The sequence below is a fragment of the Centruroides vittatus genome, unplaced genomic scaffold, assembly GCF_030686945.1.
Source record: "Centruroides vittatus isolate TY-2023 unplaced genomic scaffold, ASM3068694v2 contig_1215, whole genome shotgun sequence".
Lineage (NCBI taxonomy): Eukaryota > Metazoa > Arthropoda > Arachnida > Scorpiones > Buthidae > Centruroides > Centruroides vittatus.
In genome coordinates, this window is record NW_027120777.1 from 1,617,004 (window position 1) to 1,738,899 (window position 121,896).

General features: G+C 29.6%; 3 protein-coding genes across 4 annotated transcripts; 2 read left to right on the forward strand and 1 right to left on the reverse strand.

Moving 5' to 3' along the window:
- The first annotated feature begins 17,274 nt into the window (after nucleotides 1-17,274).
- Nucleotides 17,275-83,293, forward strand: Smox (Smad on X). The gene is made up of 8 exons (XM_067284692.1): nucleotides 17,275-17,571; nucleotides 60,993-61,186; nucleotides 67,228-67,365; nucleotides 68,950-69,018; nucleotides 69,589-69,624; nucleotides 74,954-75,166; nucleotides 79,126-79,263; nucleotides 81,055-83,293. The coding sequence occupies exons 1-8, from the start codon at nucleotides 17,375-17,377 to the stop codon at nucleotides 81,321-81,323; spliced, it is 1,254 nt and encodes a 417-aa protein (XP_067140793.1). The 5' UTR covers nucleotides 17,275-17,374; the 3' UTR covers nucleotides 81,324-83,293.
- Nucleotides 83,294-88,655: 5,362 nt separating this feature from the next.
- Nucleotides 88,656-94,290, forward strand: spab (space blanket). Of its 2 annotated transcripts, none has more exons than XM_067284571.1 (4): nucleotides 88,656-88,851; nucleotides 92,303-92,435; nucleotides 93,149-93,295; nucleotides 93,992-94,290. In XM_067284571.1, the coding sequence occupies exons 1-4, from the start codon at nucleotides 88,738-88,740 to the stop codon at nucleotides 94,189-94,191; spliced, it is 594 nt and encodes a 197-aa protein (XP_067140672.1). In that variant the 5' UTR covers nucleotides 88,656-88,737; the 3' UTR covers nucleotides 94,192-94,290. The 2 variants fall into 2 exon arrangements, with proteins under 2 accessions (XP_067140672.1, XP_067140677.1); XM_067284576.1 differs by having other exon boundaries at nucleotides 93,152-93,295.
- A 963-nt stretch (nucleotides 94,291-95,253) lies between these two features.
- hh (hedgehog signaling protein) lies at nucleotides 95,254-121,514 on the reverse strand. Its single transcript, XM_067284558.1, has 3 exons — nucleotides 120,785-121,514; nucleotides 99,149-99,410; nucleotides 95,254-96,326 (listed from the first exon to the last, which is right to left on the reverse strand). Exons 1-3 carry the CDS (start codon nucleotides 121,115-121,117, stop codon nucleotides 95,650-95,652), a joined length of 1,272 nt encoding a protein of 423 aa, XP_067140659.1. The 5' UTR covers nucleotides 121,118-121,514; the 3' UTR covers nucleotides 95,254-95,649.
- Nucleotides 121,515-121,896: the final 382 nt, after the last annotated feature.

Below are 121,896 nucleotides of genomic sequence, written 5' to 3' on the forward strand. Positions count from 1 at the left end.
ATTTATAATGAATGTTTTTAATTGAGAGATTTAAGTATTTTTTATTTAAAAAAAAAGTATTGCACTCAAAACTGCGGTATTAAATTTGCTTTTGCTTAGCACTCTCACCATTTTTTTAAAACTCTTTCCGCCCTGTGGACACTAAGAGAGCCTCTTTTTAGCAAGCCCATTATGGGTTCGACCAGGTCCAAAATTGGGCCGGTGCCGCCACTACTCAAAAAATTCCTGGGGATTTTTCGACCCCGGGTTCCCCAGAGCGGTAGGCTGCCACCTTGACCGCTCGGCCATCCGAACATGCACTGTTATCATTGGCTATCTGATAACATATAGGTTAACCGAATATGTAAATAGGTGTCGTTCATGGGCGTCTTTTTCTTAATTTTCAAGGGCGCATTATAAAATATAATGCAGCCTTGGAAGATTTCATTTTATTTTTAAATCAGTTACTCGTTTTTATCACAGAAAACTTTTTTACTGACGAGAAAATAAAAATAAAAATATTTGTTATTAACCGAAAATTTGTTTTAGTGTGTGGTGATTGTTCGGTCGAGTACCGAGATACCATTGTATTTGATTAACGCAATTTTGATATACGCAGTAGCATCGAAGAATTAATTAACTGCTTTAATTAAGCGATACTTGTACAGTACATATATATGTATATATATATTAGATAATGTACGTACGATGCCCCTTTTTTATAGTTTGTGCTCCCTCGTTTTCTATAATCTGCGGGTGCCGCTGGCATTGTTATATATTGTACAACATCGGATGGGTTGCCGTAAGTCAAGATAATTCAACATGTTCGACGAGAATTTAGCTTTCTCGATCGACGAATTACTCAGTTCATCAAAAATTATCGAAGAGATTTTGTTAACGGAATTAATCCGATACTATCGAATGTCGAGGGAAACGATTTTTAGTTTAAATTGATAAACTGAAACATCGTTTGGAAACTCGTACACGTCAAGTATAGCATACTATTCTCTTAATCATGTTAAAATTATAAACAGAATTGTCAGTGCCGTAACTAGCCATTCTTGTGCCCTATGCCAGAATTTGAATAATAAAACAAATACATACATTATGACTCCCCTTCCAAGTGGACCCTGTGCGGGTGCACCTGTTGCACCTGTCTAGTTACCCTTCTAGTTGCACTGAGAATTGTTATAATCCAGGGGTGGGCAAGCAAGAGTTCAGTGGGAGCCGAAATGTAAGTTTTGCAAAATGCATGGGAACCGTAGTTCTGTACTGTCGTGGCGGATAGTGTGGTAAGGCGCGCGATTTTATTATATAATATAAATATAATATAAAACAAATATTGAAGTTTATTAATAAACATATTTTCACAAAATTATAAAAATAAAACTGTAAAAATAATAATAAAAAACAGAAATTAACACTTTCAGCAAGAGCCGCATTTGCCCATGCCTGTTATAATCAATTATATAAAAATTTTACTAGCCTTTTTTCTTTGAAACGCTTTTGTAATCTCTCTTTATTTACGTCAAATTTCATCTACGCTTCTGTGTACAGTACGTATTGTACTGTACTACATAGAATAACACTTTTCACTTCTCAAATTAATCTCCAACAATTGTCTTATCTGCGAAAAGTAATTGTTGGATCTAACCTTCCTTCTATTATTATTTTCTATTTTCGACTCCATCTATCAACGCCTAAATTTAGTCTTACGAAGAGACTCTTCCATATCGGAATTGTTATGATTAGATATTAGAAAAACCCGGATAAGAAATTATGATAATTTTTAAATAAGACTGTAACATATATGCATATTCTATGTATAAAAAACATGTTTATTTGGCTTTGATGATTGTTGTTTACAATTTCATTTGCAATTAATTTTTAAAGTATATTTTTGGTTGCTTTTGATTAGTCCGGATAAGGAGAATTCCAGATATAAGAGGGGCTGATGTGGGAGAGTCTACGGTATATGATTTAATCCTTTCTTATATTAATAATTCAAATTTTGATATGACAGTGTAAGATGAACAAATCAAAATAAAATGTCAAAATACATATTACAGAAACATTTAATTTATACTGACCAGATTTTTGTACAGCAAATACGAGACACCTCCAGGGCCTCTCTCAACTGTTTCCGGGTCTGTGTACATCATTCTTACTGGACCGGTTGCGTATGTCACAGATAAAAGTAGGAAGGTCAGCAGGACCTTCTTAACGTATGGAAACTCTAAGCAGTTGCTCTGAGGCCCCACGAGTGTAGGGGCCATATGCCAATCTAGTTGATGAAAATTGTGAGACTATCCCTATATTGAACAGAAAAATAATTTCGGACAGCTTGAAATCTCTGTTTTTCAGTTTTGAAATTGCGCTCAAGAATGTTCATGTGAATGATGGTGACTGTGCAGGATAACGTTCTGATTTAAGACTGAGGCAGCAGTGTTTCCATGCAGGAGTGAGGAGCTCTCACACCTATGGAAAATGACATCCTGAAGACAATTGACTTGAAGCTAATTATAAAGCGATTCTCTTTAAGGAAATTTCTCAAATGTTTATGTTAAACACTTCATTAATAATACTACGTAAATAATTCATAATAATTTCACGCTGTGTCATCTCCGTCTGTATGGCTTTCCAAAAGAATATAATTTATATGTTGAAACTGTTATTTTTCAAGGCTTGTATTTTTCAAACGATTTTGTTGATTAATCTTTGTTGTACAGCATTTTTTTTAATGTTGGAAGTACTAATAAATACTGTATATGTTTAATTTTATCAATGTTTACATTTTTATTCCTGTGAGTGGTTGTGTAGGTAGAGGATCCAGTGCACTATTTCTAGGTGCCTGTAATGCTTCATTGATGGCTCTCCAGATTACATTGTAATAGTAAACATAGCATTTCAACACCATGCAATTTTATTTTTATTTTTCTTGTCAACAAGTGTGATTACGTGGCAAGACTACGTGTCGCAAACCAGAAGGATCACAATGCCAAAAATTTTACACCTCTAAATCTACAATAATAACAATTAACAAACGGTAGCAACTGTGAATGCTTATAAATATGCGCGCTTTAAAAGAAAAAAAAAAAAAGATTCTAAAGAGAGACTTTTTCTGGATTTTTCGAAATACAAGACATCTTTCCGGAAAATTCTGGAATACGGCCCATTCCGACATTTCAACAACATTCGGGGGAAACGGGACAAGGATCAAAATACGCAATGGTCTCGTAAAATACGAGAGTCTGTTCGCTTTACACTAAAGAATAATAAAAATTTGGCACATGTAAATAATTTTTGTTCTTGTTTTAGACTCATTGTATTGTATTTTTCACTATGTTAGATAATACTTCCCTTTAAAATATTTATCAGATTTGATACGGTTTAAAAAATTACTTTAAGAATACTGTAAAACTCGGTTAAAAAGTTTTTCGAGAGACCAATTTAAAAAACTTCTCGGCTTACCAGTGTCCAAACGGTTCCGTTCCCTGAATACTGAGAGTTCGGTTGTAGGTTCGTGGCTCGCCAGGACGGGCTAGCCACATGGAATTTTCCGGATCTTCTCCACGTCTTTAACGCCTGAATAGGGGCCAGTTACCCTTAAAAAGACCTCCCGGAAAGCATCCCCCTAGGGAGATCGCCTAAGTGTTGCGTTGCTGTAGCTAAACAAACAAACAAACAAAAACTTCTTAATCAGAAATGAAAATTATATAACTTTTTCCCAATAATGTAATAATGTTCCACTGTATTACAGTTACTTAGGCTTATACAGTATCTATTTTGTTATGTAAAAGAAAAATATATTTTATAATTCTTACGAATAAAATCTCAGATCTACAAATAGCCTATTGTACTAAAATTAGTTGGACTTTCAGTATAATCCACGTATTGATGGAGCTTTTCGAAACTTCATGTTTGTTGCAGATAACTGTGTAAAAAATTGTAAAATTCGTCACGCGCGAAATGACACACGAAATTTTGAGTACTTCGTATTGCAATTATTTTGGTTCGCCCATACGCAATTAAATGTGTAAGATTTTCGATGGGATACATTTGAAAAACTTTAACATGTCCATTTTCTGGTTGTGGACAAGTATTTCAGTTTACTTAGATAGGAAATTTTCTTAAAAAAAGAACATTTCCTACTTCACAAAGAGCATTATGGAAAAAATTGGAACTTTTGAAATTAAACTTCTTACACGGGAAGACTTCTAATACGGGAAATTCTACTGTATTTAAAATTTATTTTCCGTTTAATAGGCATTTTAGTATAGTACAGAACTTGTGGCCGCCACCTTTCTGGTGAAAGAATATACTTTATGGTGGAGAACATCTTTTTTTGATAGAGCTGATGTCTCTGGTAACCACACATAACTCGACTAACATCAATTTTCACGCCTCTATTAAATATATTACTGAGGACAATGTTGCTAGACTGAAAAAAATTATAGACCTCTTGAAATTTTCTAAACCCGTGCTAAAGGTAACATTTTCAAACCATAGAGCACAATATTTTGCAAATTTTGGGTTGGTTTAAGGTTGAAAAATTTGCAAATTCCCTTTTGGTGACTCTGTAGTCAGACAAGTCATCTCTACCCCTAAAACTACGCAGTGTAAAGAAGCCGGACCCCAAATATTTTTATTTATTTTTAAATTCAAACACTAGGTGCGAGAGTAGAGAAAGATTTCTTGCAACTCCTTCTGAACAAACAAAAACACAGATACACACAGAGTAATTACAAAAAACAATTGTAATAGTTAAAATTTCGCCACCTACAATGAATTTCTAATATCACATGCTGTCGAGATTACCGGAAGCGCGGCCATTGGGGTTCCCTAGGTAAACTTTAACCAATATTAAAATTATCGTTGAAATTTCAAATAATTTATCTTTTATTGTTTCTTCCTCATATAAGAAATCCAAGTCTATTTTAATTTCTGGACACAACTCGGACGTTTTCACGATTCCAGGATTATCCAGACTAAACCTGAAGGTGATATAACCCTACCACTGGGTAATCTTGTTACTTCGGATATAGGAGCATTAAAGACATTCAAGATTTTAATAACATGATTTTTATAAGGGCAAACTTTAGATTTTTCAAAAACACTAAAGCATCTTAATATATATTGGGTATCTTCCTCATTATTTCTTATGAAGAAGAGGTCTATTCCCTCATAGGTATATCTGAATCTATTTAGAAGCATTAGAAAAAAAACCTTCTCGGTGTCTGTAAATTGGAGTTAGAATTTTAAATATATTAGTGAGGAGATTTAAGCTCTACTATCATACCATCAACATCAGCTTCTCACATCATGGGACGTCATAAAAAAAAATAGGAGGCATTACTTTCCGTGCTATCGGATTATTACAGCTCGCTTTACGCGTGGACACGCCAAAGCGACAGTGGTGCAAGTTTATGCGCCAACCAACGATGCGGAGGACACAATAAAAGATGAATTTTTATGAGCAGCTCTAAGACGTCTTTCTAGTATCCCGAATCATGACCTGAGGGTCCTGATCGGAGACTTCGATGTCTAATTCGGCGATGATCGTCAAGGACTCGAGACTGTGATTGATGCTCATGTGTTCTCTGCTTATATGAGTGATAATGAAGAAAGGCTAACATCGTTTTGTGAACACAACGGGTTATGTGTTGAGAACACCTACTTCCAGCATCGGCTTGTCCATAAGAAGACTTGGCGGTCACCAGATGGTGCACTTTTAACCTAGTTAGGGAAGATATTAAATTCAAACTTCGTAATCAAAGGCGGTTCATGCTAGAAAGACCGTTCGCGAGAGAAAAATTAAATACTCCATTCATCGTCGAAGCATTTACTCTAGAGTTGCACAATCGCTTCGCCCTTCTTGGAGACATGACAGATATAGAAGATCTCTGGGAACCTCAGATTCATTACCGCGGAGTGCACCCAAAACATCATTGGAAGACATCGAGGAAGACGAAAGGATCAGTGGATCTAAGATCGCTCGGAAGTTGATTGATGAGAGTAAAGATGTAAAACTTAAAAACGACCAGACTAAAACGATGGCTGAGATGGAGGAACTAAGCCAAAGATAGAGTTGGATAGACATGTAAATAAAAGCTGTCAGAAAGACAAGAAGGAATGGTTAGAACGAAAGGGCACTAAAGCGCAGGAGGCTTCCGACCGGAATGACTCTAAGAAGACCCTGTACCGCATAGTCAATGAACTGACTGGGATGAGTAGTAACTCCAGCGTTCCAATAAAAGACAAAAACGGGAAGCTTCTGATCGCTCAAGATGAGCAGAACAAGAGATGGATAAAACATTTTCAAGAAACATTTAATCAATCAGAACCGACTATCATATACGATTTCGATATTGAGGATACACAGGATGAGCTTGAGGTGGACACTGGCGATATTACCAAGGCCGGATTAACCCACTTTGCGGCTCTAGACATTTTCTTCTTACCGGGCCCCCTCCCTTGCCTACAAGAAATAGACCAAACAATATATAAAACAAAACTAAATAATGTGAAAAACTAAAACAAATCTTAAATTTTTATTAATAAAAAGTATTTAATATACTACAATAAATTTTAGTTTATCTAGAAAAGTTTAAACAGTTTGTTTATAAATGTAAAAAAAATAAAATTTATTTTATTAAATGTCTAACAAAAGTTATTATACAATAACAATATTACCTTAAAATATTAATTGTTTAATTTAACCTTTTTGGTTAATATTTAAATAATATAATATTTTACCCATAAGAGGTAAATTGAATAATGAAAAAGATAATTTAAATAAAATCCAAGATAGTTTAAAAAAGTAAGTATTTAAATATGAATAAACTTTATTTAAAAATTCAGTTAAGTAAACTATCTTATTTACAAATCTTTTCAAAATAGTCAGTTGATCAGGCCCTTCAAAAAACCGGGCCCTAGACATTTGTCTCATTTGTCTATGCGATGATCCGGCCCTGGATATTACCCTTGAGGAAGTGGAGCTTGCAATTAAGAGCTTAAAGAATAGTAGAGTAACCGGTTTGGACAAAATTGCGGCTGATATTTTGAAGCATGGAAGGCAGCCCATGTTGGAAAAGCTAACGTTATTGTTTAACAGGTGCTGGCAATGTGGGGAGGACCCAGAGGATTGGAGAAGGGGCGCAATAGTCAGAATTTTTAAGAGAAGAGATATCTCCGAGTGTACCAACTGGCGAGGTATTACCCTCCTTTCTCTGCTTGGAAAGGCATTTTGTGTGGTCCTCCTTCGACACCTGCGGATTGCCCTCGATCAGCGCTTGCGGGAGGAGCAAGCTGGGTTTCTTTGCGGAAGATTGTGTAGCAAGCAGATCTCTTCGAAATATCATTGAACAATGCGTTGAGTATTGACACCCATTGGCCATCAATTTCATTGATTTCAAGAAGGCTTTTGACAGTGTTCACAGCGAGTCTCTCTGGTGGATCCTGCGATTATATGGTGTACCGACAAACTTTGTCGCCATTTTCAAAGCCTTAAACCTTCATTCCAGTTGTTGCGTCAAGACTGAAGGTGGTCATACGAACTTCTTTGAAAATACGACAGGAGTCAGACAGGGTTGTGTCCTGTCCCCTTTCCTCTTCCTCGTCGCCTTTGTTTATGTCATACGGCGGTGCAGAACAGTCCGGTGTGCGCATTAGGGCCGGTATCCACTGGTTTGACCAGGACCGTCTTGGAGATTTGATTTTTTCTGACGATATCCCCCTATTAGAGGAAGGCGAAACAATGCTATAGCACTCCACGGCCGCAATGGGTCGGGAGGCACACAAAATTGGCGTCGGAATAAACGCCGTAAAGTTGAAAATTACATTGCCCAAACGCAGGAAGTAATTGTAGGAGCACAACGATTGGAAGAGGTGGAGAGATATACCTACTTGGGTGGTGCTATTCCCCAAAATGATGACCCGGAAATGGACGTGAAGTGCCGTATCGGAAAAGTGGAGACAGTCTTCTGGCGGATAAACAAAATCTAGTCTTCACCATTCATCTCATCGAGAATTAAATTCCGCCTGTTTACCTCCATCATGATTCTGATAGCTGTTTATGCTAAGGAGTCCTGGAAAACATCAATAGAAGGCTCGACCTCTTCCAACAGAGATACCTACGACGAATCCTAAAGATCCGATATTTCACCCGATCATTCCACCAATGAAGAGGTTCTCCGAAGGAATGGGATATGCAAACTTCATAACATTGTCGCCCGTAGAAGGGTCCGACTGACCGGTCACATTTTTCGTATGGAGAACAATAGGATCCCTAAGACAGGAATACTTGGCGAAATGGGATTCCCTAGTGCCAAATGACCACGAGTGCCCCAGGAATACTTGGCGTAGAACTTTTCTTCAAGATTTGAAGATGACTTGGAAGGAAGCTGAAGCCCTCGCCCATGATCAAAATAGATGGAATATAATTGTTGCCCGGTATGCTACTACTATTATTTACTTTCCGTGCAATACTCGTAGGCTATATAACAGTAGTTAAATCAATAAATAGATTCTTTGAATTCACACTATAAATGAAATCTATGAAAAGTAATATGTAATAGTATAAAAGAAAAAGAATATCTATTTTGTTTTATTTAAAACGTTTTTTTATAATTTCTCTATTCACTTTTTGAATAAACCCATTTACAGTGGCGTGCCGTCATTGGAAGCGATGGAAGCGCCGCTTCCACCTTCCAAAGACCCTTGTATTTTATAAAATATAAATTTTCATATTTTAACGTACTTTTAATTAATTAAAATTAATATTTTATTATAACTGCATTATTTATCTTTTACAAATTTCTATACTACATGTGAAAAAAACGATAAGTTTGCTATTGTATATTCGAATAATTCGGTGGCGGAAGGAATGTCGAAACCGGGTCAGTTTCCAATCAGCCATATTATATAGGCATTGGCACATGCGGTTTACAGAGCACCAACCTCACCCGGTTTAGCTGGTAGAAGCAACACACCCATAAGCATCCAATTTTATATCCCGGAGCGGTTCTGGGCTGTTAGCCACCTGCTAGATATTCGGCCACCCTCGCCCGTTTATGTGAATCATGAGCCTACTAGATCAACGGCGAGCAACCCCCGGCCCGCGGGCCAGCTACGGCTCGCGAAAAGTTTCTATCCGGCCCGCGAGATCTTTAATAGATTATTAAATTGGAAAAATAACTAATTAATAGTTATTTTTCCAATTCTTTGCAATTTTCGAAAACGATAAGAGAAATAAATGTAATAATTAATTATTTATTTATTTATTTCATATTTGCAGACTAAAAAAATTACGAGTCACAAGAAGGCGTCAATTAACTACTATGGCCCGTGGAAAAAACGTAAAATTTATTCTGGCCCATGTTATAAAAAGGTTGCCCACTCTAGACTAGATTTATAACTTAACCCAACCGATAGGAGTTTACTGGCATGTTTTTATGATAGTTCTGCATAGTTGACAGAAGTTAAAAAAAAAACTCCATTAAAATATTTGATATATTTGTTCTGCGTTTATTCTGCTCTTCCATCTTATATTACTTACGGATTTCAATGTTAAACGGTGTTCAATGTGATATTACGATTTAGTATGTCCCATTGTAAGGGGATGGAGAAAATACGTGTACAATTCTAGTACAATGTTAAAAAAATTAACTGTTACTTTGACAGCATCATTTACAACCAAATTTAATGAATGAGACATATAATGGTACAAAAAAAGCTCTAGAATTTATTTTCCTTACATTTACGATTTATATATCCATTGTCATAAAAATTTGTCTTTCCAATGTTTTCCCAAGACTACAGATATTCAAATACAAAGTAACTGGTTTCGACTTATTTCTACTAAGAAGTAGTTAAATAATTAAGAGATTAGGGAATGGGGACATTTTATTTATGTAAATAAATGTAAATAAAACCCTGCCGAAAGAACCAGAATTTTACTTAAACAAAAGCTTAACCGAACCAATTACTAGCTCAGTACAGTGGGGAACTGATTTCCGTGTACACCTGGTACTAAAACGAATTACAGTAGTTAGAAAACAAATGACTATTAAGTTTAACATATTTACATCTATGGTGAGAAACGTTTAAAAGTTACAACAGCCCTGTGGCGTCTTTCGAGATATGCTAGTGATGCGACAAAAGAGGCATTTGACATTGACCGGTATCGGCACCCTCGGGATTTGGCAGCCTGCGTGCATTCACGCGCCGCACACCTACCAGGACCGTCTCTGATTCCATTCATTAGCGACTCGTAGGGAGCTATTCCTCTAGGTGGATTGTTTTAAGATAATTACGATTAATAGATATGTCTAAATTAATAGATGTTATATGTTTTTTCTCAAAGCAAGAATTGGCATTTAGAGGGCGTAGGGAATTTATTGAATCTAATAAGAAAGTTCGATATAATTACCTCTGTTATTTATTAAGTACGTCAGATAATCTATTAAAAATACATTTAAAGAAGTATACGGTTTTTACTGGCTTATCGAACAAACGAATACGAACGGGCCCTGACGCGCAGTTAATTGATTGTCCCTGTAAGTCGGCTTCTTACAGAAACACAGCTTCCCTATCATCAAATGTCACGGCACGCCACTGCCTATTTATGGAACTGGAATTTTTAAAACATTATTGATTAGTATCTCCATATAAAACCGAAAGAAGAAAACATTATTGACATTTTGCTTGGAATCAATACCTTCAATGTGTCTATCAAATATAAGGTAATTTATATTACCCTATATAACAGATTAGTATCAGTTTTAATATTTATAACATTTGCTGCAGAACGAATAGTTAAAATATAGTTTCATAATGCTCTATTCTTTTATATACTACATCTCTTCCAATGGTGCATTATGGTTTCATGGGGCATAGGAAAATTTGAAGTAGAAAATCCGATGTACACTGTTGACTTCAGATATTTCTTCCAATGAACTTTTAGGAGTAATATTTTTTATAAAAGATTGGTTTGAGATCCCTGTTGCTGCGTCAGTGAATTCACGCTCGACATTCCAAACACCATTGTCATACTTCTAGGCTTACAGGAAAGCGGCGCTGAACGTCTGACGTACACGTTTTCGCGTTGTAAACGTCAGCCGCAACCTCGCTTTTAATTCATTTGTTTTGCCTCTCCATTACTAAGATAAATATAAAACCTCACTTTTTTATTTTTCTTCATATTATGATTACGGTAATCCATTTCTTTTCTGCAATTTTTCAAAAGAATGCGCTCACCGCTACTTTTATTCAAGAGTTGGCTGCGTTTACACCCTTATTCCGGTTATCTTAAGTTTTGGCGTCGTCGTTAAACCTATCCATAAGCCTTGTTTCTGTAATTTGAAATTAAAATTTTCCAATTACAATATCATAAAAAATTCATTTACAATTGTTATAGGATCACGAGAAACAAGGAATATTGTATTACATTGGGAAAGCACATTGCAGTCTTTACAAATTTTAAGAGGTGCGTGAAACTTTTATGTTGCTGCCTTATCTGAAAATTCAGTAATAATTTATAAGAATATATTTTTTGAATTAATTTTTATTAAGTTAATTTTTAATTCAAATTTAGTACAAAACACCAGGAAATAATTATATTGAAAATGTAACTTTTCGAGCTTTCACTATTGGAAATTTCAATCTCAAATCTTCAATGTTTAAATTATTATCAACGGCACTTTCAATCGAAATCATTGCCAAGTTGTTAAGTAATTCTTGACTCACCGTCGATCTTAGTTTTTAATTATTTTAAGCTTCGAAAAGCTTTGCTCCGCAGCAACTGTAATGGGCAATGTTAGCATGATTCAATACCAGATTGAAGTTGTTTACTGCATATATTGACTTCAAACAAGACGTCATACCAAATTACAACTGAACATAAAAAATCAAAATTTGTGATTTTTGATGCAATGGATTCATCTGTAACTTATGTGATTGCATCATTAGATTCTTTTGCAATGTCTTGTAATGCTTCATAAATTTTAGGTAATTCAAATCATAGATTCTTAAAGCATTAATATGACTTTCCCAGCATTTATCACTTAATGATTTGACTGTAAATGATGGACACTTAGATTGTAAGATGCCCATCTTTTCGTAGAAGCTGAGAAAAATTTGAAAACCTGTTCAATAATGTTGAAAAATAGTGCGATTTGGGGTAAACTGTGCACTGAATCAGCCACCACTAAATTCAAAGTGTGATTGAGGCATGGAATGTGCATTGCTCGTGGAATTTTTTCAAATATGGGTCTGAACGCCATTTCGAATACCTTTCATGTTGGCACCATTGGTCATAACTTTGACCCCTGATGTTGCTAATAAATTATATTTTTCCAGTTAATCAATGATGGCGTGTGTCAATTCAATTCCTTTTGAACCTTCGATTAAATGAAATCCAAGGAAACTTTCATTGATTTGAATATTATTATTGAGATTCACTTCAATATATCGAACCATAACTGACGTTTGTTCGTGATGGCTTGTGTCTGTTGTACACTCAACGATCAATGCATAGTAATTAGAATCCTGCACTTTTTTAAAATCTTACTTTTGATGCTTTGTCAGATCAGTTTCAAAATTTCATTTTGAATAATTTTTTTTAAATAGTGAACAGAATTCGGGTTTTCCTTAATCTCGTTAAATGTTTTTTTCATAATTGGATCAAATTCAGCTAAGAATTTCAAAATTTTCAAAAAAATTCCCGTTATTTTCTTGATAAATTTTATCTGATGAACCTCTAAATGAGATATTTAGATTTCCTTTTATATTTATTTGAAGTTGAATTTTTTTTATTTTTAATTTAAAAAAAAAACAATATGAAAATATGTATTTATCAAACTATAATGGAGGAAAAATCGGGTAAATTTTGCAGCCTTTTAAAATTTTTGCGCCTTAGCACTTGCGTGACGGTCACGCATTCCACCCGCCTAGACCCGGCACTGGGAAAGCACTACCTATACCTAGGTCCTAGGCAGATATGAGATTATATTTGATATTGAATATAGCGTTATAAAAGTTATCTGTTTTATTTTTATAAAAATGCATTTCATTTTATACATTTTTAAATACATAAACAAGAAAATATCTATCAATCACGATCAATTCCATGGCTGCGATTGATAAAACAGTGACAAGAACTTACCTTGAAATTGCAATTTATAGGAACAAATTTCGAAATTAAAAGATTAACAACATTCTTTAAATATGTTAATCACAATTTATTTATACAGATTTCAATGATTGATCTGTGTTATCAAGCAGCAATTACATTAAAAAGTGTAGAAACCTACATTAATGTTAAAAATATATTTTAGCTTTTATATGCCCTGTAGTTCTCATTGTTCTGGTTTCTTTTAATTAGTATTTATTTTTGTAATTATTATTATTAATGGACCCGTACTCAGGATTTTTAAAAGGATAGGGATTAAAAAATCACATTATTTTTTCATGATGTAGTTGATTAATTTTTATAATATAGGTATGTAGAGTAATGCAATATGCGTCGCTCTAATACCCATATTGTGATACTCTTTTAAGCCTGATGTGTTAGTAAAGAAGAAAAAATAGATATAAAGCTTACTGTTTAATTTAATTTTTAATTTTTCCCAATTGGAATGGGTTAAGACGATGTACTACAAGAGTTTTTTTTATATAATTATATTTTTAGTAAATGAAAATATGTTTTTTATTAATATCAATGCGAATAATTGCAAATCAGGTTTAACAATTCATCAATTTAGTTATTTATAGTTACTATTTATTTACTAATTTAGCATTTTTATTACGGAATTGCTAAACTAGTTTTACCAGTCAGGAATTTATGAGATTAATATTGGAATTCAAGGATTAAATTGACTCAAAAGCTGTAAATTTCTGAGGAAAGAATCAAAAATTTCAGTTTTCTCAATATTTAAATCTTGGTTTTTAAACTAAAATTAGGTTACTCCATTTATGAAATTATATATGTAATCTATAAACCGTTCAGTAGCGTAATAATTTAAAATGTATAAAAATGGAACAACAATGGGGAAATGCTATACAGGACCGAATTAACCCACTTTGGAGCTCTAGACATTTTCTTCTTACCGGGCCCCCTCTCTCTCTCTCCCACAAGAAGAAACGTAAGAACACATTTTCTTTAGATTTTATAATTCACAATAACCATATAAAAAGCAATATACTGTTGTTTATTTGTTTATTATATACAGTTGTTCAACAGAAAAGTAAACTATCTTATTTACAAATCTTTTCAAAATAGACAGTTTCAAGGGACCCTTCAAAAAACCGGGCCCTAGACATTTGTCTCATTTGTGTATGCGATGATCCGGCCCTGATGCTATAACACATATTCATGTTTTATTCGTAGTCATTCTTTAAGTATAACATTTTCATGGTTTTATATAAAGAAATTTCTGCCATAGTTTTTTTTTCTCTAGTAAAAATTACTTCATAATTTTCTGATTATTCAACATTCTAGTAAAGATTTCTTTCAGAAAATTTTTTCTTATAAATTCTTTCTACTTAACTGTAATGGTAAATACAATGTATTTTCATTACAAGTTATCTAAAATATTATACAAAATTATATTAGCATGCATGGTCATCTAGAGATGCATGTATTGATGCAATACTGTACTGCAGTACTGTACTTGCCTGTCTTTTTGTATTGATACAATATTGTACAATACAGTATTGCATCAATACAAAAAGACAGGCAAAGCGCCCCATTGTCGATGGTGTAAAGGTTATATATCTCAATCAGTTTTACGATTATAATTTGTGGATCTTTTACTCGATTGCAGGGGGCAAATACACCGATTGCCCCACCCCCTCTTCGCACGTTCAGATTACCATATACAAGAGATGAATCAAAGAATCAGAAAATGATTAAAGTTTATCACTGAAAGAATACAAAATATTTATGATTTTTAAATATTAAATAAAAATTTCTATAAAGTTTCTTTTCAGATTAAATTCTGAATAATTTAAAATAAATAAATAAATTTTTCTTAATTTGATTTAATTCTTAAATTCTGAGTAATTCTCTCTTACATAACTCTATGCATATGTATTATAACTACACATGTATTCAAATCTAAAGAATTACTTGACATAAAAATGAATAACTGTAATAAATAAATAAATAAAGTATGGCATTACAAATAAAATGTAATGAATTGGCACAGAAAATATAAATTAATTAGCATATTTTAAATAAATCATTATTAAAATCAATTTTAAAAAAATAAATGTGTGTGTGTGTTTGTGTGTATAGGATACAGTTAAAAGAAATAAAAAATTAGGTTAAATTTCTGATTAAAATAGGTAAAGAATCTACAAAAGTAAAAAAAAAAATTCTTCAAGATTATGATAGATGATATATAAAATTATAATTCTTCATCTATAAAAAAAAATTCCACTTTGAATAAATTATACAGCAATAGGCTATTGTAATGCATTATATACTATGCCTTTAAGCTATAATTTATATCCATAGAGAAATCAAGCATCATTTTGATATTATTGATATAAATTCAACTTTAAAATATAGTAAGCTATTCTCTGGCAGCTTTTATGGATATATTTTTATTTTTAATCAAAAAAAGCAAAAAAATGGGATCAAATTCCACAACACACGTTTCTTCTGATAAGATAAATTTAATATAAGTCGTCCTCCAAAAGGCTTTTTTAATCTGATATACAGTAGCCTGAATAAACTACCTGTCTAAACAATTAAATGTCAATGTTGTTTACATAAAAATTTAATTTGGAACAACTTTTTCTAAATGTTATCATCAACATTTAGTAGAATCCAACTGTCTTAACAGACCGTGAAAGTCATTTTTATTCAAAAGTTGAGCTTGAGAGAATCTCTTCCAAGAAATTTGAGACAAATTAAATCATTATTGAAGTGCTTCGAAACAAGAACTTCTTTTTCAAGTAAGAGAATTATTTTTCTTCGTCATTTTTAACCTTGATTTTCTTCTTCTTCTTCTTCTTTTTTAATAGTTGATTTCCTTATAATGTGAAATTAAATCTGAGATGCAGCCTTGAAATTGTACATTTAACCGTGACATGTGTATCAACCTTGAAATTTCGTTTATTAAATAATATAATTTATATACATAAATGGAAAAAATTAATAATAATTTTTATTTAATAAAATATTTGATAGTAAAACGCATAGATTAAAATTTAATCTAACAAATGTACTGTACGTACTGTAATTATGTTTTTTTTTTTTTTATTTATTAACAATCTGCTGATACATCATTGAGCATATGTTGCAATCAATTTAACTATAGTACTCAATATAAAGAAACTTTTTCATATTTATAAAACTACTATTTACTTAAATTTAAATAACAGAAACATTTTTAAAACAATTTAATTTACCTGTTAATTTTAAACAAGATTATAAATAATTGTAATTTATTTTCCACAAATGGAATATAATATATAAAATATTTGATTAAACAAATGTTAAATGCATATAATTACTTTTTTCAAAAATAAATTTTTATTCTCCATAAGTTATTCACCTATCTAAAATTATTTTCACTGACCTTTAAGTTAACAATTTTTTTTTTCTAATTTAATAATGATGGAGGTTGCTTTTAAATCTAATACTAAGGACTGGAGTAAAGACATTTAAACCCATTTATCAAGTATAAAAACCATTTAAACTGAGAAAAATATTTTTTGTTTCTAAAACACAAAAACATTAGAGTATATAATATATATATATAGATATATAATAGATTAAATTAAAAAAACATACACAAAATAACTATATTTTTGTATATATGTAGGTGTATATACACTGTGTATATAAGATCATACGGACCTAGAGATAAAGATGCGATAATTTATATATGTGTGTACGATGTAAAAACAAGATAAAAATAAGGAAAAAAAATATTATGTATACATTAAATAATGGAGATGAAAATACAGTAAGAAATTGTACGCGTGTAAGTGTAAGTATTAACAGAAGAAGGAGGTAGAAAAGTCGTAAATCAGGAGAAATTGTCTATAACATAGCGTGCACATATAAAACAACCCGTCCGCCAAGTTTATTGAACTCGTCACGTCTGCTTCTCTTCCTCGGTATATTGTATACGGTGTAGACGGATATATCAGAAAGCAGAAGAAACTAGACCAATCTTGAATGACAAAGAATCCCCCGTAGAGACCCCTCTTCCCCATCTCTATTATATTCTCCTCTCATCCGGACTACTTGACGGCGCGGATGTTGCAAACGTCATCCGTCGGTTAGTGAGAAACGATCCTTGCGCACTATTCCCGAATGGCGACGAGTGTTGTTGTTTGAAGGGGAAAAAGGTCCGAGAATCGAACCCGCAAACGTCCTAAGATGACGTCGATTCTTCCGTTTACTCCACCGGTCGTCAAACGGCTCTTGGGTTGGAAGAAAGGTGAAGGAGAAGATAAGTGGAGTGAGAAAGCGGTTAAAAGTTTAGTCAAGAAGTTGAAGAAAACTGGAGGATTGGAGGAACTGGAGAAATCCATCACCACACAGGACGTCAAAACCAAATGCATTACCATCCCCAGGTAGTTAGGCCTATGCTTTACTTATCCTTCCCTCTTTCATTCAATTCTCTATAATATCTTATATATCATTCGTTATATAACTTGCTTATGAAGTGTCTTTATAATAATAAACCAGTTTTAATATTTATAAGGAAAAAAAAAAGTAATAAAAATTAACTTTTTAATTAGTTTAATGTGTATATAAAATGACCCTTATCTATTTTGTACATCCAAATATTTATGCAGTTTTGATTATATCAAATACCAATTGTTACCGTTATATATTGATTTGTCACTTTAACCAAAGGTGATTCAATCATGCTTACTTTCCTTCTAAACAAATTTTTAAATATGTTAATGCTTTCTTTTCCATCTTTGTTACACAATTGATTCTTTGATTTATATTAATATATTTGAATTTAGTACACAAATAAAAAGACACGAAATATCTGTGAGGAAACGATTCAATAGGCGTATTCGTAAAATATCTACTGAAATGTTAAATTAGAGAGAACCGTATTTAAAAAACTTATTATTTAACCGATCAAATCGCTTCTTTCGATTATAACTGTACTAATTTATGTAAAAAATCTTTTATTTTTGCTATAAATAATATATCTTGTTAACTATCTTATATAAGAAAGTTTAAAAGAATTTCTTATTACTTATAAATAATAACTAGAACACAACAATTTACACTTTACAATAATAGTAATTAATTTCATTTCTATTAATTATATAAAACTGAATTTTTTTCCCCCTAAAACTATACTTTTAAAGAATATAAAAATGGGAAATTGCTGATATTGCAAGTACAGTAGATATTTTTAAAATTAAAGCCATTTGACTATTATCTAAATTGAATCTGGTTGATATGAGAAAATTTAATTTATTAACTTTAATATTATCATAAAACAACAATATATAATTATTTTTTTTTAAAATAACAGACTACTTATAATTCTTTCCAATTAAACTTTTAAAAATATATATATAAATATGGTCTTCTTATTAATGTAAACATCTTTGATTCAGGAAATTACATCTTACATCAAAGAATTGATTATATCACAAAGAAAAAAATAAATAAACCAGTTAACATATTTGAAAATGTATTTAAGAAGAAAATAAGCATCATTTAATCACTTTTGATTAAAATGACAAATCAATGTAACAATAACAATTGATATTTGATATATTATAAAAGCCTGTATAAATTTCTTTACTTTCGCATTTTAAATTAAGTATTAAATTTGTATTTAATACTAAAAAATAGACATTTTTCGAAGGAAAAATATCTGATAAGTGTGTTTATCAAATATACGTCATTTATACAATATACATAAAAAGACAGTTTTCAAAATTTGATACTTCACTTATCGAGAAACATATCGCTATTTTGTTTTTCAATTTCTATTATGGCCCGATGTTTACATTTGCGAAAAAAATTCGTGTTTTTTTCATTCATTTGATGTTTACATTGTTTTGTATGTTGATGGATGGATGCCCCATGCCCTAGACACAAAGTTGGCTGCTTCAAAAACAAAAATAATTTTGTCTTATTTTGGAATAATTATAGAAGATATTTTTTTAAAAAAATGAGAAAAAATTTAGATAATTTTGTATAATAATGAGGCTATTTATGCACTGTACGTACAACAACTTAAATAACCTATATTTTTAGAGTAATATGTATTATAAATACCATTATATCATATTCTGTATATATATAATCATTTTTTAAGATGTTTAAACATAATTATTAAGTTACAGCCTAAGACTTAGATTGAATGTTTGGTGGCAAGAAAAAAAAAGGCAGAGAGGAGTGTTTCGTATTTTGTATGTTTACATCTAATTGGATGTTTATCGTGGTTTGAAAGCCATATTACTGGGTGCATAATGGTATTATTTATATGATGTAATTAAAGCACTTCAGAAATTTATAATTGAATAAAAGAAAAACTGGTTGTTTTAAAAAGACATCTTGTAAATAAATTGTTGATAAAAGAAAATTAAGTGTTAGGAATAACATATTTTCGGTAAGATTTGTATTGTCGTAATTCTCTAAATTTATTGTTGTAAGTTAAATTTAAATATTTAAGTATGATGCAGTTCTGTTTATAAAATTCTTAAGATATAATATTTAATATAAACTGTAGCTAAATTTCTAAATTTTACTTGTAATATAATATAATTATAATCAAGATAGCATCATCATTTGTCAGATAAAATGAATTTTGATAGTTTATTTTCTATAAGAACTAAAGAGATTTGTATACCTTTTTTGTACTTTTCCAGTAAGTTTAATTAATCATTGATTTACTTTTCTGTTCACCAAAAATCTTCCATTAGAAGTATGTAATGATGACGACAATTTTTTACATGCAATGATGATAAATCTAAATATCTTAATGTGCTTTTTTAACTTGAAATCTATCAGTGAATAAGTTATATTGAATGCTTGGTCCAGAATAAGCATAAAAATATTTATTTGTTTTTATTATCTAATAGGGTAAGAGTTATTTTCAAAATTAAAATTATATCTTAGATCTTACATGCTAATTGAAGAAACTTTCTATTCCTTCCTTAACTCCTTAGCTGGATTATTAATATTGTAAATATGTACAATTATTTCTTTCAAAAATGCATTATATTATTATAAAAAATGAAGCATGTTTTATTTATTTTTCAGTTTCTAATATTTTAAATATATAATATTCATTTGAAGTATTGTGATAAATTATATGAAGTGTAAAATATGTAACTTGATATTTTTGCATTGCTGACTATATTATAGGATAATGAAAATATTCTGATTTTTTTTTTTTTTTATGTATATCTGGAATATCTTCTCACCAGTGCTTATTAAGATAAAATATATATACTTTGTTTCCTTAATTAATAAGCAGCGGTGAAAAGATTTATTATAAATATGGTACTAGGGTATAATATAATTTTAAAATGGTACCAAGTTTTATTAATTGAGACAAAGAGTTAGCAAAGTCTCTTCTATGAGGCTTACAGAATTGTGTTAATTCTCAAAATTTGTTTGATCGATTTTGATAAAACTTTGCCATTTTCCATTAATTGTTATGAGGAATCCAAAAATGTAACAAGGGTCCATTTAAATGTAAAAAATAGGAATCCATGACTTCGTTTTCGATATACAGAGGTATTAAAGTGACAATGTCCTTTCTCTCTAATGCGACTAAGCGTGTCTAATGGAATTTAGGCCTGGGGGTCAAAGATAAAAACAGCATTGCATGTGCCTAATGGAAAATAGGCACAAAAAACGAAAAAACACAAGAACAAAGCAATTGATAGCAATTGCTTTGTTCTTGAATCACTTCTCCCTGTCAGCCAATGCAAGAATTGTCTCTCTCTCGTGGCTGGCAGGTACGAGGATAGCGTTTTTCGTGCCTAATAAGTAACTTCTTTCCCTCTCCACCTCAGTTCTATCATGATATGACAAAGTCACGTGATGTCTTAGTTATAAAGACATTTAGGCTATAATGCTGGGTAAGAAGCAAAGAAAATTTGCAAGCAAGCTTCTAAGATTGAAATAACAATATGTATCTGGAAGAATATCATATAGCCTACTATGCAGCACAGGGGCTGTGCTGCATAGTGCCAAAATTACAACTTGATGATATTTTTATTTAAATGGCAATAAAAACCCTGTCTGCTTATTTTGACATTCAGCATAAAATTGAATCACAAAGCATGCTTTAGGAAAAATATCCAAATATCAAGCTCCTGTGTGATGGGAGTTCCATGTACCATACACCTAATGATTTTGTGACATCACGTGGAAAGTTCAGGTGGGAAAGTGGGAAATGACATTAAGAACTGTTATTGTGCAATGTCGACCAGAATTTCCAGATTGGGGATTTTTATCGACTGACAGAAAATTTGGGAAATTTTTTGGAGTAACATTTTTTCTACTTTGATCTTTTTTCAGTTAAAACAAAAATTTAGACATGACAGGACATGTGAAATACTGTTTAAATGTTGTGATTGAATGTATTATTTGGAATTATTCATCAAAAAATTATTCAAAAATAATTCCTATTTCTAAGTGACAGCCTAACATGTTATTTTTGCTTTCCAGACTCCAAACTGATAAGGCTACCAGAACTTGCATTAATAAGTAAATAAAACTGGTGGCAATAAATAGTTTGAAGTGGCATAAAAAATTTAAAACTGGCAAAATGGTTGGCATTTTATTTAAATTTTACAAAACATAAATTCAACATTTTTATAATAATTCACTTAATTCATAACTGTTGAAGTATATCATTCAATCACCTATATACAATCTTGTACAGCATCAAAAACAAACATTTTATTAAACTGGAAAAACTAAGGTTTTTAGCCATAGTTAATGAATTTCATCAAGTTGATGTTAAAAAATTCAAACATTACAAATACAACGAAAATAGAACAGGATTATATATGAATACTGAACATGTTTAAATATAAAAAATAAAACATTCTACAATCTGCTACATCAGTGTGACATGCATAAAAAACTAAACAATGAAAAATAGTAATGAAAGTTACATTGCATTATGTTGTGTAGACCTCAAACTAGGATTTCCAAGCACTTGTTATATATTTAGGTCTTTGTAGTTGACAGCATTTCTCTTATGCATTGATTTATAGATTTCAAAGTCCTTGACATGTGCTTGACTGTGCATGTTTCTTATGTGCTGGCAATCATCAAGCATATCAGAAACAAGTACCACCTTATAGGCACATATGCTTGGTAATGTAATAATTGTGTTTGTTTACCATTTACCATCTTCATCGGGGACTGTTTAAATATTGCTGATGAAGATATAGTTCTGACACAGGACAGGTACAGACTGAAAATGTTTGTAGAACTTGAACAGAACACAAACAGCAACTTCAAAATCAGTTAGGTAACTACTATTTAATAGTTACCTAATTGATTTTGAAGTTGCTATTTGTGTTCTCTTCTTATATACTGTCCATTAAATAATGGAAAAATTTTTATTTTTTGTCTTTTATTTTTTTGTGCATTGATGTTAGAGCAGCAGTTGTAGAATGTTTTAATTTTTATATTTAAACATGTTTGGCATTCGTATGTATTTCTGTTAGTACTTGTAAATGTTTGATTTTTGGATCATCAACCTGATGATCATTAAATATGACTAAAAACATTTGTTTATTTCCAGTTTAATAAATTTTTTGCTGCTGTACAAGATTGTATATAGATGATTGAGGAATAATCATTTCATATGGTCTATTGTTAATATTTTATGTTTAATAATAATAAATGTTTTTCAATTAAAAGTTATCTGTGAATCAAAGCAAAACAAATATTTAGTATGAAATTAAGAATATTAATGCCTTTTACAAAATAAACAAGTAAAATGGCAAAGCCATTTTTGGGACGAGACTATGTCTCAGGGAGCGCGAGCAACACATGTGCAAATTCAAACTTGCGCCTGTTTGTAGAAATAGTCTCAGCATTTTGTATTTTCTTTTAACCCAGTTCTTGGTTCCCTGACTACCTACAAGTCTGGTTTATTTTATGTGTGCGTGATTTGGGCACCAAATACTCTGTGCCAAATTGCAACTCCTGACATGTACTCCTTTGGATGCAGCCGTTGACAGCAGCACGATTTTAGAGACGAGACATAGTCTTGTCAAAAAATACTTGAAGAACCATTAACAAGAATTCCCATACAAGTGTACCTTGCAAGAAATTTAAGGTGCATTACTCTTATGGGTGTTTTCAGGAAATTTTATTTATTATTTTTACTTTTTTTAGACCTAGCATTATTACATGCTTAATAAATGATATTGTAAATATGTTTTACGACTTTCATATGCCATGGGGAAAAAGTAGTAATTTGCTTAAGATGATATTCACTCTACGGAAATGTTCAGGAAGCTAACCTGCCATATTGGTGAGGTATACCTGTAACTAGCTTATTAATATTCTTATTAATGTTAATTGTTTTTTCTTTTTTGTGCTTTATTTGAGTATATCATAAACTAAAATAGATTCTTCTATTTTATCAGTTTCAAGAATTTTCTTCATCCTTGGGAATTTTTATAGAACAGTGTTGATGAAATTTAGTTTATTCCTTTTTTCGGATGTTAAAGCTTATACAGGTTGTATTCAAGTTATAAAAAATAGACTGTTCCCTAACACACTTTATGTATGTCATGTTTCCCATTTGAAGCCTAGCCTACCTTAGAGTACCTTTACATAACCTAAGTCTTTGTTGCAAACACAAATATAACAAAATTACACAAATAATGTTGAATTGGGAAGATGTAGCAGCCTTTTTGGTCTGCAATTTGAAAAAATTGTAGATGTATAAATTCCCACTGTCATCTGTCTTCCTTGATCTTGAGAATGGAGTTAGATAGATGAAAAATGAGATCAGATATGGAAACCTTAAGAGCTTAAACATTAAAATGTTTATTGCAGTTATTTTTTTTTCAAAGCAGTCACTTATTTTACTTTTTTCTACATAGTTCTATCTTTTAACTTTGGTAAATTCCTGGCTTGCTTGATTGTCACAATAGTTGAAAATTTGCTTCAAGTTGCACTTCTAACCATGTCTGTACTGTTTCTAATCCATCAGACACTTTTCTGTGCCAGTTTTGTGCCATATTTCTGTGTACATAACTTGTGTACAGAAATATGACACAGGTAGTTTTTTAAACTAGTGGATGGTAACTCTTAAGTCATTTTTCAATAGACTGTGGCAGACAATATTGCTCCACTAGTTTTGTACAAGATTATATTGCATGATTCCATCACATAAATCTGAAAATGTCCATATGTTAAATATCATTGTATTATTAAATTTTTGACAAAGAAGAAAGTAAAAACAACTGAAATTTTTGCCAGTCCACTTATACACAATTCAGAGAAGTCATTTTGTCTTGAGAAAATGCTTAAAAATAGCATAAAGATGTTTTTCAAGAGACATGAAAAAGTTTTGAAATTTTCCCCTGCTTTCTCCAATAACAGTTGTCATTTTAAGTAAAAATCCAATATAGGTACGTGGCCGACGCTATTTACATTTAATAAAAATATAAATATGACTTTTACAAAGAAATAACTTTGCATGTTGTCCTCCTTTTTCACCGTTTGCACCATCAGTAGTCCTTGAACAATTCACACAAATTTCGGAGACGACCTTCCTTTGTAGGCTGCTGCCTCCGCAAAAGAATGTAAAACAGGTAAAGCGTCCTCTGGTGCTAATGCCACAATTGTAAAAATTACATTTTAAGTAAAAATCCAGTGGCTATACAGTTAGCACAAAAACATTTTCTTTAACCATCAACTGTTCTGATCATTCAACAGTTTTGAAACACCAATGTACATTTTTGTGTCCACAGTTCACTTTTAGATTCATTTGTTCTCATTGTTAGTTTCAAATAATAGTTTCTTTCATTTGAAAGAGATAGTCTAACAATGACAAACGAAATAAATCTATATTCATTTACTTATATTTGCTATTGATCGATATTTATTTTGACATGCTTGTTCCTCATTTATATTTATTGTAATAAACTGACATGTTTATTACATTACAATAATTGAGAGAGTTAGGAATATTATTATAATAATGTTCTGATTTCCTCAAAGGCATTTATGTAGAAGTTACCTTACTAAATGTGCAATTTCTATAACCATTTTAATGTAGAATACAACTAGAATTTCCAGATTTGTCTGGATTTCTAAGGACACGTAAGTGATCAAAGTTATCATACTAACTTTTACCCCATCCTATCCCATTCGAAAAAAGTAAAATTAATAATTTTTTGGTTAATAACTAAACATTACTATTCAACGAAACTCACTCAGCAAATAATAAACTACACCACAACACCTTAAGTTACTGAGAAAAATTTATTAAAATGTAACTAACATTTTCGATTTGGCCAATTTGGTGTTGTGGTATAGTCTAAACATCACTGTTAATATTTTTTTATATTGGTTTTATATATTTGCAAATTTTAATCTAATTTAAAATTTAAAATATTTAATGGTAAAGTATAGATTTTTTGGTGGGAAGGATATGGATTGATATTTAAGGATAGGCATATGCTTGTGTGAAAATCCATTACTGCCATTATGAAATACAGGCATTAAAAATAAAAAACAAATTACATTCTTTCTCATTTTAATGAAGAACAAGGACATTTTATCTAAAGTAAAGGATATCTAACAACTCTATATTCTAAATAAGGAGCAACTTTATTTATTGATGTTTTACTAAACATATGTTGAACAATTTAAAACTTTACAAGTGCTTTCAACAGCTTTTATGTCTGTTGTAATAGGGAAATTTTTGACAACAGCAGACAGTCCTAAATAGAAATCTGGATTAAGTCTGATTAAGAATAATAATTTTTTTTTTTTTTGTAAAATGATTTAATGAATAAAAAAATATTCTATTATTAGTCTGGAATGAAATTTTTATTTGCTTGAGAATTATAAAAGTATCTCATAATACCAATAAATAAATTATTTGAATTATTAGTTACACATTTTAATAATAATCATATCTTTGCATTAATTCAGCAAGTAATTTCTTATCTAAACTAATATTTTCAACCCAGTTTATAGGTCATCACTAAGTTCAATCATAATAAGAAGAAATAATTTGTTAGCTGATAAGCGTGATTTATACAAGTTACCTGCTGGATTAATGTAAAGTTGTGATTATTATTATTTTATTCCTAATTTCCAGCATAAATTTGTTTCATTTCTTATTGGGCTGCAATTTGAAAAAATTGTAGATCTATAAATTCCCACTGTCACCCATCCTTCCTTAATCTTGAGAATGGAGTTAGATAGATGAAAGTCATGACCAGATATGGAAAGATTATGGACAGGCAACCCCAATTAACTATATACAAACTTTCCCTTGAAATGCGTTAGATAGATGACCAGCAAGACTGTATTGTTAAAGGAAAAGGCATTTGTATGTTGTACAGGGGTGAGACACTACTAATTTGAGTGGAGAGCATATATTTTAAATTGAATAAATTAAAAATATGGTTAAAAATTGCAGGCTAGCATTGTGACGATGTCTTAATAAAATAATTGCTCATTCTTATATATCTGATTAAAAATTTAATATATGAATTATTTTAACACCCATTTAAAGTAAAAATTCAAAAACTTACATATCTAATTATATCTATATTCCAGATAATTCAAATTCAGTCAAAAATTCTTGTGTTTATTTTTACTTAAGTTTTATTTTAGTGTCAGGATATATTAGAGTATTGTTGTCAGAATTTTGGCATATCAAGATTTTGAACTATGGTTCCTATCTTGTTATATCTGATTACATTGCTTTGACTTTCTTAAAGATTAAGGATAATGTAGTTACGTTATTATTCTGAAATTAAATGTTGATTGTGATAGACTTCAGATTGCTGTCTGACATATACCTATTGTTTTGGTATTGTTTCCTCCAGTGATTTTATTCAATAATTGATGATAATTTTGATATATATTGACATATATCAAAATTATCATCAATTCAAATATATATTAACAATATTTTATATATATTTATTAACAATTTATTTCTATATTTATATAACAATTTATTTATTTATTTTTTAATTTATAAATTTTATGCAAATATTTATTAACAATTTATTTCTATGACATTCTCATTGTAATTGAAAAGATTTTGTAGACTAGTTGTTAACATTTTAAATTATATTAATATTTTGTTGTTGACATTTATCATATGATAAACATGAAGATAGATTTTCACATATCTTAAATTATGTAATCCTTTAATTTTATTTTTGCTTTTAAAAACAAATGGCATGAATTGATTGAATTGCACAAATTTGATTTTTGCTCCAATAATAATAGTAGATTGATAAATAAGTATTGTATTCATCCTTGTGTGAGAAATCATTGTCATCATGTATCAACACTTCTTTCAAGATTCTATTTATTTTCCTAATTAATCAAGTTGCAGTAAGACCCTGCTTAATGCTGATTCAATATAATATGGTCTGCTTGAAGCCTTAAAGAAAAAGCTCAAAATTTATGCTGATTCAAATTATCACCATATTTCATCGTTTTCTATATAATACGATTATTCCCAAACACAAACCAGTCAGCAAAAGGTGTCAATTCATTGTAGCACTGTACTTTTCTTAAATCTATGCTTGTTTTGTGCACTTTTGGAAAAAATATAACATCATGGATGCCATAGGCAATATTGGCTTTGCTTGGCAGGAATTAACTGATAAATGCATGAACAAAGTGTGGAAGAAGTTAAGGCTGAAAGTATCCAATAATTCTCAGCGAGAAGAGTCTACTGCTGTATCGTTAGGTTGACCAAGTTGTCAGCCTGATTGATACAGCAGGACTAGGAGATGTAGACGAGCAGGATATTGAGGAGTTATTACGGGTTTCTGGTGAGAGCCGTATCAACCATGACCTTCAAGAACTGGCAGAACAAGGAATTCGTGTAGAACTGGAAAATAGTGATTATGAAAACGAAGAACTCAAAGCATTTCTCTACAGATTTCCTTAGTAAAAGTTTGGTAACGATAACTGAAATTGTTGATCAAATTGTAGCGAATGATCCAGATTTTGAAAGGAGTGCAAAAGCGAGACGAAGCATTTTGGATGCAATCTTCCGCTACTGATATTTTCTTAAGGAAAGAAAAAGAAAGCAACAAATGAAACTACACAACTTTATCACAAAAAACAAGAATTTCAGAAGAGCTAGGGACCTTCATTGCAAAAATGAACTTTATATTTCTGTGTGTATGTTTGTGTTATTTAACATATATTAGCGAAGTTGAGGCCAAAGTTTTAAATGCAAAAATGTGTACGTTGGATGTTCAGCGCCACTTTCCTGTAGCCTAGAAATTTGACAATGGCATTTGGAATGTCGAGCACTGATTCCACTGACTTTCCAAATGCCATTGTCAAACTTCTAGGCTTATAGGAAAGCGGCGCTGAACATCTGACGTACACGTTTTCGCGTTTAAAACTTTGGCCTCAACCTCGCTATTATTATGCAAATTACTATAAAAATAACTTTAAATTAAAGTAAAATCTGTTTGTTTGGTCACGTGTTTCCCTTTCCCTATTTACTCTGTTAAAATGACCTCATTTAATGCTGTTTTGTTTAGCATTTTGTCGTCTAGCAGCGTTAAGCGGGGTCCTACTGTATTTTTAATCTGATCCCTAATCTTCTGTCTCTTCTTACACAATTATTCATTCTGTTTTCAAATCAAACTTTTGCTAGTTATTTGAGATGATTTGCTATTGGTGCAACTGTGGCATGTTTAATATCACAACAATGGCATGCCTGTCATTCCTAGGCAGATATGTCAGTGGGTCACAGAACTGTCCTTCCTTAATCTTGAGAACAGAGTTAGATAGATGAAAGTCAAGACCAGATATAGAAAGATTATGGGCAGGAGGCCCAAAATGATAGGCCTCTTTCAACAACCAATGGGTAGAACAACAAGCCCTATTCTGTGACTGCCACTTTCCTTCAGACTTGTCTCCATTGAATTTTTTCCTCTCGTTATCTGAAAGCATCGGTGTGTGATGCATAGGTACCCAGCAGTCCTGCATGATGTTGACAAGCTGGAAAGACAGATACAAGAAGCATGTATGATAGTGATGCCAGGTAAGATAAATGCCACATTCTCAATCATTTACATCTTTGTATTTCTGCTGAAGGCCATCATTTTCAACATATACTATAGCAAAATAAAGTTGTTTTTGTATTAATTTATGAAATATTAGTTTTATATATTATAGTCAGAGATTCTTTGCATGTTATGCTAAATATTCATAAAATGATTCATTCCATTACCTTTGATTTCAGGAGAGATGAAAAAATATATGTATTGCCTTGAAACTACTAAATGATTTACATGTCTCTTTTTTTGAATAAATTAATTTATTTTATTATAAATATTGCATAGAGAACTAATGCACCATATGCATTTCTGGAAAGATCTCTTTTATGCCCAAATAAATATTAAAATGAACCCTGTATAACCCTATATAATCATATAATACATAATTCATAAGTAAACTTTTAAGATAATTCAAGAAAACTTCAAAATAAAACTTTATTCCAACTTTATAGTATAGATGATTTATTTTTATGTAAGTTTAAAAATCAGTAGCAGTTATACAGTTTATTCTTAAAGTTTGCCCATTAGCAATATATTTTTTTGATTTGTGATTGCTTTTTCTACTTAATAAATTTTTAACCATAAAACTACTGATTAAGACACTAACTGCAGAGGGTATCTCTTATTGACTTTTCTCATTGAAATGTGAAATGTAGCACCAGCTTTGAATTATTCAGATTTATACTAAAATATTTGAATTAATCATATTTTTTAACACTAATTGAAATGAAAATTTCAATAACCAAGTTGTGAATTAGCCAATAATTTGATGATAAAATTCAAATTAATCAGATTTGACTGTGTAAATATATATTTTCTATATATCCATTATATTGAGATTTTTAATTTTTGATTATTCTTTACAAAATAAACTTCCCTAATAATTTGAGAGATTTGAACATAATTACTTGCTACTAATTAAATTTTAATTTGGCTCTCCAATAAAGCAGGAATTCACTAATTATAGAAATTGATGATTACATCTTATCTTGGTTATAATCTATAACATACCTCTCTAGTTAAAAATAACATTCATCATTTTCAAATGGTATGAGAAACTTTTAGGAGACAAAATGATAAAAAAACAGTTTTGAGTGAAAAAATTGACACATTTTAAATGATATGTATTCTTTTTAAAATCATTTGATAAATTAATTAACAAACTACAGTAGTTCTTAAACTTTAGTTTTTATTATTGACAAACAGAATATTTATTCAAATATTACAAACATATTAAACAGCTTTTTCTTTTTAAATATTATAGTAGAATTTTATAATACAGTAAAGTCTACAAAAAAATTCTGTAATAATTTTTTTATTTAGATATATAGTTATACTTTGTGGATCCTTTTCCTGTTTGAGTTCTCTTTTTGTGTGATTTTGAAGTTTCATGACCCTACATTTCGACATCTACATTTTATTTAAAAAAAATTAATTGAATTCTCAATTTAAATCTTGCTCTTCCTTTACTCACAATGATGGCGTGTCAATTTTAGCATGCAGTACAGAATGCAATGAATAAGGCTGAGCAATAGACTTGCCAACTCAAGTTGTTGGATAGTGTAGAGTTTTACAGTAAGTGTATTGTTAATGGCAATTACTTTATCTACTGCTAATTTACATCTGGTACTATAATCATTCCTGCAGAAAGCCATGTGGACCATGATGCCACTCCAAACTCATCTCCAATTCACATAGCTCTTTAAACATGAGATATATGGAACTACAAATATTTATCCACGTTAAAATTTTTTATTTATTTAACTGTTTTTATAGTTTTTTAATAAAATTATTGTTGTAATTATTCATATATTTACACTCTGTCAACAAAGATGAACTTTTCAAAATCATTTTGATTAGTAATTAGTCAGTGTTGTTGACATTTAAGACATATGACTTGATAATTATAATGCTAGTAGCTATAATGTAAACATGCTTCATCACTTTAAAGTAGATTTTCATGAATAAAATAATTATATATGATTTAAGATGATCTTCCTAGCTTCAAAATGTAATGTTTTTTTATTTACTCGCAACATTATTGCTTTCTGCCATTATTATTAAATGCTTTTATTTAACTTACTTTGTATTTTTCCTTAAATCTTTTAATTTAAATTTCATCCACTTGTAATTAAGATGGCTGAAATTTTGAACACACACACAAGTCTGATGACAATGCACTTTAATGATGTTTTAGGGGTGACCCACCCCACCTCCTTTCCCATCCAGAATCTGGAATTTAAATAAGGGCTATGATTAGGATTGCTGAAATTCTATGATTGAATGTTAAAGGATACTTAAAAATGATTAATGCTACCATTTTCCAACTTTCATTTCAAGGTATCCATTCCAAAAAAGTAAAATTGAATGACTTGTTTTAGTAAACATTGTTTATTTTTTTAAGTTCATATTTAAAAATTATTCTTCTAATATTGACTATAAATATAGTTTATTTAGCAAAATTTAGTTTAATTTAGAATATATAGCCTCAGTGACAGATTAAGACCTTCAGGAGTCAAAGGCAAACAAAATTTGGACTACTCTACATAATTTGGATTATTCTTGCATATTTATTACTATTATTTGTTTTTTATAAACAGATAACATTTAATTGTAGCTATAAAATTATTTATAAATTGTGATGTACAATTTCAATAGTAAAATTCTTTTAATTTTTCCAATTTTTGTTCCTGAAACCCGGGACCTCTAAACTTGCCATTTTGAAACTAATCCTCCAATTTTTATCCTCCTTTTATTTTTATCTCTTCTTTCTGTTTAGAAATTTATAACAATCATCAAATATAAACATCTCAAAGCTTGATGATTATATTAAAGCCAAACGATTACCAGATTAAATTGGGCTATATTACCAGTACAGTGGGTGATTGGTTAACGAACAGTTTGGATAATGAACACTTTTGCAAAAGATTTTCATGTACGGACAATGAGCTCATGTTTGGATAATGAACACTTCACAGAACATACAGAAAAAGAAGCAACATAAAATAGTGAATACTGATTGGTCTTTCCTTATCTCCAAGTGACAATTCGAAACTTTTTAGAGCTCTGGAGATGTCGACATCGACGCTCAAACCAATACCGATCACATAGTATTCCTCTGAATTTTGAAACTCTCCCTTGTAATTCCAGCTTTTTGTTTACCTTTCTGACAAATAATTTTTTATAGTCTTTGTGAGACTGTTGGGCGGGTACTCATTAAGTTTTGCATCGGTTCTTATTTACGAATGGCAAAAGTTTAACTGTCCATTTAGATATTCATTAATGTTTTAATACCAAATTTCAAATTTCATCCAGGCCTTGCATTTAAATAATTTTTTTGTGCATTAGTTGATTTCTGTTCTCTGAATTGTTGTAAGTGCTTTTCTGAACTTATTATTTAAAAAAAAAAACTTATAATATTCTGGAGCATAAAAAGAGTGGAGTGTCAAGAACTGTGCTCACTGTAGAAACCAAGCAAGATATACTAGCCAAGGTAAAGAGTGGGCAGATGATGTCTGATGTCGCTAGGCAGTATGTATGGCTTGAACAGATCTACAGTAAACACAATCTTAGCTATGAAAGATATATCAAGAAGTCTCGAGCAATTAAAGATCTTTTGAGAAAGTGGGAGGATGTCAGAACAACAGGCATCCAAATGGCATCCAAACCAGAATGAGGTTAATAGGCTTGGAGATCACTACAATTACAATGCTATTAATTACTTCCAAAAAATCCTGAAGAATAGAGAAAAGCAATCGACATTGGACAGATTCTTTAACCCCCACAAACAGAAAAAACATCTAATAAAGATGCAAGACTGTGTGTATATATGTATTTTTATTATTACATATGTACTTACTTACCACATTTATTTATTTTATTTTATTTTTTTTGGATTCTCCAGAACGAATTAATCAAATTCCCATAAAAACCTATGGTAAATCGATAATCGTTTTGATCGAACAATTTGGATAGCAAACAAAGTCTTGGAACAGCTTATGTTCGTTAACTGATCACCCACTGTACTAATAATTATTAAGTTCCAAGTAATTTGACACTAGAGGTAAGCATTAGGTGCTATCTCTTATCAAATTTAATAATTATAATTAAATTAATATTTGTTAAATAATTCAGAAAATTCTGGAAAAGAAAATTGGCCCAAAGTAGGACTCAAACCCGAAACTGCTACTTACCTACTTAGCATAATTGGCAACACATCTACAATGTAAGCAGCAGTTGTGGATTCAAGTCCTGCTCCAGGCCGATTTTTTTCTTCCAAAATATTTATTAAATACTAATTATAGTTATTAAATTTAATAAGAGATGGCACCTAACATCTACTTCTGTGCCATATTACTTGGGATTTAATAATTATTAGTAGTAATATTGTAGCCTGATTTAATCCAGTAAATTTTTAGCTTTTATATAACAATCATCATTGAAAAGAGTAAAAAAAATACATGATATCAAGTGCATAGCTAATTTTTTAAAAAGATCAATGTAGCTATTTTTGAAACTATGCACCTCAATTAAATCTACAGTGTACTTTGTCTAATATAACCTTAATCTTTCCAGTTAATCACTTTCACATTTATTCTAACGTTTTCGACCTACCCTGGGTCATCTTCAGGAAATCGTTGTAATAAAATAAATAAACGTGCAGAATTGGAACGTTCAAATTGAATGCAGTCCGATTCAAATTACTGTGAAACGGTTAAGTTTGCTGATGGAACAATTCTCTCGTGCTATGATGACGATATGGCGCGTGAGAAGATCTCGGTGTAAATTTACTGCATAATCGTTAAAATTAATGCTTTACGACTCAAATACCGTGTGTTTTCCCTTCATAACAGTATTTCCACGCTTGTGAAATGCTAGCTGCATCTTTATAGTTAATGCACGTGTTTTTCAATCCAGCCTTGTAAATTTCTAGTGTTTCCATTATTCTAAGCTGGTCTGTGCGGTGGGTGAGTCTTATGATAAGAGCATTTTTTAGATCTGCAGTGATACCCAGTTCAGCAGCTGCCTGCGCAAGTGCGGTGGTATGTTTCCATTTCTCTATGTCGTACCGGTGTTCCTTCAACCGTTGTTGCAGGGACCGTTTGGTAGAGTCCACATAGACCATGTTATTATTAAATCTGCTATCCCACATAGGGATCTCATACACTCCTGGAGCGTGATTTAAGTCTATTGGGTCCTTTCCATTGCGGAGTAGGTCGTATACCGATGGTGGCCTACAATATGCCATCCTGTTTTTTGTGATGTTTGAAATTTGTCTATAGATTCCATCAAGGTGGCTGTTCTTTTATGGATTCCAGTTCTTTTATTTGATGTGAGTTGGAATTATAAATCTACAATGAATTAATAACAGAAATAAAATGATAGAAATGAAAAAAAATGGAATGTCTGAGACAATGTCATCTAAACTGGATACTGGTTCAAAGACATAACTCATGTGCATTTAATATATTTTCAATGATCACATCATAGATGTAAGGTATACAATGGTGTGGGTTGTGTCGGTTTCTATTCTCATTTTAGCTATTTCATGTGTATTATATGCAAAAAAATCGTGATGATACTTTATTAAAATACTAACTTTAATTTTTGCAAACATAGAGAGATCCTTTATGCAAAATAGGAGTGATTATTATAGTTGACGTCAATGCTATGAATTTGTTTGAACTGGATATGAACTCTATTTTTAAATTATATTTTCAATTCTTCTGAATTTCTTCCAAAGAAAAATGATTAATAATTTAATTTAATGAAAATATTTAATAATAAACAGTAATATTTAACTAGTTGAAGCAGGCTGTTCTTAAAGAAATAGAAAAATAAGACTTCTATCTATGTTTAGTGAGTAGTATATAATGTGAAAAAATAAGATCAAAATTTAAATAAATTTAAAAAATTAATCCAATTTGAGTATAAATTTCTTCCAATAGAAAATATTTTTTAATTATGTTCTTCTATATAAATAAATACATAATAATTGCAAATGCCTTATATATAGTATTGTATTTTTGTATATGTAACCTGAAATAGCACATATCTTGCAGAACTGTTGTGTAACCTATCCCACCGTATATACCATACATATGAAGTAGCTGTTGCTCTATAGGCACAAGTTTATAATTGCAATTTGAAATCAGCATGTAACCCATTTTGTCACATATCCTGTATCTTATGTCAAATTGTTATTTAAACACAGGTAACATACAGGTTTTATGTATGAAAATATGGTAATTATATAAGATAGCAGTTTTGTAGATATTCTAGTACAGAATATTTAAAATTTTGTTATGGCATATATGATATAAAGCAATGTGATGTATCAAATTTATATGATGTCAGTGCATTTTCTTCTTTAAAAAAATGCTTTTTTTTCTTCAATAGTATGTAAATTATTTCATTTAATTTTATACATTTTTTTTATCTCTATTCTTAAGCTATTAAATATGTATTAGTCATGAATGTTATGTTATGTTTCTATCATTATTGCCATTGTGATATTTATTTCATCTAGTTTTTGTGTGTAGTATGATTATGCTGTAATTATGAGTTGCTGATTATAATTTATACCATTCACAACTTTATATACTGATCACAATATTTATATTTTCCTTTTAATAAACTAAAAATTTAAAGATAGTTTGACATTTGCTGTTCTTTCTCTCTAAAGCAAGTCCCAGTTCTACAGAGTATAAAGACAGTACTCAATACAAATAATCATTAAAGTAAAAAATTAATGTCAGTAATATTTTAACATTTACCTTATTTCATATGAGAGAACAATTAAAGAAATTAAATACTTTATTTTATTTTTCTGTTTAAAAATTTAACTTGCGATATTTTATTTTTAATCCCTTTCCTGTATTTTTCATTACAAATTTCCTTTATATTCGATAAACCAACATAGAGAAAAATAGTTTCTTTGTTTTTAAGAATAAATTTTTAATTTGTTTACAAAAATTAGCTAAATTATTTAATCTGTTTTGGAAAATTTGCTGTAATTAATAAAGTGGTCATTATAACAATAAATATATTTTTTTGGCAGCTTATATTAATTTATGGAAATCCATACATGATATATGTTTTTCTTAAAAATGGTTAGTAGATTTTCATTAGATGCAAATTGATTGAAAGTATAATTAAAATGAAATTAACCATTAAACTATTACTCAACATAGAACAACTGATCTCTACATATTTAAAGTTTTGTATATTTTGTTCTAAGTGTTTTGTATTCAGGTCAGACAAATGAGTAGAGCAACTCCAAAAAAATGTAATAATAGTTTTTCACTTTTATAATATATACGATTATATGAATTTAATTAAGATGGAGCAAATATTTATGAAAAAATAATTAAAATGATTTATAGATAGAAATGTTGTTGTTTAGATTAGAATATAAAAAATAAATAAATTGGAGGAAGATTTATAAGATAAAAATTAAAATAGATGTTTATAGATATTCTTTACCCATATTATTTCAATTCTTTTCAGCTAGTATGGAACAGAAAATTTTTGAATAATCAAATAATTGAAAAACGTTTTTCTTTTCATATTGATTCTTTGCACTGTGTGAATTATCAATAAGTTTGATGCCAAGATCCAAAAAAGAAGAAAAAAATGTGAAATGTTCATTTCACTGAAAATGAAGACAAAAGTCTTTAAAAAAATAGTGAATTTTATAAAATAAAAATTAAACTTATTAATATAAAATTGATAAAAGTAGATTATCATCATTAATTAGACCAGTGATTCTCAAAGTGGGGGTCGCGAAAAATATTTGAGGGGTCGCTGAAAAGTTGATGCCAGATCAATTTTTTCAAATATTTTATAAATTTACTATGGATTCATGTTTAGAAATAATAGAAATAAAAAATATATAAAATAATTTTTACTTAAATAAATTGCACATATAAATAATAAAAATAATATAAATATTTAAATATGAGCCTAACTCCCTCCCTCCGGGATGTTTTTCGACACATACTTATTCTTCGGGGGTCCTTTGAAATTTTTAAGTGCAGAAGAGGGGTCGCGGTCCAAAAAGTTTGAGAAACACTGAATTAGACCACCTGTGACCCATTAGATCACTTACTACTACAAATTTATAAAGAGTAGAAGATACTGTAATAGGTAATAGTAATGTTTTATAGATGTGTTACATCTCTGCATGTTTTGTTTTATAGATTTCCCTTTGAAATAAACCTCAGACCATCTTGAACTCAAACCTTGGTCTCTTGGGACAAGATGAGAGCCAATGCTGTAATCCATGGCATGGAGATCTTTTTTAAATATACACCAAATGGCACTTTATGAACTTGTAACACACACATTAGAAGTAACTCTTGTACTGTATTTAGCTATGATTATTTGTTCTTATATTTTTGTTATTGGGATGCAATTTGAAAAAATTGTAGACTTATAAATTTCCACTGTCATCCATCTATCTATCTTTCCTTAATCTTGAGAATGGAGTTAGCTAAATGAAATCTGAGACCAGATATAAAAACCTTTGCAGCACGAGGCCCTGATATATGAACTTCCAATGCAAACCGGAAGTCACATTATTTCAGTTCAAAACTATTTCCCTGAAAGCAGTTAATAGATGAATGACATGACTATTGTTAAAGGAAAAGTATGATGTACAGGGGCAAGACACTACTAATTTGAGGTGGAGAGCATATATTTTAAATTAAATAAATTAAAAGTATTATTAAAACTTGCATGCCGGCATTGTGATGATGTCACGATAAATAATTTTTATTTAATACATGTTTTATACATATATCTTTATATTTTCATTTATTCATAACTTTAAAGGTCTGGTTATCAATGTTTGAAATATTTATTTTAGAATGTTTTAACAATGTTTATTATATTTGAATGCAACCAACATTCAATTTGTATTTTTTCCTGAAGAAGAACAGTAAATTATGGGTGCCTATTGGTCAAAGGGTTTAGAAGTGTATAGAGGACAGACAACAGCCATTTTATTTTATATATATATAATAGATAATTTGAGTTCTAATTAATAAAATTTATCTAAGTTATAACCAAATTTATAGTTGTGTACTACTGTGACCTGTTGGGTCACCTAATACTCAGAAGTTATAGAGAATGCTATATAATCTCAATATTGCAGTGAAATTAACCTGTCAAATAATTTAAGTATTATTATTATAAGACAGTAATTGGCAACTTTAAAAAATGACATTGTACTGAATGACATCATCAGTAGAAAACACTGCAATAACTTGGAAATTCATCACCTGATTTAATAAAACATTTTATTTTGTTACTGTTCTCATTTGGATATGATTCTTAAAAATGTGATGGTATGCATTTATAAAATTTCACCTATTCTAATAAGACCATCAATTTATAGTTGTCCTTTTATTCAGATAAATAAGCATTTTTACCTGTCTTTTAACACTGTCAGCCTTAACATATGGCTGATAATGTGCAACCATAATCAGTCTTAAACAGTGCTTTAAATATTAATAATAATAATTGTTATTTGCTTGCATATAGTAAGTAAAATTGTTGGTTCTTCTTGATCTGATTAGTCAAATACATGCTGTTAAAGATGTTAAAAAGAAAAAAGCAGACAGACAATGCTAGATGAATTATTATTAACCTAATAATAATTACGATATAGCATTTAAAGATTTATTTTACTTTTTAATTGTTTTAAATAGGATTAACTTATATTATATGTCTTCATTTATGTGAATATGTTCTCATTTTTTTGGGTAAAAATTAGTCTGCACACATTTTTGTAAATTTCCTGTTTTGTATGTGTATATGTGTATTTCCAATAATTTTTTTCTTTGCTCTGAAGCATAGCATAGCATTAAATTTAGAACTAGGAAATTGGTTACACTACCAATTAAATTAACAATTGAGTATTTCTATTTCTAATAATATATTTTGAGCATCGTTTTTATTTTTCATTTTTTCTTTTGATTTCAATTCAAATTACATTTTTAGTTGTGATCTTCATTATTTTTTATTTTATTTTCAAAAGACACTGGCCAGATTGGCCTTTTACAAACATCTCAAAACAAAACAACAATTAAAACAAAAGAGTTAGTTGAAACAAAAAGATGCGAGCTGAGAAGAAAAGAAATCTGCATATTTTCTTTCAAGTCCATTTAGAATGATTGAAAACAATTATCACCGTGACTTAAAGTTTATTCCTATTTTACAATGCTTTTGAAGATATCACAACTTAATATGTTTCGTAAATTGTTACACAGACTATTCCAATAGAAGATTAATTGAAAGATCGATGCAGTTCTCCCCACCTCCAGTTTAACGATTGGAAGATTATATCCACAAATCTTGCGAGTATTTTGTTTTGATTTCCGAGAAAACTGTTTTCCTCATTGCCTTTTATGTATTTATAACTCTCCAACAGAACTTGTTTCATGTAAATTTCACTTATCCTATATCAATATTGTCGGTACAGTAAAGTTCAGATACTGATTCCATAAAATTTAAATTATAAATTTAACGCATGTATCGATTTTGTGCCATCTGGAGTAGCTGGCCATTAGTGGCCAGCTTTGCTTTTTTGACCACATGTGAACAGTGGCATTGCTAACTTTTATCGTGCATTTACTGTTTATGATAATCTACAGTTTATTCATCTACATTTATCACATCAATTGCTAGTTTAAATCAGCTTACCATGTGAGTAGAAATAAAATATTATTCATTACAGTATACTATATAGAAAAATAATAATTACGGAATCAGTAAAAGCATTAATTGCCATCCAGCAAAGTTTCGAGAACATGGTTTGAGGCTGATTGGAAAATGTCTTCATTTTGGAGTTTACAATATGGTAACCACAGCTTTATATGTACTTTCTACCTTTAGAGTCAATAAGATCAGAATTTCCACTAATTGCAATCTTATTTACTTATCCTGCTTAATGTTGTTGTTCAGTTACCATTGCATAGATGAGTTCAAAATTACAATAAGCAGATTTTGTTTTATTAATAAATAGAAAATATAATAAATATCCAAAAAGGCAAGTAACACTCAATACCAATTAATTTAAAAATTGAAAAATTTAGATTTAGAAAAAATCATATAAACATAATAACTGTCATAATTAAATATATATATACTTCATAAAGTTAACCAAACTATTATGCTGTAAGTGGCATGTATTGTTATATCAAATTATAGTAAATTTACTAATCAGACTAAATTTTTAATGTGATTTAAGATGATAAAATGCAATGATACAAACTGGTATTCTAATTGTATAATTGCTTTTTTTTCACTTTGGGGGAGATAATATTGTACTTATGGAACAGTTAGGTTAGACCTGCCATAGACGTTATAAAATATCATAAATTTATGTTTATTCTCTTCTCTTTGTGATAACCCAAGGTCATACTGCTATACCTGTACATACTGAAGTTTGGCAATTAGCCAAAGCTATTTCTAAAAAATAAATTAATACTATTCAAAGTAATGAATTTTTGGAATGTTATTTTATGGCATCATATTTAATTAATAAAATATCCCATTTGCTTTTATATCTGAATATGATTTAGATATAAAAGTAGATTGGATAACAATGATAATTTAATTATTAATTACTGTTGTTATTTATTTTCCTATTATGTAAGTAGGATAGTTAAGCAAGAAAGGAAGAAATTATCACAAAGGTGTTAATTACATGTATATATCACTATATTTGAAAAGGAGCTTGCCAAGCTCTTAAGTGGGCTCCTTCCTCCTTCCCTCCTTGTTACATCTTCCTCCATTGAGGCAAAAGCATCTTTATCTGCTGCACTAGATAAATTGTCTCCTAATAGGTACCTGTACAATTTCTACAAAATGGGTGTTGTTGCTCTCTACCCCTCCGTACCTCAGTTTGAAGCCATTATGCTTGTCAATACTCTACTCATCAAGGAGTGCTTTTTAGCACAGCAAGTTTTAGAGATACACGAGGCTTTACTTTTTGTTATCGAACATAATTATTTTCGGTTCAAAGGGAAAATATACCTGCAAAAACAGGGGGTCTCAATGGGCTTACCACTGTCTGCCATACTAGTGGAATTGCTCATGAGGCATGTTGAGCAAAAGGTTTCTAGCTTCCCCCTTACGATAGCATACCCACTGGTGTATCCCAGATATGTAGACGACATTTTCTTAACATGGCAAGACATGGAGGAAGATTTTCTTATCCTCAAATGCTTCCTAGCAAATGTTTACTCCTCTATCGACTTTACCTGGGAAAAAGAAAATGGGGGAAAGATTGCCTTTTTAAATTTAAATAACTCCAAGTCCCAGGGAGAAATAACGTACTCTGTGTTCCATAAATTTAACAACGTACCCCCTTTAATCCCTGTCATTGCATACCATCTGCAGCACTACATTAATGCACTTATAATCCCTTTAATTAGAAGGGATTTTCTGTTGCCTTCCATGCAAACTGCTACCAATATTGAACTTACTGCCATTTCCTTAGCAGTAAATGTGGTGGGTTATACCATTTCAAAATATAAGCATATCTTGAACTAGGTTAAAAGGTCTCTTTTTCCCGCCACCACTTTACATATCCCAAAGGAATGCACAATAGTCCGTCCATCAGTACCGATCTGTGGCTGCATCACTGCATGCATTTCCACATTTTTAGACAGCACGAGTTGTTTCTACCGGTCATCCTGCAACCAAGTCTCAGGAGACTTCTATGCAACGACAGGGATGCTACTTCCATATTAGAGAAGTCCAGGATATACTCTATCCCTTTAGAAAACATATCTGGCAATCACACCCACTACATAGGAGTGACAACTAGAATGTTATCTTGCTGCATCTTTGAACACCAACATTCCATCAGGACAGGCAGGTGTGACACTGAGCTGGCTAGGATGGCATTACAACATCAATAAACACTGCTGTGGGACCAGGTATTGTGATCAGAGGAGCCTGGTGTATATTTGGGAGGCCCTCCTTATCATATTATTAAATCCGTGCAACTCCCCCACGCTTGAGTTGAATGCAATGTAAGTCAGCCTGTATAAAAGATTAAAACATCATCTCTAGCTCTGCTCTCAGTGCCTATTCAACACAGCATGACATCATGTGCACCTTTATTCAAATTCTTTACGTTTTATTTTAAATTTGGTTTGTTCTAAAGGACTAATACCATTAGTTTTAATTTGAAATGTTTGTTCGAAAGATTTTGTAGGATGATCATTTGATTTTTGATGTTAGATTTTAGGGATAGTTGCTTTGTTAAGAACCAAGTTTTTTCAAGATACTATAATTTCAAATACACATATATAGTATTTTGTGGCATTCTTCCTTTTATCTCATTTTTTCTTTCATTGGACTTATTTATTTTTCATCTGCTGTTTTGGCTAAAAAATAAAGGGGTGAGCTGAACTTCCATTTTGTCTGTCTGATCACTTAATTTGAGGCACACCAGATAATCACATGATATTCCCTGTTTACCTTTACATTTTATACATTATATTATTGTAAAGCTATTTTCTTCTCTATAAATTCTTTTTTAAATAAAATAATTGTTTATTACCATAGTTTCATGCATATAACTCAAAATTGCATGTAACCAACACAAAATTGCTAAAACAAAACTTATCTTTCACCTGTGAAAGCAGTCATTGTTCCTTAAGCATGAGTTCTTAATTGCACTTTAAAATTGGAATATAACTGAGATTTCTTTTCAAATTGTCTTTTAAACACAGATAATGTGCAGATTATGCACACAAAAATATGGTAATAACCACAAACTGCTAATTTTTTCTGGAATGATTTTTTATCATTAGTTTAATTATATATAAATTTAATATGTAATGAGACAGAGTTATCATGTTCTAGAAAATTCAAATATTAATAAAATTCAATAATTAATGATTAACTTTTAATTAATTTGTTTCTATTTTTATATATGCTAAATTTAATATTCATTATCCATATACAGGCTGTTATGCATGAATAAGAGGGATAATAACAGAAATAGACTACAGTCAAACCTTGGGTTACAAATGTCCCTGTTTACAAACAAAATTTTGAATATCATATGTGCTCCATACAGCTAAAAGGGTAAAAAAAAAAATAGTTTTGTTTTGGGGATTGGGAATGGATTAATCCATTTTACATTGTTTCTTATGGGAAAATTTGTTTCAGTTTGAGAACAAATTGGTTTCCAAACAACTTTTAGGATCGAATTAAGTTCATAAACTGAGGTTTTGACTGTATATGACTTTCCGCAAGCCATTTTTGCTTGAGAATGGTGAATAACAATAATTATACAAAATGATTTAAAATGTTATGCATAATAGCAAAATCAAAATGAATAATGCAAAAGAGTTATCAACTTTAATTCTGAACAAAATCTCATAACATTGTTGAGAGAGAACATTCAAGATTTGGTTAATGTTACCTATGGTTCCAAGATGGCAGCTTGTCTGATTCCAGCAAGGAAACAGTGGGGACGCACGTTCTAACCTAACCTAACCTATTCTAATAAATTACCATAATTATTACTAACAAAATTAGAATAGGTTAGGTTAGGTTAGGTTAGAACGTGCATCCCCACTGTTTCCTTGCTGGAATCAGATGAGCTGCCATTTTGGAACCATAGGTGACATTAACCCAAGATTTTTTCAAAAATTTTAACAAGAGTTTCTTTTGTGCCAGTAGAGAATATCATGATTGTCACCCAGATAGAGAAATTACTTTCTGTACTGCAGTTTATTTAATGAAATTAATGATAATAGTTGAAAGGATAATTCATGAAAAGATTTCTCTAACATTTTATTTGTTTAGAAAATGATATTTCAAGTTCAGAAATGGATGCAAGTATCAGGAGAGAATTTCTATGTGATTGAGTACAAGTTTGGAAACAATCAAATGTGTTTAAAAGGCTTTCCATTGAACTCTGCAAAATAAATGTTGCAAATATGTTATGTCAGTTATAAGTCAAATGTATCAGTCAATTGTGTTGTGAATGGTAAATGTCTTCATGTTCAATTATGCCAGTTATTAGCATTTATTTGGGACAATGATTGCTAGGTGGAATGCTCTTGTGGTGTATGACATGGAAGGTCAAAACTAGTAAGTCCTTGCTGATTCATTCAGAGAGTTATGAACACATGCATATTCAGGCATGTGATGATATATCAATAAATGATGAGATTGTGTTTTTACACTAAGGACATTAGGTAACATCCCAAAAACAGAAGCATGAAGGCAAGAATATAAACAATTAGTAATTTCTCAATTGTTTTCTATTATAACTGGACGAGGTGTGCATATCAGTGGTTCAATGCTAAAAAAAGTAAGTCAGAAGAGTTAGTTAAAAAGTTGGGTCACAAAGATTTCAAAGCAAATGACAGGATGGAAAATGCTGATAGTTTAAGTACTGAATAATATAAACTTATAAAACTATCCAACTTGCATTAAAATTTTGTGGAAGTAACAGCTACAATGCTAAGGAAATAGACTCTTTCTCATTATGCCAAACTAGTCAGTGAGCTACAAACATACAACACTGTTGGATATACTGTCTCTCTTTAAACATGAAATCAGTCAAAATTGCCTTAATCCATTCTAAACAAAATTGGCCAAAGGAAAAGTTGTTTGGCTGGTTTTGCTACATAAATTCCTTGTATTTTAGCTCTTAAGATTTCATTTGATTTTTCCTGTAAAATATTGTATAAAGTTATGTTTAGGCTTTATTGATGCCTATGTTAGATGATGCTCTAGTTAATACAGTATTAGCTGAACTAAAGAACAGAAAAGTAGTAATGTTTATTTAAATAAACAATATTTAAAATTGCAAATATTTGATATATGCTGATCTGTTAATGAATACATATTGAAGGCATATAACATTTGAAAAAAGTTTTAACAGTAACAAATACATCTTTTAAATCAAAGAAATTTAAATTTATTTGGAACAAACATTTTTCAGCCATGTTTAAAGGCCTTCCTTGGGTTGTTCTTAGCATAATATGAAAATATATACAAGAGCAAAAATGTAGGCAATCAAATATATTTAAGTTTAAACATAAGTTGAAAACACATTAATTTAATAAAATTTATTAAAAGTTGTAAATATTCATTTTATATTGATATGAATTTTATATTAAAATGCAGAGTACTGTAGTTTGTTTTTCTATTTAATTCTTTAGTTATGTAAACTATTTTTTCAAAAATATTTTATTAAAATCAGACAAATGTGGTTTATACAGTATAACAAAGATATTCATTTTATTCATATTTCTTTTAAAAAGAATTTTCTTTTATGTTGATATGTTTATCAAAAAGATTTGCCAAACACTCAAAAAAAACATTTCAATAATCATTGAACCACCTTCCATTTTCTGATATTCCAAATTTTCTTGTTTGCTTCCTTGTAAATGATGAGATATTTTTGCTGATCATAATAATGTCTGAACTGTTTCTCTCAAAGAAATCAAGAAGAAAGAAGAAAATTCTCTTAATTTGTACAAGAATCTTTCACTATATTTAGAATTAACTATATATGAACCTCTGATACAAACTGGAAGTCATGTTATTTCAATTCAAAAATTTTCTTCTGAAAGGTGTTAGATAGGTGACTGGCATGACTATTGTTGAAGGAAAAGTATGATGTACAGGGGCAAGTTACTACTAATTTGAGGTGGAGAGCATATATTTTAAATGAAATAAATTAAAAATTGCATCTTGGCATTGTGATGATGTTACAATAAATAATTGCTCATAAAATTGTAGGATCCCTTCCAAACTTTCTGAAATTTTAATGATTATTTTCAACTGCAAGTTATATGACTATGCTGATCTTGTTCATAGTAATAAGACTCTTAAGGACTACGCTATATTTTTGTGTGACTCACTGTCTATAATATTTGATTTGAATCAAACTGACAGTTCTCTCAAGCTCCTTGACATATGAAAACAGGATTGTATAATGGAAGAAATTTGTTTTCTAAATTTCTATTTAGTTTTTTTAATGATTGTGATAAAAGATGAGTGTGTAACTATTTCATATATTGCTAACTTACAAAGGAAAAAGAGGAGAGATTTTTTTCCTATAAACAGAAAAATTTAATGTTATTCTTGTTTGTTTTTCTAATTTATGATGGAACTGCAGCTTTCTGATGATATCAGATTTGATATTTTATTCCTGATCTAAAATTTACTTTACTTAGCATTTTAATGATAGCTTATATGGTATAATCTGTTTATTGTAATCACATATATTGTCATCAGTCATCTAATATTAAAATTAGCATATCCCAAAACATATAAGTTAAAATGTGTTTATAAAACTCTGTTGCTTGTAATCGGAGTTTTTTTTATCATGATCATCAGGTAAATAGATATTTTCATTGTGAGTTTTCCTGCTATGGCTGATAACAATTATCATCTGTCTTAACTAGTGCATTAAACATTAAACGGTTTTTAATCATTGCTTGGAGGTAGTAGTTTCAATCACTGAAATTTATTGCTTTAATTATACACTAAACTAGTCATGACCAGTTTTAAGGGTTCTAATTGGTGATTGCTGAGACTTTGGCAATGTAATTTTATTTAACTGTTTTGTGCCTTTTGCCATTATGCAACCATAATTAAGCTTATATTGTTTTACTAGTTTGCATAACATTAGCATATATTAATATATATACTAAATGATTGCTGAATGATATTGGGCTATATATTACTACTAGTAGTGTTAATTATTTTAATTTGTTCATTTTGTTCTGCTTCTTCTTCTTGTGTCGATTCTGGCCATATTTGGACCATGTACAAACAACTAATTATGTTCTGCATTATATATGCTTGAAGATTTCTGTTATATACAGATGAAAACATTAGTAAAAATTAGTAATTTGAGGTATGCTGATGTAGGTGTCTTGTATGTGTTTAAATTAACTGGTATATATTATTGTGTTAATGCTAGTTTACGCTAGTTTTGGAAAGTTACATTTAGCATATATTATTACTTTAAGCAGTACATATTATTTTAGTAGCTAGTGTACTGGAGGTTGTACAATATGTTGGTACTTAGCAGACTTAAAGTCTGCAACTCTGTAAAAAAAAAAAAAAAAAATGCATGCAACCTGCTGGAAGCTTATGAAGTTTACAGATGATTCACATATGGAAAAAGTTGCTCATCATTGCACTAAATAACACTGGATGAATTACTATTAATTAATAATAATAATAATATTTAAATAAATCTTTAAGTTATACATTATACATTATTTAATTGTTTTAACATGTTCTTTTAATGTCAGAGTCTATAAAATTAAATTTTCACTAATTATAGTCTGATTTACCATTCTGTTTAATGTTATCAATTTATTGTCAGTGATAGCAAGTCTACAAATGTCTAATGTATTTGCTTGTTAATAAGAGTATTGCATAAAATAAAAATTTTATTTCTACAGGAAAACTTTTTAAATTATTTATTGATATTACTCATGACAACAAACATAAATATTGTTCTAGTCAATCTTTAAAATATAAATATAGTAAAATACTTAGAAAATATTAATGATTTAATCTGAACTTTAATTGAAATCTATAAGATTTCAAACAGAAGTTTTATAACAGACGTAATAAGCATAAATCTAATAATTTAAAATTTTGTTTAGATAATCTTTATATATTTACTGAAAATTAAAATTTATGTAAAATTCTTTCATTCTTATAATTAATTCTTTGGGGAAATTTATGTTAAATAAATCTTTCTGTTTACATAATACTTGTTTCTTCCATGCAATTTTTCTTCATTTATTCATTAGAGTTAATAATAAATAATCATTTTTTTATGTTAATTAGATATTTTGCTTTGTTGTTTTCTGTTGTTATAACTTTTATATTTTTTTGAGTTCCTTTTTAGAACTTGAAATGTTTGTTTATTTGCCCAGTTTAATTTATTTCTATTTGTATGAAACTTGCTAATTTTGATTATGAATGAATCTGAATGCTTTAAACTTTTCTTGTTTATAGTCTTTCATTTATTAAGTTCTGTAAGCTAACACTTTGTATGCAAGTTTCTCAATATTACAAAGAATTTATCAATGGTACTTTTAAACCAACATAATTTAATTATATCTTTTAGTTAATTAATACTAATTAAACTTTTTATGTTACACATACGATAGGACTGTAAATGTTAATTTAACACTACCAGTTTGTTCTGTGAAGGCATGCAAAAATTGCATAAAAGTGTATCTTGGTAGTAGAATTTACCATCTGGTTATAACATTTTATGAAAATTAATGCTTTTATTTGTTTCATTGTTTCTATTTCTATGTGCTGTTGATTTTATAGATAATCAATCATTGAATTTAAATTTAAATAACTCTCCATATAAATAGAGGAGGAGAAGAAGAATTTAAACAACTGTTTAATCATTTTCATAATTATAGACAGTGCGGTCATGGCTTACCAGTGTTGCATTGCTGGGCTGTGCTCATAATGGAGATTTGCACAAATTAAGATTAATTATTCTCAGTGTTCTCTCTAAGCTAGTTTCAGCTGGTTGATTGACCAGTTAATTCTTTAACCAGTTAAAAATGTTAATTAAATTTAAGTTTTATTTGATAATCAGGCTAGGGAGTAGAATATGATTGAGTGTTATAGTAAGAGTACTGTTTTAACATCTTTAACTGAGGTTTGTAAGGAAATCTGCAGTAGCAACTAGTTAACAGTGGAGGTCCATTATCTAAAATTTTACCTTGATGAGAAAACTGTTATCCCATACAAATACATTAAGATTCAGTTGTACAATTATTGCGTGAGTTGTTATCAACTTAAACAATTTTTCATTTGCATAAAACAAGAAAGATTGTTTTAAAGTAATTTACAAAATTAAGTTTGTAAGGAAAATTTAATAAAAGAAGTAAAAATTTTCTTTAAATTTTAATTGAAAATTACTTGTATAATGTCTTTAAAAACCCCTACATGTAAATATTACTATCATTTGTTACAATCTTTAAATTTCTTGAATCAATAACATTGTTCAGGCAGGATTTTAAAAAATTGACTACATGTAAAAATATATATGCAAAGTACTTGTCTGTTAAGATTTTGATACTTTCTGATATCAGAATCTTAATAGTGTTGTTAAGATTTAAGCACTCTTTCATCTATATCAATAGAATCAAATTAATTTTAAAGAAAAGACAACAGACTGTAAAATTAGATTTTAAAAGTGCAAATTCACACAAAAAGGAAAAAGAACCGAAAATGCATCTTGCGGCATTATAATTTTAAGATCAAATTGTAAATTTATAAAATTACAATTATGAAAAAATATTAGCAAATTTTTTCTAAACTTGTTTTACTAGTTATCACCCCCATAATTGAGTACAGGTGGTAATGAACTAGTCTAAAAATGAAAACAAAGAATAAGAAAGATATTAAAAATAATTGTTATGTAACAGTATGATTTTTCAATTTTTACTGTGATGATAAGGATTTTTAATTAAAATTATTTTGTTCCAATATTATCTTCAGAAATTAGCATTTTAATATATTCAGAGTGGGTGTTTTAATGACAGATTATTTTTTAACAAACAATAAACCAATGCCGCTTTTACCATAAGTTATACAATTTTAAAGATGCTATTTACAGTCAGGAGAATTGTTTATAAAATATCATAAAACCTCTTATTTTAAACTTTTAATAATCCAATGATTTTAAAATATTTTCCTCTCTTTATTAAGAATTATAATCAATAAAACTAACAATTTAAAAATTAAAAATAATAATTTTTTAGAAAAATGCATCTATTTAAAAACAAAATAAACAGATTAAATTAGCTCGAGTTTATATCAAGTAACTCATATTATCAATGATATTTTTAACAGTTTTTGTTTAACTATTTTCTCAGCTTATATTATATGTAATCTTATAAATAAGTATCTAAATGTTAAACACTACAGCAAGATTTTAAAATCTTGTTGCATGGCTGCTGAATGTCAATGAAATGGTCTTAAATTGAAAATAGGTATTTGATACTGGATAATATCAAGTAGAATGAAAGAATGGACAATCTCCAGTAGATTGCAATCATTCACTAATCAATATAATATATGAAAATTATTCTTCTCATATTGGAGATTAAAAAGAAAGTGGTACGAAATATTGCAAAAATTATGATCTACAGAATTAGCCACAAAGTTCTTGAATATCAAAAGTTTGGTTTTCCTGAACTTCTAGCTAACTGATTGAAGTGGAGGATCACTTTTAAAAGCTTTATCTATTTTTGTAGTGAGGAGAACATTATTTATAGATGACAACTTATATTTTCTGTTAAATTCCTAAAATGGGGTTTAATCCTAGAAATTAAAAAATTCAAATAACTTTCTCTTATCAACGAGAGAAATCATGATTAATATTTTTGGATTATAAAAATTTTTGAAATACTTTAAAGTGGAATGAGTACTTGGAAAAATAGTTTATTGCTTGTAAAAATCAAATTAAAATCTGGAAAGATACTTGGAAACTGGTTAATTATTATTGATGATAATCCATTCTAATCCAGCTCTTATTTTAACTAAATATAAAATCACCTTACCACTGAGATATTGAAATTTTCATAATTAACATTTTTCGGCTCTATTTATGAGTCCTCGTCAGAAATGTTCGATGTTCCAAATTCAAACACAATTTACCTGACAAGGGCTCATAAATAGAGCTGAAAAACATTCTAAAAAGTTTGAAATTTAATTTACTAAAAATAATTCAAATTTAAAATTTATTCAGTTCTGATTATTGAATGTTATCACATAAATATCCTGTAAAACTGCTACTCATCAGAAAGATATGCAATTATTATTGTCTAAAATAAAAAGTTTACATCATATAGTTTATTTTTGAATTCACATATATATATATATTAAAAGAATTGGATTTCATGTTAATTAGTTTACAAATCTATTAGAATTCAAATATTTGTTTTAATATTGAATATCCCAAATTATGAGGTTAGTTTGGCTCTTACAGAAACCGAATAGTTTTTCTACTCATATCAGGTATATGTAAGTTTTCATGGTGCTGTAGTGGTCTAACCAGCCTGCAATCCATGTTGCAAGTGCATGATGTCATGCATAATGGCCAATAAATTCATTTATGCCACTGTTATTACCATTTAATTTAGGGAAAAGGGGAAGTGAAGCATACGATTCAATATGTCAGGCATATGGAAATTTGTTATTGGTGAGTGGACATGTCGAGACTAGTTTGTCAGATTTAAGAAAAGTGATATACACTAGGATGACACCCATATATAGATAGACCAAAGGAATTCACAGACAAGGAGCTTGAAGTGCTTTTGGAAAACAACGTCACACAATCAACCACACAACGGCAAAATGACTGAGAGTGAATCAATTGAAAGTCACATAGCATCTACAAGCCTTGGGAAGATCCAGAAGATTAGTAAGTGGCTCCTTCACACTTTAATGAAACATCATATAGGGCAATGATTGGGCATATGCATATTGTTGCTGCAACAACTTCAACAAAAGAATTTTTTGTGGTAGGTAGTAACCAGGGATGAAATGGATCTATTACAACAACCCAGTATGCAAGCAGTCCTGGATTGACCCAGGCCAGCCATTAACATCTTTTACAAAACAGCATATGCATGGGATATGGTTGAAGTGCTGTATTTTGAATTGTTAAAACCTGGCAAAACAATCACTGCACAATTGTACGATGATCAGTTGAAGAAACTGAACGCCAAAATCGAGCAAAAACATCCATGGACAGGTAAAGGACACTACTTAGGCGTCCTGTTACACATCAGACCACAAGTCGGTGCAATCACAAAAGTAACGCTTGATTAGTTAAAGTGGAAGGTTTTACCACATCCAGTTTACTCCCTAGAGATTGCTCTCTCAGACTTTCATCTGTTTTGCTCTGTTCCACATTTCCTAGCCCAACAGAGGTTCACCACACTTTCAGATGTCGAAAATTTTGTCTCCTCATTCGTCAGCTTGAAACCCAAGTTCTTCTATCACAGGAGCATTCATTTATTGCCTGAAAAGTGGCAAAAGGTCATTGATGCTAATGGTCAATAATACAATGAATAAAAGTGTTCTGGTTTGCTGATAGTTCATTGCATTTCTCCTTTCAACAACAGAAATTTTTGCATACTCCTGACTTCTTCCAGTGTCAAATTGCTATGTCTATATAGATGATTTTAAATATCTAAACTTTTATAGTAAATTAATTAAAATTGAAGATAAAGTCCATCAAAAAAGTCATCTTTTTATTCACTTTCATGTCCAGAATACATTAATTAATTTAATATGAAAATTACCATTCATGTGAATTTTCTAAATCTAAAGATATCACTTAATAAAATCAACACCAGCACATAACAAGAAAAAAGGAAAAATTTACAAACATTTTCATCTATGTGAAATAGACATCAAAATCTAAATTTTTATCATCAATTTGTTTTCTATCAAAAGAAATCTAATAACTAAATTATGGTATTTATGTATATTATTTAGGTTTGAACATTCATTATAATTTACAAAGGAAATACTTCTCCAAAAACCTTAAGATAAAAAGTCTTTTGTATGATCAGTTCATGTTTTGAATATGTTACTTTTAATATATAAATTAAAATTATTAAATTTAAATGACGATTTTAAGTGCAAGTATAGTTTGAATCGTTTGTTTGAACTAGTATTGTAATTGTATTTAATAAGATGCTGTAGAAAATCATTTATAAAACAGTTTTTATGAAATAGATCTCTCTGTATGAAGTATTTAAAACACATTACATTTTTTTTATAAGGTTATTTACTGGTTATTTAGTTTCCAAATTTTAATAATACTGTTTACATAGAGATGAATAAGATAAAATACGGATAATATAATAATAATAATGAAACAGTTGCTGAAAAATTGTAAACATTGATTCATTTTATCATTATACAATAAGTTTTACATTCTTATTTGATTATGTAAGAAGATTAATGAAAGTATTAATTTGATGACGACGATGCATTGTTATTTTCATAGTAAAAAATTGTTTCCAATTTATTTATAATGATATCATCAAAAATTTGCGACAGTGTATTATATTGATATATTGATTTTGCGTATTGACATAAATATATAAATATCAATTTTCCAGAATATTTTCTTTTGTAATTTTATTATATAATCTCTGTCATGTTCTAAATTATTAATATTGTTTAAAACTTTCTAGATTTGGTTTTTTTTTTCTTCCATTTAAACAAGAACATTTAACTATTATAATTAATTATGTAGATGATGATGTTTTTCTCGTTTTTGCTTATAATCGTGCTGTTATTACATACTAAGTACACGCACAAAAATAACGTTGATGTACTCGCATATAAATATTAGCTTTTCCTATTCTTTTAATCTAATTTATATAAGATTTTTTAAATATATATTATAACATTTTATATACATATTATTAACAAATTGTAGTTGATTTTTTAAGTAGGAATTTACATTTTTAATTGTTTTATAAGAAATTTGGCCTCTGTTTTGTGTCTATATATACAAAACACTATAGTATTATACAGTGTTTAAATTATATATATATTATTATTTGTTTTCACTGTATGCCTTTTCCTACCAAAAGAACTTTAAAAAAAAAAAAAGGTAAATTATCATAGGTCAATGTGAATTTTTACAATTAAAATATACAGATATATTTTAAATTGTATAATAAATATATTATAGGTTTCAATGTGTGTATGTATATACGTATATACACACACCGCGTATATAAATGTAATTTTTTTAGGGAGCATGTAAAAAGTAATCAATTTCATTGTGACTGTTCTCCGAAAATGGATACTGCGCTTGCGTATTAAATTCTTGTAGCTGTAGTAAATTTTCACGGTCAAGAAAGGAACGAAACATCATGATGAATGTGTCTGGTCTAGGTCTCGAGTTAGACGGGATTTTCGACGATACTATCGAACCAGGTGACAGGATGGACGTTTCGCTCCCGAGTGATTTATAATTTATTCGGCGAATCAGACTAGTCCATGATTCACCCCTTTTCATCCCCTTCCGTCTCGGTCACCGACGCTTTCTAAGTTAAGTCTGTAATTGCGCCAGACTGTCTGCTCTATCATTTTCTTTTCTGGTGGCACCGAAGAAACGTCAGATCCGTTAGCGGCCGAGCATCTTATTGCGTCATTTCCTGTCGATTAGCGACGCCTTTTGGGGACGGGGGGAGCATTGACCGTGAAGTGAGAATCGAACAGATGTAAGTTGCCTCTATTGTTTAGTGACGTAAGACCGCCTCCTTCGATATAGTTGATGGATTTACAGGTACGATTTTCCCAGGGGTACGGATAGGGTAGGTAGCCGAGATAGGGAATAAAAAAAAATGTCCCGCCAGGTCTACACATTTGACAGAAGATTGAGTTATTTATGAAAGCGAAGTGGCAACATTCGATAAAATAGAATTTTTGTGGGTGATTATCAGATGGCGCTACGTACTTAATTCTGAAACGTACAGGGCGTAAACCAATTGTTTTCATGCTGTTGGAATCATGACACCCAGTTTAAAAAAAAGAAAAAAATTATATATATATATTAGCGAAAATGGACACACTTTATAAATAATTTACAGGCGCGCATTATAGTTAATTTAAAGACTAATGTATTTTATGTAAGACGGCCGCGAAACTGCGCGTTTCGCTGGCGTTGATTTTAATTTCATAACGCTTCGTACGGAATTATTGGTTGACCTTGAGGCACTTCGACCCTCCGATTTACCCTTCTGTTGTTACCCTTCAGTCTTTCCCTTTGATCGAAATGGTAGATCCCACCCAAACAATTCGTGTCACATCCGCTTTCTCTTCACCCTCCCTCTGGTATACCGGAGTGCTCGGTTCCCGTTGGATTGCCGATCTTCTCCCGTAGCCATCCCCTCCCGACAACAAAATCTCGGAACGCAGTGTATGTAGTTGGCTTCCTTTGTGGTGCACCGAAAGTTAAAATGGAGGACGCCTTCCCGACACCGAGGCGATGTGAGTCCAGAGGCCAGACAGGTTAACTGCAATGGCATGTTGATGCCGTCATTGACTGACTGGAGAGGCGTTGGCGTAAGGGACGGAAGGTGACGCATTCTGGACGTATCTTCGTAAAAAAACTCGCGCATCCCGTAAGTAGACTTTAGTATGATCACAGACTAGCTCTTCGGGTTCCTGACATCCATTACAACACTGATCACAAACTTGTCTGCAAACAATAATAGCCTTACGATAACTCATCCGAATGACCATACCTTATACTAAGTTTTATTTTATTATAAATTTTATAATTTTTATTCAATAAAAACAATGAATCTCGTTTAATTTCTGTTTACGAACTGATGAGTCGTTGTGTAACATTGAGTCTAAATATAGACATAAATTCTATTCCTAAAGAAATTAAAAATAGCAAATTTATTATTAAAAATATACAACAATGATTATTATTTTTATTTATAATTCTATAAACTTAATTGGATTGTGATTACTTATTTTCTGGAATGTTTCATATTTTAAGCTGAGATAACCGACTTTAAACTCTAATTTGATTTAACACGAATGTTTATTGTTGTCAATTTTTATTTACTAATCATTTTCTAGTGTAATTAATAAAATAAAGCAACCCAAAGAATTGCTCATTATCCTAATATAGAGGAAATAACATACAATAAAATTAATTTTTAAATGCAAAAGGATTAAAAAGAAATGACAGTTAAATAATACATTAATAATGGTAATATATTAAAAAATTCAAGTAGTTTAGAAATGTATATGATTAGAATAGGGCCGAAAAAAGTAGGTACGTATTATATAAAGACGTGATAAATATTGAGAAAATGCTACTGTAAAATGCATTGCATAACACTAAGCATTATTATTATTATTATTATTATTTTTTTTTAAGAACAAATTTAATATATTTCAATAATAATAATGTGATAAATGAACCAGTTTTACTCTTATCACATACTTTTTCCAAATGGTTTTATTAATGGCATGAAGACTTATCATGAAATCTTTTGAAGTTAGTATATTTATATGATAGAAATTTTACTTTAATGCCTTAATAGAAGTGTCATTTTATATCATTAATATATCTTTTCTATTAAACCTTTTTAAAACAAACTTAAATTTATCCTAAATGATTTCGGACATATTTTAGGCTTATAAGGTGTATCTGATGAGGTATTAAAGTATTTATAACTCTAGAATTTGATAGTAATGAGTTAGACGTTTCTTAAAGCAAATGAAAATGGTCGCTCGAAAGTAGAAAGTAATAGATCGAGAGAAAATTTGCAATCTGATTGATTTTTATATTGAAAATTACAAAAGAAAAAATAATTATTTAATTGTCGACATTTATATCTTATTTTATTTTATATGTATAAACGTTTTAAAATATTTTATTATTAATTTTAAGGATGATTAAAAATAAAATTATTTATACCTTACAACTTATTGGAGATTCAAAATATTATTTTTGCATACTAGATGTAGTGTGATTTTTAAAAAATTTATGTAATACAACATTGTTTATAGCATACAATAAACAAAAATAATAACAAACTGTTACATATAATAATTTGTAATTAAATAATTAAGAGAAAATAGTAATTTTAATATTTCGGAAAGAATTTGATATAAGTGAATCTCTTCGTTTAATTTTCAAATTATACGAATATCTTCATCAATATGTATTACTAAAATTGCTAAGTACATTAAGCATGTTTTTCTTTTTTTTTTAATAGAGACAACCCACTATATATCTACATGAATATTTAAGTGCTATTACACAATGAAGGAATTATGCATAATCATAGCTTGCTTTGTTTAGTGAAAATGGATGCTTAATGAAGAACATAAAAATTGCATTACTAATAAGTGCTCACAGAATTTTAGTGTAGCGTTCTCTTTGTTTAAGTGGTACAACTTGAACTACATTAAAACTGGTTTATGAATTATGATGAATGTTGAAATGAAAATATGCATTGATAATAATAACAGTGATGATAATGATGATAATTAATCATCTCTAGCAAGATGTCAGTTTAGCATTTCAGATATACTTTTTAAGGTTGGCAATTGTCAGGTAAAAAAAAAATTTATAATGTTATTAAAATAAAACTTGCTTTTTCAGTAGCAAAGCATATCTTCAATTTTGTCGTTAAATTCAAATCATTCAGCTAAAACATTGTATTTGTATGATAAAATTAATTAAAAATTTATAAGTTATATTAAAGACATAGTTCAAAACTGTATAGTTTATGTAGTATTATATAAACATATCATACAGTTCAGTCTTGAAGATGACTGCTTAGTCAGCCCAAAGCATTTGACTAATAAAATATTTCTGCTAGAAAAGACTAGAACTGTTTTCGTATATTAAAAACAATTGTTTAATATTCCAAAAGTGTAAAATTTCTAAATATACAAAAGACATTAAAAAGTATAAAAACACACTAGGAACTTTATTCAACAATATTTCTCTTTCCTTTGGACTGTCCTTTAATTGTCATCTTAATTTTTTTAAGTTATAGGTATCAGAGAGCTGTGTATTATGAGTTTTTTTTTATTATAATTGATAAAGTTTAAATAAACGTAAATTTTATTTGAAGAATAATATGAAGTTTCTTGAATAATTATACAGTTAATTAAAAAATTAAATGTGTATTACAAAATTAAACAGTTGAAATAAAAATAAGAAAAGCATAAAAATTGTCGAAATATAAAATTTCTTTGAATTTTAAAAATTTTTACCCTTTACAGCTTGATAATTTAACAAGCAGAAAAGTAGTTGCATGCAATGTTGAAATGCAGACTGAAGGGACAAAAGTCCAAAATACATATTTGCGTGTTTATGTATATGGGAATAAAGTAAATTATAATGTTCGTCCTACTGGTGATATAATGTACTGTTTTCATCAAAATACAGATTATCAATGTAGGAAAGAAGAAAAATGACTGACTCATTAAATAGAATTAGGTATAATAAACACTGTAATAATTTAAACAAACACTTTTGCTTTTGTATGATACGTTATAGTAGAAATATTGCATAGCCATATTATTATATACTATTGATTGACGACGACGTTTATAAATACATCAAAAGTGCTCGCAGGATATTAAAACGTTTTTTAAAATGTTCTTTAATGCCTTTTTTTGTGAATTTTTCTCTTGAATCAGTAAAATTGTTGGCATGACATCCACTCTATGTTTTTAAGTTATACACTACAGCTAAGCAACAGATTTACTTCAAATTTTAATTCTTTTCAGAAATTTCTGAAAATTAAACAATCCTTAATGAACTCTATAATTAAATTTACAGTTTACAGATAAATATTCGATAGTTTACTTTATAAAGTTCTTCAGAATCTTCTATTCATTTCAGTAGTGTAAATATTGAAAGTGTTTGAGATGATTTTCCTTATGTACTTAATCATGCTGTCATAATGTTCTTCACACACTCTTTCAGTTCAATTATGCTAATTTAAAGATTATTGTGTTGCTAATTTTAAAACATGTTTGAAAGTGAAAAGAAATATATATGCATACATAATTTAACAAACAGAAAAGCTTGCGTACATGCTTCGTAATACTCTAATCTTCTGGTTTAATTAATTATAATAAATATGAAAGAACAAAAAAAAATTAAGAATCTGCTTATAAATTTAATATATAACCAGATGTAATTTAAAATTAAAATAAATTTTTCTGACACTTTCTTACTGATATTCAACTTTCTTTAAATAAGTATTTGAGAATTACATAAATATATAATTTGCATAAATGAATAAAGTAATTAATAAGCTTAATTTAATTTATAATATTTACAAACTAATTGATTCATCTTAACAGATTAAATAGATTCAAGAAGAATTTGTCAATCAGTGATATTCAAATTGTATGATTTTTAATTATAAGTAAGTTTTAATTAAACTCTCCACTTAAATAGATTGTGAAAGTAAAGAGAATATTTACACAATCTCTGAATTAATCTATTTAAACATAAAATTTTATTTAATTAACTTAGGAAAATCAAACAAAATGATTTTATTTACTATCTGCATTTTAACATGCTTATTTATATAATAAGATATGCTCATTTTTTAGCTTCTTAACCTTATCTTCTGAACAAGATTTTTGAAATAATTGAGTTACTCCAGGCCCTAAATTTAAATTATAAATTATCTAATAATAACAGTTGACGTTAAGAGTGTTAAGCTGGTAAATTGTCTTATTATAAAATCATGTTAATTCCTAAAAGCTGTAAATTTGAAATTATATAAATGATATAATTTTCCCACTTGGAAGGGAGATGAAAGTATTAAATGCTTGAGATTAGATATCTGACGGCTTATGCCTTGTCTTGAACGAGTAGTAATGTATTTATTTTGGTGATTATTTTGTTAATTTTTCTAGGTTCTGAACATTTTATTTATTTATTCTTTTAGAGCATTACCTTAAAAAACATTTCCTGAATGAAGTATTTATTTCAAGATGTTTTAATTTCTTTTTAAAGAATAAATAATAATTTACGTAACTCAGTGCAGATATAAATATATACTGGTCTTTTTTAAATGCAAAATAAATAAATTTTAATTTTTTCACATTTAATAATCACTTCTGATTTAATTGCATTATTAATAAGATTTGCGTAGAATCAATGGAGGTTTTGATTTAATTTTTATCGTATTCTTTCTATCAGCTTTTGATAATTGTCTATATCTGTTTGTTTTAGCATTCACACCATAAAACATTTTCATCTAGAAGTTGATAGTTATTTGCTTTTATAATATTTTCAAGGAATTTGTCATAGTCATTGTCAAATGAAAACTACTTTTGATGACCTTCTCATTCAACAGTATGTTAGATAAATAACATGTTCACTGTGATAGTATAAGGATTTCTTATTGGAAATGTGAACTGATTACTATTTTTTTGATTTGTAACACAATGAATGTAAGTATTAGTCAATGTGAGAATTTTCTCGGCAGATAATAAAATGATTTTTGGAAGGAATACAAAGTGTGTTAGTCTGATTTTTTAACTCTATTACAAAGTAGTTTTAATAAAACTTTTTATACTTTTCATTAAGTAGATATCAATAAATAATTTTCTAAGTAATGAATTAGTTTTAGCTTGGCTAAGCAAGGTTTGAAATCAAAAGTCATAATAGTTAAAATATTTCTATTGGCCTCCCTTCGTTTTTCATTTTATTATAAATTTACATCTTTCATATAATGAATCATATTAAAAGTTTTCTAAGACAACCGATGATGCAAAAACTCAACTGTGATCTCAGAACATTTTATGTAATAGTCAGGCGTATTATGATTAGCATTTACTTTATAGCTTTTTCTCACATATTGTTTGAAGTAATTAGTAATTTTATGTTGTCTTTGAAAATTATTCTATGTAATTATATACTTGCTTTTATGTATAAACTTCTTTTTACAACTCTATAAAAATTATTTATTTAACGACAAAGTAATTTTCTCTGGAATTCTGTTTTTTTTTGTATATTAACAATAATGGTCAAATATTACATGATTTTATTGTTTTTATATATATATACAATGTATTAGTCTATATGTAATAATTAAAATTAAATGTAAATGTTGTAAAAGATTTATTTATAGTTACTATAAAAATAATTTACTTGTATATTTTAGATCATTGGATGGCAGGCTTCAAGTGTCCCATCGTAAGGGACTACCTCATGTTATCTACTGCCGATTGTGGCGTTGGCCTGATTTACAAAGTCATCATGAATTGAGAGCAGTAGAAAATTGTGAATTTGCTTTTAATTTGAAGCGTGACGAAGTATGTATCAACCCATATCATTATCTGCGGATTGAGACACCAGGTAATTTATATTTGCATATTTTACAAATTAAGATAAATTAATTTAATAATTAAAACAGTTTAAAGGCAATTCACTAAAATTATTGAGAAATAGAAACACTACAAAAGTTAAAAGGTGTCAATCCTTTTTCAAAGTCAAATACATTAGTGTTTTAATGGATTTTGTATTTTATTTTTACACAGTGAACACACTAACAGAATATGCTAAATGGATTTTAAACATTGAACAGTTCATTGTATATTGTATGTTCAATATGCAAATAGATTTTCATAACATTTCCTAGTAATTTAGAATTGTGTAAATTTTTAATTCAAAAGCACTAAGAAACTTTGCATACATATATATTGAAGGTGGTAGAGAATTTATGATAAAATTTTTAGCACTTTATGGACGAGAGAGAGATATTTTGAATTGGACTTTAAACATTTGAATATTTTGAAAAAGCTGAGAGATACTTAAAAAATAAAGCTGATACTATTAAATGCATTTTCATTCTTTAATAAATTTTATGGATTAATTTTCTAGTTGTTTTAATTTTTGTAGATTTTATATTTGTTAGAATTTTTAGTTCAAGTTAAAACTTCTTTGCATTCAGAATTTAATTTATTGACATAAGTTATCTGCAGAATGGAAATTGATTGCTGAAAAATTTTCAAAAGAAGAAAAACCTTGCCTTATTTGATTAAAATGTAAAAAGTCCTCAAAATCCAAATGTTTTGAAATTGCTTTTTGTCTTTAGAACAATTGAAATTAAGTGAAATATATATAACTTTGTCCTGTAGTCACTAAGAGGAAAATGAAATCTTTTTGAGAACTGTTAGGAGTAAGCATGAGATTGCTTGAGAACTTACAGGTACACTCAACGATGTTAGATATATAGGCTTTATTAATTCTGGAGGATATACATTTTGGATGTATCCCTCATTGGTTCTCTTTAGTTTACATCAACTTGACTACATATATATACAGTCTAACTCGTTTATAACGCCATCGGATGTAACGACAACCCTAATATAACATCAAATTTTTATCGGTCCTACGATTTTACTATACTAGATAATGTTAAAAAACACGCTTGTAACGACATAAAACCCTGTTTTAACGTCATATTTGAAGCACTCCCAAATTTACAAAATTAGATTACAAATTTTATTTAAGAAAGAAAAACTACTTGTTCAGTCCTAGGGTCAGAGTCCTAGAACGACTGTGGGTGGTGCTCTCTTTACCTGACTTCGGTGGGTTGAAATTTGCCACTTTTAAACAACGTAACGATCAGTTATTACGTACTCATTTTTAAATTACTTTACGCTAAATTGTTAAATATTCTATCATTTTTAATATAACATATTATATCAAATAGTTTATAAAGAAATAATTGAATTACTTTTAATTGGCCTACATTAATTTAATCTTTTGTTGCCTTTTGATTCAACATTATTCTCAAAACTGGAAGTTCTGCCATTATTGAAACTTAAGACAAATAGAAATTTCTTATAAAAGGTAATTTTTGACATTTTTAATTACATCGATGTAAACTTAGACATAATAACATAAATAAAGTTTATTTAAACACGTAGTTTGCATTTTTATACATGCGATAATATGAGGGTTAATAAATCATTACTATCATAATAGATACAGTATACTGTATTACCATTAAGAAATAATAAACTCCTAAAAACACCGGGTTGTAAACAAATCTTCAACACAAACCTAATAACCAGTGCAAGTCTAATTAATTTTCTACGGCGAACGTTTTCGGACTCCACTCTGGGTCCATTCTCAAGCCTAAATTCTCTTCCAATCAGTGTTCGACAAATCAAATATTCCCAATTTCGTGCCATTCGAAAATCCAAAATTGTTCCATTTTTTGGGTAAAGGTTCTACAGAAGCTAATGGAACAATTTTGGATTTTCGAATGGCACGCAATTGGGAGTATTTGATTTGTTGAACACCGATTGGAAGAGAATTTAGGCTTGAGAATGGACCCAGAGTGGAGACCGAAAACATTCGCCATAGAAAATTAATTAGACTTGCACCGGTTATTAGGTTTGTGTTGAAGATTTCATTAAGAAATAATTTTACGGTAATACATATGATGTTAAATTAGAATGGAGTTTATAATAGATTCTTAATTAAACACACTTGGTACTTATTATGAGACTGAAATTATGACCTCGCAGATGACACTCGGTTATAATGTCAAAAAGTTTCCAGTCCCATGGATGACATTATAAACGAGTTAGACTGTATATATACTATGGCCAGATTCTCTCTTCCATAATCCTATGCTTACTCCTAACAATTAAAATGATAACAAGAGGCAATCAAATACAAATTTTTGAGAACATTCTTAATTTCAAAAGTCTACAAATATTAGATTCTAAGACTTGTCATTATAGGCAACAATGAGTAGTCTTATAACTGTAATTTAAACATAATTTTAACAACTGAAGAATAAAAAATATGGGTTAAAACAAACTAATTCTTTGTTTCTTATCACCTAAATTAATAGAAGGAAAGGCAGTAAGTTTTTTGTATTAATTTTTAATTCATTTCCATAGAATAGATACAATATTCCTTCCTTCTCACAGATACTTTGATAAATAGTTAAAAAGACTAATCACCATTACTTTGTAACAGTTTTTGATGATTTAGATCTGGCAAAATGTTAAATTTTTTTTAATTTAAGAATGATCTAAGAATTTTTTGCAGTAATTTCAGGTTTTCTACAATAAAACAATTCATATTCTTTGTGTTGTTGTTGTTTAGACATATTGTTTAACTTATAATAGTATATTCTTGGAACATTCTGTTTAGAAAGTAAATCAAATACTTGTTTTTATAGCTTTCAATATGTTTAAATGACCTTTATATCTATGAGAAAATTAGAAAAAATAACAATAAGGAAACTCTCTATAATATTAAATTAATCAATTGATTAACTATAATGATTGTTAGTGTTTTAAAAGCAAGAAAGTTTCAACAAAATTTGTACAATTAGTTGGATATATTATTTTGTAAATAACAAAGAAATAAAATTAAGTTGTATCAAAGATTTTTTACATTTTTTGCTGACTTAGCATTTCTAGCATTGAACAATGAACATAAATACTACTACTAAATTTGCCATTAGTATATTATACTTTATGACAGAATTTATGTAAAAAGTTATTAAACATTATCTAAAATTATAAATTTTATAAACTTCAAAACTGCTTGATTTCTTTTTATATTAATACACTTGAGTTAAGAAAAGTTTTAATAAAATTTCAATAGACAGAGAAAGTGTTGGTAGATAAATACACCAAGAAATTTTTTGACCTAATTTAGAAATTAATGATTACAATAAGATCATAATACAAATTAAATATATCAATTAATCTGCTATATTATTATTGGGCTATAGACTAATTTAATAATTATAAAAAATTGTCCCATTTGGGGCCAATTCTTTTCTTCCAGAAATTGTATATTAAAACTATTTATCATAAGTATTAAAATTATCATGAGATGGTGAGCTAACTGCCTACCTTTAGTCAAATTACTTTATTTCTAATTATTGAATTAGCCTTATTATAGCATGATAACACAGCAGATTGTTTGACATACTCGAAAATCGGGATTATGGATTGTTTATATAGAAATTAAATATTTTAAACATGATAATCACTTAAATTTTCATAAATTAAAAACAGAGAGAGAGAGAGAAAGCAAAAGAAATTGGCTTAATTGATATCTGTGAAAAAAAATTATTTTATAAATTATACAGTTGTATTATTGTTGTACAATGACCATAAATGCATTTCAGGCTTTTTTTACTTCCCCACCAATATGGCTGAAATCTGTTGTCACTGTAGTTTTAGTCGATTATAAGACAAGGGTTGATCATCAGACATTGTTCTAAAAAGAGAATTCAAGAAATTAAGAGGCAATGCATACTGTCAACTTAGTAAATAATTATAATTATTAAATTAACTCTGAAAATACCATATTTACTCGCATATAGGATGAGGTGTGACTTTAGAGATCAAAATAAAGAAAAAAATAGATTTATTAATACAATTCTAATTTTATTTAATTTAATCACAAATAAAATATCAAATGCACATAAAAGCACACATTGTCCAGCAAAAAATACTGACATTTTAAACTTCAAGGAAAAATCTTGTAAAATTGACAACATAATTTGTTCACGTAAAGTTGGACAATCGGTAACCTTTTTTGCCACTCGAATCCACTCACCATCGATCACACTTATGAGTTTCTCCGAATTCTAATTTCCGAATAATCATCTGTTTTCACATGGGAATGGATAAAACTTATATCCAACTGCCGTGTGATTTTGGAATTCAATTCAAAAGCTTTGTTTTCACTATTGCTATTCATCTTTACTTCTGACAATACACAAGAACAATTTAAACCACCCAGATAAAATACTTATGTTTTTAAATACAAGAGGGTAAGCATCTGGTAAAAAATGTGAATACACGGTTCACAAAAATTATTTGCAAAATGCAAAGAATCTTTCACTCGCACGTATAGGACAACCTAAGTTTTTGAAGCAGTGAAAAATGAATAAAAATCTCATCTTATATGCGAGTAAATACAGTATATTTTATTATATTAAATAATTTTTGAATAAATTAATAAAAAATATTATATATGTAATTTTGTGAATGAGCTAGTTCTGTTAAATGATTTGCAGTGTCATTTTCAAAATTACAAAATAAATTTTTTAGTATAAATAAGGAACATTAGTAAACAATCATTCAAATTTTTCAGAAATTAAAACTTTCAACATTGAAATTATATATTTTTCTCTAAATTTTGAATACATTCTTTTAAATCTGTTTTGATAGAATTATATAGAAAGTGTTTGTAATGATGTGAGTTATTACAAAAACGTATTATTCATAAAATAAATGACGCACAGTGATTAAATTGGTATCAATTAAAAGAGCCATTTAAAGTATTGTGTGTTGTACAAGAAACTTAGTTATAATTTTATCCATCATAAAAAATTATTTTGGACATGTCAATTTGTAATAATTGTATGAAAATTAAACTGACTTCAGACGTTAAAGAAAGTACAAATTTACTCAAAAATTGTGCAGTAAAATACTACTGACATATGTGAATATGTTGTTTCTTTAACATTTCAAGGCAGTTTAATTTTTATATAATTATTCACCAAAACTCATTGTAAACATAATGGTTTTTTGACAGAAAATTATATTCTGTTGTAGAGAGCTTCATTTATTAAAACATTTTTCAAATTAATATTTTCATTGTTCTGAAAGATGATCTATTGAAGAGATCAGAACATTAGGCATTTAAACTACTATTGCCATTTTGGTGTTGCTTACTAATATGTTTAATAAAATCATTGATAACCATTTAGATTATAAGATAATTTGGCAAAGATCCGTCATGAGCAAATTCAATCCATTAATGATGATAACAGTTCCTTTTACATACACAACTAATATCAACGAATAATCTAGTTATATCCAACATCAATGAGGAAACTATTGATCATGTATAGTTGGTCTTCCAGAGAAGTCCAATGAAACCAATGCATGAGTTGAATGAGTTTTACCAAACTGGAAAAATTCTTTGAGTGCATTGCTCTATACTTTTATCATTTATGGCTACTTAATCACATTAAACCCAACAATATTTTGTTACATTGTAAATCTTATGGAAATTTGAGAAATTTTTTGAAGATGAATTAAAGTTACATACATTACTTTTGCATAAAATTGTATAAGTTATATAAAACTATATATATGTGAAAAAATGAGGTAAAATGCCAAAATTAAAGTGAGTTGCTATTTATATAAGTATTGTTCATTGCAATTTGGATTATAACACACAAATATCTTCAGCATGTAAAATGAGCAAATCTATTGGTATCAAAAAGTAGTAGTGAACATGATGGTGATGTAAATTACTAAGTTCTATCATTGAATTTTTTACAAAATATTAGATATTTTTTTAAATGCTTGTTCTAATTATATTTTTGAATTACTTTACAGCACTTCCTCCTATTTTGGTGCCTAGACAATCTGGAGATATACCTACAGAATTACCCCCTCTAGATGATTATAGTAACTCAGTACCTGAGAACACTGATTTTCCTGCTGGCCTAGAAAATCAGACCTTCCCACTCACAGGTTAGTTTATTGAAAATATTTCATTGTTCAATTTTCAACTTTAAAATAATTTGTTAATATTTATGTTTAAACTTTGTTTTAAAATTTGAACAATAATTTTTTTCAATGAAAATGGTTATGTGGAATATCAAATCATATATATTTTGTTGAATATGATTTTGTGTTTTTGTTAAATTTGAACTTAAAAATGTATACAATACAATAGACTACCACTTTTATGACAGATTGATTCCTGAAATACCACTGTTAAGTGAATGATTGATTGCCCATAGATTTGGTATTATAAATTGAAGTTCTCTTCCTGAAAACAAACTTTGGACCATTTTGATTTGTTATGTAATACATCAAAATGGTTGAGACTAAATTGCTTAAAAATTTCAGTGTAATTGTCATTGTCAACAACTTGAAGATTTTCAAGATTATACCTTGATATTATTGACCTGAAATAAAATTGCTAATGTGAATGTTTAGAAAGTATATATGGCAAAATTAAGTTTAATCATGTCACTTGAAGATACGTATTTATAATAATAATGTACTATTATGGTTTAGTAGTAGTAACTTTCAAACATTCTCAGATTTAATGATTTATGTTATTCAGTAAGTTGTCTAAAGTATTATTCTATATATTTATAATGAATAAACAGCTAAACTTCTTTTCAGTCAGATTAAAAACACTTGTTAAGAATCAAATATTTTAACAGCAATTATTAGGAAAATAGCCATCTTTATTATTATTTGCATTGATCGAGTTGGATACATTACTGCATAAGATTATATTTAATAGCATACCATTTAAATTTACAGGTGCCTTCCATTTGGTATAAATTAAACATTTAAAAATAACATGTGCACTCCAATTAGAACATATTAATGTTAAGTTAAATGTTATATCCATGTTCTAAAATTTATTTTTGTATTGCCTGAAGAAGACATTTTATACATGTCAAAAGTGCTTGAGAAATATTTTGTATTTATTTTGTGCTTTACTTATCAAAACTTTATTAATGTCAATAGACAAGGCTCTTAAACTTTTATCTTTATATTTACTTCTTGAGCATGACTTTTAAATCAAATTGTGTCTTTTATTTTATTATTTAAAATAATTTTTAATTGTAATCACCGATTTACATTTATTAAATACAATATTTATTAAAGTAAATGTGAATATATAATTACAATTAAAATTTCTTATACGTAGTTACAATCGTGATTTGTGAAATTAATTGTACTGTACCACCATTGCTTCTTTATCGACAGAGAGTATTCTTTACCTTAGTTAATTGGGACTCTACATATTTTCCAATAGATAATATATTATGCAATTTAAAAATAAATAGGGAATAGTCTAAAAGGGAAAGTGATAAACTTGTGCTATACCTACAAAATAATAAAATGAACAAACAGACAAGGAACAAAACTTGATCATAGATAATGGAAAAAATTCCTCAAAATTATTTAGATATGCTGGTGTAGTTAAAAATACATTGGAAATAAATTTGGTATAAAAAAAGTGGGGTATTTTTGAACAATACAGTGTGTGTTTTGCTATTATGTTGTAAAGTTTTTAAATTTTATTTCTAGAAACACCTCCACCTGGATACATGAGTGAAGACGGTGATAACCATGAACAAAATGGGACAGATAACATGGGTAAGTAATCCATATATATATAGATTATTATAATATATATATATGTATATATCTTAAATATATAAAGAAATTTGTGAATAATAATTATAATAAAAATAATTATTGACTACATTTTATTTTTTTTAAATAAATAAATTATTAACCTTCTTCAGTAATTAATTTCATTGTATTTTAATTTTCAATTCATATTTAATTTTATATTCTAATATTGATGAACTGTATTTTTAAAAATTGTTTTCTACTTATTATAAAAATTTTACAAGAATGTTTAGAATCACTTCAAAAAATGTTTTTGATGAAATAATTATCAGAAATTTTAATTTTTAACAAATTTCAAAGTAATTTATTTTGTGTTTCTTTGATAAAATTTATTGCTTTTACTAAATAAATCTTTAGATTAATTTGTTTACTTATGAAGATCATAAGAAAAATCACAAATTATTTTCTCTTAAAATTAACATAATGTAATGATATCATACTTTTGTAAATTTATTTAATTTCCAGATGAATAAATAATTTAAATTGTAATACTGTCACTGTATTTATATAATTTTTAAAAATTTTTAATAGATACAGGAATTATGCCTTCACCTAGCCCTCCTTTAGGTAAGGAGATTTTGATTTATTAAATATAATTTATTGATGTGACACAGTAAAAATTTATTTATTATTTCTGCATTAGACATATATGCCCCAGATCTCAGACATATTCAGTACATTTAGTTGAAATGAGAGAAATTAGATCTTCATTTCTAGAGGTGTAATGATAGTTTGTTTATTTAAAAAAATATACGGTGGAACCTCTATATTCGTCATTAATCTGTTCCTAAGGATCTAACAAATACGAATATGATGAATATAGAAACAATTTTTCTCATAATAAATAACTGATATTCAATTAATCCATTCCCATCCTGAAAAAAGGTACAAGAATAAAAATTATGTTGTTTATAAAACTTTATCTTTATTGTACTAAATAAATACGGGTAGTGGTAGAAGGGGAAGAACAGTATTATTAATATAGTGTTATTGTTTAGAAGAAGACATATCAATTAAATCATTAGGTAATTCCAGTTATGATCATGGGGTTTGTTTTGCCGATGATTCATTAGCACTCGATTTAATAATGAACTTGTCCAGTGTTGTGTGTTTTTGTCTGCTTTTTAAAACTTTTATGAAGTAGGCAATTACATTATATTGAATATATTTGTATTTTGGTTGACTATAGCAACATTTGGGTACCACTTTGAAGCGATTGGAACTTGGTTTCTTGCATTGATTATTTTTCAATAACACAACAACCGCACAAAGCAGACTGATTAACTACAGCTAGCTGATTGGCACGGGCGTGTGATTGTAGTGCCGTTTTGGGTGTTGGGAATGACAACGGATACAGAAAATACTGATGAATATGGAAAATAAAAAAGTCATCAAAATGTGACGAATATTGAATATTATGAATATAGAGGTTCTACTGTATATACATTTATACACATGTAGAATTTTAAAATATAGTTTTTTCTCCCTCATTTTTCATATACATCAGTGTTTTCCAAACTTTTCAGACTATTATTCTCTTTTAGTAGATATATTTCTTTAGTGCCCCCATAAAATCATTCAAAAAATGATACATTGATAAATAAGTTTTAAGTGCTTAAATGAAAAATAATTGTCTAAAAATATATTTCAAAGTACAGTGTATTCATTTGAAATTCAAGAGTAAATTTTTTGTTTCAAAATGAATTTTTGTCCTTTCCTTGTCTTCCAGTGCTCTTAATGCCCTTTACTGCTCCCTTGCCTTATAGCATCCCCTTTAAGGGATCTCAATGCTTACTTTGAAATCACTGATACAGATACATTCAGAGCAGAAAAATATAATGGTAAATGTTTTTGGCTACAAACACAAGAACTTAATTTGATTTTAAATTGAAATGTATAATGTAGCCTAATGATGATTGCATTATTACATGAAAACAAATTCACTTGATGTTTCTTTACATTATGTATATTATGCAAATTATTAGAAAATGAATAAGATACAGTTTGTTTATGAATTGTTCGAGTATGTGTTAAGACATAGAAGAGTGCATTTTAAAATTCGTACTTAAATAATTTTCATCCTCATTACTTTGTACTTAATAAAAATGAAATATAAAAACTGACAAATATATAAAAGTTTGTTGTACTAAATATTTTGGATAAATTATAGCTCATATATCATAAACAAGAAGACTTACAATATTCTGCTGTAATAAAGATTACATGCTTATTGTTGAGAACAGTCTGGTTGTTGTTTAAAATTTAAATATATATATATATATTAAATACACTCTTCTATATCATTGCTATTTTTAGATAAAATATCATTTGATGATAAAACAGAATCCAAAGGCTAAAGACCAAAGGAAACATCAGAAGTATCCATAATGGCAAGTAATGGGCATATCTAAACTAGATCTAAAATCAATAAAATTTAATTGCAGTAATCAAATCTGTCATTAACATAAATTTATATTAGGAAAAATACTAATCAGTTATAAGTTTAAAAAATTATATAAGTGATACTAATTTTCAACTGTAATTAATATTCCAATAATAATTTGCACTACATCATTGAATATATTGCAGTTCAAACAAACATATTTTTTGATAACGTGATTATATCATTTAATAGCTGAGTATCACTGTTAAATGTGCATCAAAGTATTTGATTAAACTACACAGTAAAATTGGTTGAACCATAAATATCTGCATTAGGTCCATTTATGGTCATTTATTCCTTGACATGAAGAAGTTATAATAATTAAGCAATTATTAGTGAAAATTCTGTATTTATGTGCAGTTTTATTTGTAGAAGCTAAGAAAATTTTGCTATAATTTCAGAAACGGATACAGAAGAAAAATAACTTACAAAAATTTATTTCCGTACATTTATGTATTTTGTGACAAAATCTGTTCTTTAAAGAAAATTTTCTTATCAAGACTGTAAACAAGAATTATTTTTAATCAATTTGATAGCTTGTCACTTAATTACATTTTCTTATTTATATACTCATAACAGAAAATGGCTTTTATATAAGATAAATTACATCTTGAAGGTTATAATATCTACTATTTTCAAGAGATAATTTAATAAAAATAACAGATTTTAATCAAAATTAGAAATTATATTCTTTGAGAAAAATCTCCAAAACTAAATTTATTTAACAATCTTACTTACATCTTTAAGAATATTACTGTACTTTAAAATATATGTATTTTTTATGAATTTGTTTAAAATAGCCATTTTGAAATTCCAATTAGTTTAGTGGACTGAAGATGCTACGTGTAATTTATTGAAAGTACTACTGAACTGTTTTTGTATATTATGAATTATAATTATTACAATTAAGACTTAACATCTAAAGATAGAAATTTTATATCCATATTATTAATTAATTTAAACTATTATAATCATATTATCTTAAAATATTTTTAAAAAATACTATATTAACTTTACTAGATTTAAAATGAGTTATTAATAAATATAATTTTTCAAACATTTTAATCACTAAATTTGGATGTATCAACAAGCAGTTTAAAAATAGAATGATTTATAATGTACAAATTACCGTATTTACTTGCATATAAGATGACCTCGCATATAGGATGAGGTATGACTTTAAAGATCAAAATAAAGAAAATTAGATTTATTAATACAATTCTAATTTTATTTTGTTTAATCACAAGTAAAATATCAAATGCACACATTATCCCGCAAAAATTACTGGCGTTTTAAACTTTAAGGAAAAACCTTGTAAAATTGACAACATAATTTGTTCATGTAAAGCTGGACAATCAAACCTATTTTTGCCAATTCTTAACAGTAGAATCTACTCTCCGTTGATTACACTTATGAGTTATGAGTTTCTCCGAATTCTGATTTCCAAATAATCATCTATTTTCACGTGGGAATGGATTAAAACTTATATAGTGCTTCTGTGTGATTTTTGGAACTTCAGTCTTGAATTCAATTCAAAAGATTTGCTTTTCCTATTGCTATTCATCTTTACTCCTGACAATATACAAGAATGATTCAAACAACCCAGATAAAATACTTTTGTTTTTAAATACAGGAGGATGAGCATCCAGTAAAAAATGTGAATACACAGTTCACAAAAATTATTTGTAAAAATGCAAAGAATCCTTCACTGGCGCATATAGGATGACCTAGGAATTTGAAGCTGTGAAAAATGAGTAAAAGCCTTGTCTTATATGCGAGTAAATAACTGTATTATAAATAGAGTAGTGTTGTGATTTATGCAGTTTCATTTTGTATGGTTTTCAAATGGCAAACATTGACATTAATAATAAGCAAATTTTTGTTATATTATATTACATGCTATAATCAGTTGAATTTTTCTACAAAAAAAATTTTTTTATAGCATATATATATAAATTTTTATTAAGAGAGATTAAAATTTGCATAAATCAGATAAAGAATTATGTTAATTTTAAAATAATTTTTTAAATTTTGATTTAACTATTTTTACTTCAGCAGATTATATCCATTGTAGAATTTTAATTTATTAAAGTAAAACCTTAATATACACAGATCTTCTTTTATGTTCATATGTTCAGGAAATGAAATTGGTAAATGTCTAAATGCAGATTATAGAATTGGAACATTTATCATAATGTTAAGTGTTATAATAATTTAATTACTATATTTTAGAAATATATAAATTATTACATATAATATCATGATAACAGTTCAATGAGCAGTGTTGTTGTATTGTATTTTAAAACAGTTTAACTGTTTTTTTTTTTTTTAATTTCTCTTTAGACCAGATAATGTGTTAAGCAGAATTGTTTCAAAAAATATAAATTTAATTCTTGATAAATTTATTTTGTTAAAGTTCCTGAGGATGAGCAGAGATAACTGGAAATTTCCAGACAATGATTATTTTATACTGTAATAAAGGAAGTTAATGAAATATTTAATGAAAAGAATGAAGTCATCACTTCATTGTTTTACAATTAAAAACTGTTCATAAAAACTAAGTTTTTTTTCTTCAAGTAGCATAAACAAATGTCAAATTAATAAATAATAGCCATCTAAATAATACAATATAACTTTAAAAATAAGTTATGCACATGCAAGATAAATATTTTTAAGTTCTTCATATGAATGAATCATACTGTTGAACATATTAATAGTAAACAAAATAATAGTGGAGTTATATACTTAGAAAACATTCTTACTTTATTTTTAAGTTACATTCATGGTGTCATAGAATAAAACAAAAGAGAGAATTTATTTTAATTTAATCATAATATATATTGACTTTTTATAAAAATTTATCAATCCGTATAAAATTGTAGTTGAGTGATAATTGCAAATAAATACTTTTTCTGAAAACACAAATTCAAAAAATTGAAAGAATTGCACCCAAATTTATTTACATTTATATTTGCGGAAGTTATGAAAACTTTCTCTTTAATATAGACTCTAAATTAAATAATGTAAGTAGCCAATAACATAACAAGATCTGTTTGCACACTAGTATATTATAAAATATAAAGTTGCCTTGAATAAGTTTTGAATCTTTAATAATATATATAAAATACTCATGAATATTTTGAAGGAAATACTAGCCGATATCAGTTTGTAAATATTAATTTATGAAGGTTAAACCATAAGCAAATTTTTTGTTTAAAACTTATCTCTATATATGTGAAGAATTATAACAAATATTATGACTTTAAGATCTTTAGTAAAAGCTTTTTCTACTGTTACAAGAGTGCTGATGTTCTAAAGTTGAGCTAAATTTTTTCACTTATAAAATGAAATATAAAATTATGATAAAATGTTTAAATATATTTCTTCTAATATTAAATAATGCATTATGATCTTGTATGGAGTTAAAATGTCACTATCTTTTATGTCTCTCAGATGTTCAACCAGTTACATATACAGAGCCAGCATTTTGGTGTTCTATCTCATATTATGAACTGAATACTAGGGTTGGTGAGACCTTTCATGCTTCACAACCATCTTTGACTGTGGATGGTTTTACAGATCCTTCCAGTTCTGAACGTTTTTGTCTTGGTTTGTTGTCAAATGTTAATAGGAATCCAGTGGTAGAACAGACAAGACGGCACATTGGTAAGCTTTTTAAATATTAACGTATAAATTTGTTTATAAAATAACAATACTCAAGAAGATATTTTAATATTATACATTACTTATTTCTTATTTATGATTGTATGGAACTAAAATATATAAATTACTGATTAGAAGATTAAGCATTTTATTTTATGTATCATTAAGGATTGATGAAAAAATAAGTTAGTTTATTCACTAGTTATATTAATTTATAGAAAAAAATTTAAAAAAATTTATTCTTGTGCTTCTTGATATGTATTGATTCTAGTACAATATATTTTTTTAATCAACACAGTTATTAACCAACAAGTAAAGAAATAATTTATTTGTTTAAGTAATAAAAAGTGAGAAGAATAAATTTACTGCAGTTGTAATAGTCATCAAAGAAATAAACACAAAACAATAGTTTATTTTACAAATTATGCACAGTTCTTAAACAGTTAGTCTATAAATTATTTAGGTAGCACTAAAACACAACAAATACTACTGGAAGGGGAGTCTTGACACTGCTCAAAAAAAGCTTATTTTCAAATTTGATTCTATCTCCCTATATTTGAATTTGCTTTGAATTTTTTAAGCTCAAATCTCCATTACAAGATTACATTTGAGAACAGATTATGTGAAACAAAACTATAAACTGAGCAGAAAGCATTAAAATTTAATATAGCTGTGTATTTATAGAAATTTTATTTATTATGAAGATACCGCTGCTTAACTGAATATTAGAATACTCAAAGGTATATTCTGTTTCATTAATTAATAGATATTGCTGTAATGTATTAATAGATGATCATTTACACAGAATGTTTTAATTTTGCTTTAATTGATACTAAATAAAGTCTTGATTGAATAATTAAATATTTTATTACATCTCATATTTTTATCTTTTTATATGCATATCTGTATCTGGACATCATAATAATCAGACTAATGTTTAGTTTCTAATACATTGTCATACCAACTATTATTGAAAAGAATGTCCTATATCTTCACAAATAGTTATTAAAAAAACATTTTAAAATTATATTCTCTCAAGGTCTTTCAACTATCTTGCCATAAAAGTTACATATTTGTGGACAGTAAAACCTCCAAAAAGGTTTGCTTTCACTAGCATGATAAAGAAGATTTTACCATAAGATATTTTCTGCATGCTTAACAAAGAGTAAGGCACATTGGAAACCAAAAAACAATAATCTGTTATGAGTAACTTCTGATTTATTTATAATGTACTGGTATTTTCGTTTACCACTGTTATACAGATTTATGTCACTTTGTGTATAGAAAGCCTTCAAAAGTAAAATCAAAGAATATATAGTATATAAGATAGTTTTAGGAATAGGATTACAATAATCTTATTAGAAGAATTATCAGAAAAAGTGTGGATATTAAATGAAATGAAACTTTTCTCTGTTTCTAATAGTTGAGGAATTTTTACTGACTATTTCTAATATTTTTTCATTGATAAAAAAGACAAATTGCTCTCATTATAATTCGCCTCATTACATCAACCTAAATTCTGTACATATTTGACTTATGATTATATTATTACTGTATATATATACTTGTTTCAGTAAGTTTTTGTTTCTATTTTATATTTTGCCAAAATTATCTTCTTTGAATTTTAGGAGCTTTTAATTTATTTAATTTCTATTTTTAAATTTTGAAATCAGTTTTTATTGGATTGATGCAAAAGTTTTTGGAATTTTCTAGAACTACATAGACTATTTAAAATTGTTCTCTGACAGATGGCATCCAGAAGTTCCTTGTGAGGTATGTAAGTGTTGAGATGCACAATTATAAGTGAAAAGATATTCCATGTGACAATACCAACTTTTTAAATATTTCAAGTCTGCAGATGCTTTGTTGTGACCAAATTCACACATGTGCGTTTTATGATTATCAATTTGGTATAAAAACAACTGAATATCTCTGTATGGTGCAATCATTTGGCAAGAATCTCATTTCCATGTCTACAACCTACAATTGGTTTAGTAAATTTAAAACTGAACAGTATGAAGTCAGAGATAAGACATGCTCAGAAGGCTTTCCATCCTATTGAATGACAAGCTGTGGCAGGTGATGGAAGCCAACTCATGCCTGACCACTCAAGAAATGAGCAAGACACTAGGTTGTGGCCAGTCTGCTGTAGTTCATCCACCAGATATGAACATTATTCATTTTCTTCATGATAACACAAGATCATGCATTTTGAGATTGACCCAGCAGAAACTGCTTGATTTTGACTAGGAGATTGTTCTCTCATCCCTTGTACAGCTCAGAAATTGCACCATTTCAATTTCACTACATCTCTTCCACTTCATGCAACACTTCTCGAATGAAAAGCACTTCGCTGGTGATGAGTAGATGAAAATTGCACTTGCAGAGTTCTTTGAGTCAAAACAGCTTGATTATTTTTCATTAGGAATCCATGACCTATCCAATCAATAGAAGGTGCTTGAATGTAATGGCAATTATTTTTGTTTTTGAAATAAATGTTGTATGAAAAAAACCTTCTTACTTGAACCAAATAAACAAAGCAAATTGTTTCTTAGGTGCAGACATTTTCTGTGCCCTTCTGGGCTCTTCTTCAGGCATTCCAAATCTGTTGCTAGCTGTTCTTTAAATTTTGGAATGCCTGAAGAAGAGCCCAGAAGGGGCGTCGAAAACGTTTGCACCTAAGAAACAATTTACTCCGGTTATTTGGTTCAAGTAAGAAGGTTTTTTATATATACAACCCGGTGTATTCAGTAGTTGAATAAATGTTGTATTATAAAACTTTAGAAACTTCTGCATCACTTCAATATTATTTTGTATCTGTTTATTTTTAACATGGAGGTCAGATTTTAAACATAAAGCTTCAAAAAATTCTAAATAAATGATTTCTTAATATCATAAACTGTGTTGTATTATTTCTGTATTATAATTTGACCTTGAACAATGATTTGTTTTAGACAAAACTATGAATATGAAGATTTGTCTAAATCTTTTGGATAATAATGTGTTGTTTAAATTTATGGCAACACTGGGAATGGTACATATCCTTCATTTACAAGACAACTCTCTGATCTAAAGTTATTAGTATCCAACATACAGAAAAATTTCAAATCCAGACTTCAATTTTATCAAAGAATAAATTGGTTTTTGAGTATGTGAGAAGATGAAATATCAAAACTGGTGGAAATATTTTGCAAAAACTAAAGATTTTAACAGTTTTTGATAAAAAAGAAAAAAAAAGATTGATTATATATCAGAAATGTAATTCAAGATAATAATGCTGGTAGTGCTGGAACAACTAACATTAAAACAATGCCTTTCATATTTTTCCATCTTGGGTTTATTTAAGATAAACACACACGTTTTTGGTTTATTCATAAACCTGCTTCAGGTTTAACATTAGCATTCAAAAGCACAGTGTCTTGAAATTTCACAGCCAAATGTTAAATGCATTCTATGACATAACTGTTTAAATTTAAAATATTCAATCCATAAGAATAAGTAAGTATATTTTTAAAATGCAAAGTGTAAGTTTGTTTATCTTAAATAAATTCAAGCTGGAAAAGTATAAAAGGTATTGGTTTTATATCAGAAATGCTTGGATATTAATAGTAGTGTATATTCTACCAATTTTTATTGTTTAGAATTTCAATTTGTGAATGTAACTGAAGAATTAGTTGTTACAATAAATTATATAATGAATGGTACATTAGTAATTAAAAGCTAATTTGTTTTCCATTTGAATAAATAAGTTTTTGAAGTAAATGATATTGGCATTTCTATATACTGCAATTTAAAATCACAGTGATATAGTATTGAAGAGTGTACATTATAATTATATAATAGTAAAATTGTTTTAGAGAAAATATTGAATTATTATTATTTTTTTTAATTTTAAGTATAATATTTTGAATTGTGAAGTTCTGTAAATATTTGTTGTTATATTTTTATTATTCAATTTTTAGGTAGAGGAGTTCGTTTATATTACATAGGTGGTGAAGTGTTTGCTGAATGCTTAAGTGATAGTAGCATTTTTGTACAGAGTCCTAATTGCAATCAAAGATATGGTTGGCATCCTGCTACAGTTTGCAAGATTCCTCCAGGTAAACAAAAAAATTATTTGGCAATATTTGTTTGCACTTCTCCCAATATTTACATAGGGTTAGGAGAAACATTTTTTATAATTTAATAATAATCTACATATAACAATAATAATACAAATAACTAATAAATTATCAGAAGTTTTTTAATTATGTTTTTCACACATTTTTGAAAGTTGGCAAAGTTAAAAAAATGTAAGTAACAAAATCAATTAGGGAATTTAGTAGATATACAGTTAATTAATTAAATAAATAAAATAAATATATGTATGTATACATATCCAAAATTAAGAGTTAAAAAGAATGATTTTAAACTGAATGCTAATTAATCATGTACATAGTTTATTTTCTTTAATGGATGAGATAATGATTCTAAATAATATCAACAGTATTATTTTCAATTTGTCTTTGTTTTAATTAATTACAAAACTGCATTCAAAAATAATTCTTAATGGTAATTTGGTATTGACTTTAAAAGTCTTTATACAATAAGATACAAATAAAATCTGTAAATTTTTATCAAAGAATTAAAATAGTTATATTCTAGAATACTCTATATTGTAGATTTTCCTTTTTATATTCTAATTTATTATGAAAAATTATTGCTAAAAGAGTCATGTGTGAAGTGAGGAAAATTTCTTTTGTAGGCTCAGTATTATAAATTGAAAATATTTTTTTAAATTCAATACTTAAGCTGTTAAATAGGAAATTTATACTTGTCATAAAGTGGGATTCTGGGGTGAGCAGTTGTATTTAACTAACCATGAAGTGTTAACCCATAGTTAGTTAAATCCCTTGGTTTTTTCTAATATATATATATATATTTATATTTATTTATTTATTTCACATTTTGAGCCAAGACTTTTATGTAGAAATTTTTTCCAGGGACACCATGTTGTTTTTATTATACATTATTGGGCTGCAATTTGAAAAATTTTAGACAAATTTCCACTGTTGTCTATCTGTCTCTTTCCTTTTTTAATCTCTAGAATGAAGTTAGATAGATGAAAGCTGAGACCAGATATGGAAAGCTTAAGGGCAGGGGACCCAGATTAACTATATATGAATTTCAATGCAAACCAAAAGTCACATTATTTCAGTTCAAAAATTTTTTGTTGAAAGGAGTTAGATAGATGGCCTGCAGCTATCAGGAAAAGTATTATGTAGTACAGAGGCAAGCCACTACTAATTTGAGGTGGAGAACATATATTTTAAATTAAGTAATTTATATTCATTAAATAATTCAGTTCATTAAATGATTTAATTAAAAATTGCAGCCCAGCATTGTGACATTGTTGCAATAATATATTTATTCAAAACCCAGAGAATTTTTCAATATTAGTAGCACAAACCTACTTCATCTTTATATAATAAAAATGACAAACTGGACAAACTGTTGCTAATCACCTAATAAAGGAAATCTCTGTTATTCTATAATAGAGAGATTGTTTAACTATTTTTTTTGTATTTTTTTTTTTTTTTTTTCTGAATAGAAATGCTTGGAAATTGTGTGAAATTAATTATAAAACAAGTTGACACTTGGGAAGAAAATTGCAGAAAAATCAGTCTTGCATTCAAAGTACCATTTGCAATTCTCCAGGTTTATGTTGAAATTAGGCACAGAATACAATTTATAGCTCCACATATGTTTTCTACAATAGTTGGCTGTTACAAACAAAATATAGCTGATGATGCACAGAAGTTTGTTTATTTATTTTTTTTACAAATTTTAAAATTTGTTGCTTTAATTTATAAGAACTTGTTATTTTAAATATACATATATTATTATTCCAGGTTGCAATTTGAAAATTTTCAACAACCAAGAATTTGCAGCATTATTGGCTCAGTCGGTCAGTCAAGGATTTGAAGCAGTTTATCAGCTAACTCGCATGTGTACAATTCGCATGAGTTTCGTCAAAGGTTGGGGTGCAGAATATCGCCGGCAAACAGTTACTTCTACCCCATGTTGGATCGAGCTCCACTTAAACGGTCCTTTGCAGTGGTTAGACAGGGTATTAACACAAATGGGATCACCTCGTATTCCATGCAGCTCTATGTCATAAAGAACGACAATAATAATAATTATTGTTCTGTTGTGTTAATTTCTTTCATGCATGTCAGTGATTGGAATTCACAAACTGTTTTGCTTTTTGCATTAGAAAATATGACCAAAGTGGCTTTAACCCCAAGAGTTGTTTTTTCAATCATATCTTATATAATTATTATATCAAGATGACAACAATTAAGTCAATTATCATGAAAGATATTACATAAACATTTGAAATTCTGATAATTATGTGTTTTTTGTTTATATTGTTGTCAAGATTGAATTGGCAGTGTTTGGTATGATGCAAAATCTACATCACATCATTCAGGAACTATTACATATTCTAAGAAAGTCATTTTTTTAAGAAAAAAAAAACTTTAAAAAAATAATAATGGTTTTGTGTAATACCAAATTGATAAATTGTAAATATAGTTTATTAGAATCTGCAGCTTTTTATTCATTATCATATAGAGATAGTAAACCTCTTTTTGTGTGAGTGTATAATTTTAACATAATCTTATTCAATGTGATTGAATATTTTATATTTTTTAAAGTTTGTAGAATTGGAGTATGATAGTATTTGGTTTATCAATTTGTAAAATTGTTTAAAGAACCTACTGTATTCATTCTAGTAACTTTAATTTCTCATAACACTGCCATGAATTTAAAACAATGAGGAAAAAAAACAAAAAAGCTGATTTTGAAACCGTTTTATATTGTCCATAGACCGAAGAAAAGAGAGAATTTTAATTTTGTATTTAAATTTATATATATATTGTTGATTTCGAAATTTTATCTGAAATTTAATTCATATTCATTTGTATTAGTATTCTGTTCTTTCTTAAAAAGTAGTAGTCATCAAAGTTTCAAAGAAATTTTAAAATTTTATTATAAGCTGATGGGGTTTCATTCAAAGAATGTTTCATTTTCTCAACATCAAACATTTCAGAACTAAAATACTGTTTCATGTTAATGTTTAGAAACTTGTATTTAAAAAAAAAAGTAAGAAAAAATGAATTTCTTAATCAGTATCAATCCAATCTACAGTCATCAGGATGTTAGTGGGTTTTTATCATATAAAACTTGAGTCATCGTGAAAATGAGATTACATGTCGTGAATGGTATTGTTAAATTTTAAATCTGCACTATTATGTGTTGCCTTGTTATCCATATGTTACTATAATAAAAACAAAATGCAGTGAAAAAAAAACTTTTTTATTGTTTCATTGAAAATATGTGGGATATAGTCATTCTTTTGCTATTATAAATGCTGCCTAAATATACTCAAAAGAAACAAATCTACTGTTAGTATTTCTTTCAGTTTAAAATCTGCCCCATATAAATTTCCTCCTACATACAAAAAAAAATACGTATTATAAATGTTTGCTCAGAGGAAGAAGAGAATATTATGGCAATGGTCGAGTCAAGCAATTGCCAAATTAGTGTGTATATGAATTACGCCGTGGTTAAGAACATAGAATGGGCTTTAGTACTAAAAAAGTAAATTATATCTTAATATAATGTACTGAATTGAGCTTGTTGAATCTTTCGAAGGAAAAGAAAAATTTCATTGAATAGAAAAATGTTGAATTGTAAATAAAAAAACGAATTGCTTAAGAGGCTTAATCCCTGAAGTTGCAGCAATTGAAGTTTTTAAAATTTGCTTTGAGAGGGACTGCCACATCAAATGTCAATTTTGTGCCAATTACAGAGAACTGCAGTAGCAGTAGTTCTGATCTACTGGGGAAAAAAAAGTGATTCCTTGACGGTCTTTCTGCAAATGTGAAAGTACAGGAAATATTTATAAATATTTCCTTAAAAAAAATCTTTAAAAGCTTGTGTTTTAGCTGTACTTTAAGGCACATTCAAACAACTGACTTTTTTAAATTGTTGTAGTAATATCCCAATTGTAGGCTTCTTGTCTGTATCTGACTTGTACTATTGACAAGGCCTATTTTGTTAAAATAAAATCTGTATTAAAATGAAGTGTTGTTTCTTTCATTTTAAACAATGAGGTAAAGTAAAAAAAAAAAAAAAAAAAACGTTTTTATTAGAATCTTTTAGTTCCATTAAGATTTTGAATTCTTAAGTTATCTTATGTTGAAGTAAAGTGTGCAGGAATTGTTCATTGTGTGTACAGTTTAAAGGAGGGTGGGATTGTTAAAATACATTGTACACGATAGGAAAGGAGAGGGTCGAGGCATTTTCTATGTGGACTTAATGTATGGACTATGCGGTACTTGTATTTAGTGGTGTTAATGGCAGGTGAATTTGTTCTTACACTAGAAAATATTTGCAGAACTCCAATAGAGTATTGTACAAGTAATTAAATGGATTTGCTGAAAGCACAAGGAAGGAGGGTCGAAAATGGCTTAAAAGCTACATGTAATTAATGGATAGCTTCACAATGAAAAGAAATTAAACCTGTAATAGATGAAACGTCCTTGACGTAATCTTCAGAGGTTCTAAAAAGATACAGGTATAAAAAATTATTTTATAATAAAATTATCAACTGAACGAATTGAAAAATAAATCAGCAACAAGTTGCTCAACATTTCTTGTAATATTTAAAATTTTGGTGGAGCCAACTGTTGTTATATATTATTTTCAAACTTTTTATATATAAACTATTATAAAATGTCAAAAAGCTTAATTTTGAGGGTAGGGATGGGTTTTATAAAAACTTGTAAATGCTAATAACGGGTAAAATCGTCATTAAGTCCGACCTTACTGGCGATACACACGACCCCCATTATTTTCCCACTTCTCTATCTTTAACCACCAAAATTTAATAGCGTCAATCACCCTAATAAACAAACCTCTGCAAAATTTCAGAAATTTTCGACAAAAAGCACGGAAATTATTAAGCTTCAAACACGGTGAACAAAATTGTGCCTTACCCAGACCCTCGAGTTTTGTTACATTTCAAGGTGTCCTAAGTCCAGAAATCTTGGGAGGTCACTTTTGACCGATTGCCGTACTATCCCTCTGTTATATATAGCCGGGAAAAGTAATAATTTCTAAACATTAATTGTAAGAAATTTTATAGCTTATTTAGAAAGTCAGCATTGAACTCCACGTGTTCTTCATTTCTTTAACTTTTACTGTTTGGAACAGTGTTTCCGAAATTCTCCGTCCCCGCTTAAGGCTGGTCTTCACGTCACCGAAAAACATACCAGAAAGAAAAACGATGTCACTTCCTGTCCATAAGTTTCCGTTCACCAAAATCCGGTCAGAAATCACAGTAGAAAATACTTCATGTTTTGGCCAATAGAAAAAACATGGTGGCTGTGACGTAATAGTAGTAATATTTTACGTGTTGTATCGAAGGTTAATGAGTTTAGTGACTTGACTATTCGAAAATAACGAGCATATTGTGGTTCCGGCCCAATTTCTTTAGAGGCATTATATAGATACAGAACTAAACTAGAAATAAAGTCCTTAAGAAAGTGGGGCGCCTGCTCCTGAAATGCTCGGGCATTAATACAGCCTCGAATAAAAACTACTGCTTTTTCCATGATGTAGAAAACCCAACTTTGCAGACAAATTAGGAAAGAGTGGACGATATTTCAGTACTTTTCCTGGATATTCAATATTAATGTGCAGAGGAAACGATATTTATGTATTGTGATCATATTTAGTTTTGAGTCATCTGAGTTCTAATCGTTCTGATACGGAAGGTTCTTCGACATTGTTTCAACGCTTACACTAAATAGATTTCTGCTAGTTGGTGATGTGTTCGTGCCTCGCCAGCGCCTCTGATCACTAGAGCTTTCTGCATTTTCTCTACGTTTGTAACACCTAAATAGGCACCTAATTACCATAGAGAGTCCTAGTCCTCCCGGGAGGCATCGTCTACGAGTCGCGTTACCGTATACAAACAGCAGCTAAATGGTTCTCTTAAAATTACTTCAGTTGCTTGCCTTGGAACTCCATCGTCCATCAGATGGGGCTTTAATGACAATCGATGAAAATATATCAACAGACACGTTTAGTTTAAAAATGTAAGTTATTACAAGTCTGACGATCAGTGAAAAATGAGCCCACTCCAAGATTTTTACATTTTTGGATTCGGGATCGTGAAACGTCCAAAAAATACAGAAAAAAAAACTTTTTGTGTGTGGAGAGCTCGATTTTGTTCACTCAGTTTGAAGCTTAATAATCCTGTGCCTTTGTCGAAAATTCTGAAATTCTGAAGGGAAGTTTGTATATTGGATTGATTCTATTAAATTTTCGTGGTTGAAAATTACGGAGTGGGGAGATAAAGGAAGTCATGTGTCATATCTTCAGTAGGATCGGACTTAATGATGATTTCACTTGTTATTAGCATTTACGAGTTCTTATAAAATCCATTCCTTCCCTCATAATTAACCTTTCTGTCATTTTATAATAACTAAAAATATGAAAGTAAAACAATCATTTAAATAAGTGTCTTGTACACAAGTAGCTTTTGCGCATCGTTAGAGTATAACAGAAAACACTGGGTCTGGCTAGTTCAGTCAGTAGAACATGAAACTGTAATCGTACGGTCGTTGGTTCGAACCGTAAGTTGAGCTTTTCAGCGTTAGCTTATCGTTTTGAAAGACCCGGGAATGGTTTTGGGCGTCGAAAACCCTAAGAATTTTTCACGTGTGATCCGTCTCTCACCATTATGTACTTGTCCAAACCCATGAGGAAAAGACCGTTTTAGTGCCCATAGGACAGAAAGAGGTAAAAAAGAAGAACATACTGATCTAGAGATCAAAAAATAATACTCAACCATAAGCCAATGTCAAAAGTTTGAAAACCATTATAGACATCTTTAAAGATATAATAACTCTTAAGTGTTTATAATATTAAGGAACTAACAAGTAAGAGAAATTTATTTTCTTCCTATGATCCCTTGATAATTATGAAAATTTCTGATTCTTAAAGATAATTTTTGCAGTCATTTTATTGCTGGTCTTATACGCTTACACACAAAACTTGAGACGGACAAGACATTAATCGCTACTACCTTGTAGATCAAAAAAATTATTAACTTGCAATGAATTAAAATGATTTTAATGGATTAATGAGTTGCATGTGGAGAAGTAATCCTGTAACTGAAGCCTGAAGATCCATTGTGCGAACTTTCAACGGAAACAAAATATTTTTCGTTTTTTCTCTTTTCACATCCTGAAAGCCAATCTGGATAAAACTACTAAACAGTGGTAGTTAGTCGCGGGTTCGTGCCTTGCCAAAGGATTGGCCATGTGGACTTTTCCGAGTTTTATTCAGTTTCTAAAACTTAAATAGCGACCAGTTTTCCATAGCTCTTTGGCAGATTACGTTATGTTTCCATATCCCATCAAATCAAACTACAGTACATCGTGAAAGTGTTCTTGTGAATCACTTTTATACAATTGTAAATTCTATTTGATAAAAAGCAATGTATATATATGATAAATGTGAATAACGTATTTATTTACCCTTCAGTCACTGATTGATAATATACAGTATCAGTAAGTGTTACCGCTTCCAGGGCGAAAACTCAGGGGATAGATTTTGGGAAACGGGTGTTTGGGTCGTTTCACCGTGTTAGTTATAATGCAAGCGAGTGTTATATAATTGACTATATGTTATACTTGCATAAACTATTCGGGCAAGTTCGTATTAGTGTTGAGTGATGTTAACCTTGTTAATTCTTGGTCGGTGGTACGAAGAAACCTCTTCCTATCACTGACCAAGATATCCTATAAAAGAATAAATTGCATTTTAAATATGTATACATACAGTATTTATAATAAATATATAGAAATACTAAATGTTTGTGCATCCAAATCTTCTTATTCATAAGGTCTTTCACGTCTGAATTTCTCCAACAAACAAGAATTGTTCTAAAATTCCTTGTTTGATGTTGATAAATTATTTGAAATAATAAACATTAATTATATTTATGAATATTATCAAATAGTTACGATGCGTATTTTTATACAGTATTTTCAAGCTCACTAGTGGCTGAGTGGATAAAACCACTGAAACCTGGTAGTTGGCCGAGGGTTCGCGCCTCGTCAACGGGCTAACCAAGTGGAGGTTTCCGGGTTTTCTTCACGTTAGTAACTTCTAAGTAGGGTCTAGTTTCTTTCCGAAAGTCATCGCCCACGTGTCGCGTTGCGGTATTCAAATAAACCTTTCATACTTTCAAAGAATTTCTTGACGTTTCATTTCCAAATTGAAGGTTATTTGAGAAATCGTAGAATTGCACAAACAATTTTCAAGAATTTCTTAAAAATATTTCATTACTTTCATTAAAAATTAAAAAAAAATAAATATTATCTAACCATAAGAATCTCTATTGGTTAAAAAATAAAAACAATACTTGAGGGACGAAGGAAGACCACATTTTTTTCTAACTTTCCACCCTGTGGGCACTAAGAGGACCTCTTTTATCAAGCCAATTATAGATTCGGCCAGGCCCACAATGAAACAGTGTTGGACGGGGCCCGACATATCCAAACAGATCACCACCTGAAAAATTTCTGGGGCTTTTCGACCCATCCGGATTCGATTCCTGGTTTTCAGAGCGATAGGCTGCCATCTTGATCGCTTGGCCATCCGGCCGTTAGGAAGATTGGATTGGATTGATGAGATAAGGCATACATAGACGATCTGTCAAAAATGGGTGCCTCTCGAGTAAACTTTCTATTTAGGTACTAGACACGTGAAAAAAACCGGGAAACTCCACGCTTTCATCTCTGGTCAGGCGCGAACCTGCGATAAACTACAACCATTGGTAGTTTTATTCATTCGGCCATTAGTAATTGCGTAAAGAAAGTTATCATAGATGTTAAAAATTTGAAAAATCATTGTCCTAAAGCAAGTACTAAGGGACCCGGGATCGAATCCGAGCGGATTGAAAACCCCCGGGAATTTTTATGGATTTTTCGTCCGATGGTTTCCTCTGAAGGATTCGGGATCGAATCCGAACGGTCGAAAAACCCCAGGAATTTTTGGAGGTTATCCGTCCGGTGGTTCCTATTCCTCGTCACCCACCGCCCATTGTGGACCAAACCCATAATGGTCTTGCTAGAAAAGCTTTCTTAATGCCCACAGAATGGAAAGATTTAGTAAGTTTTGACTGTTTTTTTTTTTTTTAAGTTTTTGTTTTGTGGTATGATATATTTAATTTTATTTATTTATTATTATTATTTAAATATTTTTAATATAAATTTACTTATAAGTAAATTTATATAGGCCTAAGTAATCTATAAATAAACTTGATATTTTACATAAAATTTAAATAATTTTTTAAATTTAAAACTACCGAAAATTTTCATTTTTATTTAATTTTCCTAATGTTAAATATAGAATTTTACATTAGCTACACGGATGAACGTTGCTGAACGGAGTAGTCTGGTGTTTACATTTGAACAAACGAATCAGTAGAGTGTAGAAGCTCTTGCAACGCCATGAAGTGCAGAACGAAGATTCTCTACGCTGTTGCCTTTTTCAATTTTCTACTGATGTCCGTTTCTGGAAGGGGGTCGTCGGACAAAAAATGGATTCCTCAGAAAGAAATTGAGGTCAGTTTTGTACATATTTAATTTTGAAATAATGTCTGTTAGTCTGTTCGTCCGTACGTTTAATTTTCCGGGCCTTATTTGTGTGCCATTGTTTAAAGAGGCCTGGACCACTCGGGTCTCGTCGGTCTGAGGACCGAGCCAAATGGCTCTCTATGGCACACTCTGATCTTCGGGATCTTATTTAAAATCATTATCGCTATTAAAATACAATTTATTATATTATCGTAATATCTTTTTTATTTTTAAATAATCTAATAAAATTATTAACTGTTTACTAGTATTTTATATCCTTAAGGAAGCTCTTCCCCATCTCTTAATCGCTTCACATTTCCATAGTTTCCTCTATATATATCTTAATAAATAGACGTTAAAATATATTTAAAAAATTAATAAAATTAAAAATCTAATCTATAATTAAAATAATTAGCTTAAAAAGTATAAAATACAAACACAATTATGGAGCCATTCCATAATTTATAATTTATTCATTTGAACTATATTTAGATCCTGGAAGGAGAGACCATTTTTAAAGTTTAATTGATAAATATAATTATTAAAATTAATTAAAATTAATTTACATGAAGCCAATCAACTTGAAGAAACTATTTAAATTTTTAATAAACAGAGGAAGCAAACTGAAAATTGCTTGCTGTAGTTAATTTACTGCTAACTTTAAATTGATTCGGCAATATTTTAAAATTAAATTGAAGGAGTAGAAATATTTAAATAAACTTTTTTTTTAATGTAATAATTTTTTATTAATTTCTTGTAAATAACTTGTAAATCAGTCTTCTGTGAACGATACGATTTGGTTTGGTGAGATGTGGCAACGTAATCATGAGCAATAAGCCAGGGAGCGGTGCCTCCCTCGAGGCATTCTATGGGGAAACTGGTCCATATTAATTGTGAATCACAAAGAAAATCTGGAAAACTCCAGGTAATTAACCTGTTGGCGAGGTACGAACCCGCGACCAACTTTCAGTGGTTTTACCATTCATAGAATCAACTATATCTATTCATATAAGCCCACGAGTAATCACTGGTGGACATCAATGAGTGGATACCGTGGATTCTATGAATTAATGGCTTTTTATCGTCATGTGTTCGTCTAGATCCACAATGGGGGCGACCGGATTGTGATGGACGGGACACAACATATTCGGTCCATGAATTAATCTGAACTTGAACTTGGGACTCCTAAAAGGATAAGCTGAGGCTTTTGTCACGTCATCCATCCAACTGTCAGTTAATACATATACTCACTTTTCATATACAGTATTAACAAATAGTTAATGGACGAATTAATCTTGTTCTGTTGTATTTTGGAAATGCTCGTCAGTGGCCGAGTGGATGAAACAACCGAACACTGGTCGTGGGTTTGCGCCTCGCCAACGGGCTGGTTACGTGTTTAATTGGTAAATATAACGGGTTTTCTTCACGTTTGTAACACCTAAAAGTGAGGGAACAAATACGTGCTCCCACACACTACAGAAAAAATTTCCCCAATTTCTTTTGCATTTCTCGACGTTTCAAGGTCGCCTGAATCCAAAAATGTGAAAATATTGGGGATGTAGGTAGGAAAATCATCTGCAAACATTATTTATCGAGTGTTGAATGCCCTGTAACATAATTATAAATGTTTATTAGATTTAGAAATACTAATTTAACATGTGTTTATCATCAAAATTTCACACCATGAAACGTGAAGAGTGGGCGATGTAAAAGCTTTCCTTATTAATTTACAACATTAATTACTGTTTAGAAAAAATATATATATTAATAAATATTTTAAATATGAGACGTTCAACATTCCAGTAATTAAGTTTAAAATACTCATTTAAAGTATATAATTTATTATTCGTTTATATTATTAAATATTTTAAAAAAATCGTTATAATTAAAGTACAGTGTGGCCTAAAAATAGTTATTATCAGATATTAAAAATACAGTATTAGATTAGATTAGGAATGATTTTTGTGTTGATTACTACGAGAATTTTAGAATTGAAAATAAATTTTCTTACATTTTTCTATTATTAATGTATTATTGAATTTTCTGAATGATCAAAAACCGGAAACGGAAGTTATTGAAAGATGTTTTTCTTCCCCCCCTCCTCTGTCTTTAGAGTTGTGTTTGCCTGATTTTCTGAGTATGATGCATCCTACTTTATTGCGTCACACGCTTCATCTTTACATTATCTCTTTTTGTAAATTTTATCAAGGTGTTGGCACTTATTTGTCATATTTTCTGTGATAGAATATAAAGGGCGGCCTTAAAGTCAGTTAACTGAGATATTCTAATTAACCTATTAATAAATAAATAATGTAAAATCGTATTAAAACTGCAAGATGGATCCATTAGAGAGTGAAAAAATCAGTTAAATGTTAATTTATATATATATTTGGCCATAGTCACAATACCTGGTTGCAATTTTTCGTCACAATGCTCTCAATTTTAGTAGTGTCTCGCCCCTGTACATCGTTCTTTTCATGTTAACAGTGGAGTCATGCGGGTCATCTATCTAACTCCGTTCTCAAGATTAAGGAAGGACAGACAGATTACGTCCTTTGATTTCGGTTAACCGATTTTGGGGCCACTCTATAAAAATAAATTAAAACTTTTCTAAATCAATATCTTGATATTTTTATAGCAATTTTAATATTAAAATTGATCCGTCAAAATTCGAAAAGAATTATCGGGTGAGCGATAATTCTTTTCGAAAAAAAATAGAAAAAAGAAAATGGTTACGTAATTAAACGAAATGTTTTAGAAAACTCGAACACATTAATTTCCTTATTATTAGCATAACATTATTTGTTCTCTTCGTTATTCTTATGCAGAGTACAAATTTACAGAAGTAAAACAATTACCTTTAATGGATTTTCTAAGTGAAAGCAAATGAAACCACTTGGATCATATGTTAATTGCGTGCAATATAAAATTACCCAGAATCGAATTTTATGGTGCATTTCGTTATAAAATTTAAATGTACAACTAAACAACATTTTAATTTTTCTACCAAAAATAAATTTCCTATGAATGAAAGACAATAGCTTCCGATAAAAAGGGAAAGCACAGAGGAGCCCTCAGAAATCATTTAACCCCGTCTCCGAGCACAGGAGAACACAATGGACATTTTAATTCTTGAGGCAGATCTCCAGGATCACTTAACTTTATACCCAGACACAGAGGAATCTCAAGGATCATTCAAAACCTTCCCTAGACACAGAAGGGCTTCAAAATTAAGTCTTTTATATATATAATTAAATATATATATATATATATATATATATAATAAGTAGGTGAAGATGAGGGATAAAGTAACTGATCTTGAGTTCACTTCATCTCAAGCACTTGAAACGTTATAAAATCTAAATATACGTTTAAAATATAGTCTGTATGTATCATTTATTCAAAATTTTCACGCAGTTCTCAACTTTGTGTGTTACAGCTTCTTAAAAAGGATACAGGAGATATTGTAGATGCTCTTATTTATTCTGAAGAATGCTCTGTAAGAAAATGCCAGGGAAATTATCAGTGTTGCAAAGGATACGTTTGCGTAATTTTAAATGAAAATTTAAACGGTAAATTTTAATTATTATTACTTTTATTTTAAGTAAAATTAAATATAATTAAACAATAATTTATTATTAAACTAAAAATTACAATTATAAATAAATGACATAATGCAGTTCGAAAACAACGCAATAAAATTCGCTTATTTCAAGCACGTGACAAAATGAAAATACAGTGGGCACGTGGCAGATAAAGCGGCTTTAATACAGATGAATAAACTAACCAATGATATAGCCTGTTTCAAATGAAACGGGTTGTTATTGGCTTCCTTATCCAGCCAGTAGTGTATTCAGGATTTTGAAAATATGGATACTGCTTCGAGGCACAAAGGCGCATGCCACCTGTATGCAAAACTGTATGCAAGTATGAAAACTTACTGTTTTGGTATCGAGTGGGTGCTACAGCACCATAAACACCTCTTTGTATATGCCCTTGTATCCAGCCAATATTTGAGAATATGGTATTACGACTGCGCTCAGAATTTAAGCTCCTGTTTGCAAATACAGTGTTTGTTATCCTTGTATTTAACACAATACAACTCGTTTGTGTCTCTCATTATATAGCATATAAAGATTTACTATGGCATCTTCGGATACAACGAACAATTGGGATTATCATATCATCGTTTCCCTCTGTTGTTTCGTTATATTGAGAATAAAATACTAAATATTATTTTAAAAAAATCGATCTTGTAAAATATTTTCTCATATTTATGTTTTAGTAGGAACATGCCTTCCGATTTATCCAAGAATCATAGATCATCCTTGCCCAAGTGATGTAGATTGCATCGATTTTCTAAAATGCTTGAAGGTCAAATCATCCAAAGTGTGCCATACAGAAATTAAGAATGTCAGAAAAAGGCGTTATAGTAAGTATATCATGCAACTCACTATATTACTTTTATTGATTATTCCTTATTTATATAATGGTTTTAACTCTCTCCACCCGTGGGCACTGAAAGCCTTTTTAATAAGCCCATTATGGGTTTGGCTAGATCCACAATAGGGCTGCTGGGTGATGAGGGATGGGACTCGACATATCCCAGAGATCGAATTCCAGGAATTTTTTGGCAAGCCCGCGATCGAATCTAGGGATATTTCGGATTACCCCCGAGAATTTTCTGGGATTCGATTCCGGGTTCCCCAGAGCGGTAGGTTGCTGCTTTGTCTTTACCATCCAAATGAATTGCCATGTCTAATCCATAGTGGAGTCATTCGTATAGTTAGGAAAGGACGGAGTCTGACAAATTTGGGTTAAACCACCCACAAAAATTCCCTACTATTCTGACTGATACCTCAAATGTATCTCATCAACAGGGTGGCATTTTTACCACTTTTTTTATCCAGTATTCTATCTGCAATGACTGATCTGAAAAAAGGATGGAGATTGACAAACTGATCCATGATAGCGCGTCAATCTCCGTAATTTTTGGTTTTTACTAATCAATAAATTTTGGGAATCGGGACTCCAACAGTAGTAGACTGGAACTTGTGGCATCTGGCGATATCCTTCCAAATCATTAAACATTGTTTCGGCTTTAATTAAGATGGCGTACTATTTTCAGATGAACAGTGCTTGACCAGTTCAGAATGTGACATGGACAAGGGATTATGTTGCCAACTTCAACGACGTCACAGAATGGCACCCAGGAAAGCTTGCTATTATTTCACAGATCCAAAAAGCTGTATCGGTTTGATCAATACTATATACACAAAACCAGTACATTTCGAATTAAATCCATTCTTTAAAGCAAGATTAGGTTAAAATTTATTTTCGGTTTTAAGCATTATCTGTTTGCTGTTAAATGTTGAAAACAATCAAATACACGATACGTCTAATCTGCAACCAATCACGTGGCCCGTTTCTTGTTGGCTTGCTTACTTTGAAGCTGTCGTCTCCTAAGCGCTCATAATTTCGCTTAGTGTTTATTGCTGCTGCCATCTAGTGTTAAATATATTTTAGTGAAATTTTAAATTATTTTATTTAAATTAAATCGTTTCGATTTACGTAATTTTTTAAAATTAAACTTATACATAATTAATATTTTATTTCTAGTAATTATTAAGAAAAAAATTGTGAAAATGTGTCGCCATCTATTGATAATTAAAATTATTCAAATTGTAAATAAAATATTAATTTATGTTTGTTGATTTTCTTAAATAAAGAGTGATTTTATTACAAGCAATTGTTAATATTGTTATTTAAAATTAATATGTAAAAATCAGTATTTTTGTTTATAAAATACGTGTAAACATATTGAAACGAAGCTTAGTGTCTTTGTTTTCTTTATCACTTTCATAAAATAATATATGTGTATTAATGTATATTAAAAAATTTACTTTTTAATGTTCGTGAACTTTATATTATAAATTAGTGAATTACAAGTTACAACTCATCAAAACAGATAACTTTGACCTTGCCACTAGAGGGCTAATACAAAGAAATTTCGTTCCTGACCTCTAGTGGTAATAATTTAAATGATTAAATCAGATCTTAAATTTTATAGGAAAGAAAAGGAAAACGTAAAAAAAATAAATAAATAAAAACTAAACTTTGCCATTAAAAATAATTACCTTCAATTTTATAACAAAATAAAAATATCAAACAGTTATTTCAGATTTAACTATCTATTAATTTAGAAAATTAACACGTATAAAACAAAAGTTTTTAGCCGCTAGGGTGCAAGTTTCTGTAATTATCCCTCTGGTGGTTGGAATTGAACTATAATAAATAGAAAAATTTGTTTAGTATTTAAATTTAAACGAGTTTAATTTTAAAAAATCCTTGCATATTATCAATGAAAATAATAAAAAAAATACAAGAGTCTAATTTCATAACTACTCGATTTATTTTGGCATAAATTATGGTTCACGGATTCATAAATTTACATTAATCAACATGTTACTTATTAAACTATTACAATTAGTCATATTAAGCTATTCAATCGCTCTCAAATCTCATTTTCTCTCTCCCTTTCGCACTAAACCATGCATCAGTTGGAATGTAATTTGATTGTAGGGCAGTCTTTATAGTGCACAATATTTTTTGAAAAATCCAAACCAATATTTTCATGGAATCAAACAATATATACAATTCATTACATAATAATTGCTGAAATCTTGAAAATACTTCTGGATTTTTCTCTCTTTTTTTAATCCTATTTCTATCTGTACACCTTTACTGAAAAACTAATAACTTAAGTGATAAAAAGTAAGATAAAAGTCAATGGTACAGATAATCATGCGGTAGCACGTAGCGGGCTATGAAATAAAGTGATTCGGCATACCAATGTACACCGGTAATTGGATTTCTGTTGATAATTATTGTAGTCCTTTCTCTTAACTGGAAGAAATTGTAAATTTTCTTATAAAGATTCTTTAAGTTATCGTAAACGCGAACTGGAAAAAATGCCCAATGTGCAATATTTTGATCATTGATAACCGCGTAACAAGAAGCAACTACACCATCTACGACTATGTTTCCTTGAAGTGTCAATGGAGCGTAAACTCCCGTGTCTGTTATAGTTACTATACTTATTACACGATCGGGCAATATATTTGCATGTTCGTCCCTCGTGTAAATATAATCACCAAGCCGAATGTCTCTGGTGAACATTGCATTTACATAAGTTCCGTTTTTAGGACTCGAAAATATCAGATGACTCGGTGTTAGCGTTATTTCACGGCCCCTTTCTGTCTTCAATACATAAAACTGCCTTTTCTTATTCGGATCCCAATCTAGAAATAAGATGACCTCACTGAATATTAATTTTCCATCTCGTGTAACGGCTAGAACTTTATTACCGATCTTTAATTCAGACATTTTTCGTATTCCTTCGCTTGTATATACTTCACTATCACCGTGGAAGCAACCTCCCGATTTTGCAGCATCGGCCGATTCTGAGAAAGATTAGAAATCAATTAATTAAAATTTTATTAAATATTTAATTAAAATAATAAAATGAGACATTCAAATATTGTGTAAGCTTAGTTTCTATTATTTTTGGCCGCTTGCTTCCGCCTTATAAGCAATTATAAATATTTGCATTGTACTCTTCCTGCTTATGATTTTGACAACGGTACAAATCATAAGCGGGAACAAGAGCAAGCAGTATTGATCCTCTCCTCTCCTCTGACATCCTTATTTTTGAGATTTCGTTTTCAAAAATCCTCAAAAATAAGGATGAGAGAAGAGAGGAGAAGATCAATACTTAAGCTTGACGTTACCATTGATTCCATCTTCCGCTTCCTCGCGTAAGCAATCGTAAGATTTTCTTTTATTTCTCCTTTCACATACTCTAATTTCATATTTGAATGTCCGCAATATTTTAAGAAAAGAATTAATTCTTAATTTAATAATAAAATCAATTAAATCAGATTAATTAGAAGTTTAACCTGTGTTAACTATCACAAGGTTTTAAATGAGTTTTAAAAAATAGCTGATATACGTGAATGCATAGAAGATTTTATGTTATTACATATGCACAATATAACCTCAAATAACGTCCACCTGCCAACAACGGCCACCTCTAAACAACCAATTTTTCAGGAACTTTTTTTTTTAACAAAAATGCATGAAAATAACCTCCTAACAATGGCCACATTTTTATGTTCTCGTCAAATCTACGTATAAATTTTTTTTTTATTTTTCTTTTCATCCTGCGAAGAAATAAATGGATTTTTGGCCCACCCTATACTATAATCTGTATTTTTCCGGTCTGGCAGGTTTCCGTTTCGGACAGGTTTTCTTTAACACAGAAAATCGCTGCCGTTGAAAGAATTCTTCCCGTTTAGGCAGGTTTTTGTTTTATTAAGGTTCCGTTTTGAACAGGTTTTACTATATATTCTTAAATATCATATACAACACTATCATAAATAATAAATAAATTTAATAAGTGGGGTGGAATAAATGATACACACTTTTAGATAAAATATTAAATGCAAGGGCCCGAATCAAAGGCCTACTGAACTTTCTCTATCAGGGCTTAATAAAACAATGCTTAAAGACCGCTATTGTTTATTAAAATGATACTAAAATTAATTTTTTGGCAAAGGCAAAGTGTATTGCAGTCCAGTTTTATACTTGAAGAAGTGATTGTAATTAGCTCTTCGTTGCGCCCAGTAAACAAACTTTTGGGCCACCCTGTACGAGTTTTAAGAGTTACATAAACTAGAAGGTGTAATTTTACACCCGTTTACAAACACGCGAGTTAATTTGGCTATAATAAATATAAAATTCCGAGAATTATTTACATAAACTCCTCTATGAATTAAAGAAGGTTGGATATAACTCACACCCCACTATAAAAGATCTTTCCAAAGTTGGTCACAGCTTAGGACATAAACGACAGTTGTGTTTATGACATTAACGAGGACAATTGAAGAAATAAATAACAAATAACATTACTTCCTGGTGAGAATTTATTTGGGTGGATAATGGAAATAAATTCCTATTTTATTTTATTTTATTTTTTTCTCTTCGTTTTATTTTTAAGTAAGACGGAGAATCTTAAGCCGGTAGCTCAACATTACGGTTCCTAAACTACAATAATTTATTTAGAATAGAAACAATTTCAGTATATTCCCGTCATTCATTTGGACAAGAACAAGAATAAGCATCATTATGATCATAATAAAGTGTCTGTGAGGTCACAGGTGATAGCGAATAGATGGACTGCTTTCCTCTTAAATGCAGGAAATAGAGGTTCTGGTCTTTTCACCTTTGACCTTGCCCTCTAGTTGGATATTTAGGTGCATGAGATAATTAACTGAATAGTCACGCCTCGACTCGGCACATGAAAACGGAATTAGTTTCATACTGTAATTGATTTACAATGAGGTAAAACATGCCCACATACCGCTTGTTGTCGCCATCTTACATTTTAAGAAAACGATGTGCTGTGATTGGTTATAAATTCATTCAAATTAAGAAATTAACCAATGATAAAGCTGTATTCTTTTTATTTATCATTTTTGTCATTTGAAGTATCGTCATGGGCACCAATTTTAGGGCAAGATTAAATGTAATTAAGTAAATAAACGTATTTTAAAAAGAGCAAAACATTTATTTAAGGAATTCTGAATTTTCAAAATTTTAATAAGGTATAACGCCTGTTTGAAATAACTTCACGCTTTAACGGAAAATCTTGAGCAAAATGCTATTTTTAACCCTCCCTAAGTACAACGGACCTTACATCATTATATTTTATCTTCCCCTTCAGTTTTAAGGCATTAATTTCGACCGAATTTTGAAGGTAGAGGTATGATAAGGGGAAGATGACCTCGATACCAATGTTTATAGTCCATTTATCTGACCGATTTTTATAGTCTCCTATCAAAATATGAGACTATATATGAAATCCAACAATTTTACATTAAAATTTTTGAAATTTTATGGTAAATTTTACAAAATTCATGGTCATATGTATACAAATATAACTGATGCCAATTACAGAATTAATTGCTCAAACACAAATGAAAACAGCATTATAATGATGATAGTAAATAATGATTTAACTCATTTTAATTATTTAGAACATATTTCTCATGCCGAAAAGTCATTTACATGCTATAACGAACGGGCGTTTTGAAATCCAAATTCTATGGTCAAGAAGATGTAATGGTTCTTCTTGCAGAGGGATCTTCTTGCAAATGGTTTATTTAAATTTTAATTCGAATTATTTCACACTTAACTTTAAATTATCACCAAAAAAACTACTTACCTGATTTCACAGAACAGTGGATGTGTGCCCTGGATTCATAATATACCCAATCGAATCCAGCATCCACAGCCAGACGAGCCAACATTCCATATTTGGATCTGTCTCTATCACTAGTTGTTATATCAACAGCTCTTCCTTCATAATGTAAAGAATTGATAGCATGAGGTCCATCTTCGTCCCATCCTTCTGTTACGCGAAGTCGAACCCCGGGCCATTGATTCATCACAGATATGGCCAACGTGTTCAATTTTTCCCGGCATCTCTGTAATTTTAATATACATATATATACAATCTTAATTATTTAAAATAATAATTCTTAATTGATAATAATGAAAATTTTTTAAAAATTCCTATAAAATTTAGTAAATTTATTAATCTTAATTCATATCTAATAGTGAATATTGAAGACTAATATTTTCAGCGATAATTTTCTATAATTTTGCTTCAAATAAAATGCAAAATACTGCGAAATATCACTGTAAATTATGCTTAAAATGCTCTAAAATTTCGCTTCAACAGTATGCAAAGTGCTCTGAAATTCCGCTTCTTGCAGTATGCAAAGTTCTCTGAAATTCCGCTTCTTGCAGTATGCAAGGTGCTGTGAAATTCCGCATTAAATAATGCGTAAATTATTCTAAAATTTCATATCAGGTAACGTATCAAATGCGCGTAAATTTCACGAATAAAAGTAACTTGAGAATCACTTTCTTGAACCTGTAATTCTGTAGAGATATGATTACTGATTTCTTCTTTCTTTTCCAGGGTAAAGTTATCCAAATATCCAGAAAAATTATCTTCAATAAGTTTTAAAATATCTTAGAATTTACTATGAAACTAAGGAAAAACTATAGAGGTTGAAAAGAATCTAGCGTGGGATTAAGATGAGACTAAGGTAATTAGAATCTAGCGTAGGATTAAGATAAGACGAAGGTGATAAAGAAGATTTAACGTAATACTAAGGTGAGACTAAGATAAATACAGAGAGAATTTAAGGTGAGACTAAGGCGACGTAACTTGAGACTGAGATGGAATCTGAAACAAACGATCAGAACAAAAGACATACTATATTTAGATACAGAAAACATAAACTAAGCTCATGAATGTATGTTTTATATAACCCCGAACCCTATTTAGCCCTTTTAATAAAAATTTTCCTAAAGCTTCGGGTGATCCAACACCAAGATCACCATGGGCGCTCCACAGATTCACCTGTAAGAATCTGTGGAGTACCCCACAGATTCTTACAAGTTTTAAACCATAGGCAACCATTGAGATCCTTAACACGTGGATCTTCTTTTTGTACGTTAATCCTAGTTTCTTTTACGAAACAAAAGGTGAAAAATAGTCTCATTAAACAGTGGGAAATTAATCACGCGAATTACAAAAAGGCTTTCCCAGATTACGCTTAGATATATCTGAAGAGTGTTTGGCACGACTTGAACTAGAGGTATATCTTTTAAATGTCAGTAGAAAGCTTTAACAAAATATATTCCGCCCACAGAAATAAAACAGTATTTATCAGCCGCAACGTTTTGACTTTAGACATTTATTTTTTAGGACCCGAGCTTGTCAAAAATGTAATTACCTTTTAAACACATTTTTCATGAAGGAAACTAATAGATGATATCTGTGATGTTAAAATGCAAATATCAATTAACCTGAAACCAACTTGAGGACCATTTTTTGGATAATAAATTTGGAGATTTTGAACGGATTTTAATGATATAAAACGCTCTAGATTCGTTAGATTAAGCCTCTTGAAGACTAGAAGCCTCTTGTAAACTCGTAAGCTCATACATATGTAGTGTTAATTTGTAGAAATTAATTAACTTCAATCTAATTTAAGAGCCTTTCTGACTGATAAATTTGGAAGTTTAAAATAAATTTTGATGGTATAAAACGTTCTAGGTTCCTTAAATTTCCACTAAGCCTATTGAAGTTCAGAAGCCTTTCTAATAAGCCTATAAGCTCATAGATATAATGTTAAAATGTAGGTATTTAACTAACTTACGACCATTTTTACTACAAAATTTCAGAATTTTTGATAAATTTAGGATGTTTAACAAGGTTTTTAATCGCGTTAAACATCCTAAATTCATTAAATTAGCATCAAAAAACGAATTTAAGTAGTCTCTTGAAGTGTAGAAGCATCTGTTGTCAAGCCTTTTTATAGATATTGGGCTTACATTTGAGCCTACAGGCGCGTAGATATGCATAAAATCACCACAAATCATCGTAGGTAATGAGGTAATTGTTACACGTGATCCCATATTCTTCCTGTTTACTCGAAGCCTCGAGATTGGGATAAGTGGCTGTATTTTATAATGAATATTCCAATAATCCTTTAGCTGCATCCTACGAATTTCTTATCATTTAAGGAAAATAGGTCAAAGGATCCCGATGTGCCAATCGTTGGTGTTCAAGTATGCAGGAGATTGCACACAACATAGTTGTTTCCCACGACTCAGCTTCTTCCCTCACGGGAGTAAATTCTCTACATACTCAGGAAGGAATGTCACCCAGGAACAGGTCTGGTCCCTCTTTTGGGGGAACGTAATGACACTAAACGCCACATGATGGCAGCACTGAAGCAATACATTTAACAAGTTCAGAAATAAAAACTCTACCCTTGAACTTTACAACACTGGCTGAACCATTTGTTTCTCTCCCAAGTTATTTTAATATCTTTGCTAGATCATTCCATCTTTATCAAGTTTCCAATGGTGAAATTCATGTATAAGTTGCGAAATTTTACGAAAAATGAGTCTCTTATTTGTCAAATCTTTCAACTCGGATCTATTCTTCAGCCAAAATTTCATAAAGGAGCGAGTGTCTTGTTGGTGAATAAAATTGAAAATTTCATAAGAAACGATTCAAAATCATAAAATCTATCAGAATTTCGTAATGAATGAATGCCTGTCATAAAGGAAACTGGCAATTTCACGAAGGACGAGTCACAGAGCTATGAAATTCTTGGAATCAGACCCGTTCTTCAATAGGAATTTCACGAAGAATGTGAAGTGGATTGAAAGCTTCAGGAAAAATACGTCAGAAATTCGTGAAATTCTGCATCTGAGTCATTCTTCAATCAGAATTTTATGAATAAATTTGAAAATTTTACGAAGAGTCAAAGAACAGTGAAATTCTTACACTTAAGACTCTTCTACAGTCAAAAATTCATTTAAAAAAGTTAGTCTCGGGCACTAATTCTTCAAGGAATATTTAATTAAAAACTATTAAATACCTCGTAAATGTGTATTTCATTAAGAATAGATTTTAAAGTAAACATAAACATTTTAATATTTATTATAAATACAGTAGAGAGTCGATAAGTGGAACCAATTGGGGACGGGTTTTTCCAGTTAATGATTTGTTCCAGTTTCCGACTTTGTACGAAAAAATACATTAACCTGTCCGATGTTCAAATTTTTCTCCGTTGCGTATCGCTTCCTGTTGAATTTTTCTCCGTTGCGTGTCGTTGTACAAACAAAATAAATATATTAAAGAATATAAAAAAACATGAAAATTATACTTTAGAAGTAAATTTAGTATCAAAAAACATTCGATTCAGCACGACACGGTCCGACTGAAAATCGTTCCACTTTCCGGTCATTCCACTTACCGACGTTCCACTTATCGACCCTCTACTGTACAATCAAACCTCCGAACAACGGACACTGATGGGAACATAAAAATGTCTATTGTTCGGAGGTTCTTTTATGTGCATTTTTGTTCGAATCAAAAAAAGGTTTCTAAAAACAAAAGGCCGTTATTGGGAGGTGTCCGTCGTCGAGAGGTTCGACAGTAAAGAATAATATATATATATATAAAGAAATTTCAACAATATGGAAGGAAAGAAACGGAAATTCTCCCCTTCCATGTTATTTCAATGCTGCCACAACCGTTTTAACAAACACTAGAAGCTTATTGTTAGGTTTAAAATTCGAACAATAGGAAACAGACCACCTGAGAGTCAGAAAACTCGTTGGTTTAACGTTTGGTCAGGAGTATCTTTAATCCTCTTTAGTCTAGTGCTTTGTATCAGCTAATTTCTCAGTTGTGTTATTTTACGTTTTGTTGGTTATCAATAGAAAACGAACTCAATACCCTTGACACAGTAGTTCGCTCCATTGCATTTTCAACTTTCCCCTATATTTCACACAGTTACCGAATATATATATATATATACAGTATTCTCCTGTGTATTATTCCTTTACTGTTCCCCTTTACTACAGCTACCTTTCAATTGCTGTGTCGTAATTTCATGCTTATTTTTTAAATTTTATTACGGATTTTCGTGTTAATATCAGCAGACCCGTGTAGAGGTAACAAAGGGCCTTCGTACTTTAGGGCCCGAACACAGGAAGGCCCTAAATTTACGTGAGTATGAGAGCGTACGAAGCGTAGATCATACACAAATGTCAAGCTTCACCGCCTTAACAGCATTAAAAAATCAATAAAACATACAAAAAAAAACAGATTTCTTCACCCCTTATCGAAAGAAATATCACTTTAATTCTGTGTGGGTTTTTTTTATTTTTATATATAAAAGATTAAATTTGAGGCCTCCCTATGCTCTAGATCCGGTTCAAATTGCTCTTTTGAACCCCTTTATCTTTTTAGTTGTTATTCCTAGGCATTTTAAATACAAATTATTACTGTTGTATGCCTTTTATAACTACAAAACATTCCGTACATAACATACGTGCGCTTCTGTTACAAAACCGATACAGAATTGCACCGATTTCTGTAAAAATAGAACGGTAATTTAGTATTTACGACGGTTAATTGGCAATCGATTAACCTTACAACTTTTAAATATAATTAAGTTACCAATTAATAATATTAAATAATCAAATTAATTGTAATTAAAATTTTTAAATTGAGTTCAGATTAATTTGAATAAAGGGGTAAGAAGAATGAATGCATTAATGTATTGAGGATGCAATTTTAATAAATATGTTATAATCCGTTTCTTACTTTGCCTTAAAAAAATTAATTATAATAAAAAAAATTGATTCTAATTAGGTATAATAAGGCAAAAAATTAACTCAGAATCGAATAAATTACAGTATTAATTATATAAGATAAGGAAAAAATAGGGCATTCTTTAAATAACTAAAGGGGTTTTTTTTCGAGAGTTGTAATTATTCTACATTTAAAAAAAGCTTCTTATAATTTGGAGAAACATTTATACAGTTTTAGGGCCTATCATAGGGCCTTATTTGTTAATAATTCAAGTAATAATTCTTCTAATGTAGTTACAGGTTCTATAAACTTATTTGTATAGTTTTAATCATTTCCTACATAGTTATAGGGCCTAATTCCTAATAATTCTTCTAATATAGGGATGTTATAGGGCGTATTCCCTACTAAGTTGCAACTAGTAATCTTTTACATAGTTATAGGCCCTTTATGGGATCTAATTCCTAATAATTCTTTTAATATAGTTATAGGACTTATTAAATGGCCTATTTCTTAATAATTTTATAGTTATAACTAGTCATATATATGTATAAAACTATAAGTATATACACTTATAGGGCCTTTTTTTTATAATTTTATATAGTTATAGCTAATAATCCCTATAACCCTTAAAAATATTTTATGTTATAAATACACTTTTTTGTTGCTTTAAATCTTGTTGCTTTTTAATGCTTTTTATATACATAAAGGGTGGCCAAAAAGTGATTTAACGAGACAAACGAAGATTTTCATTTGTTTATAACATATAAATTACACCTAAAATGTCGAATTTCTTGAACTAAAGGGGCGGTTAATCTCCAAGCTATTCTAATCTAAGAAAGAGAGACCTTTGAGCATTCTACTTTATAGTTTATCAAGAGGCCCACACAATTTCGCAATTATTTATTTACTTTTTTTTATTTTTTTTAATCTTTATCTGATCAGAATGTATGTAATTTAAATATCCAGTTTCTAGTGAAGAAGATTTCAATCAGAAAAAGAGTTGATTTTTAAGTGTTCTCGTTGCATAATATGTGAAATCATCTCGCAATGGCATTTCTACTCCTTAAATTATTCAAATTTTATGCAAAATATAGGCCTATATATTATTTTTTCACATATTTCGGGTTTTTATACCTCAAAATAATGATTTTTTTCATATTTTTCTGGTTTATATGTGCTAACACATGAAGATTTCTTCACATACTTTAATTATTTTACTCCAGAATGATGATATTTTGAATCTATTTTGAGATTTTATACCCCAAAATAACTACTTTTTTCACATATCTTGAAATTTTGCACCCGCAAATGAGCCAGTTATAACTAATAATCCCTTATACGTAGGGAATTTTTACTACATTTTAAGCATTTTAAGCTAATAGATGGAGTAAGATTATTTAAAAACGTTACACGGGACAAATTGATCAAGTTTTAACAATAAAATCTGCACGTACTTCACTCGCTTTTATATAAAATTTGATCCATCATGGACGACGAAGATAAGCACTAGTTCATCTCTAAACAACACGAAACAACGTCGAAAACGGTATACAGAGGTTTGGTTTATTGGTTAGTTTGATTAAAAAACAGAAAAATGATTGTGTTTGTTCGGTAGCGAAAACATAAGTTCCGCATTGTGAATCAACTTCTCATCATTTTCTACCCCAACTCCCTTCGGGTGGTCCTGGATAGAACAAATGCTGCTGTTATTGATAGGATAAGGCCCCCCCCCTAGCCGCTTTTTACTCCATCTGTAGATGATGGCACCCATGGTGTCCCACTGGGACTGCAGAAGCTATTATGGAACCCAGCTGGATGTCCAGAGGCGGTGAATGAGGAACTAACCATTCAAAAATTAACCGAAAGCTTATAGCTAACACCCACACTAGGTTACTCACAAAACTTTTTTCTGTTCCCTCTTACCAACCCCGTTTTAAGGTATACACGAATTTTAACGTGTAAGAAACGTTCTCCCTTTGCTTTTATTGTTCAATTTTAAGTAGGAACCACAGAAAATTCGCTTAAAATTAACCTTTATACCCCTTTAAAACTTGTTATTCCTCGACCCCTGTACAGCGATTTTCTATTGTCATTAGACAGAGACGTGATAAAATAAATAAATAAATAATGTCGGTTGGGCATTTCGTTTGTTGTTTTCAATTATTTTCGACCCTGTTTTTGAGTTAACCACTGCCAAAAAATGTCTGTTCACGCGATTGCTAATGATCGCTTCTTCGAAATCAATTGAAGAGGTGCCATCGGGGGCCGAAAAACATCTCAGTTAACAGATTTTTTTAATACAAATCGATTGAATTTTCTTAATTAATACTTTAAGTACTGTTTTCTTGAATATCTAATTAATTCAGTGCTAAAATAGCTTAATTCTTACTCAATTATTGAAGAAGATGCGAGGAATTCTCTTGAGGACTTCAGGATAAATCTTCCGGGAAAAATAGAATTTTTTGTAGGTTTTTCTGAGTTCATTAAATATTAAAAGAGTTAAAATGCCTCCAAATATATTTACAAGCATTAAAATAATGAAATTAATGTTACAGGGTGGGCCGCGAGACCTGTTGTAGCCTATATTATATAGGCTACAACAGGCTTTCGTGTCTTTTTCGGAGGCATTAATTTCAGCAAGAAAGTTATTTAAGATCATATAAATCTGTATATAATATATAAAATTTGTGAGTTTTTAAAATTAATTCTATGTAGGGTTATCCGGGAGTCTGTTAACCACGCTTTATATCTTTGTGTTCCTGATACACTTTTGTGAACATGAATCATAAACTAAGTTTAGAACGTGTTTTTCCTGTAAAAACGTGATTAAGTACTTAAATATTTGAATAAGACAGCCGTTATATGGTTTAAATGGTTAACTGATATTTAGGCCACCCTGTATACGACATAAAACACGAAAATACATGCGTAAAAGTCATATTTTACTATCGAAAATTATTTAAATTGCTAGGCTTTTAGTGTATTAATACAATCGAAACTCGCAACAACGGCCATCGCCTTTAAACAGCGACTATTTTAGGCATTTTTTTTAAAACAAAAAGGCATATAAAACTACCTCCGAACAACGGCCATTTTCTTCTTTTTTTACGTATCCGTCACCGTCCGTCGTTCACAGGTTACACATTTTACTTAGAAACTTATTAACAATTTTAATTTCAATAAAACAGGCCTCACACTAATTAATTTCACGTAATTTAGAGACTATTATAATAATTTATTTATAAAAACAAAGACAGATAAAGAAACAGGAGAAGAAGAAGTTGGAAAAAAGTCCGTGTAAAACAAGTGCGGGCCTATTAATGATCTTGATGAGATATCAAGGTCAGTGGTAACTAATTATTTTAATTGGTAAGCTTATTTCCATGTTGACAGTTCTTCCAGACGTAACTAGTCGATGGTCCGTAGAGAAAGGAGGGGAGAGAAGAAGGAAAAAAAAAAAAGAAATTGGCTAACAGGTTTTTTCGTCCACCCTGCAGCTACGTAACTATTGACTCTATCGTGCTATGTCGCTCGCATCCGCTATTCCGCTTCACCTACAGCGCGGACCTGTTCTGTGTTAATGAGAGAAAATTATACACTGCATCCATCCTAATCACACTTGGCCTGCGCGGTGGCCTAGTCAAAGGACAAACAATGTGCTGTTAAAATAGCACATTATGTGTAGACCACCGTGTCTGCTAATTTGTCACTACACTTTGCACAAAATTTCTCCTTTCTTTGCCTAACGCTTACCTTTCAATACGTTTTCGTTTTGTTTTTTTTTTTTTTATAGCCGAACACCTACGAAACTGTATTTCTTTTCGTGTTTTTAAAGCCCTGACGTGTTATTTTATACTATAAAATAGGCATAAATTAAATAAATTAAAGAGTGAGGACGATAGAATTAGTTTTAGGACACACAGAGTTTCCCTTTCTTTGCCTAAAGTTTACTTTTCAATATTGTTTTTAGAGCCTTACACCTACGAAACTGTATATATTTTTTCAATTTTTAAAGCCTGGAAGCCTTATTTCATTTTATAAAATAGATGAAAATTAGATAAATTAAACGATAGGACTAGTTTTAGGACACTTGTAGGAAACACAGAGTTTCTCTGTCTTTGCCTTTCGATACGATTTTATAGCATTACACCTATATTTTTTTTACAATTTTTAGAGCCTTAATATATTATTTTATATCATAAAATAAGCGTAAATTAAATAGGTTAAAGAATAGGAACGATATAAGCAGAGTTTTAGGGCATTAATTCTGTACTTTAGTGTGTAAGGTCTAGCTAAAGTTGAATGCCTAATTAAGTTTTAGTACACAGAATTTTCCACCTCGTACGTAAGGTAGAACTATAGGAGGCGATGAAAACCCGTCAGAAACACCGAATAAAATTAGCATATCACATAAGACCCCCTAAGAATAAGATATGCTACTGTGTAGCCAAGGTGAATGCTATTTTATTATATTTATTTATTTATTTTCTAAAGAAATTCCAATGCTTATATTTTTATTTTTGATAAAAGTTTTGCTGTTTTTAATACTATTAAAGCTTTTATTTAATAAATTAGAGCTCGAATTTCTAATTTAGGTTAATATTTGAAGATTAATTAAACATATTTTTCTGTTTAAAGTGGAGAAAATGAGACTTTCTATCGAAGATTTGAAGTTTTCTTCGTTGCAAATTTAACCTTTAAGAGTCTATTCTGCTGATAACTCTTTTGTTAATTGTTTCGTTGAATAAATAAGACTTTAAATTTCCAATTTAGACTAATATTACGAATATTAACAACGAATAAATTCCTTTAGAAAGCGCCTTTCCTCAAAGATTTATAGATTTATCCATCCTTCGGGAGCTTAATTTCACGTAGATTCTGTTATTTTCTCCTTATACAGTGTTTGTCGGGTGTGTTCAATGGATAAATCAGGCCTTAAATTTCTAATTTAGACTGGAAGATAAACAATGATTATTTTTTATAAATTTCTATTTAAATACAGAAGAGTACAAAGCTCATTCTCACAAAGATTTGTAGTTTCATTCATTATATATGTAAATTGTTCTTGTTATACAGTATCATTTTTAATTATTAATAAATATGCAACCGGTAAATTTTACGAGCAACATTCATTACATAACTAACCAGTTGCGATAAAAAAAAGGGCTGCTTCGGATCACGTGACTCGCGGCATGACCACAAAGGTTCCCGCCCTCCACCTTCTCATTGGAGTATGTCCAAACAGATTAGAACCCATCAACGTACAGGTGGAGAGAGATTTTCAAAGAGGCGTGGTTTAGAAAAAGTTTTAGCATCTTAGGACCTATTTTTGCTTCGAATCGCGAGACAATGAGTTTAAATGAGAATAATTTCTTAAGAAAATCGCTCCTCGTCATCAAATAATGCTAAGGAAATCTCAATTTTAAGGTTTATAAGTATGAAAAGGGTTGTGTTGTTGCTGGTATCAATCAAATTTCCTTAATGAAAGTTTTAATTAAACATTAAAATTGGATAAACTTGTGAAGTTACACCAAAATTATAACATAATAAAAGCTATTACAGTGTTAATTCCTTAATAAATTTTATTTATTATAACTGAAAACATGCATTGCTCATAAAACAAAGAAAGTACAACCAGTATGACCTGTATATCCTTCCTATAAACTGGTTTAAATGAAAGAATTTTGGGCATTTGTGTAAAATTTTATGTAGAGGATCTATGAGTGTATCCTCATAGCAATCCTCATCCTCTTCTATAGTTATATACTCATAGAAGACTGCTAAATCGAGGAGTATGAACTTGTATCTAGACATTGTTTAAGTCATGGACCTTTTCAACCCATAAAACTCATTTATAAAATATATTATTTCATTGTTAATGTTATAAGGTGGATTATGGGCAGTATACTCTACTACAAACATTAGAAAATAATGCAAATTTCTAATTAAATTCCAAAAAAATTGATGCCACTAATTGTTAATTTATAGTATTTAAGTGTATGACTGATAACACAGGAAGAATTCTTAACAATGGCCACGATAGGTTAAATTTAAAACTACAGTTAACCAATAAGAGTAAAGCGATACATTAAAGAAGTATCATTGGTTAAAGAAGATAAATCTCGACCAATGAAATTTCATTGGTTATCAACCATTAACGGTGTCCATTCTTTTTATTGGTAAATGGTAAAAGTGACACACACGCATCAACAGGTATTTTTACAGTTATTGTCGGAAGAATAACAAAAGAAATTTGAATTCCGTGTTGTGTCGCAAGCAAAATTTAGCCCAAAGCGTTTTCCCACGATGGGTGAAATCTGTAAGTCCTATAGGAGTCGTGATGGTATTTCAAAACTGTTTCCTCGTTATCTGCGGTAACGGCACCCAGAAACTTTTGGGAGGGTTCTATAAAGAAGATGGCAGTAGTTATTGCGGTGAGAAAAAAAGAGGGGGAAGACCGGGGGAAGATACGTGGGTGGAAAGGCCCCAGTGGCTCGGAAAGGCCCCGAAGGGATAGTTTGTCGACATGGACGTGCCCCCGAGATGGATAAGAAGTTGCGACTGTACCGACCACATCTTATCTGTCTGTAAAGACAGGGCAATTGGCAACTGAAAAAAAGGAACCGTATGATAAGACTTTCCTTGACTCCAAACTATAAAAACACGTCGCTTTGGTGACGATTTTTCATTGCGTCATACTTGGTGGTCTTTTTTTTATATACGTTGACGTGTTTATTTTGATAATAAACAGGGTATATTCCCCCCTCTATCAATAGAAATTGCCTAATTATAATGGAAGAAATGGTATATAATTTTTGATGAATTTTAAGCATTTTAAGACACTTTAAATGAGGCAGGTTTTAGCATTTTTTATATGCTTAAATATAGTATTAATAAGTTAATTACACAAGCGTATAAGCCTGATATTATATTAAATTACAAGCATTAATTCACATTTAACCGTGTTTAAGACTTAAAATTATAAAATATTTATTTTAAGTTATAAAATTTAATAAAAGCAAATTCCATTATTATCTTTAATGCTAACAGACTTATCAAGTAAACTGATAAATAGCGAATTTATATCACGCACAACACACACCTTTAATTGCAGTTTATTACATTCTAATTAAATTTACGGCCTTAAACTTTACAAAATAATAATTTTAATTACGTATTTTTAAATTATAATTAAGAACACAGGCCTATATTAATTGTGAATTAATTTATATCCATACTTTTTATACGAGAGTCCTTAACTGAATTTGTATGCCTTGTACGCTAATTTAATTACTTTTAAACGATAGTTAAGTGTTTATACTACTAAAAAATTAACTAATTAATTAAGAAAACTATCCAGAATTGTTTAATTATTATTTTTATTCCCATTTAATTGCATTATATTAGCATCGAGTCCATGATAAATGCTCACAAGTTTCATTTACATTTTAAGTTAATAGTGAATAGTAAATAAGGTATTATAAGGGGAGAACGATGGGGGGAGAGCATTAGAAATAATATAAAATCGCCTGAATGCATTTTATCTGTAGAGGAAATTCCAAGAAATGTACCTCGACCAACATAAATCTATCATCATCTGTCTACATTTTAGGTGTGGTTGTTTGCTAACTGAAAGTAAATACGGATTTGCTATACATAAATTCCAAATTCTCATGTAATTAATTTTTTTTCTCTTTTTTAAAAGAAAAATTAACTTAAAAAAATCGTTTTTATTGATATAAATCTATCGATTATGTATCTAAAAATCGATTTTGACTCGCACTGTTCATTGATTAAATCACCTACAGAGGCCTACAAGTGTTAAAGTGTAGTCTACAGTTAGATTCTGTATGATTTTATATGATATAAGATACGTTTCCTTTGCTTATAAATTGTTTATTTTTATGATTTAAATGCTTCTAAATGCATTAAAAAGGTTGAAATTTGGCTGTCTAAATCTATCATTTTGTGTATATATTTTTGGTGAGTTTTAGAGCTTGGATGCTTATAAAATTAAATAAAGATGATGTTTATTAAATTCCCGAGCTTATTTTGGTGTAATTTTAATAGATACGGCGACCTAAATACCAGTTTTTAATCATAAATTACTTCCATAGATAGACTATCACTACCCTTCCATAGTTTAGACGGTTGAAAATATGGAAAATTTAAGATTTTCGAGCAAAAAGTTTGGAAAATTAAGAGGTAGAGACTACTAACGAGGTATTGATTCTTAGTTGAACTTCCAAAAATCCGTTCTTTAGCCCGCCTCCCTTCGAAACCTGGCTAAAATGATTTGGGGTCATTGGGTGTGTCTTCCTTCCTATTTCTAAGTCCGTTGCACTTCCCAGGGGTGCTCTTCTAAGTGCAGTGAAACGCCGACATCTCACCCCTCCAGTTAGATGATATACCTGTACCTTAACAATAGTAACGGCAATAAATCCATCAACATTTTCGATTGGTGTAATTAGACAACCAAGTTGTAAACATGCCTTCGTTTCTACAGCACTTATCACCTTTTCACATGTGGATATTTTATTTTTCTTTCGTTTCCAATCGATTTTTCGTCGATAAAACTGCTAAAAGTATCGATTTTTTACGTCTAAAACATCACAAAACTTGATAGAAAAAGATAGAAGCGAGGGACTGTCCTGTAAGTCTGTGCGCTTCTCCACGCTAAAAATCACAAGTAAACTAGCTTATTTTATCATTGTTATCAAAATTCATGCTGTGTGATATAAAGTGAAAGGTGATATATGACAGATACTGTCAAATAAAGCGATTCTTTTCTTATAAGTTCAGAGAAAATGCATTTTTTCCCCCCTTCTCTCAATGTTAAGCTCGCTGCATAAAGATAGATCTGTCAACTTCATACCTGCAGGATTAATAACAGGATCTGTTATCGTTAAATCTTGACACACTGACAAAATTTTCGATTGTATCCAATCTGTTTGAGTAGTTTGTGAACATGACACCATCATTTACCTACGACACAAACTTCATACCTTTTTTTTTAATGTTAACGATCAAACTGTATAAGCCTTAAATGGCTTCTTGTACGGAATTTAATAATACACACGCGTTATTTTACAATTTTAACGGTAAAATTACTTATTTAAGAAGTTAATTTTTGTGTTATAAGCCGGATTGTATGGGTATTTAACTTCATTTAACAGTAACTTTCACTTTAAAGTTTAAGCGTAATTTGTAAAAAAGAGGGCTTTTCTAAGCTGTTTTAAATCTCAAACACGAAGAAAATTTCTCCAGTATCCAAGAACTGGTGAGTTATGTGATCAGAACAGCAGGTGTCGGATTAAAAGTCACTCCATCGGACAAGCAAGAAATTTAATTCACACACACACACACACACTACTATGTTCGACATAACGTTTATTATAATACAATTTCCCGTAATTTTTTCCATATAAATTTATCTAAAATACCTTTAAAATATAATAGAATTTCTGTTGATACCGACTGTGCATAATTTAGCATAAAAATGCACTTAAATGATGATCAAGATTCGAGCATTAGGCATAAAAATTTATAATATAAAAAACCAGTTTTAAAAGTAACATAAATTATACAAATTCTAGCTTTTTTATGTCATAAAAGAAGTTAGAAATAAGTCTTTTATCGGCGAGAAAATAAGTGAAAAATACTCGAAGATATGGACAAGAAAAGACGTAAAAATAATCAAAAGATACTTGGGATTAATGGACTAAAAAATAGGTAAAATGAGTAAAAAAACCTCCAAAAAATACAAGGAAGCAGCGATCAAGATGATTTTATTGAATCATCAAGTGAAAATGTGGAGTAGACAATTCGTAGTTTTGTCAAAATGTAACCAAACAAACCACTAAACGTCTTATGAAACGTCCATCTTTCAAAAGCATTGTCAAGAGAGCAACTGCCTGGACGATTTAACAATTGTCCAGGGGTTAAGAACAAACGTTTGTGTGAATTCTTTAACAGTGTAGGCAATTGGCTACACGGATGACCCCGTTAATGACTTGTAACAGGGGGTCGAGTAGTCATGCTAATTGCTTTGAAATTCTCCCTTTTAATCCCCGGTGACAGCAAAAATGGTGGATCTAATCTTGTGTTTTAAACGAATAATCCTATTTATTACACGCATCCTGAAAATTTAATCTTGGCTCATATTTCTGTCTAGACAAGAGAATATGTACTGAAATATATATTACCTGATATGTTTTCTTAATCCTGCATTTCCGTCCAGAAGTTAGTCAACTGTGTACCTGGTTTTTCTGATAAGATTACTTTGATTTTACAATCATTTCGCTGCAACCAATGTATAAATATTGATTTAACTTGAAGAGGAAGAGCAAATCTTCACTGTTGTATATTAAATCTGGATGTAAGAAGCGAGTTTAAATCACACTTGTTAGCCATTTTAACACCTGGAAAGGGTCTAAATCACTGCTCCTCATTCCCTAATTTATTCTAATTGCTTCTTTTCTGGGTTTTTTTATACCAAAAATTAGAGAAAAATGTTTATTTAAATGATATTAAAGTAGACCTGTAATAAGTAAAGTTGCGCCCATTCCTGTTTGTGATTGAAGTAATGGTTTAAATGCAATAATAATGTGATGGTTAATCTTAATTAATTAAAGATAAATACGCTTAAGTCCTGTATAAATCGCTGTATAAAGGGGTAAGGAGAAACTCTATCCTCTTTTAGATTTAAGCTGGAGTTTAGAGAATTACACCCATTCTAATCTCGTTAGAAGTGCTTTTATGTATTATTTAAAGGAAATATAGAAGACAAAACGTTTAATTTCGTATAAAATAATTAATTAACATCAAAATTTTCCATGTTTTCAGCTACTTAACGTTAAGGCATCAGACTAATGCCTCCATAGCATTAGCCTGATACTCCATAGCAGTAATGTTTAAAAAAAATTGATTTTTTCGCTTATTTTTCTTAAATTTTTAAATATTTTTACATAAAATTCTCCGTAATAAAGCTAAACTTTAACATATTAAGCCAAAATTATGATTTATTTAGCTAAATTAACACATCACGTGGGATTTTCTACACAGTTTAAAGCGCAGAAAATCATAAAAATTTAAGTAAAAAATAGCTTGAAAAATATCTAAATATTATCCAATTAATTAAAAATGAAAGAATAATTAATAATTAAATAATTATAATTTTTTTTTTTAAGTCAATGAAAATCAATGGCAATAAAGCAAAATCAATTAGTAGAGATTGGTAGGCATTTGATATGGCAATTTGTTGTGTAGAGGAAGCCTGTAAAGCATTAAAGCCTGGTTGGTAGGCCTATTCCCTTATCTACTAAATGATGCGATACGTTTTCAAGGTAGGTAAATAGATAAACGATGGTAATTGCATCGTAAATTATTGCTAGTTAGTGAGACTATGCTAGTGGGAGGTCTTAAAGAATTATAGTCAATTTATCTTGACAAATGGAAAGATAATTGTAAGAATTTAGGAAAGTAGAAAAACGAAAATTATAAATTTGATTTTTTAGAGATAAACTATAGAATTTTTTAAATAAAATTTTAAAAAATATGTCTAGATTGTAAGTTATAGGCCCTATACTATTGCTTGTGAGATTTTGAGTCTCCCCCCTATCAATCCTAATTGCTTAATATTGCTGTTGTTTAAGTATAAATAAAATATATCAACAAACTAGATTATTTTTCCCTACTTATTTGCTTAAAATTTAACTTGTACACCCTTATTTCCCACAGCTTGAGAGACTTTGGGCCTCCCCTATCAATCCTAATTGCTTAATATTGTTATTATTTACTATAAAATAAAATATTGTATTAAAATTTTATAGAAAATATTATCTTTTTCCTTATCTAGCCTTATAATTTTACATATTGGCTTAAATTTTTCAATATTTTATAGCATAGGCTTCCTTACTTTCCTACAGCTTAAAAGATTTCGAGTGTCCCCTATTAATTCTAATTGTTTAATATTGTTAATATTTAACTATAAAATTAAATATTATATTAAAATTTCAAAACTTTTTCTACTTATTCTTTCTTATAACTTAATAAATTGGCTTGAAATTTAGCAAAATTGTATAATTCCCTATCCTTATTTTCCTGCAGTTTAAAGAGGTTTTGTGTGTCTCCTATCAATTCTAATTGCTTAATATTGTTATTGTTAAGTCCTACAGCTTAATATTTAGCTGTTATACTATAAATTTTTTATGATTAGTCACTGCTGATTCATTTCATATGATCCATCTTATGATATTAATTAAAACCAAGAAATATAATTTTGCAGCTGTTTTTAATTTATAAATTTAAATATTTAACTGTAAAATGTTGATATATTTAGAAACACAATTAATAGGCCTAATTATAAAATATAAAAACCTATTAAAGTGGAGAAAATTCTGGTGCATAAATCCAAATTATATACACTCAAAGGCACACTTTTCTTAGTTAAACTATTAAAATCTGAGAATTTTGATCATCAGATAAATATTTTTTCGTGAAAATTCGTTTAAAACTCTCGAAAATTTTAAGAACTTTTCTTATTTTTCTTGTTTAGCTTATTAATTTTTACACAGATCATTTTGTTTTAGGACCCTTAACTTATGAGCTTACTCTTGGCATCACGTGAACTTTGCTTAGTTAAATCTCTAACATATGAGATTTAACTAAGCAAAGAAATTTTATAATAAAAAGACTTTTGACAGCTGAAAATGTACATTGTTTAAAATGTCTAAAATTATAAGAAAACATTCCCATTTTTTCTATTATAACTTATTAATTCCTAAACAAGTCATCATCTTATAGGATCTTCAACACCAACAACTCGCTTCTCGCATCATGTAAATGAGATTTTTACGCCAATTTACGCGTCATTTTAACCATAAAAATTAATTTAAAAAGTGATAATTACAATTAAGAATAAACACAATAAGTAATTTCATTGAAATAAAAACATTTTTCCTCACAGGAAACGATTATTTTGGACATTTTCTAAGGCACCGAAATCGATCGAACCCTGACGAAAACCTCTTATTCTCATCGAAAATATTTAAAAAATTAATTTATCTTGCTTAATATTACAGTCCTGAACATGAGAAATTCCTTATTTTCGTGTTAAGAGCCGGTAACAATGGAAAAAAAGTGATTCATAAGCGATTGACAAATAACGAAATGATCAACATCTTGGATCCTGACACATCAGAAAACGTTAAGGGAGGGAAAAAAAGAGGTCCTAGAGACTCTACGCAATATATTTAGACATTAGAAAAGCCACAATGTACACAGCAATCCATCGTTTTGTACAAAATAAAAACCCATCTATCGTTTCTATATAATGTGACAAGTCGACAAGCTAAAGCTGAAGATGGATTAAACTTGAACTCACTACTATACTCATATCGTTTCAATCAGGCTTTAGATATAAATCCTATATTTTTCTTTATTATAAGCTACTACATATAGGGCCTAAATATTTTTTTAAAAAGTGGATAAGTAGTTAGCCAGGTTTTGACTTAAAATTCGCCATTTTTAGGTCAAAACTTATCCAATTTTTCTACTTATAAGCTAGATTTTAGACTGAAAGTTATCATTTTTTTTAGGGCTTAGAGCAAAAACTGGCTTAGAACCTATTTAATTTCTCCACATTTAAGAATTAATCCAGATTTTGGGTTTATAATCATAATTTTAGGACAAAAACGGGCTCAATACTCATTCAACTTTACCAGTTTTTTTAGAATTTAGCCAGATTTTTGGCTTAAGATCACAACTTTAGGCCAAAATTTGAGATAAAATTTATTCAGATTTAGGAATTAAGCCATATTTTTGGCTGAAATGTATAATTTTTAGGCCAAAATCTGACTTAATACTTATTCATTTTTTTCCAGATTTAGGAACTAAGCTATTTTTTGGCTAAAAAACAATTACGAATTTTAGGCCAAAATCGAGGTTAATTCTAGATAAACTTAATCGATTTATCATTTAAACATATTTATTACAAAATGACAATTTAGTTAAATTAATTGAGTTAGCAACAGTGGTGTGTGAACCAGTGTTTTCTATTGTGATACTGAACACTTCACTCTCGAACAATACACCATTTTATCTAATTACAAACGACTATATCCTACAGGTTTATGTTCCTAACCGTGAAAAATAATCGAATTAAACGGTCTTTACTTAAACATAATAAATTAACTCATTAACATAATTAATTCGAGAAGGATTATTTAACATTATCATCATTACAATTAACTAAATTCTGTAATTAAAAAAAATACATATATATGTTTATATATTTAAGGCATTTTAGGCATTAAATTTGCCTTGCTTTTTTACAAATAAGGCAGTTAATTTGCCTAATTAAAATATAAGAATGCGTGGAATAGGATAGGAAAATAAAAAAACAGCATCATTTAATTATTATTCTAAACTGTTTTTGACATTAAATTAAAGGAACGAAAGAAGTGATGACATTCGTACACTTGTCCAAACGACATATTTTATGTAGTGGATAGATTTAAAGTCAATTTTTCGCATTTATCTTCTTGCTTGAAAAGATATTCTCTCTCCCTCCCCCTTTTAAGGACGTCTGATCGCTTCGGCCATATGTCTTACATTTTGGCCAATTTTATTTTAAAATATGCTTATCCTCGATTATAATTTATAAAATTAGAAAGGAAATATCTAAAACTTGATTATCAACTCGATAAATTACACAAAAAGTCCTGTGGGAGAGTAGAAACTCGTCACTTGAACTGGTAAAGTATAGCGAGTTTATGATGATTTTTTTCATAAAGAAACTCGTGCACTAGACTTATCTCACGATAAATATTAAGAAGAGAAGGTAATTTAGTTAGTTTAATGGATATTTTACCCTTTAAACAATTACATTTATTAATATTTCATAGTCAAAGTAGACCCATTCAATATGTCGCAGTTGGTCGCAAGTCTTTTACGTTAATCTCTATGTATAAATTCGTGTACGGGATTTATCTCGTGATAAATCTTAAATAGTGAAAGTAATTTAGTTATTTTAAACGATCTTTTTACCCTTTAAACAATTAAATGTATTTAAAATCCCATATTTGAATTAACCTATCAATGACACAAGTTTTGACATAAATTTTCATATACAAAGAATCGTACAGTATTTAACTTACGATAAATGTGAAATAATGAAAGTAGTTTAATTATTTTACTCAATATTTAGTTCTTTATACAAATAAATTGACTAAAATTCCAGGTATGAAGTGTACAGTACCTATCCATTAAACATTGTACCCTTCACAATTAGTTAAGTTCCTACGTACAGAGAGAGTCATGTACTGTGTTTAACATACGAGAAACCTTAAATAGATAGAGAGAAATTTAATTATTTTACACAATATTTAGCCCTTTAAATAGTTAAATTGACTAAAATTCCAGGTCTAAAGTAGACTTATAGATACATCATCCATTAAAATATTACACGTTTAGCAATTGGTCGAATGTCAAAAATATCTTTAAAAGATGGAAGATTTTTCAAATAAATAGGCCCTATAACTTGATAAAGTATTGCTTTATTTGATGTATATTCTGACCTTATGACATCACAAGTAAGCGATGACGGAAATGTCTAAAATATGATAAGCTAGGCCTATATCTGTCAAGGGATACTTATATCAACACTCAGAAACAATTTTGATATTTGGAATTTGTACCCACCTAAGCGTGTTCAATACAATTAAATATGTGATAGCCTAAATTTAGAATTTTTTCATAGAAATAAAGCTTTAAATTAAACTTTTCCCTCATTAAATTGTTATTCTTTTCTTGTATACAATGTACAGTGTACAGAGGGGGGGGACTATTGAGCGAAAGGCATTGGTGCATGTAATTCAGACTCTTTAATATCATTAGTTTAAATTACACGACAAGATAGGCCTATGCCTGTTAATGTAGATAATTTTCGCTTTAACTATTTAATTAACGCATTAAATCACTTCATAATAATGCTTGATTTATAGGCCATACAGTGGAATCTACTGATCCTATCGATGCCTCATACTGTAATTATAAGCGAAGCTGATAAACACAGCAAAAATTTCCCGTAAATTACGCTGCTAAATGCCTAAAATTTAAAGTTTTTTCTGTATATTTTACCCATGTTTTTTCCTCCATTTCAGCTGTCAAAGTAGGCCCGAAGCGTGTTGTAAAACTGCTTATAAAAACAGTGAAACGTGGTCGTGTTTGTCCGTAAAATGAATTTAAAATTAATAAAAATCTTTCCATCGATCTATCAAAACCGGACACATAGAAATATTTTTACGTGTTTCTCATATGACACAACGATACATCATTAGATAAAGCACTAACACGGCCTTTGAAAAGAAACGATATTGCACGCGCCAAAATAAAATAATTAAATTGTATTTAAGTTAATTATAAACTTTATAACGTTAAAAATAATTAAAATTGTACTTAATTTTTCACACTAAACACCATTAAAAGCGCGCCTCAAGTAAAAAGATACCCGGGAAGCGTGTGGCCTTGCTTGTGTTTCATGCGTTTTTTTTACGTCACAGAGACAGGAGAAAAAGAAAAAAACACGCGAAGAAATTAACGTAATTATACAATTGAAAATCATAGAAGAAGTATCTTAGGAATTTTCGACGTTAAAAAGTTACTCACCAAAGTCATGAGCCTGTCGGCACCGGTACCCTCTTCGTCTTTAAATATAATATCGCTGTTATAATTAGGCACTAACTCTTTAAACCTTGGATCATCTCTTGTAATTTTACCATCCCCCTGTCCACTTGCTGCTAGCGTAGTTTCGGCAACGTTGGGTACATGTTGCTTGAAGACCAGCGGTGTTAACTTTCGTGGTCTTTGGCGCCGACCACCTCCCCTGCCAGGACCACAGGCATCAACAGCGGTGGAGAATATTATTAATAATGCCAAAGCACCAGTACCAGAAAGAGATCTCCAGCACCACCTTTCTGATATAAAACGCGTTAACTTCATGTTGGCATCGTTGCTTTATCCTCCGCATACGTTAATCCAATCTATCTTCCCATGGCTTCCTCTCATCGGCTTCATTTCTGTACACCACTTTGAACCTCTTATTTATTATTATTATATATATATTTTTTCCCCACAGTTAACTTCGAGCTTCGGTAACCTTTGACCTCTCCATAGCCCCGTTTCTATCTGACAGATTATCGGCTAGTTGTGTCTCGTCGGCTAGTGCAACTGCTAGGTGTGTTTAGCCAGCACTTCACACACACGACCTTTGCACCCTTGCTTCTGATTGGCTCCTCACAAAGTTGACACTTTTTCAAACTTCGTCCGCTCTCCGAATAATAAATTGTTATTAAAATATTAAGGAAATTACTCGTTAAAGGTACGGAGGCTCTACGCCTTCTTGCTGCTGCGTTAAAATGGGGGAAGAGAAATAATACAGGGGACAAATATACTGTATAGATAACCGTGTATTGGATTTCTGTAGTGTTCATTAACTTATTATGCAGACGTCGAACCTGCTGCGATCTAGCCAATGGTGAGAAAGAAATGTGTTGAGCCTCTTTCTTCCAATTACATACCCCGACCATGCTGCTGCAAATGAACAGCGCTGTTGGGTACTGCTAGCATCTGACTGTTTTTCTTCACTAATTTGCTGCTCAAAATAAGGGACAGTCGTTTTATTTTTCCTTATTTTTTTCTCTTCGTTAATTTGGTGTAGTAAGTAGGGAAAAATCGTTTTGTTTTCTCTTATTTTTTTCATTAATTTGCTACAGAAAGTA

Bases quoted from the DNA above. Each gene is read 5' to 3' on its own strand.
- spab (XM_067284571.1), top strand. From the start codon at position 88,738: ATGAAGTGCAGAACGAAGATTCTCTACGCTGTTGCCTTTTTCAATTTT. The intron at 88,852-92,302 runs GTCAGTTTTGTA...TGTGTGTTACAG, and splicing joins TTCCTCAGAAAGAAATTGAG to CTTCTTAAAAAGGATACAGG. The intron at 92,436-93,148 runs GTAAATTTTAAT...TTTATGTTTTAG, and splicing joins TTTAAATGAAAATTTAAACG to TAGGAACATGCCTTCCGATT.
- Smox (XM_067284692.1), top strand. From the start codon at position 17,375: ATGACGTCGATTCTTCCGTTTACTCCACCGGTCGTCAAACGGCTCTTG. The intron at 61,187-67,227 runs GTAATTTATATT...ATTACTTTACAG, and splicing joins TCTGCGGATTGAGACACCAG to CACTTCCTCCTATTTTGGTG. The intron at 69,019-69,588 runs GTAAGTAATCCA...AATTTTTAATAG, and splicing joins AAATGGGACAGATAACATGG to ATACAGGAATTATGCCTTCA.
- hh (XM_067284558.1), bottom strand. From the start codon at position 121,117: ATGAAGTTAACGCGTTTTATATCAGAAAGGTGGTGCTGGAGATCTCTT. The intron at 99,411-120,784 runs GTGAGTAACTTT...TTAAAATTACAG, and splicing joins CCGACAGGCTCATGACTTTG to AGATGCCGGGAAAAATTGAA. The intron at 96,327-99,148 runs GTAAGTAGTTTT...AATCTTTCTCAG, and splicing joins CCACTGTTCTGTGAAATCAG to AATCGGCCGATGCTGCAAAA.